This window comes from Diorhabda carinulata, chromosome 4 (assembly GCF_026250575.1).
Source record: "Diorhabda carinulata isolate Delta chromosome 4, icDioCari1.1, whole genome shotgun sequence".
Taxonomy (NCBI): Eukaryota; Metazoa; Arthropoda; class Insecta; order Coleoptera; family Chrysomelidae; genus Diorhabda; species Diorhabda carinulata.
In genome coordinates this window covers 3908548-4052726 of record NC_079463.1, presented here as the reverse complement: position 1 = coordinate 4052726, position 144179 = coordinate 3908548, and the positions used below count along the sequence as shown (strand labels likewise).

The 144179-nt window shown below is 32.6% G+C and overlaps 1 protein-coding gene across 4 annotated transcripts; it reads right to left on the bottom strand.

The window, feature by feature from the left end:
- Positions 1-33224: 33224 nt before the first annotated feature.
- On the bottom strand, positions 33225-135189 carry LOC130892701 (homeobox protein araucan-like). 4 transcript variants are annotated; one of them, XM_057798248.1, is made up of 8 exons: positions 134393-135189; positions 97946-97975; positions 80179-80517; positions 56636-56754; positions 47775-48088; positions 44394-44988; positions 43562-43638; positions 33225-36879 (listed from the first exon to the last, which is right to left on the bottom strand). In XM_057798248.1, exons 1-7 carry the CDS (start codon positions 134636-134638, stop codon positions 43599-43601), a joined length of 1683 nt encoding a protein of 560 aa, XP_057654231.1. In that variant the 5' UTR covers positions 134639-135189; the 3' UTR covers positions 33225-36879; positions 43562-43598. The 4 variants fall into 4 exon arrangements, with proteins under 4 accessions (XP_057654231.1, XP_057654232.1, XP_057654234.1 ...); XM_057798249.1 differs by having other exon boundaries at positions 44394-44973; XM_057798251.1 differs by lacking the exons at positions 97946-97975; positions 134393-135189 and adding an exon at positions 89954-90240 and having other exon boundaries at positions 44394-44973.
- Positions 135190-144179: the final 8990 nt, after the last annotated feature.

Here is a 144179-nt window from a genome sequence, read left to right as displayed (position 1 = left end):
TGCATGGTTCAAAATCTAAAATTCAATCATCAGATGTTAAATTTTTTCAGTCGTATACGAGGTTTGTCAAAAAATGTTATTTTATGCTCTAGAGTGAAATACATTTGTTTTTGACAATATCGAAAATTGTTATAAAGAAAAGATGCTTAGAATTAAAAATACATTTTCTCTGCGATGACGATCTAGGATGCACTGGCATTTTTTAAAACTGATAATTTAAATAGGCTTTTTGGACTGTCTAAATATCGAACATTCTAAAAAACGTCAACAATCGTATTTCAAAAAGTGCCACGGTATAAACACTTTTTTTAGGCAGTCTAACAGTGTTTTTCGTAGTTTTTAGAGATCCGTATTGTACAGTTTTATGTTTGACAGACGTATTTGTTGATGAAAAGTTAGTCTAGAGAAAATTGAGTTTGTGCTAATAGTGGGAGATAAATATAAAACATTTCGAAAAGCAGCAGACATTCTTAATTTCCGACATCCAGATAAAAATATTCACAATGAAACTGTTAGAAAAATATTTAATAAATTTAAGACTTATGGAGATGTACATAATAAATTTAGCAAAAAACGTCAAAGCATGGTAGAAGATAATGAAGTAATGCTCTCTGCAACTGAGCATCCTAAATATCCTTTGCGAAAAGGGCACCTTCATTGCCAATGGATATAAAAAAAAGTACAGTTTCAAAGATTTTAAATAAATACGAATATCACCCTTACAAACCTCAAAAAATTCATACTTTAAGACCAGGAGATAATGATAGACGATTTGAATTGTGTTGTGACGTACAGGGAATCTTAGTAGATAACCAATTTATGTCAAGGTGTATTATTTTTACGGATGAAGCAACATTCTCATCAAATGAGACAGTTTCTAGCCAAAACTGTCGTTGGTGGAGTGATACAAATCCACATTTTACGTTGAAAACTCGGGACGAATATTCGTTCAAAACTAACGTGTGGTGCGGAATGTATAAAAATCAAATAATTGGACCTTTTTTTATCCGAGAAACCTTGAATGCTGATTATTTGTGCTTTTTAAACAATGAAATAAATGATTTTCTTGACAACCTTCCCTTACTTGAACGTCAGCAGATATGGTTTCAGCAGGATGGTGCCCCATGTCACTGTAGATTAGATGTACGTCGATACATTGAAAATATTTCCAAGGAAGGGTTTTTTATCGTTTTTCTGAAATTTCCTTGGCCTCCGCGGTCTCCAGATTCAACCCCTCTCGATTTTTTCTTGTGGGATTACTTAAAGGAAAAAGTTTACCTTTAAAAACCATGTCAAGATTTTGACCATTTAGAGAGAATTATTGCAGAAGCGGTTCGTAATATAACTCCCTGTATGGTTAGAATTTTGCAATAAAACTGTTACATGTATAAACAGAAATGGATGATATGTGGAGGTATTAGTAAATTGAAAAAAGTGATTATTCATTAGTATTTATTGTAACAACGTAAATTGTGCATACAATCGATAAAAATTTAGAGATAATTGTTTTTAAAAGTTTATTTAGAATTGTTCATACTTAAATTTCCAACGTAATCCCAGAAAAAATGTATTTTTAATTCTAAACATCTTTTTTTTATAACAATTTCCGATATTGTCAAAAAGAAATGTATTTCACACACAAAATCACATTTTTTGACAAACCTCGTATACGACTGAAAAAATTTAACATCTGATGATTGAATTTTAGATTTTGAACCATGCAGAACTTTTTATAACGAATAACTTTTTTTCGTAAAATTAATAATAAAAAAGTTTCCCATATGCTAACCAACGTGGAAACATCGTATATCATTGAGTTTAATTTCAAGATCAAGGTTCAAATATCTGAATGATGATTATATAGGATTATAGTAGATTAGATGAGCTAGAACAAAAAGGCCGTGGATCTAAATCTAAATTTTGACTTATTGAAGTGATATATACCCAAGACTGTTTACCAGCAATGATCCACCTGTGGGCTGTGTGACTTACCTATGACTTGAATGTATGTAAGTATCGTAGCAATTGTCTATGAATAGTGACCTCAAAGATTGGGTACAGTCTCATACCAGCTTTGACTCAATTTTATTAGAGTCCAGTCCTCCGTTTTCTGATATCTTTGCATTGTGGTAGTTATATTGTACGCAATGAGCTAAGCATGTAAAAATATTGGGATAATAATTTGATAAAGAGGTTTCTGGATCAAATATTCCAGTCCAAACTTCACCATTTTCGATCTGTTAGTATAGAATACGAATGAGCATCGTTGGAACGCAATATCTGCATTTATTGCTGTCGTCTTGTCATTATGATTATAATTGTTGAAGAAACATAGTTTGGAAGTGATGTACCATCTCCATTTTTTAGAAAGATTCATGCATTTCTTGTTCCTATTAATTTCGTAAAACTGTTATCGATTTGACACCAAGATTATCATGGGTCACTCAGCAGACTCAAGGAAAAAAGACTTGAAAACAATACTGATTCAGACCTCAAACAGTAAGCTACTATTTTTCTTTGTTTGAAAATTTTGATAAAAAAAATAGTTCGGGCGTTAACGAGTCGAAATGAAACATTAAATTCGCCACACCCAGTATACAACTAAGGCGACCATCATCGAGTCTAATCAGTGATCAACGAAAACAAAGCTATAAGAGGATTCGATCACAGTGGGCCGCTGGGGTCGCACTTAATTTGTCTTGTGGCCCATCATCTATCTAGTACAGATCGGACTGCGATATACCGGACGTTTTAATGGCCAAACCATGTTCTCGCCTCGTATTAAGCAAAACAAAAACGACGCATCAATTAGGCAACTTTTTGGGGGACTGTTTTTTTTTCACATTTCATGTGTCCGGTCAGTGGTTGTTGAAATATTATACTCGAATTTGAATTTGGGAGAGGTGTAGACGGTTCATTAAGGATAGACGTATACAATACGAGTTTGGGTAGTTTTTTTTTATTATTTTTCACTACTATAATTATTTGTTCCGACGTTTTTTAAAAAATATCATTACAATAGATGCTTATCAGTAAAATAATAATTAATATCCGAAAAGATGAATTTAAGTATACAAATTTAGGAATTAATAAAGTCAATATTATTAGTTCTAAATTGGATGTAGTTAAGCAGAAAACGTTCAACCCACAAATAATAAATTTTGATGATTTGAACTTGAAGTTTATTGATGTGCACTTTAAACATAAAATAATTAAATTAAATGTCACATTGATTTTCTTATGCAGCTGCGGCTGTAATGGTATCATGATAATTTACTTTAAATTCCAAAAATCTTGGAATAATTTACAAATTTACGTTTCAGGTAAATAAAAAAAGTGAATTTTTAAAATATTTTATTGTACTAAACCGAAACAGGTACAAAAAATCAATTATTATGAAAATGAAAGTCCATCTGACTCTATATTGAAGTCTAACTCATGATTGAATTCATCAATGTCTTCTATGATTCTTGGAGAGCTCGTAAAATTCGTATAAAAGGGTTTTGCATCGTCTGGTACATTATTATAATTAAACATTATAAAAGTTATGCGTAAAATTGTAAGGAAGAAAATGTCCAACCCTCTTGGACGATTTCAACGAAAAAATAACAGTAGAATTTTTTACATAATTTATTTGGTAAAATAAATCTAGCCCCCTTAAGATGTTTCGACAATTTATTGTGGTAGAAAATCAAAACCAAATTTGTTCTCACATAATACATCCAAACCACTTGGACTTATTGTGAACATGAAAATCTCATTTTGTAATTATGTGGGTTAGAATTTTACATGATTTGACTTGGACGATTTCTGCAATTTAATAAAACGACATTTTTAAAGTTTGTTAAAGCAAACATTCATTTTTTATAATTTGTGAGTTGGACGTTTTCTGCTTAACTACGTCCAATTAGGAATTAAAAAAAATGGGATTTGAGAAAATAAAGAATAATAAACCAAAATTAGAAGCTTCATATTTTGTGGCAACGCAGCTTAGAAATCATCAAAATGGCAAAAAATATCAATCTAACTCAGACAGGGCCGGATTAAGCTAGGGGCTTGGGGGGCTATAGCCCCGGGCTCCAGGTCCAAGAGGGCCCCATCATTTGGAAATCATTCTGTATTTTTTGATGTTTTGATACCACAAATCTAACGTATTGATATTATTTTGTGAATTTTTCCAGGTTTTCGAATTCCTTAAGGGGGCCCCGTCATTATTTTAGCCCCGGGCCTTATAAATCTTAATCCGGCCCTGAACTCAGATAAATCAGCTTTTTGATTAACTGAGTTCTAGTCTAAGAGTTTGATAGATAAAATTCCACCACGTAATAGATCCAAAATAATCAGCATAGTGGATAGAATAGGGAAACTTATATAAGAAAGCCCAAAGTAGGTATAATATAGAGGGGAAGAATTTGGAGATTTCATTCATTTCAACTATCTTGGAACATATTTTCTTTGTTATAGTATCAAATTGCATTAATATAACCATTTTGTATTTTCTATTCCATTGATTCAAGATGCTGTTTACCCAAAATTAGTGTTTACCAGCAAACGTAGTAGAATAATGATTATCGGAAACCAATCGAAGTCAAAACTTCCTGTGGTGCACTGGATTGAGAGGTCAATGGTTTCCTAATAGCGCTCTAATACTCAATATCAATCCTTTTTAGATACTCCACTTTTGATTCAAATTTGGTTATATACTTGAAGGAAATAAGACACTTAAGTTGATTATATTCTTTATTGAATGAAAATTATAAAGATTTTCACTATTCTAGACTCTATATTTTGTAACAATAATGATGTGAATATAACTTTTAGTTTGTTAGAATGAATTAGCTCTTGTTAATAAATTCGGCATTCGACAAAAAAAAATTTGGCATTTATATTTCAAAGGCAGTGCGCAACTGGTGATGTGTTTATCTTCAGATATTCCGGTAGAGATGTAGAGCAACGGATATAGTGGAGTTATTGGATGCAGTAGAATCGATTAATGTGATAGAATCATTAGAAGACTCCTATATCTAACAATGAATGAGAGAAAACTGAAAAAGAAATCAAGATTCTTTGACCTATTATCATGAATCTATGAAATCCATTGAAAATTTCAAACAACAAATTGTGACAAAACCTTGGTTGTATAAGGAATCTTCGCTTGAGATTTCGAAATAATAACACCAATAAATATTTATGTAGCGAAAAAACTCTACATGATACTTGACCTTACTCTACCTCAATGCCTCTAAAAGCAAATGGAAACGCAGTACTTCTCATTCTTTCCTTACAAAGGTTGCAAATATTACGCAACTTTTAAACCAATAAAAAATGAAGAACCAACTTTTGTATTAATAAATTTAACGCTATGATAACTATGATAGTAGAGATTTATGATAATGACTAATACCAATAATGATTATCAATAACTTAAGTGTTCTGATTAAAAATTGACTTTCCCACAAAAACACATTCAAAATGATTTATGTATTGGGTAATTTTCGAATAGGCAAACATTCTTAGTTTTTTTTTAAGTGGCTTGAGCGATAAAAAGGTATTCTGGGGCGTAGTCAAACAAGATTTTATTAAATATGTGCGTTAACTTTAAATTCATTCCGGATTTTGTTAACTTGAAAAATTTTTAAAGTCAAGGAATTATTAGAATAATATGTACAGAAGATGTATGTCAGAGATGGAAGCGTCGATATAAATTTGATCTGGCAAGACGTGGGATTAGTCTACCCAAGACAAAATGGTTCGGGAAAAGGAATTGGTGATTTGTAGCTTGAGGTACGACACTTTGAAAATTTTATGAGCAAGATTATCGATTATCGATCATCGATTAAAAAAAATGTTCGACAGAAGCCATTGAAACATTTAAAATGAACAATTCAAGGCCTGTATAAACTCTATTATCCTCCTGTAAGTATTCTTAATAAATAATTACAATTTATGGTAATTTTCTTCAGAATGTCTCTTTATGGCGAACGGTTTCCTTGATCTGAAAATATACATAATGTGAAACTGATTATCCTTTGTCTTCAAAGTCCGATAAAATAAATGAGCAGAATTTTATTTTTAAGTACGCCACTGGAAGGGTCTAAAATCTAAAATAAAATCAGTGTATCAGTCCCATAGACTGATTCATCTCGTTGTCTCTGAATGGATATTGGAAGACGGGCTCTTTCTATTGAAAACCACAAAAATTCTTGGAATAAAAATGAAAAAAATAATGAATGAAACTGCCCGGATGCGTGAAGGTTTATCAGGTATCCAATCAAGTATTTTTTTGTTCTCAGTTTCTTTAATTTGTTTCAACTTTTCCCGCTTAAATGTTTTCGATATGTGAAAAGAGAAAAAACCGCTTCAATGAAATGTTACACAAAAAATTGGTTGTTTTAGATTTTGGCCATTCGTTCTAATTAATATAAAAAATTATTTTATTATGAAATTTCTAAAAGAGAACTCTAAATTTGGCAAAAATTGCTTAGACCTTATATATATGTGCCAGTTTTGCAATGTCTAGCTGTCGAATAATCTGTTATTTTTTGCAGTCAGTTCAAATTTTCTCGACTCGTCATTATATTTAAATATAGTTCGTAGTAAACAATTCCGGATTTGTTCCATATCGTCTACATAAAAATTCACTGGTTTAATTAACGAATATAGGTAAATATTAGTGATAATTAGTATTTTATAACAAATAATCATCAATAAACAATGTAGAAGACGTATTTTATTGCTATAACACATCGATTGGAGAAGTCGCTAGTTATATAAATGGCTTGTTCTTGTTAAAACAGACAGTTACAGAATGAACGATTGGATGATTAGTTTGATTAGACTCCCACAATCACTATAGATACAGATCTCCCCCACTAATGTGAAGGTTGCACGAAAAATCTTCATTGGATAGACTCTGAGGTAGCTTGGTCTGGATGTAACGGCCTACAGGAATATCTTGTGGTTCCTGCGTCGTAGGCAGTGGCTGCTCTTCTTGAGGTTGTTCTTCTTGGGCTGAATGCTTCTGGACCGGCAGTTAAACAGAATCATGACTCTCAGGTGTAGAGTTTTGAAGACTGAGGGATGCCAAAAACAATTCGAAGTAGACGACTGTCATTCCTTTCATCAGTCTGTGTTTCTGTAGAAGCGCTAATAATTGACACCTTGAACGATGATTGATCTGTGGCTTTAGCGCAGGTCCAGCATCTAGTTTCACCATTTAACAGCGCAAACTAAGGTACTCAGTTACAACGCCAAGTATAAATATAGAATTTATTTTTAGATTTTATCTTGTGATCATGGTATCATCAATTTTTTTTGTATTCTAAGTCTTATTCTGGATGGAACGGCCTACAGGAATATCTTGTGGTTCCTGCGACGTAGGCAGTGGCTGCTCTTCTTAAGGTTGTTCTTCTTGGGCTGCTGAATGCTTCTGGGATGGTAATTGAACAGAATCATGACTCTCAGGTGTAGAGTTTTGAGACTGAGGGATGCCAAATACAATTCGAAGTAGACGACTGTCATTCCTTTCATCAGTCTGTGTTTCTGTTGTAGCGCTAAGAATTGACACCTTGGACGATGATTAATCTGTGGCTTTAGCGCAGGTCCAGCATACTCAGTTACAACGCCAAGTATAAATGTAGAATTTATTTTTAGATTTAATCTTGTGTTCATGATATTAATTTTGTTTTGTATCTAAGTGTCATTAGTCTATTGTTGTTAATTTAGATGGGATGTACTGTAGGTAAAATTAATAACCGTTGTTAGAATTGGGTTATTTTCGTTAAATTCCGTTTTTGAACTTTGAACTAGTACAGCATCGGCGCTATCAGCCAGAAGGCATCAATCCTTCGGATGGATAGCGAACGTCGCCGGACCAGGCCGCAGGACATGCACGCCAACAATTATACGAAATAAACAAAGTGATGTCGCCGTGTTTTATTTCCCCCATTGTTTCATTGTTTGTGCGTTCGTGAGACGCCTGCCGGGGGCTCTGTGATTTATGGGGGCGCGTGGGGAATGCAGTCGGCGCCACTCGCCCTCCTACCTCCCGCTGATTCTCTTCGCTAAAGCTGCTCTTGCTACATGCCCCGATGGACTATTTTGGAATTTCTATTGTTTTGCGTGCTTCTATGTCACTCTCTCACAGTTTATTAGATAAGATATAAACCCCATACTGTAGTTATTGTTAAATTTCAATCACGTTTCTATATTTTAAATATTTAATACAACTTTTATCGAGTAATCAGTAGTAAAACGAACCAAAATATACATGTTGTAATGTTCGTTTGATAGAAATTGTACCTCGACAATTTTCATACCGAATTTATACAGGGTGTTTCGTGAAATTTTTGAAATCATATCTACAGCTTTTTCCATACCTTGAAATTCATCGGAGCATTAGTTTTTTTCAAAAAATCCGTATTATGACAATGTAAACACTGGCATAAACAATTCCGTTAAAAGTTATGACCATCAATTTTTACAGTAGCTTCGTTTTGTATTGGCGTAGTACTGGACAAGCAAAAAAATTTGTTATGCACATATTAATCGTCATCGAAAATCATGTTTTTTCAATTTAACTGGTATTCGTATAAAAACAACAAAAATGTTTCCGAAATTTATACACAAACATAATAAAAGACAACTGTTAATAGTTATATCCAAACATAAAGATTACAACCAATTTGCTATTGTGATAGACAAGACGACGAAAAAACGAGAACACCCAGCAAAATTTCTAAGAACGCAGCAGCACTCATGTACCATTCGGGTCACTTACCATTCGTGTGAAATGGCAAACCGCATGCTGAGAGGCCACCGTGAAATTTTTGTCACAAAAATGTTTGTCAACAGAGCTTTCTAGTATAAATACATACATGTATTAATGTCAAAAGGCGACATAATAGTAAAGCTGACAGAGAGTGATGGCTTGTTAGTTGTAAAAAGAATAACAACGTAATTTCTGGAAATGCATCCTTATATACCATTGTTTGCTTGTACTATTATACAGTGTAGTTTGAAATAAACATATCAAAATAACTGAATTTTAAAATGAACAAATTTGAATAAACTAAACATGACAAATTAATTTTATTACTTACATGTGATTCAATTTCGAAATTGCAGCCTTCTTTAAGACTAATAATCTGTATACTCAGCAAAAGTTCTAACATTTACAAAGCTCAGATTCGTCCATCCTTGAAGTATGCTAGCAAATCGACTCCGAAACATGCTCCACACAATATAGAGAAAAAGAAGATCCAGAATTGACCATGAACTTGGATATCTTATGGTGTAGATACCACCAAGACATAGACTAATCGCCTCTCTCTAACATAACCTCAATTAGACCAATATTCTCAAGAACTACTCAACAGGTAGATCTAAATAATGTGGTTGCTTTTCTATGAAAAAAATATTTGTTGATAATCATATAATTGTGACGATATTTACAAATATTCTCATTATCTTTAACTAGTTCATCAGTTTTTTTGTCTAATCTTTTCATTGTGAAGAACTATGTTGGACAAACTAGGAGAACTGCTAATGTCGGACTTTAGAAGCATCTACATTTAAAATATGTGTGTATAAAAGTCAGATTTTGTTGGATGTATTTGTAAGTTTTGAGAAAGACTTATTTCTTATCGAATGGATAGATATGAGAAGGAAGTCAAATTTTATTAAACCTGCGTCTTTGAAGACGAAAACTCGATTATCTAAACGCGCGCCAGACAGTATAATTGTGTGTTTTGATGTTCTGGTATACATGAACTGTACCAGTAAGTTCAACTAAACTAGAGTTATTTCGACGATTTTTGTCACACGTTTATCGATTAATTTCGATGAATTTTAGGTATTTTCATCAAGAAAAACCGCTACTTCCAACTGTCAGAATTTGATTATGGAAAAAACAATGCCTAATGCCAACTCCAATGCCGTCTACCTAAAGCCTGATGCAGATTCGAAGCTAAACGTTGCGTTTTTTGGGGCTATACGTAAACTTCCATCAATCTTTGAATTGTTCTCGTTCTTATTTGAAACGTGTTATATTCAAATGTCTCAATTACATATTCTTTAATTATAATATAGTTTATATTTCAACTCATTGAACTTATTTTATTTTTAGTTATGGTGTAGTTTTTTTGGCCCCGTTGTATTATAATTCACTGTGTCTGTAAACACCACAGGTTATCAATTGTAGCACAGTACAAACTCAGTTGGCGGCCCCATCGTAAACAGAAAATAACGAGTATCCCTGTCTTAGTCAATAATTATTTAACTTTTTCACGATACCTTGTTCGCTAAGGCTAACCCGCCACAATTCTAAATTATGTAGATGTAGCGGGTAAAATTATTATCCTTTTACTAGATTTAACACTACTTGTCTGGTTTTCATAACTTTATTAAGATGATATCCGGCCTCGGGGCAAACAATATTTATGAAGGAAGCAACCATCCAACGAAGAATGAACGGCTTCATTCCTCTTACACGTCGAGATTGAGACGAAAAATGCTTTCTACAAGGTGATAAATGATTCGACGACATTTATTATAACGTGATTTGTTATTCGTCATAAATAGGACAAAATGTTGTTGACTATTTAGGAATTTGAAACTCAGATCAAAATTTTTGCGACTATTTTAATGAGTTTGATATGAAAATTCAGTTTATTTTTTAAAATTTGACCAGACAGCGTCGACTAAAACGTCGCTCATATTTGAATGTATAGAGGAGATTTTCTGATAATAAAAATCACTGGAAATTGATAAAGTTTGAACAAACGCATTTTATTGGAACGCAAATTCGATTCTTTTTTTGAACTTTGACTCGAAATTTTCCGAGTTCAGATAAATTTCACTAGATGGAGTTAGCTATCACGTTGTCACTCTTGTTTGAACAGTATAGCTGATATCTCATGACAAAAATCACTTACAAGTCATGAAATCTGAACAAACGACTAAATTTAGTTTATTTCTTGAAATTAATGCCGAAATTAACCAATAACTTGAACGTCATCATGACAATTTTAATCTTCAATCTAATGGGTATCGACAATAAATTTTTATCAATCAGTTGTTATCGACCATTAATTACTTTTTGCATACACGATCTCATTATATTCTTTTCCATGTTTCTTTTTGTTTTGCTTTCATAGTAACATAAATTGTGCTTTCCAGACGGTTTTCACCTTTTTCACAATGAACATCCCTCTTCTTCTTTAGCTTCTACATTTTGCAATATTATCAATTTCTTTTCGTTTTCCTCACAATTGGTTTCCCAACAACATTTGTGAAAATAGTTGATAGTTGATTTTAAATAAACAAAAGTCATATTTTTTCTGCAATAGAGATTATATTAGATCTTGGAATTTTTTTTTATAAATAAGAATCACATAAACAATTTCAAAATAGCGTTTTGTATTTTGTATTCTTTGCAAATTTTTCAACACATCTCTCCAGTATTTATCCATTTGGATTTTTCATTCGTTCTACCTTGGGAAGCCTTGTCTTATATCCTGTTTTTGGTGGATTAATCTTTGAGAGTTTGCAGCTTAATGTTTTTTACTGAGATATCTGAGAGTACTAGTAACATGTCGTTACATGACCTGAAAAATATACAATATACTAAATTTTGAATACATTATTAATAGTAAAATGCTTTATCTTTTGTAGGTAATATTTCTGACAGCAAAATTTCAACCTATCACCGTCACCATCATCTCCTATTCGTGCTAACGTTAATATATTAATGAATCTTTCTTAGGAGATAAAGATGTTACACGTTTGAGTAAAACTTCCAGAAACAATAATTGAGAAAACAGCTCTATCTTGGAAGCCGAACCCTCCTACTAATTAATGATGCCAAGTGACAAAATTTCGAGTGAAGTAGATGCAAAATAGGGAGAATGATTAAATCGCAATATGATTGATGTAGTCGACGTACAGGGGTGTGAGGGTGTATATCGAAGACAAACCCATGATAAATCGCTGCTGTAATTGATTCTCACATAATTATTCACAACTTTCCATCTGTGCATTGACGTGTATTGATTTTGTTCAAATGAAAACTTGACGTTAGTTTAAATTATACGAAAAAGTATATATCTGGATTACGCGATAGCACGAATTCATTTTTCGTACTAAATTGGAACGTTTTGCAAGCTATATTATGAGCGTTTTCATAGTGGGATTGTGGCAAAATTACACACCAATGTGTACTAAGTCTAATATATTTCCGAGCTTCCGAATACGTATATATTCATTTGAATATTGAATATTGAAGTTCATTAAATAGTAGGCTTTTAATCAAATTATGCAAAAAAGGGGAGTTTTCGAAAACATCTTCTGTATTTTGTACTGCACGATGGCTTTCAAAAGAAGACGTTCTGAAACGTCTGTATGAGCCAAAAGATGAAGCCTTCTTATTATCTAATGAACGACCACATCTAAAAAAAATATTGTGTTTTCCATTTAAGGAATAGATTTCACTATTTAGAGTGCCTAATAAGAAATAATTTAATAAATAACTCAGTGGGAACAGCTTTCAAATGGAAATTTGAATTTTTTTGAAACATTTTATGAATTTATTGAATCCCATTCATACTTCGATGAAGATTTACATCTTTAATTACTATTAGCTTCAATTCAAAAACATCTTTTGGGGTTTATAATTTTAAAGACTACTTTTTTATGTTAGTCAATAAGAAGTTGATAGTTTTATTAAAGTTTTATGTCACGATGACCTAAAAAAAGTATTTGAACCTGTACCAGAATTAATTAACTCAATTCACCAATTTTCTTTTTTAAAAACAATTAATTTAGCAAACTGAGAATTTAATAATTTAAAGTTACAAATAGTGACACTAATCTGATTGACGTACTAGACGAATATCAGTTGAATGAACAAAATATTAGTTTCACAGGCTTCTTTATATATTAGTTCTTATCTTATAAAATTAGATAAACTAGCTTTTACCCGCGGCTTCGCTCGCATCGAATCCATTAAATAAGTATCAGAAATCATTATAATAGAAAAGAACGAACTCTGTAGCTATATTAGAACCTGAGATATGGATCTTTGAATGTAGAAAAATTGCCAAAAACCTACAAAAATCCATAACTCCACATTGAATGTCCGCGCCTAGCTCCTCTCCAGCTCAACCGATTGCAGTCTTCAAAAACTCAATAGAAAGAAGGTGTTTCAGCGAGTGTTCTTAAACCAAAACGAACTCTGTAGCTATATTAGAACCTGAGATATAGATCTCTAAATGTAGAAAAATTTACAAAAACCTACAAAAATCCATAACTCCACATTGAATGTCCGCGCCTAGCTCCTCTCCAACTCAACCGATTTAAGTGTTCAAAAACTCAAAAGAAAGAAGGTGTTTCAGCGAGTGTTCTTAAATCAAACCGAACTCTGTAGCTATGTTAGAACCTGAGATATAGATCTCTGAATGTAGAAAAATAGCCAAAAACCTACAAAAATCCATAACTCCACATTGAATGTCCGCGCCTAGCTCCTCTCCAGCTCAACCGATTGCAGTCTTCAAAAACTCAATAGAAAGAAGGTGTTTCAGCGAGTGTTCTTAAACCAAAACGAACTCTGTAGCTATATTAGAACCTGAGATATAGATCTCTAAATGTAGAAAAATTTACAAAAACCTACAAAAATCCATAACTCCACATTGAATGTCCGCGCCTAGCTCCTCTCCAGCTCAACCGATTTAAGTGTTCAAAAACTCAAAAGAAAGAAGGTGTTTCAGCGAGTGTTCTTAAATCAAACCGAACTCTGTAGCTATATTAGAACCTGAGATATAGATCTCTAAATGTAGAAAAATTTACAAAAACCTACAAAAATCCATAACTCCACATTGAATGTCCGCGCCTAGCTCCTCTCCAACTCAACCGATTTAAGTGTTCAAAAACTCAAAAGAAAGAAGGTGTTTCAGCGAGTGTTCTTAAATCAAACCGAACTCTGTAGCTATATTAGAACCTGAGATATGGATCTTTGAATGTAGAAAAATTGCCAAAAACCTACAAAAATCCATAACTCCACATTGAATGTCCGCGCCTAGCTCCTCTCCAGCTCAACCGATTGCAGTCTTCAAAAACTCAATAGAAAGAAGGTGTTTCAGCGAGTGTTCTTAAACCAAAACGAACTCTGTAGCTATATTAGAACCTGAGATATAGATCTCTAAATGTAGAAAAATTTACAAAAACCTACAAAAATCCATAACTCCACATTGAATGTCCGCGCCTAGCTCCTCTCCAACTCAACCGATTTAAGTGTTCAAAAACTCAAAAGAAAGAAGGTGTTTCAGCGAGTGTTCTTAAACCAAAACGAACTCTATAGCTATATTAGAACCTGAGATATAGATCTCTAAATGTAGAAAAATTTACAAAAACCTACAAAAATCCATAACTCCACATTGAATGTCCGCGCCTAGCTCCTCTCCAACTCAACCAATTTAAGTGTTCAAAAACACAATAAAAAGGTGTTTCAGCGAGTGTTCTTAAACCAAAACGAAGTCTCTATCTTGAATAGAACCTGAGATATTGAGGATAGAACGTGTGTATGTGAAAAACTCCCATAAGTAATGTACAGGGGGAAATCGCATTTGAGTATAACTTGAGAATGGTGAAAATTAGATGAAATCCGATGATTGATGGCTGATCTGTGCATCAATACCTTTCATTGAATAAAAAAATTAAGCAAATTGGTTGGGTAGAACGCCTGAACGGACTCGGAATGGAAATCATCAATTTTTTTAATATATAAGATATATTTATGATTCGTTATTGTCATTAATAATAATTAACTGAAGATTATACTTCAATGGGGTTGCAGTGGAATGTACAAAACTTACAGACAGACTAAACATATACAAAATTTATAGCAAGATAAGTTAAAGAGGTTAGAGTTCATAATAATAAATAAGTAATTGAAGAAGGTTGTTTTGGATAACTTAACTCTTGCATTTAATTATTGGTTACGTTGTCAAAAGCGAGAAATCGATATAATTTTTATTACCTTTCGTTACCATTTATACTGGGAAACTAACTGCGTTCGCAGCCTTGCTGTACTTAAAGTAAAACGGAATTTATTTAAGTTCAAGTTTTAAATAGAGATAACGGATTGTCTATAATTACCTATGTTTTATTACTTTCTCAGTCCGAATTTCGAAGAAGTAGGACTAAAACAATAAAAAAATCAATATCCATTATACACGTACATTGCGTGTGAATCCCACTTCTGTTTTCCATCTCCTTTTTTTATTTCTAGCCATAAATATTCTCCTACTAATATTACATACTCTTTTATAAGCATATAACGTCAATAGACTCGAACAATAAATTCATACCCACACTTAAATCTCAATTCTGTTGGTATAATGTCTGCATTGACATTTTAAATATTTTATGGCTTATTTTGGAGCAAATGGTTTAACCGTGGGGGTCACTTCCTTCCTACTGTGGACCTCTCCCTGAGAATTCCGAGAAGAATTCTATATTCAGTTGATGTTCATTCGTGTCACAGTTTTGTTTATTATACCTGATAATGTTGAGGGAATATTGAAAATAAATTACATTATGTAAAAACTGGGTCTGTCAATGCTTTTTTACCTGCTTGATATAATTTGTTGGCTTCGCCACAAACAGTTTGAAAGCAACGAATTTAACACCATTCCTCAATAGAATTTATAAATTATAACGAACCACGAACAATTTCAGAGCCTCTAGGTCGACACTGCCAATATTTGAGGCCTCAAAAAGTTCTATTTATCTTCAAGCCGTTCTTTCGGGGATTCATATTTTGCGCCATAAGTTTTCTTGGTTTACTCTCCAACATTATGTGAAGACTACAAGGTGTGCTATAGCGCACCAGCCGGGAAGCAGCCAATGAGAATTCGCTCCCAAAGAGACGCGCAGAAAATGAGCCCTCGGGAAGAACACACCTTGTAGTCTTTACATCATGCTCTCCAACTAGTTCAAGTTTCTTCCTCGATTCCCTCACTATCCGTTTCTATCCTTCACCAGCTCCTCACCACCGCCGCTGCAATATACTTGTTGCGTGCTTTGGCCGTTCTATAGCTAACTTCTACTTTGATATCTGCCGTATCAGCGCTTCCGAATCTCTTCTTCGTATATATCCAAACCATGATTTTTTATCACTATATCACCCTCTTTTATCACGTTCTCGATGTCGTGATTCATTAACCTTGAGTATCCTCCATTGGTCTTAACAGGTCCTAGTATTTTCCTTAATATCTTTCTTTCCAATATATTCGTCCTTATCGACATGAATATCAAAATCTATTTTTGACTAAATGATTTTTATTTTTTCTTATTCATAATTATAATACATTGTAATTAATAATTCGATTTGATCTGTTTAAAAATCGATTTCCAATTAAATAATTCCGGTGTTTACTCAGTAGCCACTTCTAAGTCATTTATTCTTTCTTTCCAGTTTTTGGAGAAATTAATTTGCTATCGATCTTCCAATCCATTCGATAAAACTCCAGTTTCCATGCTGAATCGTCCTCTATCTATCTACACTTTAATAGTGTTTGAGAATCAAAGTAAATCTAGCAAAATTTGTGCTGATATTATTCTTTATAATCGCTGGTAAGTTTTTCTTATATTTTTTCAAGTTTGATTTTTATATTTCTCACAAAATTCCAATTATCTTGATTATTTTTTATTTATTTAGGGTACAGAACGAATAGAATTGAACAGATTCCTATTTGGTGATATTTAAAAAAATGTGATTTAATTTTTTTCATATTAATTTTTAATTAATTTCATATTAAAGCGTAATCTTCTTTTTATTCAAATCTGCTTCAAATATATGTTCAGCCTCACCCAAAGGACCCCACAAGCCGGTACTCCACAAACAAACAAATTCAACTCAATTCCAATAATTGGGAATTGAGTTGAGGGCTGCAACCATACCGGATATCCATAGAAATCTGAGTTGCTTATAATTTAGAACTGTTTTTATTGGTTATGCTCTTTTGGATTAGCGAATTTATCATTTTTTTAACAAATTTATTTGTTGTTGTTGTTGTTCACAGCAATAAATACATTTTTATTAATTTAATTAATGAGTTGTTTCCAGCTTTTCCACCTTTGTTTTTATTCAATCAACGTCGTTATTTATATACTGCAACTGAGGTCGAATACCAATTTCTGAAGACGAATATCAGAAATTATTTTATCGATAGCATGTAGGACACAGAAACAAGAGAAAATGACATTTGAACAGCTCTAATTAAGGTATAGAATCTCATAAGTTAGCGTTACTTTTTGTTTTTCAAACACATTTAAATAGAACAGAAAAAAAAATAAATTCTTGTGGTATAAGTCAAATTTTTACGGTGAAAAGTACGGTACTGTATATATATCATAAAATGATCTAACTGTTACTCCACCAACAGAGGAATGTTCAATTAGTAATAATATTTATGCCAATAAAACAAAGTTGTCTTGAATCAGTGCCTTGTTTAAACTGTCGACTCAAGCATGTCTGTTAATAAACAAATAAATCATGATAACATCGTGCCAAATCTCAAGTTTCTCTTTTGCATCACATTCGTGTTATAGAATGTTGTGAATATGCGTAGAAAGCGAATTTTTCAAAATTTATTACACATAATGCCTTTGTATACTGTTAAAATCATCAGATATTTAAAAAATTCAGTCAATAGTGAAGCTCAAATATAACTTGTTTTCAAATATGAAGACAACAGGTAAAGCAAGTATATTTCTTGAGATACTTAATAATAATTAATAATGTATCCGAAAAAATTGAGCAAAGATTCCATTATGTAAATCCAAAAGGACAGATTAATATTGAGGGACACCAAGGACTGAACGCAAAAAGGAATGAAGAGATAGATAAATGATAGATATAGACGAAAATGGAAGCTACTAACTTTTATTTGGGTATGAATCTTTGTGGAAACTAGTCCTGTAATATATGTAAATTTTTTTTCTACTTCCAACTCCTTTTGAACTAATCTTTATCAAACTTATAAAAAGCTGTGTTGAACGAAAAAATTATTATACAGAGTAGTAGCTACGATAGAAAATCTTTAATAGCAGATCAGAAACCTCCTGTCTTTTCACCTCAATAATATTACTGGTTTCAGTGTTTCCTGCTTATATATTTCTGTCATATTCCTAATCAAAAAATGTGAGAAGCAGTTCTAACGATGGGAATTTATGTAGACCGCTTGGAACTTCACCTGGACCACTTTTCTAGATAAATAACTCATACAATTTGAAATTCGTACCTATTTGTATGGAATTAATGAATATTTAAGCTTTTCAACTATCTGCAATTCCATTATATTTATTACTGGCGTCTTCTTGAAAGTATTGTATTCAATCAATGTTGTTACAAGTTATTTTTTATGTTCCAATTAGTAATAAGTGATGATAGTCTTGGAATTGGTCTTGGTTTTTTTTGTTTGCAACTGTAATGCATTTTGATAAAGTTAGTTGATTTGCCAATAGATTCATTGAGAAAATAGTTTGGAAATCTCGAATTGACTACCCGATTAAAACTTCTTCTTCTTCTTCTCGTGCTGTTTTCTCATTGATGTTGACGACCACGTTTGTAAATACGTCTCTATCCCTCGCAACATTTCTTCTTCCTGCCGATGCCTTTCTTTGTCGTTGCGTAAGATGTGTCCCATGTAAAATGTTTTTCTTAACTTAATAATTGTCAACAGCTTCCTTTTGCGACCAATGCGTCTTAGTACTTCGTCGTTGGTGATTCTGTCAGTCCAGGGTATCTTCAGGATGCGTCTATAGAGTTTCCACTCTGTACAGCAGTACTGACCACACATAACATTCCATGAATCCTATTCTGACATAGAGGTTTAGATTTCTGTATGCAAACATCGAGCCATTCCAATTCTGATTTTGATTTCTTTGTCATTCATAATCATAAATAAATTAAACTCAACTATATTGAACTATATCTATAGTTTCATTGAATTTAACTGATAAAAATGACCTTGAACTGAAAAAATATAACCTTAATAAAGAGGTAACATGACAATCAGTTTAAATTTTATATTCTAATTTTATAGTTATAATAATATGAATAAATTTTCGCTTAACGAATAATAAATTCCTTCGTACTGGCTGGTACTACGAAAACACTTTTCAAGGCGTATGAAAAGTAGTGGCATGTTCGTTAAGATAACGTGAAGTAGAATTTCTAGGTAAGATTGAGCTTTCCGTGTAAAAATTGACTGAATCGTGTCGACACCCCATTCTGTATCGTGTCGCGCCCTCATCGACCCCCCAAAAAAAACAAAGCGAAAAAAAAACAATGCCATAAATTTTCTGGCATATACTCGAAAATTAACATATTCAAATTTGTGGCCGGCGTAACTGGAGAAACTTGACTCCAGATTTTTATCTGTTATGGCTGTTTTCGAGGTATGTTTAACAGCGGGAGTGGTGAATTTGGTAGTACAACTCTTCCGATTCTCAATATCACATTAATGGACTATTCCGAAAATATTTCCACGAATGAATTTGTTGTACAAGGTGTGGCAAAATTGGAGGATATTGAAAGAGCTATAGTTAATATTTTTATAAAAATGGGATGTCTCCTATCGTAGAGAGATGGAAGGGTGATCTTGAAATAAGCTGCTTCCAATTACCAGTACGATTATTAACTTTTTATTTAATCAAAAATATGTAATAATACAATATATAATAATAATGTACTCTGGGCGATGTACATAGATCCCTAACTCAATATATAAATTATCTATTTGTGATAGTTCAACATCCAAATCTGTTTATTAGGACTTACCATCATTCAGCATCGTTCTTTCAAACAGGTAGCAGGGTGTATTAAACTTGAAGCGTAATTACAAATTACGTATAAACTTTTGGACACACAACTCGTTTAATTTTCATTCAATTAGAACAGAACTTGTTTCAACTGATTTAGCATTTTGTTTTCTAAAGAAAATGATGATTTTTTCAGATATTTTTATACGCTCTTATCGTATTTTATTCTTCTTTCATCGTTGTGAGAGAATATTACCTTTTAATATGAATCACATGAAATCAGCTTTGTTTCGTGAATAGATCCTCCCAAATCTAACATTTCAGGTGAGGCTCCAGGTTAAGTTAACATCTTATGTTAACACTCATTCTCTGTATAGTCTAATATAATCTACAAATCCACCATATTCGTTGTAACCAAATATTTGTCAAACCCAAACATAAAATGAAAAGTCTGGACTGTTTTCCATGGATAATCTTTCAAACTCTGAATGATTATCAAACAAACTCTATGAAACAACAACTACTTCTTGACCCTAGTTATGTTTCTATTTTTATATGTATATCTATATCACCATCTGAAGAGCCGTTTTCAGTTAAAGTAAATGCTTCCTATATTCCCTTGGGAAACAGTTAATAAAACATTTGACACAACCAGCGTTTTATCTTCTTAATTCTGATGCCTTCTTGCGTTTTCATGTATAAGGCTTATTGGAACATTGGCTTGTTTTTCCAAAGATGTTTCTGTTTTTCCTATACTGTCTTTTTGTTTTATTTCCTAACATCCTATTCCTTGTTTTTCCTTGCTCTATTTATTTCTTATGTCCTGTTCCTCTTTCTTAGTTTTTGTTTCGTGCTGTGTATATCTTTCGTATTAAAAGTTTTTCTGCAATTCTCTGGATTGTCCACGTTTCTGATCCAAATATCAATACGGTACGGCTTGAAAATAATCTCGTGTCGTGTTGAGCTCTACAGTTGCAGAGCTGCAAAAAATATCAGATTCGTTCTATTCACCATATAAACAGAAAATACCGATTTCCACGAAATTGAAAGATTAGCCCAACATTTGTTTACAAACAGAAAATAAAAATAACAAAGCAGAGTGCGGTTGACTTAAACAAGACTTTTGTAAGTACGATACTTTAGAACAGAAGTTCTCCAACTTTTTTCCTCGTAAACCACTTTCAGAATACTTTACACCATATTGTCAACTCGTTCAAAAATTCAGATCTGACTATGGAAATTCAAGTCAATTCACTTTTATTGTAGAGCTTCCCGTGGACCTCTGGAGGTGCACCCGGACCACTTTGGGAATAACTGGTTTAGAAGACTTCAACATTATTATATTATGTCTTAAAATTGATGAAATTAAAAATGTGATATGTAATAATATTTTGTAACATACTTGGGTTCCAATTGAGGAGAAAATGGATAAATTATTTTCTTTTAGTTTTGGAAGTTAATAACGAAATTGGAGTATACGACGAAAAAAGTACCTAAACAATTGGGACTTAATGGACATTAACGAAAAATAAAGTTTATTAAAGATAATAGGCAACACAATAAACAATCAAGCAAACGAGATAGTATAACTAAAAATTATAATACTCGTTACAAAAATAGATAACGTGTAAAAACGATAATACATATTTCCAAATTTCTGTAAAACTTTTTTAATATCAACAATATCTTGTTACTACTACTTCATACATTTGTTGCATTGTTTAAATATAGAAAACCTTAATTCAATTTATAAAGTTAATAGAAGAAAAATTGTCAAGAACTTATTTAGATCAATCGATAGTAATAAATGGTGGAAGCGCCGGTAATAATCATAAGAAAAGTATATTATTCGATAAGATTAAAATAATGGTTATTACCAAGGAGGATTAAATAACAATTTAAATCCGAGGCCGAGGAATGCAACATCTTTGTGAGTGCTAGTCATAATACACGATTTAAACACTATATTTTTTCCACAACTATAAGAAAGTTTATTGTTTTTTATTAATAATTCTATCAGTTATCTGTTTGAAACTTGGAATGGCACTAGAGCTAATGAAACTTTTTGATTTATAATTAGAGCTAGTATAGTATCTGATATCATCGTTTTCCACACTTTATTTAACTTATTTCCTTATATTATGTATTAAAATGTTCACTAACTTCAAATTTCGCATATTTTATGACAAGGCGAGAACTGAACAGGTTCGCAGAGTACCCCAAAGTATTTTTCATCAATTGTTAATGAAGAACTGTTAATCAGTGATGAAAATGTAACTTAATGGAAGTTTTGACAACAAATCTCGATTCACAACCTGATAAATGATTGATCTAAATTTGAAAACTTGTATATGTCTTTTGTTTCACTAGGTTTGTTTTTGGTTACTTCCTCTGTTTCTATTCGAATTGTACGCAAAAATAAAAACCTATGCAGTTAATCTTGTTTTAAGAAGATGATGAAATCAATAACGGAATCCACCAGGAGCGTTGATGGATATATGGGATTCCCGTTGCCTATCTACTCAGCTGCCATCTTCTGTCATCCAATCAAGAACTATGGTGATATTAATATTAGTTAATGGAACTCTTCGTATATGTTTGATTGTTGTCTATTACATTATCAAGTAAAACGTCTGCATTCGTTTATCTTAGACTTATCCCGGAACCAGTTACCAACATTCTATCTTGTGCAGCTTCACTTGAAAGATTTTATTAGGGGCTATACAGCCTTTTCTAGTTTCTCTACCAAATTCTTACAAAGAAAACATGCCTGGTATCATCTGGCTCGTCTTCATAGTACTTACACTCGGGTGTTTGTATCTCCTTCATTTGGTGAAAAGACAGTCGGAATTCGTCGTGTCCCGTCAGGAACACATCCTCGAATCTCTTTTCGCTCCAAGGTCTAAGTTTTTTTATTAGTTGTCACGTCTATTCACCTGATCTTCCTTTTGTGATGGACGAAAATTATATTGATATCGAATGCAACTAATTATTTTTCACTGTTTAATATGATTACACTTCAAAATGATAAGGTATAGTTATTATTTGATAAAAATGAAATAGATAATGGATCTAATAATTAATAATAGTGGATATATATTGTAGGTATATCGATTTGTTAACTATTATCCTCACAACGTGAACAAATTCAACGTACGATAAATATACATACACGAAAGGTGTTCTATCTAATATCTATCATTTTATGGAAATACATATGGACGATTTACCAACGTTCTCTGCGGGATATAAATGCAACGTTGAAAAATAGACATATCTGACCTGTAAGGAATATATAATAAAACGTTGAATGGCCTAAACACTAAATTTACATCTCGAGATAAAGAGATACATCTGTAGATAGCCTTGACAAACGTTGTAGTGGGTTGTTAGTTAAACAATGCGGTAGTCAGTTCCAAAAACTCATAAATTACGCCGCTAGCGGCTTTGGGGTTGACTCTTTTCTTAACCCCCCTGTTTGGCTATTAAAATGGTAAGCTGTTTATGTCATTTAGCGAATAGAATCATGCTTTTCTACGGTCCCACAAGAATATTTCAATACCATTCAAATATATGATAAATAACAACATAAAAAAGTGAATTTTTACATATTATTTTTCTCCAAAACTCAATATTTCTTGGACGTGGACAGCGTGGAGCTCCCTATCTTCAATTGTAGCAAGTATTGCAAACGATGATAACGAATATCGTGATCTTTCACTCAATTTAAGTTTTAATACTTTTCATTCACGATATGAAAATGGTAAATTGGTATATTTCTTTATGAGAGCCAAAAGACAGGCATTATGTTATAATTTCATATTAGATGAGATTTTGTACAAATTTTCGCATAACTTTTAAGGATTTTTGTTGGTGAGTTTTGAACGATTTTTATTGAAACCACTTCTGCAAGCAGTTTCAGAATTCTTCAAACTACCAATTAGATTTCAATTTATATCAATAAATGCGTCTTTTACATTCACTTTAACCTCCACTCTATTCATTCCTGTTTGGTTAACCAAAAAATTGGAAAAGATTCAAATACAATAAAAATAATCACCAAAAAACCTACTGGTGTTTTAGCAATGTATATAGACGGTAAATTTTTTGTTATAACGAGTCGCCACTTGTCTCGAGTGTGATGTGATTAATCCACGTTTTGTCCTCTATCTCCAAAATCGTCCATATTACGTATAGACCACACCAACTACTCACACGTGATCAATTTTGAGCAAACATGCAATCAACTTAGCTGAAAAGTTTTCTCATAGTGAAGTGATGATTCTAAGTTGAAACTATTGATCCATGTGTTTTGTCTATGGCTTCCATAATGTCTAGAATTTTTAATCTTCGATCAGCCAACCCAATAGCGTGATTTTTTTAAATCCTTTTCGCTGGAGCACTGGAATTCAATCATCTATTTTTTCAGTATTCAAATCGATGGAGCAAATATCCATTACCATTTATAGATCTCAATAAACGATAAACATAAACTAAACTCTGTATTATACTCATTTTGACAAAAATCTAATGAAAATTACGTATTGAAAGGAGTAGTGGTATGAAAGGTGGAAAATCGAAAAGGTCACGAACCAATTAAGCTGCCCTTGTACCTACTTTTATCTTTCATATTTTTTATAATCCGGTCAATTTAGACATTCGGAGTTACATAAATTCCCACCAAGCTGAAAATCAGTAAAATTGTTTAGAATACAATTTGAATATCCCCTATTATTTCCTTGCATAGAATTATTCAAGGTGAAAGGTCAAAAAAATCAGATTTTAGTAATTTTCAGCAAAACGGTGAGTTTTATCATAAAAATGAATTAGACAAAAATTGTAGATCATAAAATTATCTACAAAAAACGTGTGAATACTTTTTTTCCTACAAGCCACTCTTTCTGAGATATAATGATTCAAAAAGTTGTAAAAGTTATCGTATTCAATGGTTTCACCAATATATTTTCAGCAGTAAACTTTTCTTAAAATATTGAAATGAACCGAGACTTGTGAGTATTTGTAAGAAATTTCTGTTGACTGGCTGGAACTGTCATAAGTTCATGAAATAAATTATCAATTGATGCACATATTGCTAAAGTTCGAACTTTTTGAATCGTTATATCTCAGAAACGGTGGCTCGTAGGAAAAAAAGTATTAATACATTTTTTGTAGATAATTTTATGGTCTACAATTTTTGTCTAAAGTATTTTCATCATAAAACTCACCGTTTTGCTGATAATCGCGAAGAACTCATTTTTTTGACCTTTGATCCAGAATAAAATTTTTTCCATACAAGGAAATGATGGGGAACACTCAAATTTTATTTTCAATTGTATTTTAAACAATTTTATTGATTTTCAGCTTGATGGAAAATTTATGTTCTTATTTTTTAGTGTAATTTGACCGGACTATTACGTAAAATGTAAAGTTTCAAATTAAGAAACTGACGTACGATTTCACAAGGATAGTCTTAAATTCACAGGAAAATTAGGCCAAAAAGTGTCACAAGCTGCTTAGTACAGGAAGTAGGTAAGAAAATCAACGGAATTCATCCCACGCGTTTCCCTAAAAACCGACGAGTTTGTCTTCTTTGGATCTGATTCTCCTTTTTCAATCCATTATTTTGATTGTTGTTTTGTTTTGCGTGTGATATGATGGACCCACGTTCCAACCATGGTATTGAAACGGTACAAAAATTTGTCTCTATTCCTATTTGTTCTATTGATGCACCCTTCTTGCGCACAGCTTTATTATGTCCAAATTTTCAGTTAATATGTGTTGTCTTGCATTTTTTTAAATGTTCACTATGTCTGCAAGCTCCCGCATTTTCAGTCGACGATCATCCAGTACCGCTTTGTGGATTTCCTTCAACATTTCTGGAGTCGTCACCACATTTGGTCGACCACTGCGCTGCTAGTGTTCGTAGGTTTAACAGGCTCGAGGTCTGATTGAGTTTGTTAATATGTACATGAGATTGAAGAATTTACCTTAGTAAAAAGTCATCTACCTGCAATCTGTTCAAATTTACCACCGTAAATTTGTTATTTTACTTTTTGTAGCGGATTCGTCCATTGTTGTTTTTTCTTCACTTGATATTTTGATTATTTTTTAAATATAGACAGTTTTTATTTACAGTATACCCTGTATAATGTATCTCCACATCAAATCAATATTATTACATGAACAACTCGTCATCTTAGTTTGTTGTTTTTTTTGTTTTATTCAACTAATTTGTCACAATTTCATACTTTGTAAATAATAATGTTCGTTTCGAAAATAAATTAAGTCTGGCAACGTTGTTCGAATTGGATATCATACCCGCTTAAGGAATTGCGACAATTTTTAAATTTTCTATTCTCTTAGGCAACAAACAGTTGAGATCTTCATTTTCTATAATTAGTACCGAAATAAAAATTCAAACGTTATGTTGGACAAATGAATATAAATATTTAACAGATAATAGATAATAATACATCCTAATGAATTTTTAGACTATACGTGGCGCCAGAATATTTAGGATATTTGGATATACCTCCCCATAAACTTGCCGTCCGATTCACAGTGTGACTCAAGTCGCTCAACCGACTTTCTGAATCCAACAATTTTTATGATCGTGAATAAAAAATAGCGGGGGTACACTTAACAGTGCCATAAAGATATTTGTATTGGTAATAGAAATAAAACTTTTATTCGTATAATTAATTTCATCACTGAAACAACAAAAGTATTTCAACATTGAGACGGTTTTATTGGGCAATAATTCAGTAAGGGACTATTAAAAACATCTCACAGTATCTACAATGTCGACGATATTTCTCTACCATGTCTATTTTTAATTTTATTCTGGGTTGTACGTGGCAGGTGGCGAACGCATCTTATTATCTACGACCGAAAAATATATTTTTACAGAAAATGGAAAGTATTCAATGTTATATTGAAATCGAAATAAGATAACTGCGAAATCTAATAAGTAGCAATATATTTACGGTTAGAACAATACATCGGTCAAGATACTTATCCAATTTTCCCATGAAAATGATTTTTCAAATTCATTTTTGAATGCTTTTCCCCTTTTGTATATGTTTCGCTTCATGATAATTGAGTCCAACTCATCATTTTCATTCTATATTGTAGTTTCCCTGATGACGGAAAAAGCACTTCCAGAAAACTTTGGATTATAGTTTCCAAAATTTGTTGCAATACCCAATATTATAAAAATTTTGATTCTCTGCCTATTTCAAACCAAGTAAAGCTGTAACATATTTATAAAAAATAAATTCATGGATAGTTTTTCGATTTCCAATCAATTAGTTTTTTGTAATCACTTTCATCACCGAAGTTTCCATACCCATCGTACCATCTATTGGATTTGATTTAGTATCCAGGTCTTACAATGACAAGTTCACACTTTGTATATTAGAACGGAGCTGAAAGGACTTGATTATGGAAAATATAAGGATCTCATTCTGTATATAGATTTAAACTTAGATAAGTTCACATATTATGATTACGAATGTTACCAAGGGGTATATTAATCCATTTAGTGTTTATTTCTCGCCCCCTTATATATTAAGTAATATGATATCATTCTAATTATTGTTTTTTTTTATATATAATTACGTGTACCAGTCAACAACGAAAGAAGGACAAAGCTGAAAATAAAAATAAGATTTGATGATAAAAGCTTATCTAAGACGAAAAAAGCATTAGAAAATATGAATATTTGATTTAAAAAGTATAGGTTAGGTTAGGTTAACAGGTTGATCTCCACTTTTCAGCCGAGATCCACTCGGAGGCCTTGCTGATTTTTCAGTCAGCACCATTTCACTCCCCTTCCCAATCTCTTCCGTTGCCAGGCCCTTGCCCTCTTCACAAGCTTCTCCAGTTTGCAATGAAGTGATTCAGGTCCTGAACACTCAGCTCCGCTGCTTCTTCCAGACATTCCAATGTTTCACTCCCTATGCATTGTAGTCATATCGACTCCATTACCTTGCAGTGACACATTAGGTGTTCTATTTTCTCTTCCTCTTCTACATTCTGCACAGAGAACGTCGGTTCTGATACCCATGTTCCTGAGTCTAGAGCCTACTGTGCAGTGACCGGTAATCACTGCTACGACCTTTCGGATCGAGGCTTTCCGACACTCAAGCAGTTCTGTTGTCTTCCTCTTCTGTAGCACCGGCCACAAGGAGCGTAAGATGACACAGTCATCTCTATTACTCTATCTCTTGTCGTGTTCTCCCTCTAATATTCTATCTATCGTGTCTCTCAGCAATTTGATCGGTGGTAGTGGCAAGCCCACCGTTTCGTCCCCGCTCCTGGTCGTTTCCAATTTGGCTAGTTTGTCTGCCATTTGATTCCTTTCTACATTGCTGTGTCCAGGTATCTGGCAGACTCTAACCTTTCGGTCACAAATCCATTAGGGGGCTTCGTGACAGCTCACCACTGACCTAGATCTCACTGCCGTAGACGAGAGTGATCTCAGAGTCAAAAAGTAATAGTCGCTTTTTTACTAGCTGTAGTAGCAATTACATTTGATTCCAATTCATAGATAGTTTAGTTTCCATTTCATGGATCGAATAAGTTTCTTTACTTGATCTTATTCGATACTATCCCGTTTTTCTTTGAGCGCCGTTTTAAGGTCCGATTTCATGATTTGTACAGGATTTCTAACTTGAACTTTTCTCTAAAGTTCATCCCATAGGATTTAAGTTCGGGATTCGATCTAGCCCATCCATAAAGGCAATTTCTACCTGCAGTATGTGGACGTATATTGTCCTGTATTAGGATGAAGTATTCGCCAATGAAACTGGAATAGGAAATGACATGATCCACTAGAATTCCTTCTGTATATCGGTTCGCCGTTAATCGTCCCGCCAGTTTCAATAAAAGCCAACCCAGTGCACGAATCTTTCTCCAGGTCTTCTCTAGATTCGTTCTCTTTTATTGCTACCATGTAGCCACCCTCTGCTTTCGTATGAGAAGATAAAGAAGACTCATTGTCATTGAGGTTCCTATTTTTTAGCGATGTGCTAACAATGAATCAGTCATCTCACTCGGATCTGCACCTTCTTCTTCCAGAACCGTGTCTTCTATGAAAGTTATAAGCATAAGTGTGGTTAGCGGTCATAAAATATTGTTGGACTGGGAGGGTAAGGAATATTATATTATTTGATATCATTTTGAAGACAGTGAATTGTGATTTCAGGGGTGTCGAGGTATGAAAACTTGTTCAAGTGAGCTGGAACGGTTGGTAGAGAGAGAAAGAGCATGGCTACACCACTCTCATTTCTCTCTACTCTATTGTGAGTATATTCTAATCAAATTTAATATAATTTATATGCACCTGAGCTCATTTTTTGCTCTAGAGTCTATGTACGAACAATTTATAAGGATGATTCACTTTTTTTTACTTTATTTTTGTTAAAATACGCACGTACTAACTTAATTCTAAGTAAATAATGTTCCTTCCGAAAATAACGATCATGTTCATTCAAAGTTTGCATACTTAATATCGTCGAAAGTAATCCTCCTACTGAACCGTCGTCTTAATGTTATTCATGTTACGGCTCGCAGGTGGCGGTTGAAGAAGACATAAATACGTACTATGTGATAGTATTCTTATTCAGTTTGGCAATCCGTGATCAAAACACAAAAGATAAATGATACGAGTGAGCCATTTATCGTTCATCAATAATATAAAGTATCCAAATACGATTATATATTTTAATTGTGAGGACAAGTAGTTTTATAAATGGGCATCTCGAAGAAGTGGAATCGTCCCACACACACGCGCGCGCGCCAGGTATAAGTCCGTTTCAAAGGGTATCGTTTGCGGAGAGTAGACGTCATTGTCTTAATAATGAATGATATGTATGATGATATTGTTTTTCAAGTTTAAATTGCATCTCATCGTCTAACAGACAATTTATAACTACATTTAAAGCACCTATTGGTTATAACTAATTAAAGTTAAGCAACTACACGATAATTAGAGATCTTTTGAATGAATAAAATAGTGTTTTCTGAGCCTACTTATTACTTTAAAGGTGGGTAATTCTAAAGAGCACCCTCGTATTTAGAATATAAACGACCGAATCGGCAAACACATGGGTGTGATCCTGACATACATGAGTACATTTCGACACTAATGTGTATTAATGACCCTGCGCGTCGTATCATTAAGAGCTGCTGTTGGTATAAGCCATAACTAATGATACACACTTTCATAAGTCAGGGAATCGACAGTTATAATCGGTGTGAAATTCAATGGCGATTAGTTTCACTGATATACCGAATTTACATTGTGATTTTGTTGATGTCAAACAACTCAATAATAGTATTGAAAGTGCATTTATGATTGCTCAACTTCTTCTAATATATCAAATAACTTATCCATTCGTGTCTAGAAGAGTCGATTAAATTCCTAATGGAATCTTCATCAATTTTTTTTTGTTATTATCAAAAATGATCTATTATGAATGACTTGAAACATTGCCTCATAGATGGCAGTCCGAATAATGATAATTTTTCTGTAATTATAAATTGATCAAGCAACTAAAGGTGAAAATAAACTCAAGATCTACTAGAATCGATCTTCAACAGATTCTTACGAGTTATATGCAAATTTTTTTGGTCAAATAAGATGAGTAATGAAAATTTTTGGAACATAACATTACGATTATGAAACGAATTTTGAGAAGGATTCGTGAATCACTACGGAAATCAACAGCAAACATAACTAGACAAACATTCAATTCAATACACCAGCAAAAGAAATATTGACGAATATAGAGAAGGACTATAAGGAAAGAGCTGCAACGTGAAAAGTTAAAAAGAAGCTATAAAAATAGTCAAAAACAGAGCACTCGTCAAGAAAATGGTTGGAAACCACATGCATGGGGATAACAACCTCATGCCATATTTGCTGAAGCACAGCACCACAGGAACCTTGCTAAATTTGCTTCTTATCACCACATTTTATCAAATCACGTTTGTTTAGTACAAATTTTGTAATCAATGTTACAGTTACTTCACGTGAATATTTTGAGTGAATAGTTTGCGTTTATTAATTAACTAGTAATCAATTAATTTCATTTGGAAAATATTTTTTTAAACTTTATTCCGTTCATTTAGTTCTTCGTATGTCTCAGTTAAATCACCTTCTCCAATTATCAGATATTGCAAAGCAGTCAATATCTCCAGAAGCTCTGGTTCGTCGAGCCACTTGTTGATATCCTAATTTCAGTTTTTTCTTCTTTATAATTCATGGGGTGATATTAGAAGATTGAGTTGATCTTTCTCTTCTCAAAACCACCATAAACCCAGCCATTGTTGAAATTGAAATGTTCCTATTCCTATCAGGAATCATTCAACGAATCTCTCACTTTTTGGATATAAAAAATTCAGTATTTTATTTCTTTGTGTATAAATATGAACGTTTTAAATAGAAATATATCCAGTATTCTTTCAGGTTAGATGTTTGTATTTGGAGTTAAGTTTGGTCATAAAAAAAATTCGGATCCACAAACTATAAATTTCTTATGTTAGGTCAGGTCAGGACAATATACAAATGAACAATTTTGAAAAAGCTAGAATTTTTGTTATTTTCTCTAAATGAATAGAAAATCGAAAAATTAACATTTCCAATAATTTTTTCTACGCTTTGTATGTTTTTTTTGATGCACATTTGTTGAAACGTTGGTTTTTAAACTTAAGTCTCATAATTAATCAGAAAAATCGATGACATCAACGAAGACACAAACACATGGCAGATACAGAAAATCAAACTTCGATTTCATCTGCAAAGTTTGCGTCCAATTCAACGCAGATCTAATCGTTTCTAGTTAATAAAAATGCTAAGAAAACTGAAAATATATTATAAAAAAACCTTTTCAAAATCTACACTAGATAAATATTTAAAAATGCGAGCCATGGCTCATAACTTTGATACGTATGATGTGGAAATATTAGGTTTCCATACAATATAAATTTACGATTCATAAAGTATTGCAATTCAAGGGTTTTAATAATTTTCTCTTCTTATTGCGAGGTATATTCTAATATTGAATTTGCAAAAATAGGTAAGGATAGTACAATAGAATTAAAGACAAACTAAGATAAAGTTTACCACATTTTTACCGTTTTATAGTAACCTATCTAGTTGATTTTTTTTGGTATACACCCTAGTCATTCAGCCAATCACACTACTATTGAATAACATCATAAGCGTAGCTTTGAATTTTCAAGGAAATGCGTTATGGTCCCACAAACATCACTCTTTTATGTCAACATTGTAATTCCATTTAAGGAATTGGCGACAAAATTTCACAAATTGCATATCGCAATCTGTCTTATATTTCTTGCACTTAAAAAGAATTTGCTCCAAGGTACCAGTCTGGTAGATTATTCCCTAACATATTTACTTACATGACTTACTATGAAACTATTATGATACACTGTTTTCATATCAAAAATTATTGACTAATATTCTCATCATAGTTGCCAGATTGATGAAATTGGATATAAATTAACAGATTTGAGTTTTTGAGATGAAAAATTCAAGCAGTAAAACGATTTGGTAATAGGTAAAGAATGATAAAGCTATTAAAGATATCAATAGCTTTTAAACTCAGGAAAATAATGAATACAACAAATTCTTACAAAAGTAAATACAGGGGAAACATAAAAAATGAAAAAAAACATATACCAACGAGAAGATACAATTTACGGCAAGATGAAATTTGATTTAATGGTCAGGAAAAGGTGATTCAAACTTGGAGAATTATCAACGAGACGCGTTAGTAAAAATGTGAGTGGAAGGGAAGTAATAATCTTTATTAGTACAAGAAAATCATGGGTTCTATACAGTCTACAAAATAAATTATAAACACGGAACATTCAGATCTAGAGAATGTTTTTGTTTTTTTTTTTTTAATCAAAACATTGTAAATATGAAGCGAGATTCAGATAATTTCCGAACGTGGTGTTTAATTTCGATGGAAATTTCAAATTTAAGACAGAAACTTTTGATTTCCAACACTTTTACTCACTCACACGGATTTTGCAGTGAATACCAATAATTTTCGTTTGTATTCCGAAATGCCGAAAAATGTGAAAACCTCGGTATCCCATCAATGATGCTGCTCATGAGAATTAATAGTAGGCAGCCATTTATGGGGAATAAATAACTAAAAAAACCATAGATTGATGAATAGCGAATTTTCTAGAATACATGTGACCCGCTGTACTTTGGATAATATATTGTTTGTTTCACAAATTTTGAAAATAATTAAAAATTATATTCCCTCTGAGTCAGATCAAATAAATCGGTTGATAGTGATTGATTTTGTACTAAAAAATGGATCAAGGTGAAATAAATGAAACTCATACTAATCATGATATAGTCTCTGTTAATACTTTAATTAAGACAATCATAATATCCTTCTATACATTGAACTATTTACAAACAGATAAAATAATTTACAACTTTTCGGCTCGAAGCCAACAAAAATGATGTTAGTTTAATAATAGAATCTTACAAATCCATGATATGGTATTTTTTTATACACAACAATTGTCTAATTATTTAAAAAACGAACATAACAATAATAAGTATGTAAAACCAGAAGTACAACTAGAACGACTCTGTGATTGCATCTAGGATTAATACCACAGATAATTTCTAGGTAATAATAACTTTATATGAAAAAATTATAACAATAGTTTATTTGATTATCTTTTTTACATTTAAACGTAAAGTAGATTTTTCTTTATTTTATAGTTTCACATTAGCCAGCTTTGTCATTTTTAATGTTTCAAAGAAGCAAAAATATTGGGGTGAATGAATATTGAATCCTATCAAAATGTATTGCAACAAAAAAATACTCAACAATCTTAACGATTTCGAAAATTTGTCTGTAATGACGTTATATCTAAATCCCTTCAATTAAAAGTATAATGTGGTACAAAACTGAGATGTAACGACAATTTATGGTGTAGTGAACTATTTGTAACAAATTTATAGAAATCTCAACGAAGACTATGAAGAGCTTTCTAATCAAAACAGGCTGTCAGCAACTTTTTCTTTGAGAAATTAATTAGGCAACTTTGTACGTTCGGGAGCTGTTAAATTCCATTTATATTTTAATATTTCGAGTTTCAAATGCATATTTTTTGTTGGCGCACATCGTTGTATAGAAGAGGGACCCACATCGTTGTGTAGCTAAGGCGTTAAAGAGAATTAACCAGAATAAAGATAAAAAAAATTTATTATGATTAGTTAATTATAACATAATTTTGAAGAATACCAATGATACCGATGAATTTAGTTAAGCAAATTATCACTTATTACTAATTCTACGGAGGATTGTATGAGGTACAAAATGCAGAAATGTGTAGATACCTATATTAGACAATTTATTGAAAATTTAATAGTCCAATGTATCTCTGTTTTGTAGATTATCAAAAAGCGTTTGATAAAGTTAGCTGGAGCTATATTTGGACTATAATAGAGGAAATGACAACGCCAAAATACCACGCGAAAGTCGGAATCGACGGGCTTTACTCGGGGACATTCAGAACGGCAGCAGGAGTTAGACAGCTACCTTATTTAACTTTTATAACGAATACGTTATGAGAGAGGTTCTAGATGAGTGACAAGACGGAATATCAGTTGGCAGAAAGAGGATCAACAATCTAAGCTACGCCGACGACTGATCATAGTGTACCAGCAATAATAGAAATCATGAGCAGAATGTCTGTTATCAGAGACCACAATTCTTCACAAACATCAGAAATTGCAGGTTACAAAGTGGTTAACAATTTTAACAATCTTGGTTGCTTAATTACCAATACTCCATCTAGCAGATAAAAACCGAATAGAGGCTTTCGAAATGTGGGTTTTTAGACTACTCTTACGAGTATCATGAATACCAACCAACGTATCCGTATTACAAGAAATTGGTTCGAGATTGGGAACCAGAATAAACTACTGGGACAAAGCTAGAAGATCATGAATAATGGAACGATTAATCGGGAATGAAGGCAAACGCCCAAGAGGTAGATCTCCAAGTAGCTGGGTAGACCAAAAAAATCCTTGATAAATATGAAACTTCATCATGGCGAAAAGATTGGCAAGCATGGAACAAACTGCTGAATCAAATATAAATGGTGTTACTTTATCCCTTTTGGAGGATAATGGAGAAAAGAGGAGGAGTGGATACCTCCTTTTACTACAGTATTCCAAAATTTCATGTGCCATCAATTTTCTGATGAATAATACATGTTTGTGACCTTTCCATTTACCACTTTGGACAATAATAACGAAATTACAATAATCCCTTCATCGTCGTAAATTTTAAATATAGTTTCTAATAACTCTTTGTTATGATGAAATTTTCATAAATTTTTCATATTGGAACATATATTGGTGGTCTGTAAATGTTTGATATTATCTGAGCTGAGTAAACGCTTGAAGTGGGAATATTTTTTACTTTCTTGTCTTTGAAAACGGACCACGAAATAACATTGAAACTCAATTCAAATATTTGATAAACCGAGTAAGGTTATTTTTGAAATTGAAAGTAAATTTGTACGTCAAGTTACTTAAAATAATAGAATGAACTAGTTGCTTGTTAGCTTTTCCCAATTAAATATTAGATATGTCGTATGTGTTTAAAAGTTTGTAAATATTTCATAAAAAAAAAACAAATTTGTACCGAGAATGAAAAAAATGATGGTCCTTATACATAATCATCATTGCACAGTTTGTTAATTAGATTTACTATTATTTGAATTGTCTCTTAAATATTAAAGAATTTTATCAGAAATCTAAATCTGACATTCTTTAGAAATAAAGACGTAATTAGAGAAATTATTACAGTTATTGAAGAAGATTCATTATATCTTCTTTGTTTTTCGCATAATTTAATTACTTTTTTAAACATTGAATATGTATTTCTGTATTAGTTCTGAGCCTTACTTTAGTTTCATACCATTTTTTGCTAGTAATCAAAAGGAGACTTTCACATGTTGTACCCGATGCTATGTCGTTCAAATTCTTTATTAAACATAAGATATTTAGTAATAATTCAATCAAATATAACAATCAATGATTTGCTAAACTGTCTTAAATTTGTTTCAATATCCGTCGCGGTATATAGCCAGTTGAGTAGTTGTTTTTTTTTGTTTAATGCCACAATTTAGCTTGAACCTATCAATACACAAAATATGAGTCGTTAATCTATACAACAGAATAAAAACGATAATTGTAATGAAGATATTATGAAGAATTGTGATCAAAATAAAATTCATTGTTTTACTAATGATTTTTTTTAAATCAGCTTCATACCCAATCCTGTATAAAATATGATACACTGGATTTAATGCCGCTCCCAATATTATTTCTGATTAATGATAATCATTAACATTTAAATAACAAAGCAGCTTCGTCTAAATTTTGGTCCAGATATTAAATGATTGATTGCACATAAAAGTATCACGACATATTTTTTTGCCACCGTTAAGCGATTCTAATAATTTGTGATTGCCACATTAACATAATTATAAAAGTAGTTCGTATAGAATTTAAAAAAATAAAACCGTTGTTGACATGTTTAATTGATCGAAACTATTAAGAAACAGTTTTTTTTTAAATATATAATCCTGGTATTAAATCCATTAGATACTATAACTGTAGATCGGGCAAAAAGTATTTGCTTTGAGGGGATATTTGAATAGTTGTAAAGCATTCGAAATATCCTGTTTCTAATTTCGATATTTGAAAACCTGTTGCCTGATCGGTTTATGTGATTGAAAAATACACAATTTAAAGTGCGAACAATTCCTAGAACTACTTCTATCCATCGTCGCCAACACGTCTTCTTCGTTTTCTTTTTATCATCATCAAACTTTCTTTTGTTCTTTATCACAGATATAAATAAATGCATTTACACAAATGTACAAACAGATTGCATCTCAGAGTTCTTCACTCACATTGTATATTTATTTCATTTGCACTTTGCCCATTAGTTGCCAATGACATCGATAGGGCCAAATCTGAAACAGAAAAATAGACATTTTATTTAGAGAAGTTTCATTGGACCAATTCAGCTCTCAAGTTAATATAAGATTTGTGGTAGTTGAAATCAGAGGATAAACACCCACAAATACAGCAAAAAAGTATAAAAAAATGTTTCAACTCCACTCTATATACACCAAACTATGCTGTGCATAAAAATTATTCGAAGATTTTTTGGTATTGGAATATGATGGATTAGAAATAGTATCCGATTACGGATTAGTCAAATTGCAGTGATCCAGCTCTTTGACATTGAAGGAGTAGCGAGGAGAATCCAGAGGATCAAACGTTAGCTGGAAGTTGCTGAAGTAAGAGCTTAATCAGTTACTGTTCAGTAAGTTAAGTTAGCTGGAAGTTACTCAATTATTTTAATATCAGATTGTAGGGCTAAGGGTAATTGTTTTCAACTAAATTATTTTCTGGTGTATATACGTATAGCTGACAAGAGTTTTTGGAACTGCCACATTTTTTTTCTCTGCTTTCCTTTGCTGCTTTGCTTTGCATGTTTTCTTGATGCACTGTTTTCGTAAATCTCCAAAGTTTAGGCTTTATATAAAATAAAAATCAAAAGCTTTACACTATATTGCTTTATTCATAGAATAGTATCGAACATTCCAGTTTCGAAGCGTTCTAATACGACTGATCTTGTTCTATACACCTCCGCCCAATAGGTGAAGCTGCTTTGATTGGTCTACAATGTTTTTAAAATATTTCACTCCATTCTCCTTGGACGGGAGATAAAACATCGTTGTTTTGTTAGGTGATGTTCCATACTAGAATGTTCTGGGCTGTGTTAGACATTTCTTGCTCGAGAAACTTCTAATACTTATATTTTCAAAAGCTTCACCTTTTGGGTGGAGGTGTATAAAACAAGATCAGTCGTATTATAACGCTTCGAAATTGGAATATTCGAAAGTATAAAGTATGAATAAAGCAATAAGTGTGAAGCTTTTTATTTGTTTTCTATAATAGTTCTGTTGTCAGAAAGTAGAACAAAAACAAAGAGAAAAATAAGAGTAGTTTAGATAACTATTTACAGGGTATCAAGAGAATTGTGAATCATTCAATAATCAAAATGTCATATCGACTGCTAGATATCATCCTCTGTTATTTATAAATTATATAAATAGAGATTTTCTCAAATTACCCGTCGGCTATTACCGTTAAACAATTTCCTAAACAATTGAAAAGGTTATTATGTCAAAACTGGTTAGGCCACCAATAGCTGCTACATGATCTATATCTTGAAGAACTTTTAAGGCCCAGCTGGAGACACATTCTAAAATAAATGTTAGAAGCAGAGGAATTTATATGATTGTAACAAATCTTACTCAATTATGTACAGAAATTAGTGATTTTATATGAAAACTCATTATTTGTATTGGTTCACTTCCTCGTTTAATATATTTATAATACAGGTCTGTATTGGTGTCAATTTCCATATTTTTTTATAATCAACAACTTACGTTGTCCCTCATCGTACTGAATTACTAAATTATACCAAAACCGAAATAGATCGAAACATCAATTATAACTTGTTTCTTTAAGCTTATTTTATATGAAAAGACATAAGGTCAAGACGATTTTCCAAGAAAACATATGAAAAGAAGTAAAAAAGTTGAAACAACTCATGTTTTTCAAGGTATCGAGTTAATTTTTCCAATAGAATGTTTTTTTCCGATCTCATGATCTGTTAGTTTTGCAGGTTCCTCTGTATCAGTTCCTGGGGGGTGAACTGCCAGCTGTCCATCCATATCTTAAGAGGTCGTCCGGGTTCTCTTTTCCATATTGGTTTCTTTCTTTATTTCTTCTTTCTTTCTTTCGTTTCTTTCTTTTTTCGTTCTTATTCTCCCCCATCTTACGATGTCTTGCACCTCATATTGTTCCCTGATGTCAATGTTCCTGATTCGATCTACTCTTGTTTTTCCCACTATAGTCCTGAGCGTTATCATTTCGGCTACTCGAAGCATGCTTTTCGTTTTGTTGGTTTCCTCTCTGGTTTCTATTCCGTATGTCATGATTGGACTCATACAAGTCTTATAGTTCCCAACTTTGCTGTATTTTCGCATGTATTCGTTCTGCCTTAAGCCTTTTTTGATCTGGCTTCTTAGGTCCTTCACTGGGTCGTGATAACTCGACAAGTCCATACCCAGGTATTTAAATTGTGAAACTTGTTCGATGATTTTGTCCTGAACTACCAGCTTACACACTTTTAGGATCTGTTTGAATCCATTTTAGATTTTTCTCAAGAAAAAAACTACTTATTCAAACACGTAACTTTTACAAAAATCGAAATAAGGCAAGAAACTGACTGAAACTTTGTTAATGTCTGTAAACACCAATACCTGTTTTGGTTTTTTTTTTATTTTCCAAAAAGATATTTTTATACTATTGCTTGGAACTCAATTATTAATCGAACTCAACTTGAATTCTATGTGTCTGATTGTCAAAAACCCAATGGAAAACAACATTCTTTGGATTCATAAATTTACATTCGTAGTTACCAGAACGAAGTTTCTGATTTTTGGAATTTGATATTATAAAATAGTACGAAATTAAAATGAATAAAGAAAAATTAAAAAGAAACTAAAAATGCGTTAGAAATAGGTTTCTTGTAGTTGTTCTCAAATGTAATGTATCATTATCTCAAAACATTGTCTTGGATATCATTCAAAATTCATAATAACTGTATAATAGTGTCCTTATTCTCCTGACGTATCCTGGAACGTGTTCAAATTCTTTTATAGTTAACTGAAGTTGAATGTTCTTTAACAATCTCAAATGTAATTTCTTTATAATTTTCACTACCAGGAATCTCGTCTCTACTATCGCTTAAACCAATATTTTTACTATAAGCTTGTATCTCCAATAGAAAATCATCAACTTGAAGTTTCTCATATATGGCCAGGCAAAAGAAAGATCAAAGATCTGCGATCTATTAATCGAATTTATTGGTTATTTTGTTTCTAATTTCCACATCCAATAAAATACAGTTATACAAAGGCTCAACATGTTCTACGGCTTGGAGTCGCTTTACTACTTTCCTCCATCTATTTTTGATCGTGGCTACTTCACGGCAATTCTCTATTCAGTTTCTTTCTTAATCTTCTCCACATGCTTCTATCCATTTTTCCGTGGACGCCCTTTTCCCCTTATCTTTTCACTCAGCTATCTTCATCCATTTGTTCCATCCAACGTAGTTTTTTTCCCTTCCATATGTTCATTTCGTTTTTACAACACAAATTATTTGACGAATTGAAGATTTGACAAATAGTTCTGTAATGGAAATGGAAATGGAAAAGACTGAAGATGATATACTATGAAAAAATTATTAAATACTGTTGTTTATCCAACAATGTATCAAAATCTGGATATCTTCATCTTTATGTAATGTAGAAACAAACTATATTGAAATTAGTATTTTTATGGTCTAAAATGTGTATGGAAAATCTATAAGACTTCAAAAATCTTTTCGATTCCATTAATTTCTTGCAGATAAATAATTTCGTAAATGTGATAAGTATTTTTTTAACTTCGTTAACCACGCCTATCTATTTGCTTATCGAATCAATTCGTACTCACTTTTTTTACTTATCTATATCAATAACAAATAAAATTTGATCACGAGGCCGACTAAACATTTTAATATCATTCGAAATAAATTTGAAACAATCTTTGATACCAATTGTAAATTTTCATTATAAAGAAAATTGTGAAATTGTAGAAGGTTGAAAATAATTTACGATGACCAAATAACTTGAAGGTTTTTTTGACAAAAATAGAAACTTAGTCATCTTCTGGTTCTTGAACAAATGGAAACTTGTCAATTTTTATTCTTCAATACTTTATAACTTTCAATTATGTAAAAATCATCAAATATTAATACATATACAATTCTTCTAGATTATATAAAATCTTAATTGTTAAAAAGGCTTTATAAAATTTTCTCTTTTTTTCTATATAGAGATATAGAGAGTCCTTCTTAGTTAGTCTCAAATCCATATTCATTTACATTGATTTTCTTGGAACATATAACATGTATTCTTAATTATTCATATATTTATCCTGATTAATGTCTTTGGATTAAATTCTATTTTTATATAGTTACGTAAAAAGACAAACTTCTTCAATGAATTAACCTTCTCTTCCTGTCACTAATTAATAACATAGAAAAACTTCCTCGAATAGGCATATCCCAGAAAAAAGTCTTAGTATGGTAATAACTAAATAAACAGGTAGACTTGCGGTGCAACAGAGTCGGATTCATTTGATTTATACATACTACACAAAATCTAGTCTAACATAAAATTATAAAAGCAAAGGTGATTCTCAAATTGTTATCCTGGAATCAAATAGATTCTACTGGGATAAATTCGGCGAAACAAGCTGATGTATTATCATTAAATAAGCAAATAATAATCGATTTTGTTACAATAAATTTATCAATTTTCATCTATCTAGTTGCATATTGATGTTTCTCTCATATATAGAATGCCTCGCCTCCCGCGTTGTCTTCTTCATCTTAGATTGAATCCATCTCAGATGCCAACATCATTTGAATCACTTCCATTTTTTAGTAGACCTTTCGAGAGTCTCAGACGAGGGTATAGTGAGCATAAGGGGTTGAAAGTTACGTTGTGATGTCCTTTTGATCGAAAACGATAAGGTAAATGGTTGGTAATATAAGATACATGCCTCCCCAATTCCTAGACAAATCTATATAATCGCTTCATCTCTTTCTTGGTCATCCGATAATGAAGCGACCCAAAAGCGAACAACATAAATATTTATTGTATCGTTCATTTCGTGAATCAGTGTCATCTAGTCTACTGTTTTTCTAATCGTCTCACTTTTCTCAAGGAAAACTCGCACCTTGCTGTTTGTCTTTGTCGTACCTGGTTCTTATTATTGGCCATGGTATGTGGTTATTCCGCCAAATTGAATTGTTAAAAAGCTTGGTTGTTCGGTTCTTGAACTTTGAACAGCTTCTACATCCAGATATTTCGAATTCTATTACTTCGATGATCCAGGTTTAAATTTTTTTAAATTGTGTCGTTTTGTATGCTATTAACAACGCGTTTAGTTATTTGGCCTTTCGATTAAACACCTGTAGAAAGTGCGTGTAAGCCGTCTTCGTTTTTTACCGTAAAATTTGCTTTTTATCACTCAACCAATATTCCATATTCATATATCCGTTCCTTGATTTTATTAATCGCTTCCCACATTAATTTGGTACGTTGGTCTGAAAGTTGTACACGACCGAATGCTTTTTTTATGTCTACAATACCTAAAGATATTTATGTCTAATACCTTGCTGTTCGTTTGAAAGTTTAATCCAGCAGTTAATTTTGTTGGTTAATATTGATAAATTTAACGACTGATATAGTGACTGGACATAACCTTACGTATCGATTCGTTCAATTTTTAGGTTTTAATGGGTTACGTTGTTTATAGATTTCGTGTGGCCCGGATTTTGTGTGGGTCAGTCCGAACCTAGTCTAGTTAATGGCCGAGGACCATTCACTGATCGCTATCTTGCTTCATTTGTCAATGTCACAGAGGTGGCGATTGTGACTGCAGGGCATTCTTCATTCTGCGGACGATTCTCAAGCGTGGGCAATGCTTACGACGATGTTGCCAGATCGTAGAGATAAATTAAGAAATATATTTTATAAATTAGTATTACAACAGGATCAATTTATTCTATTTTGAACAAGCTATTTTTTTCAGGAAATTTATCCAATTGCTACATAATTTTTTCTATGATTTATTATACTGGATGCTTCATCGATATATTAAGTAAACATTTTTCCACAACATAGTTTCCTTTTAAGTGAATCCGTCGATGCTCTAATCTTTTTATTCCTTCCAAATAATAGTTGATCTGGTTGGAGATCAGATCTGGTAAATACGGTGGGTGGTCAACCAATTAGAAGTGCATTACTTTTTATTCAATTATTGTTTTATTTTTACAAAGTTAGTCGATAGATAAAACTCCATGAATATACCAAAAAACGGTTGCCATCACTTTTTCTACCGATGAAATATACTTTGTCTTTTTCAGAGGAGTTTAGCCCTTTGCAAACTCATGTTTTGGCTGTTTTTTCGTTTTAGGAGCTTAGTACTGCAGGAAGTTTTAATATTTAGTTAGGAATCGACCCAAAAAATCCGATTCAGCTCGGAAATGATCTTTCCAATGCGCTTTTGGTCCAAAGTGAGCCAAACGCATAAGACAAATACGTTCTTTGGATATGGCAATAGCCGTCATCCTACGGTAGCTCAAACTATAGACTTTTCCCCGTGTTCTAACAATAAAGTTTCACTTCCAGGAGAGAGATTCTTATCAGACTAGAGGGTCTAAAGAGTTTTTGTTGGGAATAAAATGTCTTGTTTCTTCGTTAGGTCGGAAACTTTTACGATATCAAAATGTTTAAACCGGTTCTACAGGATGTTTTTAAGAAAAAAATTGAAATTAAATCATTTGTTTTTGCCAAAATAATCAAATATCACATTCTGAATCATCATTAAATTACCAGCTACATTTCTTTAATTGTTGTTAGTGCTTAATAACATGCGTCATTAATATCATCATTAATAAATGATTGGAATAAAATATATTTTGTGTTGTTGCGATACATTCTAAAAATAGACAGGGCTTACCAGGTGGACGAAACGACGAGGCCCAGGAGGGAGCGGCTCATACTGGTGACACGAAACCTCCGTTCATGGTTTGGGAGCTGAAACAAAAAAAAAACAAAAGAATTAGGATATCAGTCGGATAAGAAGGTCCAATTAAACTGTGGGAAGATTCTAAATGGACCCGAAACGCGATTTGCGTGGGGTGAGGCAACAAGTTCGAATTTCTCTCTGATGACGGATATATTCGTTTTAATTGTATGTATCTTTTTACAAATTAACAGCTGTTTTGGAGAAGTGTCTAGAAATGTTTTAAAAAGTTGCTATGGAAATCTGATAAATTGTTTCAGTTATTTATAGTTTTGACTGTCACTACGATACTATCAATCGTGGTTACACAAAATTAAACAAAAAAATGTGTCAGACAATTCGTATTAATTGTTTTCAAGCATTTTTCAAGTCTCAATGTCGAAATACTTGGAATAGTTTTCAATAGTTATTTGAATTTTCTGGCAAGAAAGATTATTTCGTATGAATAACAATCAATTTAAAATGTTGACGCTTCTATAACAAATAAACAAATACGGTTCCGTTTTTTTTTTGAAATTTTATAAAAATTTTTACTTTTATATTACTTTTCACTATTTATTACGTAATTTTTTTTCATTATCGAGATAAATTTACTTCCACTATTGAATCAATTCTTCGATATGGTCAAATATAAAGATTCTTATGAGTAGAATTTATATTGAAGAAAAAAAAATAGAATGTCTAATGTTCCCATAATTTACAAGAACTTTTTTATAAAGAATAAGTTTTTTTCCTAAGATTAATAAAATTGTAAATCAACACAAACCTTTTATAAAAAGGCTTGAAGGCTGCATTATCCGTCGTCGAAGGAGGCATTTGATTCGATTGCGGAACCGGTGGCCTCTGAGGTGATTGTATTCTACTAAATCCACCTAGAAAACTTGATTGGGAATACCCACTATTTCCAGACGACGATCCTATACAAGGACCTTGACCAGGAATTAAATTACTCGCTACACTAGGAAGTTTCATACTAGGAGGAGTTTGGGGTGGCGTATCCGTCTGTACTTCTGGGAAACCTTGTTGACAATGACTAGGTAAAAACCCACTACCGCTGTACCTCGAACTGGGAAGTGCAAAACCGTTACTTCCGAGCCATTGCTGCGACGCTGGTGGAGGTGGAGGAGTTTTGCAAGCTGCAGTATCTGCTAACGACCATATTTTTGGTTTTGAAGGAGGTAGTGGTACACCGCAATCTGAAGTTTTCATTTCGGATTTCATTCCGAATCCGTTACCTAAGATGTGGTGCATGCTCGTTCCAAGAATGTCATCTTTCCTATCTTCGTCAGTCATATCGTCGTCGTCTAATTCTTTGTTATTTTCTGATTTTATTCTACCGTGAATGTCTGCAAATAAAAAATCTAATAACAATTTCTACTGATATATCATTACATATACTACCAAATCAATAAGTTTTCATATTTAATATTGAAAAATAAAAATTCCGTCTAATCTGTTGTTTGCAAGAAAAATTAATTGTTCCACGTATTTATGAATAAATTCTAATAAAATTTTTCTTTTTGTTTCATGTTTAATTCATTTTCCGTAGGTATTCATATTCCAATTTCTAGTCGAGTTTACAACGCTTGGACTGTCCTATTCGGAGGCTGATCGTTGGATCAGTGCGCAGATAAATTCTTTTTACGTTCGACGTTAGGTTGCAGGTCTCACCTGAGAACCCTCCTCCTTTACTTGGGCTTGGGACCAGCAGTGGCAGTCACCCAGCAACCAACCACCCACACATAGTCAGATGGTAACGTAAACGTAGAAGACATGTGGACAGGATGACCAGAGAAAGATTAGCAAAGATCGCACGATGACCTTTAGAAAGACCTCCAAAGATGGATGGATTCATGGACATTAAGCTGGAAACTACAGGCTTAATGCCTACAATACGTTGAAGAAGAAGAAGAAATCTTTCTAGTGAGAAAATAAAAATAATTCGTGGATATACAGTACAAATACGAAATAAATCTTTTTCTGTGTGTATATTTTCAGAAAGGGGGAATTGAATTGGAGTTAATGGAAATCAAAGAGCGTATCCCTGTGAAGTAATTAAGGGCCATGATAGGGTGGGTGATGGCAATATCTTTCGAAAAGGGCGCAACGATCCAGATTAGAGGGCGTTAAAGGGAAACAAACTTTCACTTATGGCAAATTGACTTGGGAAGTTCATCAACAGTTAACTTAATATTTGAGTTTATTACGAGAATTATTAAAATAAATTGGAGACAAAATAATGGGGAGAAACAAAATAAGTAGCACTCAACTCATTCAAAATAAAGATTTTAGTACTAAAAAATAAGGTATAAAACGTTATTAAACGATCTTGGAACATCATATGTTGTTCTGAAAACTGAATATATTATGGAGAGACAACAAGCAAGAAAAAACATCACAATTCCAAATCTCCAGGATAATAGATCGTTATGTAGAAACTTTTTTTATTAACGTTTCACAATAAAATAATTACTCAACTTTTTCTCGTTTTCTAGCCTGTCAGTTACGGACTAATGAAAGTCCTTAATATGTCCTTACACAAAATTCAGAAAATCACTATATAAAAATAATCATTGCCTCAACAGCGATGGTCATTCTCACAGAAACAAATTGTATTGGATTCTTTTTTCGATCTATCTATCTTTCCCTTGTTTTCATAATGTTTAGGGATTCTCGATTCTTATTTAATTATCTGAGTACCTCTTTATAACTGGTATGTACAGTCCACGGGATTTCGAGGACTCTTTTAAAAAGTGAGAGTTGGTTTCCATTTGCTGAATGACTCAAGTTTATTCTACCTGCAGTCATCTATTTCGTTTTCCTGATGTTTATATTAATACCCTGTCGACCAGACTCAAGCACTCTGCGATTATTGTAGAATCATCTGCGTACCTCACGTCCATATATCACGATAATATTTTTGAAAAAGATTTTGGAAGTTATTCTTGAAATGATTATCATACTGAACTAGCATTTCTGGAGGGTTGTTGGTGATTCCAGTGTGAGATGGTTAATGAGAGGTTGGTAGATTTCATGTATGTTTTGGACCGTTGGCTGGGCAGTAAAAATGATTTTAATTGACTGTATAGATAAAAGAGTCAGTACATATGACGATATGTTTGAAGGGGGTCAGTGATATATTTGGAACCATGAAGAATACTGTCTAGCTCGTCAGTAAAATCATTACGCGTCCAAGGTACGCGGAAGGAATTTTTATATCCACTATTTCATTATTTTTAGTGATTATTATAAAATGTTTTCATTATTATTAATTTGTACGTTCTAATAAGTTATTTGTTAAACTAATAATTTATTTTGTGACAGTTAGTCTTATAAAACAGACACTTTGCTTTGATTAAATTCAGTTTCTAATAGTTGATGTGGTATTAAATATGTCATTCATGATAGATACAGACGATTCGTGATGTGGCTCTAAAAATATGTGAACAACAAACTCATTTATTTTCATATCAAGACGTTTTTCGCTTCCGAGGAAAATTTATTATCGTATATTGTCTTCGAAATTTCGAAAATGTTTATTAACAGTTCGGGTATTTCTTTTTCATTTGCCAATTTGTTTTTCTAGAATAATTATATTTAGAGACACATTGAAAACTGAAATTTTATCAAAATTCTTTTCTTTCGCTGCATCAGTTGAATGAATAAAATTTTCCTTTTACTTATTATTGAATATTTCTGGTGATAGACAAAATTACTGTTCAAGGAATTAATCTCCTGTCCAATAAAACTCCAAAGTATAAAACAAGATTAATTATGTCAATCCTTATAAATCCCAGCTCTACAACTATTTTTATATATATACAAGGTCGTCTAAAGTTTCATGTATGTACAATAAGGATTTACCGTATAGACCTGATTCGTGGTGTACTTACCACTAAGGTATTAATGTCGGAATTTAATTATACATCTAATGAAATTACATTGTATTTAATCGAAATTCGAGACTATCAATACTTATTTGTCGATTCAATCATTAGTTAGGATATTTCTTTTAGAAACCAGTGCTTTATTAATAACAGAAATATGACATTCGATTTTACGTGAAGTACGGGACGGAAATATATTTCATCTATTTAATTAAAAACAAAAAAATGTCGATATATATGCTAATAAAAAGTATGTTTACCTGTTTCGTCTCGTTTCTCATCATCATCTTTGTCCTTATCGTCGCCATCGGACACAAGAGCATCGTCATCGTCGTCTGTCTTATTTTTTGGTTCCCACGTCATTTTGTTTTCTTTCTTCAGTCTCCGTCTTGCGTTGGCAAACCACGTAGAAACTTGCGTTAATGTCATTTTAGTTATGATTGCCAACATAATTTTTTCTCCTTTCGTGGGATATGGATTCTTTTTGTGTTCGTTCAGCCATGCTTTTAATGTGGCCGTAGATTCTCTAGTAGCGTTTTTACGTCTGGCTGCTAAGTCGTACCCGGCACCATACCTGCAATAGAAAAATTTATACAAAATTTAAATCTACTAACGAGTTTTCATACCAAAAATACAATTAGGAGTTGTACAGTGTATTTCATATAGTCACTACATATAAAATAATTCCTGTTGTTATGTAACTAATCTAATATAATCATCTACAGAGAATGTCAGGAAACAGAATACCCAAAATAGCTTCTAAAGTGGACACCATAAGGGTAAAGAAGAGGAAGACCACGAAGAAGCTAGAGAAAGAGATTAAATAAGGAAATACTGGAGAAAGAACTAACAGAAGACATTTTTCATGATATAAATAGAGGCGGTTGGAAATTGAAAGACGTTGTTAACTGAGATATTTATTAACACCAACCTAGAGAAGAGACTAAAGAGGAAGGCCTTTGAATTAGTTGTCTAAGTGCTTAGCGTACAATCAAAGCAAAGTGCTAAATCTTCTACTAAGTAAAATTATTAGTTTTAAGACACCTATAGTAATTTAAGTTGATTGATGTTGATTGTGTTTATGATCGGATTAGAATATTAGGGAAACGTAAATAGCAAATTTTATTGATATTAAATTAGAAAAAAATTATCGTTACCAATGAAAATATGAATTTAATTTCCCAAAAATTGATTCTTGTTCTCTGTATTTTTAAACAACAAGTGTCGCATTTAGGATCCAAATTTTCACTAGTTTTGTCATGAATTGTTACACAGGGTACCTTATTATAACTTTTTAATCAACTTTGTTTGTTTGTCTACCCGTTTAGTTAGAATATTCCTAATTTTCACTAAATTTCAAACAAAATATTGACATGAAGTTTAGTAAAATTTCTCGTATTTGAATGACAATACATGAGTCAATAAAAAGTTTTGTGAGATATTTAATAGCAAATTTTATCTTTATATGATAAAATTAATTATATTTTACTAATTTGTACCAATATTCACGCCCAAAATTCCAGTTTTCGTACTCAAGTAAAGTGTAGTTATTTATGAAATTAAAATTTATGACAAAAAGTTGTTTAGTTTATCATTCTAAAACACAAAACACAAAATCGCCGTTTTCATTGTTATTGTCATTATTTTGGTTTATACTCGAAATCAGTTCAAGTTTTTCTTTCCTACTTTATAAACATTGTTTGTTGGTTTTAACAGATTGCTTCAAAACAAAATTATAAATACGAAAACGAAATAATTTTTTAAAAACCAGCTAATTTTCATTTGTGTATAAAACCTCTTCGCAGTATAATCCAAACAATTTATTTCAAAGTCGTCAATTTTTAGGAAAAGTAGTTCGAAAAATAAATTAAAAAAAAACATATTTTGAATTGTACTTTTATTATTTCGAGCTAATGCATAAAATCGTTAGCATTTCAAAATATCAATTTTCAAACATTCTTATTACAAACTGTCATTTGAATAAATTGAAATCACCTCACAGTAAAATGAATCAAAAATATCAAATGTAAATGGCTTGCTTGCTTGCAGATTGAGCGGTCTTTGCCTTCTTTGGCTTTATATCTGTGAATCATTGCCAAACACTCGATGGAAACATCATCACGAAGATATTTCGTTCGATTGTGAGCCAACGCGGCATTCATCTTGCCCACAAATTTCCAAGTTTTCAGTTAATATGCGACGTACCGCACTTTTTGAAATGCCTACTATGTCTGCAGCTCGTGCACTTTCAATCGACGATAATCCAGTTCCATTTTGTGTATTTTCTTCAACATTTCTGTAATCGTCACCTAATTTGGTCGACATCTGCGTTGCTGGTCTTTGCAGATCGTACGGTCTCGTTTAAACTGTGCTATCCAATATTTTACTGTTGATAATGCAGAAGCAATCCCACCCAGAGTAGAATCTAGTTCAGCTTTTATATTGATTGGGCTAAGACTTCTCAAATAAAAGTATTATGATGATGATGACCAATTTTTTCCATGTTTACAAATTCTCTGGTAACGTTCACTATTTATGACTGCCAAACAAATAATTAAAAACGTGGAGTCTTCAAACTTGGAACATATGCTGTATAGATTGTGTACTTTCTAATACAATAGTATTTTTCAAGTAACTAGCGCCATCTCTAGGTCATACCAGGTACTTCTGGGACCATTCTTATATTAGAACAGAAAATTTATCCATTTTAAAGTAAGTGTTATGAATTAAGAAATTTTAAGTACCTTGAAATCAAAATTTTGTCGCCAAATTGCGGATTAAGTCACAAATACTTTAGGAAGAAAAATGAATTTTAAAAATTATTAATCATATCGATATTAATGCAAGAATTTGTTGTGAAGTGAATTGTCAAAATATATTCTTCGTCTAATCTATTAGCCATCTTAATAGTCATCGAATTCCGAATTTCCCTAGAATTTTTCCGTTCAATTTACTAAATGTTTCATGTTCACTAAGCTGTTTAATATACCAATATTACAACGATAGGGAACTACACAAAATATCTCGCCCAAAAAAAAACAAATATCATAAATTAACCATAACCTGCTAGTTACGTAAAATTATTCAAAAATCACGTGACTCGTAGTATTAACTCCGTAAAAACACTTAAAAAACACCGGAGCAAAGCAAACATAAATAAATATAACCTCATTTTAATAAAAGACGCCGTTTTAGCTGCCACAAATAGGGAAATATTTTCAGTTGAAATTTATGTGTATCGTTACCGTGCCGGGTACTAACCGGTGATATTAAGAACACGATATTCGACGCATTATTTAATAGTTACAAGAATGTCTATAACGTCGAGTTAGTTGTAATTCATCACTACAAATACAAACGAAACTAACGAAAAAAGTTTCAGAGTCACTAGAAGTCAGGAAACGACTGTGACATCACTTAAATTTTTTAATTTGGTTAATACAGTAGTTTCCTGAAGTGGTAGAACGCTTTTCCATTATTTCCATACCAGTTTTTGGAAAACTATTTCAAATTTTTCGAATTTTGAATGGTGTTATGGGTTGAGAACTCAAAATAAAATGTCTAAGAGGTATTGAAGATACTGAAGCCTTACTAAAAATCAAATAAAGGATCGAAACGTTGGCATTCCAATAAACTTTTGGACAGTTTTATTTTGAGTCCTCAGCCCACAATACCATTCGAAATTTCATACTAGGAAGGACAATAATATGAAGAATAGCATCTTCATCTGGGTTTTCCAAATCCTTCTACAACACATTTGGCACAGAGCCTTGATTAAGATCAAATAAAGGATCGAAACGTCGACATTAAAAAAAAAACTCTTGGACAGTTTTATTTTGAGTCCTGGACCCACTACACAACATTCGAAATTTCTGATGTTGATTAAGTAGTCTACAGAAGTTTTTTCAGCCTCTTTTTTATTATTTATATAAATATATTTTCCTCTGGCAGCATAATAGGTTTTGTTTTATTGATTACTTCTTCATTTTATTGATGTGTTTTTCTTTGGAGTAGTTCGATGAAATTCATAGGATTTGAACATCATTTTCATCGCCTTGATGAAAGAAAGTTTGTTTCTTCTCCAAATGAGGTTGTTTCCTTGTAACTTACTCCTTCAATCGGTATAATAATGTATTTTCCTTTTCTTTTCCCATCAATCGAAAGATTATAATATGAAATAATTGGACATATATTTATATTTTTTAACGGTCAAATTATTCAAATTCCGCTTATCATTATATTCGTTCTTATTAGATAAATCCACAGACATCCCCCGAACGAAAATTAATCAGCGCTTTTCTTCGGAAAGCGAAAAAATGATTTAATGGCAGATTTCTTTGTGGAAAACTGTCAGACTGATGTATAGAGTTGCCCTCCCTAGTCGGCGGTTTTCCCCTACACTGGGATTTGATTACGGCTAGAGTGGTTTCACCCCTATTAAACTGGCTACTTTTTGTCATAGACAGGGAAAAGGCGGTCACCGATGTCACTTTGATGAAAAAAATAAAAGTTACGCTCAACATAGGCGTTTCGGAAAAAATTGACAATTTGGAAAATACATCCATCCAATTTGTTACCATTTGTGATGAATCGTATTTATTCGTGGGTATCTATTTTTTTGAAAATTCACGATTGTGAAAGAATAACTGCTACTAAACTATTTGACACAAAAAGGCAATGATACTAAGAAGAAAAATTTGTTGAATAATTAGTCATTTTCCATCAGAGAATCAAAACATTGAAAAATGTGAAGATACAGGTCCCACCAGTTCATAAAAACTTAACATAGAAAGAATTAGAAACAACATTTGCAGTGATATAACTAAAAATTTTGGTGAACTTGAGCTAAAGATGCGGAGCTGCAAAGCAGAAATGTAAACTTCAACTATTGATAAATTGTTTGAAATATCCTTAATAACGAAATTAGTTGAAAGGAAATTCTAATTAAAAAGGAATCTATTTAGAATATTCTAGTACTTTTGGAAGCGAGGCTTTCCACGGAATATTCAGCTCCAGAATTATTTGGAGTTTTTCAGCCGATGCAATCTTTTTTCTTTCATTCAAAATACATAGACGCCTTCCAAAGAAAACTATTTTTCTGGGGTTTTTTATCCCACTTAGTGTTGACACTACCCCATCGGTGACCCACGGATCCTGAGATAGCAATCCGGATCAATAAATCTAGGGAACTACCTTTGAGATTGCCTTTTTAGATGATGGCAGTGAGAAAACTTCAAAATAAAATAAAAAAGTTGCAGTGGGCTGAAGAATATAAAAATTGATCGTAAGATGATTGGAGTGATGAGTCAAAGTTTGAGATTTTTGTGCCTAAGAGTGTTGGATGTTTTGTAGGAAGGGCGACTGAAGACCTGGTACAAATTGAAGGGATTTTAAAGATAAAAGGCTACACAAATCGAAGGAAAATGTAGTACGATTTTGGTCAACGCCTGATCAGCGAAAAATTTATCTTCTAGCATGACAACGAACCCAAGCATTTTTCAAATGTGTGCAGAGTTTTTAAAAATCTAATTGGAAATACTTAAAAAATAGTTAAACTTGATACAAAAATTGGAATAGTGAAGATTTAGCAGCTGACGAGGATTTGACATAAAAAATTTCTGATTATATTCTAATGCAAATACGTATTTTTATTTGTATTGAAGAGTCATCTTAGAAATTTTATTGAATCAGTAATGGACTCTATTTCATCCATTTTATGAAAAATTAAAGTTTATACATCACACTCTTCAGAAACTTCGATCAATCAACATAAGAAATATAAAGCAGGTTTTCGTGGAATGAACTTTTTCTATTTCTATTATATAATTGACTTAATCTTCTTTAGGACCAAAAAAATCATTTCAGCGTTTCCGTAATATGCCTTCTAATGGTCCATTCTTCTTTTGTTGTGTGTATGTTAATAGTATTATACAGTAGGGCCAATACAGGTAATTGAAAATTGAATGATATTACACATTATTATGTCATTTTCAACGACTCGGTATAAGGTAAAACGCCAACTATACGATTGTATCTATAAGCAATAAATTGAAATGGTGCATTGCGATTTGAGTTTCTACAGTCACCACCTGGGTCGCGGCGCCGCCGGCGCACCGACGCGCCAATCAATAGCTCTCCCTCTTCAGCCATTTTGTCTTAAAGCCATTCCGGCAGTGGCAGTCGATCCGTGACCGGGAATTAGCGGCACAACAATTCAAACGACCGCCGGATCTACTTCATATACTCGAAATACTTTATACCTTAAGCTCAGCTTTCCGCTTTTATTCGTCGAATGTATATCGACGAAGCGGCGTTGCCGGTTGTTTATTTAACGTAAATAATGAATGATGCGTTTATTGATATTTTCTTTATTCAGGTTTTGTATGTATTCGTCGGTGAATTGTGGAGCCTCATTTTTATATTAAATAGTAATATATTGGATAATTTTGTTAAAATAGTATGTGCTAAAACAATAAATACATAAGGTGTTGTTAAAATAAAAGATATGATGATTAGGTAATTAAATGAAGTTCATTTTTTAGAAATTACATCATCTAAATGACGGCCCTCTCGAAGACTCGGCACTCATTTAAACGCGAACGCAGATTTGTGAAATCATTCGTCAATAAATCTGGGGTAATTGTTGCCATTGCAAGTTTTCGTATTCGCTATTCTTCATGCCGCAAGTTCTGAAGTCAAATAGCCCTCTAATATCGCAATATAGCGGTCAGTGTTATCGGTGATGTTTCGTCCTCGTGAATCTTCAAAGAAGAAAGGGCCAATAATTCCCTTTCCTGAAATTGCTGACCGTACTGTTACTCTCGGACTATGCAGTGGTTTTTGATGATTCATTTTTTAATTTTTTTCGGTCCAATAACAACTATTATCGGTTTACGAATCCATTTAAATGAAAATGAGCCTCATCTTTCTTTAGCAAATGCCAACCTTGCTCCAAAGTCAGTATCTTTTAATTCCTGTGTTAACTGGAGCTTATAAGGATGCAGTTTAAGATCCAACTTCAAAATTCGCTGTAAAGTCGCGACAAGTTTAAAGCCGCCGATCGCTTCCGAGTAGACACATGCAGATTTTCTCGTACTGACTCCTTCAAACATCAATATTATCTGTGGTCTCAGACGTTCTTGGACGCCATATTGTGGGTAATTGTGTTTCAATCTATATTCTGAACGTATGAACGACCGTTCTCGTAAAACTTGCGAGCACAAAAAGTGCGACGCTTTCCGCCTAAGTGACTCATGGCTACTAAAGCTCCACGAGGGCAACTATCCAACCAACTGAAAAATATGATACAATATGCACGTTTTATTGCGCCACCCTGTATTTCAAGATATGAAATAAACTTTCTTATTTCTGTTCTAGCAATAAGAAAGCAAGTTTTTATGACTGAAGCTACTTTTCATAATATTCTTTTCAAATATATACAATTACTTCCATGCGTTTTAATCAATTTTAGAGGCAACTCCAGAGAATAACCGTTTTAAATGCGAAATGGTTTTTTCTAGAGTTGAAAATCTTCCACCACGTAGATGGTGGAAGATTTGAATGCTGGATAGCTCATCAACTCTAACCTTCTGACTGATCTAAAACAGTTTCTTCAGATTGGTCTTTGCAAGCAATCGGCCTTTTAATGTAAATTTAGCTTTTTTTTCATTGAACCAGTCGACGCTAAAAGTTTTTCTTTGATCAGGTTATGAGGAATCAACTTTTCGTCACACCCACTTGCATCACAATCTGCTAGTGACATTCTAATGATAAATAGCAAATTTGCTATACCGGAAAACATTATCGTTGTTTCCAAATACCATTTTTTTTATTTACTTTGCCCCGTGGAAACATACACCTTTAAACCGCGTTGTTGTTTCCAATGATAATTCAATCGACACGGAAAATTTCACAAGGAAACTTGATTTGGTAGCTTGGCAACGCTGCGAAAATGAAAGCTTTGATATTTGTTTCGTTAGCACAGCCCCGTTTTTCAGCCATATAGTAGAGGTTAATATTTCTAATTTCCAAGTAAAAGATTACTTAGCAAAGCGACAATGATGGCAGTTGAGAACAGGAAGAGGTATTATACAAAACCGCAACTAGCATGTCCGTTTGATCTATCTACCCGATATCGCTGTTTGTGATCTCTCGTGTAGTTTCAGTGTGGAATAAAGAAATGTGAATGCGCTCATCGTATCATCATGCAACGTATGAACACGCTCGATGTTCGACAAAATCATTTTGACAACAACGTTGTGACAAACTGGTCACGACATTATACATTTTAAACTGTTGTGTTCAATGAAGGGGAACACAAAGAGACACAGGCAAATGTAGCATGATTTTCCGTTTATTAGAGATTACGTGTGAGGATATCCGTTTCAGTTCAAATACTAGAATGCACATAACTGTTTTTTTTTCAAATTATAGTACAGTGATATTGAGGTAGGTTCCGGAAATAAAGCGAACTTTAATAAGAATGCTTCGAATCTTTAAGATAATATATGAAATGTGCTAAACACGGCAAGAGGTATGAAGAAATATGCTATTAATCAAAGGTGTTTGTTGGTTTTTAGTAATAATTAAAAAGCCTATAGATTGTCTAGTGAAAACATGATACGATTAAGATTAATGACGTTTAATCAATTTGCTATGATGAACCCAAAAACTCAGTGATTATAGACAAGTCTAACTCAGTTTATTTTACCTCTAGACACAATTAGTTTAAACGTATGTTAACAGTAACAATCATGAAAGGAAAAGTGATAAAATAATAATAGACACAAATAGGGCAAATTTTTGTATACTTTTTGAAAATCTATGAAGTCTTTATAAGAATAACTGGGATTCAATTTCGGACGTAGCATTCTTATCAAAATACACCTATAAACAAGATGGTGGAACAGTGCTGAGTTCTATTTCAGAACCTAGATAAAACCCGAGTATCTACATCAAATGAAACTGTTTTGTATTCTACAGAATATGCAATAAGGAACCAGATCTGGCGATATATAATAACGACCAATAAAAACGGTTGAAGCTACTAGAAAATCAAGAGGGAAAGATAAAGATACATTTTTAGTGTTTATTTACTATGATATAATATTCTAGTGCTCACCCGTAAGCTGCTAACGTTGGATCATAAGGATAATATCCAGTCGTAGGCTGTAGACCCGCCGTAGTCCACGCTGACATGTCAGCTGCACCAGTTGCATCTTTAAGGGCGTAAGGGTTACTCTGGAACAACAAAACATCACAATAATATTTTTTTAACAAAGTTAGTTTTATCAATTTTCGAATTTTCGTTTTCTAAATCATATACAATCGTATGCAGTACGATTTACAAGAAAATTGAGTGGAAACTTATTTTGTTCTCGCGATCATATTAGAAACAATTTTATGTTTTACTGTTCAACTAACAAAATGTTCTAATTATGAGCATTTGTGTTATCTGGAGGCACCACGCCCTCTACCTCTACCTTTAACTCCTCACCATACGACTGCAGCAGCAGAATTTCGAAACTTATCTATCGTTATGATACGTGCATCAAATTACTTGGAGTTTATCTTGAAAAATTTAGTCGCTTCTTCAAATGCAGAGGTTTTTTCTTTACTCCCCAAACTTCCTAAATATCCCTCGTATTTTCAACATGGATCTATTCTTTCCATATTATTGAAACCTTTTTTATTTGTTTGTCTAAAAATAAATTGTAGCCAGTTATTTCTACAAAATTGTTTTACCAAAAGCTTTTTGTGTACTTAACTCAAAATACGATATCTAAAATTAACAATAACCACTTATTTTGACAAATATTGTAACAAAAAGTCATCCAGCGTGAAATATCGAACAATGCTCAACAGGGTAAAACCGGAGATAACGTCCATCGTAGTCGCTCTGGAGGAAGACACATTCGAAAATTGTTTACCTTGGTATACATTATAGGATTTATATAAATATCACCTGGAATGAGCTATAATCGCACCGCCTAACGATAACAAACTCTCTTATCAATATTTATATAGTTATCTGACTGTGATTGAGTTCTTTGTCGGCATTTAATGGCGACAGAACAACCTCGATTATAGTCAACAAGATATGTGCTAAAGTAAAAGATAAATCCGAAGACGCCTACATAGGTCTTTTAAAAATGGTGGTCAATCGTTTGCACAATTGAAAATACTAATATCCATAATACTAAGTTCAATATAATTATTTTTTGCTACTTAGAAATCATTTTCTTTAATTCCGTAAACTGCCAGAGGTAAGTAAATAGACGTGCTTCCCGTAAAATATCGATTCTGATTCTCTAAAGACGATTTCTAAATTTATGAGTAGTTTATCTTGCTTTCAATACGTGATGCGACGTCTAAAAAAGGAAAATGAAATATTTTTTCCGATTTATACAAACCTTTGCACTGCCACAATAATATTTCATATATGAAATTTGAACGTGGAGTTTTTTGTAACTTTTTTTAGTCTGAAAAATGTTGAATTTTACTAAATTACATCCAACAAACATTATGGAGGTACATGACTACTCATCACATTCTCAAATTGGAATTTAATTAAATACTTTCGGCATCAAATAAACTCTGAGAAAGCGATAAATATTGAACGGATAGATACAAGACATACTCTCTCTTCTTCTTCGTGGTCTTCTCCTTACTCCCTGTGGTGTACATTTTAGAACCTATTCTTTGTACATACGAGATTAGTTATTCGATATGGATGTCATCGATTAATGTGTGTTATCTTCCTTATTCAATCATTTCCTTCACAGTCTCTCCTGGATTTGGTTGCTCTTTTCCATAACTCCATTTCGATCATCATTAACATTTTTTCCTTAGGTTTAATCATCCATATTTCGCTATCTACCATATGCTAGGAAACGAATTGTTCCTTTCATCATAGATATAGTCATAGATCCGCTATCGAAGATTTTGAAAGTGCGCATGCGATCGGTTCCCGAAGAAGTGACATTATATGTAAAGTTTACTGTTTCTCATTTGAGAACTATCGCCAAAAATGCTCTACCTACAAGACCTTGATAATTCTAGTATAGACTCGTGGTTTTGCAAGTCCGTAAAGCACCGTTTTAGTAGACTCCTTAATATCGCGAATGACATTTAAACATCTTATGAAAATTAATCTCCTATCCAAACTGAAAAATCAGATGATAAGTATGTGATTACATTCAGCTCAATCGCACATTCCATATAAAAATTAACAGCTTCTATATAGACGCCTGTCGAAGAATTTAGTTCTATCAAAAACAAAAAACGAAATGAAGCAAAGAATGTAATAACGTATACATATTTTCAAAATTACAAATAATTGTTGTTGGTAGACGTAACACGTTATAATTTATACCAGTAACAAGTGTTATTCTCAATAAATGCCCTTACGCAACTCAACAAAATCAATTGAGTGTTGTTTACTGTAATATAATGTCGGTAATTTAGCGAACAGTGGTTAGAAATGGTCTTTTTTATAGACGGCCGTAACAGCGGCGCGAGGCGCGAAACCTTCCATCCATCTTCTCGATCCCTAAGGGTTTTCCCTCTTTTACCGCTAGCGCCCTCCGAATCGTCTTTCCGCAGAAAGATTTACGCGCCCAGAATAAATATACTAAAGAACAGAGTTGGAGAAGTTATCTCTAAGAGATAACTGTACAAGTAGCCACCGAAGGCAATAGAAAAATGGATCGTATTTTATTCCTAATTAACTTAACTATTTTAGAGTATAAAACTTGATAGAAAGTAAGTCGTTACACCTCGACAATGTTGCCAAACTTTGAGAGTAATAAGAAGATTGAGGAAGTGTTAATCAGTGAGGTTATGTTGATATTTATATAATTAATCGTTACTTCAACTTTTAGTTGATAAACTATAGTAAATCTGAAGCTTTTTTGAACTATTTAAAAGTGGAAATGAGTCATTTAACGACAAGTTTTCATTAAATCGGAAAATCTATCGAAGTCTATGGATATGATTTCGAGACAAAAAATAGGATTCCTCAATAAAAAATTAGTGACTCATCTCGTCCTTGAAATAATCATCAAATTATAATATCTGCACCCTTTACGAAACGATTTGTGAAAAAAAAAAAATTGAAAATCGGGCTTTTTTGATATTGTACATCGTGCTAAAAGTCTTTCAACAAATGTTTCACTACTAGAATCACCAACATGCAACTATTGGATTTTGACGATAAAAGGAAGTCATGATAGAACAATAGCCATTCCAAAAGCCTTCCAGTTAAGGCAGTATCGCAGAAATTGCCTTTTTTATTGTATGTTGAATAATACCCCAACTCTATCTAAGGGTAACTTCACTTCATAGGCCTCAAGTACCCGGTTAGGGCGGGAACACTTATATAAAGTGAATTTCGAAATCATATCTATCAAACCTTCGAGATTTCAGTTGCCAGAGTTTTATCAGTGGGATATTTTTAGGGGAAGGACTTTCTTTCTCATTGATTCAAACAATTTTATTATGATAATGCAATGTTTATCATTTGAAGGAAATTCAATAAAAAGAAACAGTCGTGAGAATTTGGAATTCTTCTTTTGGATGTTGATAAATTTGGACAGTTTGTATATCTTGTATTCGTCGATTATAATAATAATTACATTATAAAAATAAAAGTTATTAGAATGGTTCAAGTCAGTAACTGTACTTTTATGGAATTTAAATCGTACTTTACCGTGCATAGACAGTTTTCTTTGTATCACACTGTAGTTTTACTTGGAACGATTTTGAACCCTTTTTAACACTAATCTAATTAGTAATTATTGATATTTATATATAAGACTTATATAATAATTTACTGGTATCAATATTAAATAACAAGTTATTCCATCGAGGCCATCGCAACAAAAAGAACAACATTTTGATTTTATAATATACATACTTAATTCGCCGTAATGAATGATAATTAATAATTTTATTCGAAGAGCGTGCACGAGAGTGACAGCATGGCGTGCAAATAATTTTTATTTCACTAACACAACATTCGAACAATTATTATTGTGTTTACAATGCTCCAGCGATGTGTACTACATATTAAATTGCTTTATATCGTTATATCGACATACAAGCTCAAACTTGCAATTTCACGTTGTAATAAAATATAATGAGCATTCGGTAATACCATCGAAATAAACAGCATCAACTGTTTTCTCGAATAATTTCTCCATTGTTAATAATTTTGGTATATACAGGTGTTTTAAGACAAAAAATTCGAGGGTGAGCTGCGAAATCAATACTAATATTTGAGTATATTTTCTAAATCATACATTCGAACGTTAACAACTTTTACGGGGACAACCTGTAGGTACAATCTAAAGAAGATAATAGAAATGGATTTTCGAATCAATTTTTTAACGAAAAGTACTTTTGGACTGTTCTACATGCCAAGGAAAACGTTCGCCATAAAGAAACATTGTGAAGAAAATTATCATAAATTGTAGTTATTTATTGAAAATATTTATTAAAACACAATCAAATTGTTAATTGTCGAATATCGTTTTATTTGCTTAAAGAAAAGATTAACTGAATTTTTTATGAAATCCTTTAATTTCTCAGACCTTTTGATATGTTTCTAAATATTCTTGATTTTAGATCTCTTCTGTTTCAAAATAATTTTTCAAAAGAAAGATAATAATCGATGTTTCGACATTTCTTTAAGTCTTTATCAAAATTTGTTATTGATACTGACAAAATTTGCGTATTTATATTAATCAATAGATCACCTACATCATGTACAGCAAAATAGGAATAAAATCAAAATTTGTTCTAATAAGAAAAATTAATTTTTCCCTAGTCCTTACATCTCAAATATATAGCAATAATCAATAATATTATTTATAGTTTTATTAGAATTTACAAAATAAAGTTATAAATTTTACTTAAATTATTTAGGTCTTTTTTTTCCATTTATAGCTTTTTCTTTTTTATGAATATGAACCATATTTATGTTTTTTTTTTGATATTTCATGCTTCGTTAATGCAGTTCTATTTTTTCTATCGTATTGATGACCTCTTAGTCTATTTTCTAAATACTGAGATGTCTGCCCTATGTAGACACAATTAGTACAAGCCACTTGATATATAATAGATCTTCTTTTGTTTTCATGTACATCATAATTTTCACGTCATCTACTCACTCTCGCAGTCCCGGAGCACCCTGTATAAAACACTAATTACAATTATTTTCTCGTGTATCGTTTGGTTAGTTATAGTAACTATGAACTGATTTTTTTTAGTGTTATTTCTACCAATGCCGAATATTACGTATGTTATTTTTGAACATTCCAAGTTTTAGTTGGTTTATTGTGAGGAATACCTTTTTGACAAGATGTTCTTTGAACTTGTGTTCCTCTATTCATTTCGTGAAGAACGTACATCAACAGTTTAATTAATACGGGTTCGTACATTTATAAAACTAAAATAGCAGCGTCTAATATTCGCCTGAATAACGAACATTCTTGCATTTCAAGAGGTAGTATATGTGTCTTCGCATAATTAAATCTTTTTTTCTATTTTTCCAGTCCAGTCCAGATCTGCAGTAATCACGCATTATAGTCTTGAAAGATTTTGTAAAGTAATTGAGCGACTCGAAAATATTTTTGATGATTCCACTCCTTTCACAATTTATTATTTGTAATACCGTTTCGTTATATATTTCGTTATTCTTTTTCAATACTTCAATACGTTTGTATCTCTCATATATGTTTTGTAAGGCAAACAGAAATTATAGATACCTAATGATTCTGCATAAAATTAATGAATTAATAGATGTTAATCAAGCATTTGACAATGTGTATCATTAAACTTCAAAAACGTAACTTTTATCGCTCTTGAGGTACAATTTCCATTCAAAAAATAATAACAATCATGTTTTTTTCATGACAGGTAATCTGAGGAGTTTATTGTTTATTTGTAACAAACCTTGTCTCATCCAGGATGTTTTTTTTGTACCAAATCCTTTTATTAACTTCTCCAAAATCATAAACTGAATTTGTTATGACATTGGGGAGTTGGAGATTATGTGAAGACAGCTCTCTTCTCTTTATGTTATTGATAATATTTAATATTAATAATTAATAATTTCTTTGGGGTTAGAAATATCAATATCGTGAATCTGAAGGTAGATTAATCTTGGTTTAATTCTAAAAATTTGGAGCTGAACGAAGCAAAAACTAAAAAAATTACATTTAGCTCTGCAAAATGACGTACCAGAGGGGAATCTGTGAAGTTGTTGGTTATCCTGTTATTAATTTAGGGAAATATATAAACTCACTATGCTTAAAAATTTCATTAGAGCATATTTTGAGACAATTACGTTCCTCTAGTGGCAGACGATTCACTCTGCATCATCTGGCTTATAGTATCTCTCTACGGGACAACTTTACCAGAGTTCAAAGGATTTGTACTCTTCGGTAAACTTCTTTGTAATGTAAGAAGTCGAGTACATAGCAGCAAACTCTACAAGGAATATTGAATCCTGCAATTGTATATTTGTGTATATTTGAAACATTTGTATGTATGTATAGGGGTGTACGAAATAAGGCAATTCATTCTATACCACCAGGATTTCGAGTGGACTCAATGTACCATTTTCTAGGCTGTATCAAACACAATTTTTGGTAACTATCATATCACTTTAGATATCAGTTTTTAACACCCAAATTGCTTGTATCATTGGCCGTTTTTCTTCAATATTCAACTAACTGTTTACGACGACCTCCTGCCTTATATACGCTCTTCAATAATTTGGAAACATTGTAGAAATATCAAACTAGTTACAGCTAAGCAAAACGTTTAGAATAAGAGCTCGATCCAATAATACATAAAGCAGCATTACGATGTTCTTTTGGTGTTATCAGATGGCGTGCGCCTGTGTAACCGTCAATATGCAAATAATGCTTTTTGTACCCTTAGAATTCAACCCATTTGGCAGAAGAGAAAAGACGTTATTAGACAGCTTTTATTCTTTGATACATTTTTAAATTTATATATACACAGAATCTTCTTCATGCACAAGAAGCATTAGCTTATCTAATCTCTGATCAAAATTCTACTGGGATTTGATCTTGTATGCTCTTGAAGAACCACGTTGTCCTCGTATTTCAAAATTTTCAATTTCACATTGTGGTATTTCTTGGAGAATAGACTATACAAATACATACATACGTATGGAGAAAACAGGATTCTCACTTCCAGCTATCTTTTTATGGCAGATTTATAAAACCCTGAGCTCATTGTTAAATTTAATTGGTTCAATTTATATTATTTAATTGATTTAATTGCCTGATATGATTTTAAAATGTTTATTTACAAGAGCACATGTGAAGACAATGTCGAGACAAGTATTTTCAGAATAACAAGCAGATATTTTATTTAATATTCAAAAGGTGTAGCATCGTATTTTCATTCATATCAACACAAATACTTCTTAATGACATCACTTGTGAACGTTATTCAGTAGAATAAGTTTAATTAAAACAGAACGAAGAGCGGTATTTATAAGATCAACGCACCGCACGTTGTTCGACATTAATGTAGCCTTGATAGTGGAAATCAGTAAATGGTAGTAATTAAACTAAGCAACAAGAAATGAAAAAGATAAAGAAGATACAGAAGGATACAAAGACATTTTTTTAAAATAATAATACGAACTCAATCGTAGGTCTACAGTAGTATCATTGACTTTAGATTATGCGAAAGAAAAAAATTATAAGTAGTTGAAATAAGTGAAATATGGAACGATTTCGACCTAAAAAGGAAAGAAGACACTTTTTTCAATAACCATTTCGAGAGGTTGTATGATGAAAATCTCTCTGCTGCAAGTGAAACTTTTAGGAAACAAGAAATAATCTCTTGTGGACAAATCTGTTGAATATGGTGGGTAGTCAACCAATTCGTGAATTTTACCCATGAGAATCATCGAAGACCCGTTCAAAACGACTGAAACTTTATATTGATACATAGGTACTGTCTTTTTCAAGTTGAAATCAGAGGCTTTCCAGATAATTAATCTAGCCAAGATGAAATGGTCACAGCGATAATTTTTTTGGAAAAAGCTACCTTGAAGAAGGGGCAAATGATCAATGACAGATATTATGTCAACTTATTGGGTACGACCGTGCTTTACAAAACAAAGTGTTCACTTACACAAAACGCTTTTAAGTGATTGTATGGAATAAGGTTCTCAATCTTAAGAACAACAAAACTAAGACTGTTCCAGACCAATGTAAAATCTGTTCGGCCAAACCGGATGGATTTGGAACATAGCTGAAGAAGAGAAAAGATACGTTAAGATTATGAAGCGAAAACCAGACAAATGCAACTTGAAGAAGAAAAGAGGCAGATCTGAATAAACATCACTAAGAACTTTATAAAATGAAATGCAATACATAAACTTGACATGGTAAAAGCTAGAAAGAGGACGAAATGGTTTTACTACAGCTGCTGAAACTCCGACGGGTGCCCTCTAGAAACTATATGGTGATGGGTGAGAGACAAAACTCATAGATTTCATGGCAGAAATCAATGAATTGGGCTGGGCAACGTGATTGTTCGTCTATCCAAAACGTGAAAATCTCCACTCACAAGCAAATAACTATTAAATAAATTGGAGAACTTGGTACAAACTATTTAGGTCTCAAATAGAAATAAAATGATTTCTCATCCAACAATCTATGGAGAAAGAATGAATATAGAAGAGGAAATAAAAGATTGAAACAGCTTGTAGGCTGAGCATCCATTCTTAGAACGAATAAGGTTATTTTTTGTTTTAGAAAAAGGTCGTGGCGGTTCCAATTTTTGTTCTAAATAAAGTTAATTGCTAATCGTAATTTGACGTTACTATATTACCTTTGTGAGTTATGATTCTGTGATTCTCGCTTCGTCGGCCGAGAATTTCACAAAAAAAAAGTAAGATCCTCTTCGGAGAAGTATTGTTATGAGCTAACGGCGTGACAATAAAAATTCAATTTTCACATTCCTGTCGGTCGTCGGTAAACAAAGTCTAAAACCGAAAGCGATTTCATGCCTCTGGCGAAACTTCATTGTTCGCAGTTTTTCAGCAGTCGTCTACAGTATTTTACAACGTATATAATTAGTTACTTCATCCATTATTTTCAGATACCGCGACACGAGTATATATGGTGACAAGTACCGCAATTCTTTGGTGCTAAGTGTAGCTTTATGATCCTATAAAAACCAATTCGCTCACAACAAATTTCAATCTCAATGTATCTGCGCTGAAAATGTATATGAGTGAGATTTTCCTCTAATAGATGTTTTTTGTGTTATATAGTGAATTTTTTTAATTAAAAATAAAAAGATAGCCAAGTTTGGAAACCAAAAAACAATGCAAAACTATAGATTTCCGGTTAAGGAAACAGTATTTGAGATTTTTTCGAAAAATGTATTTTTAGATTAGGATTTCCTTACTTCATGATTTTTTTACTTTTAAGATTAATAATAATGTATTGTATTTCTCTTAATTAACCAAAAAAGTGTTGAAACTTTGTTTTTTTTTTAACTTAGGTCTCATTTTTATATAAAATGAGTTGAAAAAGTTAACCTAATAAGAAAAAAATATTGAAAATAACGAGTTTTCCACCGCATTTCATAACGTTTCATCGCTGGTAAGCCTCCATCATATAAGCCACAAGATTTGAAGAAAAAAGTGCTTGTCCATGAGGACCATCAAGACCTTCTCATATTTTTTTGATTACCATAGCTAAAATTTACCAATTTTTTATTCGAGTTAGCTGACCACCCAACCTATTCACCATATCTGACACCCACTGATTTTCTAATGTTTATTTATCATAAAATTTCACTTGCTGGAGAGAAATTTCCATCTGATGAGATCGTTATCGCATAGAAAAACGCTTTGTTTTATTTGCAAGGGTTAAAAACGTTAGGTCGGACATTTTTCAAACAATACTCCAATCCAAGCTGAGATCTTTTATGTACTCTGGACAGTTAATGATAAAACAGTAGCAATAAGACAAAATGAAATATTTCTCTAACTTGGTATAGATAATATCTTTGGTAGTTGTTTTATACCTCATCCTTTTCCAAATCGACGTTCAACCTAAGTAGTTTTGGTATTTTTTGAAATTTAACTAATTAAAATGAAACATTATCAAATTTAACATCAACAATGCACAAAAAAATTATATTGGTTATTAAGATGATCCCTATTTTTGTACGTTGAAAGTATATCGCTGAAAAATGGAAATAATAACCGTACCTCGTATCAATGTGTGAATCAATAAGATAAAACTGGTTATTCTATAACAAAAAGTGATATTTATTAGGTAAACTTTACAAAAGCAGCAATTTGTAGTAGTTGTTCGCACTTGTACTTGTAAGGCGATTGTTCACTTCACGAGAATTCTAGGTTGGAAATTTTCTCCTTAGATGTTCTTGAATATGCAGTTTAGACAGAGACGGATTCATTCTTGAACATAACAAAACCGGATGTGTAACAATTAACAAACATCTTTTCTATATTAATACGGAGCTCAATTAAATGAATCTTTAGCCTAACAGGGTTCTTCCACCTCCCAATGAAGTTACCACTAATTATTTATATACTAAATAAACAAATGTCACAATAAATGAACTTTTTAATCTTTCTCTGTCTTTTTCTCCCCTCAGGTTTCCACACCCTACTATTTGGAAACATATGAGGACGACGTCCTCAAGGAATATCTCTTTTCATGTCAAACGTGGGTCAAACTTCGGCCTCAATCGTTCAGGTCATCGTCTTCACGGCTCCAATAAATCTTCTAGTAGGAATGGATGAGGATATATCGCTGCTAAAACGAAGAAGAAACTAGAATTGGAATGAAGAAGAGAGAAGAAAGGGAAGAAACTCTCCGATCCGATCTCAGTGGAAGATGGACCCACAGGTTAATTAGGAGCGTGAAAGGAAGCAATAACGGAAATTATTACCTGAAGCTATAACGAGACAATTTTAATGCTTTTCGAAGAAGATCAGACACCAAATCGGGATGATTTAATACAATAGTAACTCAAAAATAAAAAAGATAATAGATGATGAGGAGGAGTCTAGAGAATTCCTGATAGAAAGTGACGAGACAAAGCCCAACAGTAAATCCTATCGAGGGATAAACATGCCTGGAGATAGATAGAAGCTTCTAATAAGAAAAGTAAAAAGGGCCATCTCGAATAATACTAAAATCAAAGTACCGAGAGGTTTTAAATGAGTAAATTAGATTACGGTTTCAATTGGTAGGTTTTAATTTTGTAATATGAAGAGGAATCCAGTACAATTATTAGTTTATCCTCATAGTAAAGGAAAATCAATGCAGTTCTATCTCTTTGTTCTTTGTACAACTTTCAACGAAAACTCTGAACTGTAAAATATTTTTCAAAACGTTTTTTTCAACGTTAAGCAAAGATATTGTCTGACTCTATCACCCAACGATCTCTTTGATAGTTTCTTTCAGAGATATTTGTAAGTAGCACACTATTTAATGATTTCCAAGCTTGAGTTCTTTTACTTCTAATTGAACTTTGTTGAATAAATACAAAAATTTCTCTTCATGGCCACGTATATGTTCAAAGAATGATCTATCTTTTTATAGTTTATATCCAATGTAAAAATTTTTGGTAAAGTTACCATTGTTTCGCTAATCATATGATGGCTAAAATAACTAATCAGAGTGTGCGAATTCGAATTATAACACAGTTTAAATAATTTAATTTTTTTAATATAAATCTTACTTGGAAAGTAAAATTCTCAGCCTACTATAGAACCAAACAAAATTTCAATGTCAAAATATTTTATTACTCAACATATTCTCCTCTTAATTGGATACATTTATTACAGCGAACCTGCAACGTCTCTGACCCTTCAAAAAAATGTTTCTTCTTGCTCTGCAAACCAGACCTCCACAGCTTTCGTTGCCTCCTCGTTGGAAGAAAATTTACGACCCTTTAAGCTTTTTTTCAGTTGAGGAAAGACATGAGTGTCGGACGGAGCCAAATCTGGTGAATAAGGGCGTGTTCTAGTAATTCAAACCTTAAATCACGAATTCTTTGCATGGCAACATGAAATTTGTATGCAGGGGCGTTGTCCTGCAAAAACAAAACACCTTTGGATAGCTCTCCACGTCTTTTCTCTTTAATTTTTCCCCGTAGATTGGTCAGTAATGTGGAATATTAATCTCCAGTTATTGTTCAACCCTTATCCAAAAAATCAATCATGATTACTCCATGGCGATTCCAAAAAACTGAAGCAAGAACTTTTCCAGCAGATTTTTGGACACGAAACTTCTTGGGTCTTAGAGAACCAGAGTGTCGCCATTCTATCGATTGTTGCTTTGTGTTTGGATCGTAGAAATGTACCCAAGTCTCATCTATAGTAACAATTCGGTTTAAGAAGTCTACATCGTTTTCAAATCGAGCACAGATCAAACGCGATGCTTCTACCCTTGCACGCTTTTGATCAACATTTAAACATTTATGGATCCATTTTTCTCATGTCCAAATTGACGTGAACTATATGATGAACGCGTTCGTATGAAATATTCAGTGCTCCAGATATCCGTTTTAGCCCAATTCGACTGTCTGATAAAATCATGTCATGAACTGCATCGATATTTTTGGGGACTAATACAAAAACTGGCCTTCCCGATCGGTCATCATCTTCAATGGAAAATTTACCTCTTTTGAAGCTTGCAGTCCAATTTTTCGCGGTCGCATACGAAGGACATTGATCACCAAGGGTATTAATTATATCTTCGTGAATCTGCTTAACTCTTAACCCTTTTAAATACTCCAATTTTTCGATTTTCACAATTTCCCTGGACATCTTTTTCTTTTAATCAATTGCGTAACTCTAGTTTACTTTTTCGACGTCAGACTTTACACTGACACTTCTAATAAGTTATTGTTCGTTGCTATGGTAACGCAATATTTTGTTTATGCATGGAACTGGTCTAGGATAACTAGATATCAATACATCCTCGTAATATTTCGATATAAATTTTTAGAGATTAAAAAAAATCTTAATATTTTGATTTATGATGTTCTATTGTAGAATTACAAAAAAAATTGTGAATGAATCGTTCGATAGATGGTGCTAGCTACGCGGTTTGCTTTTATGCTTGAAACTAGAACACTTGAGCCTCTTATTTTGAAATAGTTTTAGTAAGTTTTTGATTTAGGAAAAAAGAGAGTTTTTAGATTAAATCCACAACTATATAATAATATCATTTCAAAAAGTTTGTTATATAGTATAGCTGGAAATCATAGCTGTTGTATAGAAATTGTTCGTTTCAGATAAGGACGTATGACATTGCTTAGATAAAAAGTATACGCGTTTTAAACAATCAAAGAATGTATAAAGTTTGCTTTTTTAAGAAGTCACAGGGTGGATCACATTCAAATAACTGTAAACACGTATATACTAGTTTGTAAATTTTGATATTTTTGCTTTATCTTAATGAACTAATGGAGGCCATCTCCACTTGATTTATAATCGATTTAAAAATATATATAACAAGTTATTTTTAATAATCTGTATATTTGTACACTCTTCAACAACTTTTATAACCATATTCTTATTAACCTTCCGTCAGTTTTGGACTACAAGTTTCTGTGTTTCACAACAGAAAGCAGAGCTTTCAGCTATCTTCTCAATGGATATCTTAGAGTTACTTTACACGGCTAAGATACTAAGGAGTAATCGGCAATCCTTGGAAAAAAACAGAGTTTAGGACGGGTAAACGGGTTATCAATTATTAGAGAATCAAATTTCTTGTGATATGCACCCGATTCGATAATATTAACACCAAAAAACTCATGGTAGCTGTCCACGATATGGTTCAATCATTCGAAGATAATTAGATAAAGTTTTCCCTATTATGTAAATCGGGAAATTAGAAGCATTGCTAGGTACGAAAATGTATCAAACCTCGTGCAGCTGTTAAATTGTCGCGAAAGATATAAGGACCAATAAATTTTCACCTGACGACTCCAACCAGAACATAATTTTTTAATGCGCTGCGTGTGTTTCGTTTGAATCCAGTGGAGGTTTTCTCAAGCCCAGTAGCGAGAATTGTGTCGATTTACTGTACTACTTTAACAAAACGTTGACTGGCTGTTAAACAAATACTAAATAATGTCTACCGTCGTTAGAATTTTCTCTTTTAGAAAGTTCTATTAGTATTTTTGTTTGTTTTATCAGTATCCATGATGAGATTTTTTTATAAAAGATTAGATAAATATGAATTAAGAGTATGTGTTATCCTACAAATCTTAGATTCGGTTTCTCATCAAAATGGCGTTTTGTTTGTTGGTACGAACAACTTGTTTCTAGTTTCTATTCCTTACAGTTACCATTATCACAATTTGTAGTGTATGAGCTCTAGTAGTATTGAGAATTATGCAACTTTATCAAAAAATATGTATATTTACGTTCTATATGATTAATTTCAAGCACGGTCTTATAATTAACGATATTATACATAATTTACTCCTCTTTGTATCTCAGTTAACAAGCAACGAAGAATATATAATATGCCGGCAGGTGTTGCTAATTAAAGCGACATCATTATGTTATTAATACGTTTAACAGTTTTTATAATTAATATCAGTTGAGGTGGAAATTAAAATTTCTTGAAAATAAAAAGTGGAACTGAAACATGCTTCATTGTACGTTAAAAGAAAAACTAAATAATCAATCGGCTTTAATAATGAGAGATTAAAAAATTAGTAAATACATTTTCTTCACCATTTGGTGATTACTATCATACTAGGTCGATCTAATATCTATGAGACCAAATGCTTGTTCATTCATACCCAGACATTAGAATGAGCATCACAGCTGAAGTAAATAGCCTTCGTGTATTATAATATAATCAATAACGACCAAAATTTTGCCTAATTCGAATGAAAAACACGTTTATTTTATTGTCAGTGACTATTAACTTGTTTTATAACTAATTTTTCCGCACATGCCCGCTGACATCGGAAAATTAATACCCATCAATTTGGAATTGTTTATATTCTGTTACCCAGCGGGATAGTTTATTTATCCTTTCAGATAAAAGTCAAATTTCTAATTGATTATTTAAATTTCATTCGTTTTAATGGCTAACTAAGGTTAAGACATGCATTAATTTGTTATTAATTATTATTTATTAATACTATATAGTCGTAGAGCAGCATACGGATGTTTTGATAGGCATCTATCGAATTATTTTTTTTTTTTTCAACTTTCATTAATTATTTAAAAAGGTTGGCCTCCTTTTGAAATCTTTTAAACGTGACATAATTTAAATTAGTGAACTTGTTCATTAGATTGAATGAACGAATTTTGATTTGATTTTATTTTTATTTTTACCCTTTGAATATTCAAACCACGAATATTTCGGATATGCAAAAAGGATACGCTTGAAAATCAAGCAGCATGAAAAATAATGCAACGGAATAGAAATTTTATAACAAATATGATATTTATCATAATAAAAACTGACAAATGTTACATCATAACCATCAAGTTACAAAACTCTTTCTCATAAGGAAAGACGCTGTACAATAAACCTGTATATCCAAAAGGAAATTACCTGACTGAAAGCAACAGAAATAAGGGATCACTCCAGAATAAATGTATAGTTGGATATCAGTATAAATATTAATTCCACGTTCCTTGCTTTATTTTTTTAATGTACTGTCTCTCTAGCGTTAAATTTTTTCTACCCAATCTTCAATATATTGATTATATATTTGATTGATAGAGTTATTTAGCTTCTAGATCCTGAACTTAAAAGCGAAATTATTAAATAAGTAAAAAGTACAATGGGAAAAAATATGAATAACATATCTAAAAAAAGGACAAATAATTAACTATCAATATACGTTAGACTCAAATATAAAACTCTTAAAAATAGAAGAAATAATATTATGTTTCTTAGAATAATTGTGATCCCTCTAACATAAGACAGAAACAAACTATGAACTACTCAAAAAAATTTAATTATGAAAGTTGAACAGTTTTTAAAACAGAGTCATATACAAAAGAAAATTTTGATTGTTTCATATTCATATAAATAAAACTCCAAAACTTCCTCGGCCCTCTCAAAACTACCCCAGAAACTTGGTACAATGATAATTCAAAGAAAGCGTTTAAAAATTTTAAAAGGCTCGAAGTTCCAAAACTAAAACCAATCTTGCCTTAAGTGGCCGGGATTTCATCTTGCCTTAATTAACTAATGACTCAGTGAGACTTTTAATCAGCTTCAAAGGTAGCTTTGGAGGAGTTTTGGGTTTCGTGCCCATTGAGGTTTTCAATCAACTTGCTTTGAACTATAGCTGCGCCAATTTGCAGAACAATTGGTCGAAACCGGGTTTTTTTGACAATCGATGAACAGAAATATTTATATGGTTAAAACAAAAACGTATAATTGATATTTCTATTGCGTCAAGTCTATTAAAGAATACATTAGATTGTCAGATAAAATTTTGAATGTTTCATATTCATATAAATAAACCCCCAGAACCTTCTCAGTCTTCTCAAAACTACCACAGCAGTATTCAAGAGTACTCGGAAAGGAAAAGGAAAAATGTTAAAAGGCACGAAATTCCAAAACTAAAACCAATCTTGCCTTAAGTGGCCGAGATTTCATCTTGCCTTAATTAACTGATGATTCAGTGAGACTTTTAATCAGCTTCAAAGTAGCTTTGGAGGAGTTTTGGGTTTCGTGCCCATTGAGACTTTCAATCAGCTTGCTTTGAACTATAACTACGTCAATTTGCAGAACAATTGGTGGAAACCGGGTTTTTTTGACAATCGATTACCAGAAATCTTTATCTGGTTAAAACAAAAACGTATATTGATATTTCTATTGCGTCAAGTCTATTAAAGAATACATTAGATTGTCAGATAAAATTTTGAATGTTTCATATTCATATAAATAAAACCCCAGAACCTTCTCAGTCCTCTCAAAACTACCACAGCAGTATTCAAGAGTACTCAGAAAGGAAAAGGAAAAATGTTAAAAGGCACAAAGTTCCAAAACTAAAACCAATCTTGCCTTAAGTGGCCGGGATTTCATCTTGCCTTAATTAACTGATGATTCAGTGAGACTTTTAATCAGCTTCAAAGGTAGCTTTGGTGAAGTTTTGGGTTTCGTGCCCATTGAGACTTTCAATCAGCTTGCTTTGAATTATAGCTGTACCAATTTGCAGAACAATTGGCCGAAACCAATTCCATTTCACCCAGAATAACTTCTGACACTTCAGGTGTAGTTTTGGTGAGGGGTGTTTTGGGGTTCCGTGCGCATTAAGCTTGCTTTGAACTATTACTGGGTCGTGTTTCAGAAAAATTTGTCAGATAATATTTTTTAACGAAATAGATAGAAACGTCCAACGTAATTTCTATAGAAAAACTCGTGTGTTGAAATATATATTCAAAATTATTCGCAATTTCGAAATATCAAATATCACATTCCAATTTTTCATTATAATTAAATATGTCTCGTTAAAGAATCTACAGGTAGCAGCTGTTGTTTTTTAAATAAGAATTAATAGAGGCAGTTCGTCTGTCTACATACAATTGAATTACTTTTGCTTGATTTCCTATTAGATATTTTTTGATGATAAATATTTAGTTACGTCAACTTACTGATAAAGTTTCTTTTTAAAAACATTTTCCGACATTACTTGAGATTTGATATCGTTATTTGTATAGTCCCCACGTTATTTATCATTGTAACATGTTTCAAGTTGTGATGTTTATTTCCAAATGTTAGTTTAATTGTTGGAAATTGTAGAGAATTATTTGTTATTACTTCCATTATAATATGTACAAAAATTGTAACGGTTTAACGTGTCAGTAGCTCTAGGGAAGCTTGATTTTGAATATGATGCACCATAAAGGCGTGATTTAGTCCCTTCGGATGATTTTGAGGTGCTAGATAGATCTTACTATAAAAAGGGTATTAAACATCGCTTGAAAATGCTTGAAACCACCAATTAAAGAGTAATTGGAGAGATGATAGAATAATAAAATGCAATTTTATGAAAGATTTATCCAGAATGAATGGTAGGTAAGTTATAAAAAATAACGTTCACTTTATATCAAAAATAAAATCACTATTTACTTATATTCGTCTTTAAGTAGTAATAAGAATCGATAGTGCTTGTGTATATTTGATATTAACCAGATGGTTTCCTTTCAAATACCTGTCCATAATCAATGTTATAAACGACGTAAGGTTGCAGAAAAGGTGTTTGGTACGGCATATTTATGCTAATCCACATTCTCACGACGTCTTTGATACTAATGGGATAAATTTTCGAACGACGGTGTTGAAATTGTAAATTTGAAGATCGCCGAGTTTATTTTTTTTTTACTTAAATAAACAAAAAACCCTGAACAATACGAATGAGATACTGTCGATTCCAGGTATATGCGAAAACTTTTTTAAATTCAAAGACCCTGAATATTTTACAAACTTATACCGCAAAAAAGGTTATTTAGAAAATAACTGAAGTAGAAACGTTCTGCACCAATCAAAACCCATGATGCTGTTTAGGTCTACATTATACGAGTAGCTAAAAATAAGTGATTGTCACTAGGTGTTTGGATATGGAGAAAATTTCTTTATTTAGTAATTTGAGTGAAATTAATACCAAAAGAAACGATATTTTCCTATTTCCTATGAATCACACACTCGTATATCCCTCGAAGTTGTCCTCGGAGGTTCAAAATTGGTGAAGACGCAGGTAATCAGAAGAGAAAAAATTCTTGGTTAGCACCAAACTCGACGACTCGGAATTCAGTGATTAGGTATTGATACTACAAAATTTGAAAATCCGAAATGTTCTTTTATATAGGTTTTGATTCTAATGAGAAAGGATAAGATACGAAGATGGTCCAAAATGTACCTAACCCGACAAAGAAAACACAAAAATTTTTGGAAAAAATTCATTTATTTTTCGACGTTTCAGCGTTGTTTGATAATTTTTTAGAATAAGAAACGTGAAGCTTCTCAAAATAGCCAATAACTGGCTAACATCACCTATTTATTGCTGGAGAATTAATAGAAAATAATCCAAGTGGGGTAAATCTAGTGAATAGGGTGCATGATGTATTAATTCAAACTTTAATTCATTAATTTTGGCTGGATATGTGAGCTGATGGATTGTCTTGATGGAACAACACTTTCTTCTCACCCAAATGCGGTCGTTTTTGTTTGATTTCTTCACTCAAACGTTGCAATAAGTTCGTATAAAATAGTCAATGACGATTAACCCACGCGCATCCCAAAACCGACGCCATGACCTTGTCTGTAGATGGAACGGTCTTTGCCTTCTTTGGAGCCGGTTCTTCCTTTTCAGTCCATTGTTTTGATTGATCTTTTGTTTCGAGTTCGAGTGTTTATAAAACGACGCAGAAATTTGCCAAACACTCGATGGAAACATCTGCACGACGCTGTTTTTTTTCCATTGTATGCAAACGCGGCACTCATTTTGAGCACAGCTTTCTCATGTCCAAATTTTCAGTTAATTCCTATTTCTATGACTGCTACCCGCACTTTCAGTCGACGATCATCCAGTACCGCTTTGTGGATTTCTTTCAACATTTCTGGAGTCGTTACCACATTTGGTGGATCACTTCGAAGCTGGTATTCGCAGGTCGTACGATTCAGAGCTAGTGTTTGACCGTTCTGCGTGTTTATACGTTTTAGTATGAAAATTTCGCTTCTAGTGGATGAAAAGCTTAACATAACAGTATTTTAAATCAAATAAATCAACGGGAAATGGGATATAACTATATATATATTTTAAATATAATATACAAGATATATATAAGCACGATTATCGAAAAAATATACTATAAAGCTTTATCTTGATTTTATCTTAATATTAATAAATCATCAAATGTCATTCTTATTATAACCAAACCACTTTATGTTTCTTTAATGACTGAAATGTCTGAGTGAACGGAATATCCTTTCAGATTGATATCTCTAGAAACTTGTTATTTCGCTATTGGAATGGGTGGTCATACATATAAAAATATTATCAATTACGATGTAATGTAATGTAAATAAATTTTAATATATAAGAAAAAAGCTGGAGAATTATAAGGTAAATGGGAATGTGGGTTACAAAAGCAGAGTAATTAATTTCATCTCAAAGTTTAATAATAAGGGATTTATCAGCCCAAATCCCGTTTACTAATGTTGTTTGAAATTGAATTGTAATTTATCCGCGCTCTTCATTTCAACGTAAATACTCAAATGCAGTCTATATGACAAATACTTAGAGCATCGGATCAGATCAGGCAAATTTTTATTTACTTAAACTATGCTTATTCTTTTGGGAACAATCTATAAGAATCATCAATTGGATCATTCACATACGCCCAAAACTTAATAAATATTTGTGTCCAGTTTTTCTATTCAAATCTAGTAGTTCAGTGGCGCGTTGTCGTTGAAAGTTTCCAATATATCCAAGATCTTTGTCAAACTTTCATTGATTTCATCGACACCCGTGCTGAAATGATTGTTGTCACACAATAATAATCACTAATTTACCGAGCTGTTTATTACTTTTATTGTCTTCAAGAAAATCCGCAATGTTTCAAAGAGGTTCTCAACAATTCACGCAAATACATCACATTAATCAAACATTTAACAGTCGTAATATTTTTTCTAGATTTTGAGATTCTCCGTTATTTCTGTAGGTAAAAACTAAATTAAAAGCTTCTGTGATCGATTAAAGTCACAAAAATATCTCTTTACAATATTTTGGTTCAATTCCTACGTCTGATACTTGCTACCTTTGTAATCCATTACCTGCAGGTTCTAAAGCAGTTTCTAGGTTAAAATGATCAACTTCTTCATCTTGAAAACTGATCATTTTCGAAATTGATAGTGAAGGTTTTTGCTCTCAATTTTTAACAAAATATACAGAAGAAATTTGAAACATTGGTCAATGGTTGAAATGAACAAGACATATATGATAAAATTAGAAGAATCAAATATGAAGCAGACCAAAAGCTTCAAATACCTTGGCACGACACTAACACAAAATGGAAAATTGGAATAAGAAATAAACGAAAGAACTGAAGCAGCTGGAAGAGCATTCAATGCAAACATGATACAGTTTATAGCCTAAGGAAATACCAAATGAGTTTTCTGAGGAAAATATATAATAAATCAAAATACGACAAAATAAGGAGTAAAACTATGGGAATGGGAGAAGAACTAGTAAAGAAGATTTATATGTAAGCACGAACCGAGGGGGAGCTGGATAGAAGAAATTAAGATGGCAGGGAGCACACAAGGGACTGGATCGGAGAAAAGGAACCTGCTGTGGAAGAGGGAGCCCACGTGATGAATGAATTCCAACATGCCTTGCACCTGAAAAGGTAGAAAGGCTTCATTGTAGAGGGAGAAGCCAAACGCGCTATGTATTTAATATAAGGTTGGATATTATGAAAATCGGCGGGTGTAATTTGGGCGCTAACCATCCTTCTTTACCTGGCTGACCAAGAAGGGTAGATAATCCGACATGTATTTTCGGCGCTAAGAAGTGCAGGTAGGTCGAGTCATTTAAAAAAAGTGAAAAGTAGCCCCCTCTAACGGTAAATTTTTTCAGACCTTAAGTGATAATAGGTCATTTCTCTTATAGGAAAATCTAAAAATACAAAAATATATCTTATTATAAATGTCGGTGATTTAATAAATAACTGTATTTCATAAATCATGTACTTCAGTCGGTTAGCGCCCAAAATACATATACGATTAAAATGACCCTTCGGTCTTGGCGCCTCGTTTACATGTTGTAAAAAGTACATCAATCCTTTAGCGCCCAAATTACATCCGCCCATGAAAATTGTACCTCTAGGAATCCTTCAAGGTCCGCTTCAGGAATTTGTAATTTAGTGTTTTATTCACTGGACTAATTAATCAAAAGTGTTTTATATTACCAACATCTTTGAGTAAACTATAATAAAAAAAACAACAAAAAATAAGCAACATTATATACCCAATCCTTTATAATCATTGTTAGATTATTTACATGGGTCAAACATGGTTATTATTTTAAGAATAGATTATATCGCCATAAATCATAAACAATAGGTCATTAACTGACTAGTAAATAAGAAAAAAATGTTTATACGTATGATATTTGGAAATTGAAAGAAAAATTCATAATTTTGGATAAATCCCTGTATTCATCTGTGTATAATGTAAATAAGTATTGAAAGATAAAAGTGTTTATGAATTCGATGATGAGTCCAAACCGATTGGTGATCGTCAATCCAGTGAGGTGAATTATTTAAACTCCCGTCAACGGTTTTACGTTACACGGGAGTACGCATTCAAATTAAGGAGATAGAACTTTGCTTTACACACGAAGTAAGTCTCCATAATTTTTGCTACAACTGTAAACTGTTCTTTAAAGATTTCGATTTATTCAAATTTAAAATAACTGTAAATATTCCCAGTTGGAAAAAGTTTTTAATTACTTTCTGAGGGATTTATGGGCAAGCCGAAAATAAGATGGAAGTGTAAAATTTCATTAGTCGAACATGATACCTGTTATAAATGTTGACCCTATCCTAACACCGCCGTTGAAATTCATTCTCTCGAAAGTTAAACAAAACAAGTCGGCGAGAAACAAAAGAGAAAAGAGGACCGAAAAAAAGCAAAATCAATATTTTGTCTACGAGCCCCGAAAAGCCTTTCAAGTGGACAGGACATAATCCATTAAGTACCATACAAGTATAAAAGCCGAATACTACAAGTCAGAGCAAACTAAAGTGAAATACGAGTATACGTTCGGGGATATACAAGTGGGGGGAGTTTTTCTCCGATTTGAATTAGATTTATGTAGAGAAACTGAGTAGGTATCCAGATAAAATATTTGTTTCGTAATATAACGTATATCGCAATGGTTTTATCACAAAATTCAGTTAAAAAATAGGTCTTGTAAGCTGGAAGTAAGAAAAAGCATTTATTATTTTGGTTTCTCAGATCCCTAAACCCGAATTTTTCAAAACAAAAATATTTCGTACAGAAGCATTTTCCGTGCCATAATCAAATGTGAAGAGGGAAAACCATGTCTGAACGTAGCCAAAAAGATTTTTGCTAGAGAAAAAGCACGAAAACTGGTAAAAAAACGAAGTAGGGGCTTCCGCGAGGAAAGAAATGGTCAGAAACTCCGAAAAAGTTGTGTTCTAAATCCACCCCAAACCAATTGGCATGGAAACCAAGACACTGTCGTCAATTAAAGCATAAATTTGCTATTGAGGGCGGGATGTTATGGACAAGTGCCCTAACAATATAAAATATAAAGAAAAAGCAAAATTCGCTGATGAGCGAGGTCTATCCAAACCTTATGTGGGCCGAGTAAGCGTGAAAACTGTAGATTCTGAACTTCCTCACAAAATTAGTTGATTGTCCACATTGGACACTTTTATCTCGCGAAGTGTATGATAAAGGATAGCAGATCGAAAATGAGGTACAAGTACAAGTTTTCCATTCCTATACACATTTTTTATTAGCTACTTATCCAAAATACTTATCACAAAAATATATGTTGAATAATTTGTACCAAAACCATAGATGATTTTACAAAATTACTTACCAGAGGTGAATAAAACGCCGAGCTATCTACTCCTATACTAGGATAAGGATTTTGGTCAGTCGAAGGATAAGGAGTACCATATACTCCAACACTAGCGTTCCGATATTGTAAAGCTGCCAATCTAGCTGAATCATATTGACAAGAACATACACTTTGGCCGGTTACCGGATCCGTTACAAGCGGTCGTCCAGATTCACAGCACTGAGTCGGTCCAGTAGATGAAGTCCCTCCTGGTGATAAAGCACCTGGAATACCGGCTGATCCGCCAGGACTTAATGATCCACCACCAGAAACTGGCGATGATCCTGAGTTGGTGGTTGGTTGACCAGACACCAAAAGCTATAAAAATCAATATCAACATATATAGTTTCAAAGTATTAATAACGAAAACAATAATTGTGAAGCTTTATTCAAACTAGCTGATTACCATAGATTAGTACGAGGATTATTTTAGAGAAAAGTTTGAGTGGAAATCTTTCAAAGTAGTACACTTGGTTAATAGTGCACTTATTTTGATATTAGAAGTATTTTTAAAAAGAAGTTTTCTTTGGAAATAGCTTTCATGTGTTTTATTGAGTCCTCTCACTACCAGGAATGGTGTCTAAGCATTATATTTTCACCACATAAGAACCATAAATCTGATATTGCTAAATTTCGTGAGTAACGTAGAAGAAGACTATCAGTGACTCAAAATGCCATACCAAAAGCGAGTCATGGCACGGAGCCATGTCATGTTAGAAAAGAAAGTTGTTTGCCTGTTTTTTTAGGTCCCTTTCTTCAATACCTTGTAAAAATCGTAATTGACAGATGTTTTTTTTAATCACACTGATTGCAGCATCACACAGCAATAAAAAAAATGATAAAGTCCGAGATTTTTAACTTTGATCACATTTCGTAACTATCAATCCAATGTCGAGTAAATTTTCTTCTTAGTCAGCATGAAATTGAATTTGTAGTAGTGGTATTAATTATTTTATAGCTGGAGAAAGCAATCAGATTATTTCATATTATTCATCAACATTATTCTAATCTCGAATGTACTAAATACAAACAAGATCACAATACAGATAAAACTGACTTGAATAGTCCTTAAAACGTTGAAAGATATTAATATCAATACATTTAAAGACAATGCCATTAAATTTACATAATTGAATAACGTAAATTGATATCTAGTTCGATTAGAAACGGGCTCGGAAATAATTATATCATTTGTAACTTGTATTTAATCTATAACATTACCGAGTATTAATTTTCTCATATTTGTAAAACTTTTGTAATAAATTTAAGTAGAATAAGAAGCCAAAATACATGAACGTGTTATAGATTGCCGCACACGTTTAGAAAAAAAAAATAAAAACTCAATTTTGAGGGTGATACATAAGGGATGAGTTGTAGGAAAGACCCGTCTTCATTTCATATAACCCCCCTGTGTTCTTTAGACACAAGTTTTTCCCTTTTTTATGAGGGTTTTATTTGTGATATTATTGAACTTTAATCACGAAAAGTTGTTTTGATATATGTATAATTATATCCCGAATTTTTATAAAAAATGTTTGAGACATATTGTATATTAGCACGCTTCTAAACCAAAAGTCAATAGAAATTGAACAAAAACAAACATCTCTATAAGTTAAAGGAATATTTGTCGACGTTTGTACGAAAAATAATACCGTTTGGCAACATCTCCATTAAAAGTTTCGAGTCCGTACATTTCATTTTTGACATTACCATCGATGAAGTTGTATTTGATTTAATATTTAGAGCAACTTTGTGCAATCAAGTTTTATATTAAATTTACTGAAAATTCGACTGTGACTTTTGAAATATTAAGGGAGAAATAATAGCTTGTTTTGAGCACACACCCTCCATCAATTATAGATCGCGTATTTAGATTTTTTCTAACGTATCAGATCGGGCTCTACTAAGTGTCAACTAGAGTTTACAAATAATTTGTAAGTTTATATTTTTAAAAAGCAGTTTATTACATTAGAAAATATTCAAATATTGATTCAAAACATTAGTACTCTCAAAAAAGTAAACTTTAATGAATATAAGCAAAAATATACACACAGAAAAGAGTCCAACCTATTCACATTCATTGTTTTATTTCTTAGGAACGTTTCAATAAATATAGTTCATCCTGTGTGTTCCTTGCATAAAGGATTTGTATACATGTGACTCTGCTGTGCTGTTTGAATCGATTTTTTCATATTGGACAAAAACCACACCTTGGCTTGAGCAGATCTTCTGATAAACAAATGATAGAAGCTAATCTATTCAGATGCGGATTGATGAGAAGAAATAACTTTTGTCGTATAAGTCTTGTAAACAATTTGAGAATTTGTAGTTGCTATGTTTAGAAGTCTACACAAAACAGTTAGAGGCCAACGATTACTCCATCGTGTAATTGAATAATCTCAGGCTTGTTCTGAGAAGAATCTGCATCTATTTTGTCGTCATTATGAAATGTTGAAACACATTTTTCTGTTTTCTCGGAATATTTGATATAAAAGTACGTTTATTTTCATTATATCCAAATGCACACATGGTAATGTTGATTGGACTACGTTGAAGAAGCTCCGGAGGAAGTTCTCTTTTGTTTGTTCTAATTGTGCCCACATGAGTCAGTTTGTTATTATGATATAGTTTGTTGACAAATTGCACAGATGTAAAATAGTTATCGTTTTGTCAATTGGACGTATAAGCCGATGAACTACACTTGCTGCGTCGTTTGGTAATTTGTAAGCACCTTCAGGTTGTTTTCCTACATAAACCTCAATATTATGCAAATAAAACGTCTGGGTATTAGTAAGGGCATATATATTTATCCCGTAGTTAGCCGGTTTGTTGTTTAAATATTGCCTCCAACAGCCTCTAGTGCCTCATTAATGGCCACGTATTGAGCTGGGCTGTAGCTACTTCAACACTTGCTTACAAAACTTTCAAAAATTTGTCGAATTGTGACTAAGTTGTCAACTGCTATTCTCTCTTGTTTACTGTTTCGGTCATCAAATCTAATTCCTCGCATTAACTTCTTCCTCAACCCCAATTCGTTCGTACTTGGATATTGTGCTTTTTTCTAAATTTAACAAGCCCCAAAATGCCATTATTTCCACCAAATTTGTGAGTAAACAATCACGTGGCCGTTCCTAACAGGCTCTTATTTGATTTAACTTTAGATTGGTGAATGTTTCAGTATCTTGAAGAACGTTTAGCAAGTAAAAACGTTCCAGCGATCAATAATTTCAAATTTATTTCTGCCTTCTTTCAAGGAAGTTTGGTGACTATATTTTGACGTCTTCTTTTGGTGTTATTAATTGTTGGTATGTGTTTTAGCCTCGGAGTATCGTCTTTCCAAATTGAGGTGTTTTCTTGGTGAGAGAAAGATGTAGTGATTTCATCTTTATCAGCAGATTTTTTGGTGTCTGTATAATGTATACTATGTTCTGAGATTTCGTCGCCTAAATCAGAGGCAACTGTTTTTCACAAAAAAATGAAATTTTCCATAAAATAAGTATGTTAATCATGTAACTTACCAAAAAGAATTCATAAACCCCTTAGACCGCGCATTCTTCGAGTTTGCCCAACTATGCAAAAACGCTCTGTTGCCAACTCTTTGAGACAATTCTTGAATATGGGTCCGGTTGTACAACTTTTAAAAGAAAATACTTCAAGTGAATAAAATTTTTTTAGATTTTTTCTAACAGCCGCGACCTATGGAAGGTTAAATATCTGGGAGACGTGAATTTAAAAAAAAAATAATTAAAACTTGTGAGAGTTTTTGTAACATCCGACCACCATTTAAGAATAAGGATAATGAAAGAGCAGTTAGAACGATCAATCTACATCGATTTAGATACGGGAAAGATTCGTGCCAAAATTTTAGACACACAACTGAACAGAACAATGGTTAATCTTTAATAAATCCTCGTGACTTTTTTTGTCGAAATTAAAACATAAAAAAAAACTCAAGAGACCATTTGAAAGACTGTGACTAAGTAGTTCAAAATTGCCAGCGTCGCTTATCTACCCAATGAGGTAAATGCGATATTATTGATAGAAGTAGAAAAAGGTTTGGGAAAATCTTCAGCAAAACGTAGAAGATAGATTCTACAAATAAATTTCGCAATAAGGTCAAAAAAAAAGACTTAAACTGGAGAGGCTGAAAAAAAGACGGGAAGGAATGCTGTTTGTAGAATAGGAACCAAAATGGTTCTAAATTGATTAATATTTGTTGTTAAAACTTTAATCTTCTGAATTTACTTATAATTGGTGTTGAAAAATTAATTAATTAGTGGACTAAAACGGCATTTTTTGATATCAAAAACAGTTTAAATATCTGAACTTCCTATTCGAGTCCACGGAGTAGTATACCTAGACGACTAAGTGAGAATGGAAAATATTGACATTAACAATTCTATTTGCTGTATAATCATTTCAAGTACTCTCTTAATTCTGTCAACAAATTAGTTATCAATGTGAAAATGGAACTATCTAAATCCCTCCATTAGGAATCATTCCTATAAGCATTAAAGTATTTGTTTTGAAAACAATTCTAGAGAATCATGTGAAGAGGATATACATCAATTTTCCATTTTGTGCACGATACTCCATCACTTTCTGTCACATTATACCAAATAAATGATAAAGTGTTAGTCTCTAGTCGAAACATCTGTTCATTAAAGTTCTAATATATAATATTTGATATTTATTTAGAAATATTATGTTAGAATCAAACATTTTTATATCTATATCTATGAAGATTTTTCTGTAAAGAGTGTTATTAAAAACCAGTCTATTAAATCAAAATTTGATTTTTTTATCACGTAATAAACTGGGGATTATATTACCATAAATATAACTATTGACACAGCTATTATATAAATCAGGTAAAAGAAAGTTGATTTGAAACAATAAAGAATAATTAGAGACAGAAGAAATCGATGTTAATCTTCCTTATCGTATAAAAAGTCTGTAAAAATATAAATGGAACTGAATTTTGAAATCACAACAATTATATTGATTGTTTGAAGAATTTTATTTTGGTGGTTCTCTTCCAAAACTATTTATTCCCTCCCTATCCTTTCTACATTTCCTTCGCGTTCCTATCTTTTCAACTAAACTTCTTTATGTATGTTCAAAGAACAATTTCTTTCGTACCTAGTTTCACAAACATCGTATTCCATTTTCATGTTAATGGGCTTCTTCAGTTTTTCATCTTCTCCATCCATCAACATAAGTTTTTACGCTTTATTTTTTCATTAATAATTCTATAGTTTTATATTTTCCAATATTAATGATTTCTTTTCATTTTTTATCTTAGTTATCATCGTCTTATCCATAGAAAGGGTGTTTTTAGGAGGTGATTGCTCGAAGGGTCTTTCCTATAATAAAATTTCTTATGCCATCCCTTTCCGAGATATCACTCTTAAAAGTTGGTGATTAAAATTGAGTTTTCATTATTTTTCTCAAATCACCAACCCTTATTTTATTGCTTATTCTTGGTTAACCCTTTGCTAATGCACGAAAATTACTTCAAATTTCTAGGTTCATTAGAATTAAAAAAAAATTTTAGTCCACAACTTTTAGGAAAAACACATGAACATTAATTTTGTCACATGAATTTAGAAACACCCTGTAAATGCTTTTGGTGCTTTCTTGTTTATGTATATATGATCAACGTGTCTTCAGAATCAGCTCTGATATCTCATATGGGCCGCCTTTTTCTTTAAGCAAATGATAATTATCTAAAATATATGTCTGCCTTTGTATGATTTCAAAACCTTCTTTCATAATTTTATAATCGCATAAAATAATTGTTATTTTATTCATAAATAAAGTTAAAGTTACAGTTTCTGTGATGACTTAAGATTCATGTGAACTAGTTGATTGAGAAACTTACATTTCGTTCTCAAAAAGACATTTATCAATAAGAAAGTGCTACTTGTCAGGAGGCTGAAACAGGAATCGGTCAAGTATATTTCAAATTTAGAATGGACGTCCAGTAGTTCAAATTTATGGTAAAGCATGAAGAAGAAACACGATTCAGATCCAGTGAGAGCCCCCCAGTTACAGCCTTTCGAAACCCGCTCCTATAACTGGATATATTTTTGAAACCAAATTTGTAGACCTCTAAGCTCAATTCTAGGGTTCCTGTAATTGAAATTTGTTACAAATAGTTCTCTGGAGATGCAATCAACTCCGTTGCTGTTAAGTGAAATGAAGTTTTAGAATATTCTTGGCGCCATTCGGACTATTCGAAAAGATTGATCAAAAAAATATCTGGATCCAATTTAGATTGTTAAAATCTGAAAAAAAATAGGGTTCTCAATAAAAAAGTAGAAATAAGAATAGGGATTTGAACATTTGGTTCCAGAGGTCTTCAAATATGATATTTTGGATAGCTAGTTCCGACTGAATATTCAGATCAGGCGGAGCGCACGTATCAAAATTGGTATAAAAAATTCCGTTCTGGAGATTTTATTGATTAAAGTCTTAATTGAAGAGGATCTTCGCAAACAACAATTGAAAAAAGATCTGCACGAGACTAAAAAACAACAGAAAAGCTCATGCTGTCAGTTTCGTGGGATTACAAGGTGTTTTTGAGCTGCTTCCAAGGAACCAAACGATCAATTCTGATGTTAATTGTTAACAATTAATGAAACTGGATGAAGAAATCAAAGAAAACGGCCAGAATTGTCAAATCGGAAAGGTTTAGTTTTCCACCATGTTCCACACATATTTGGCAACTAGTGGGAAACTATTGGAGCTTGGCTGGGAAGTAATGCCACGTCCTTCATACAACCCTGATCTAGTACCATCTAATTACCATTTATTTCGAAGTTTACAGAATTTTTTGAACGGTCAAATTCACAAATTATGTTGACGTTAAATCGCACCTGGTTCAATTTTTTGCTGATAAGGACTAGAAATTTTATAAGCACGGAATCATGAAGCCGAAAAAAAAATGACAAAAGGTCATTGTGCAAAATGTAAAATATATAATTGATTAAAAATTATAATTTTTTTAGATAAAAAGTGTTTTATTTTATACTACAAAACCAAAATTACTTTCTCGTCTAAAATGGAATCAAATAAACTTTCCTGACACAAAGTCATATAAAATTACGTCATATTTTCTATATTGCAATATTCCCGTAGTACATAAGTTTGTTTTAGTCTTCTTGAAGAAGCTTTTCCAGTGAATATGGTAGTTGGTTCTTCTCCAGACTACGTAATCCAAAGACACTTTTCATTCCGAGTTTCTAATAGTGCAATTTTTCTAATCTCTGTCAATACAACATGTTTTTAGTTCGAAAAATATGTAGGTACTGTTAAAGCAATCAACCTTAACTATCTATTCGCATAAAAAACATTCTAACAAAGTGAAAACAGCTTGTTGTTCCAACCGTTAACATTGAACATAAATTGTGTGTACATAAAGATAACTTGCCGGAATAATGTTTAATTACCTTTTTTTACTATTATTAAATCTCATAAATGCGGGAATTAAAACATAAATTAATGCAAGCATATATAAGGTTTCATTTCATTTAGGATAATTCCGATGACGCTACTTTATTATAGTTTCATTATAAAAACTTTGGTTCACCTTCAATGGGGAGCTAATGAAAAAACCCTGCAACAAGTTTGATTTTAAAACTCTTAATTCTATCACAATAGAGCTCTAAGAATTTGTCTTGGAGCTTTTAATTTAAATCCAGCTCGTCTGAAAGCGTCTATCGTGAATCTAATGAACTTCCTCTATACTGGGCAACAATAATTTTGTCTATATCGTAGTAAAGTCTCCAATTTGTTATTCCTGGTATCAAACTGCCTTCTAAGAAGATATATTTTTCTTTTATCGCCTCGGTAAGTCAAGAGTTTGATAAATAATATTGAAAACAATCTAATCATCCATTAACAAAATAAAACAAAATATTTTCTACTATGTTTGTGCGGTATTTCTTCAACGATTTTCTACACGAGAAAATTTTGAAGACAATTTGTTGTTCATTAACGTCAAGAGTAACCGTAAAAGCAACTTTTCTCTTTAAACGAGGCATTCAAACGAAAATAAACACTTTATTTTAAGAGCGGCTGCTACAAAAGCTTCGAAGTAATTTACATCGTTGAATCCCGTCATAAAATTCGAAAAGTCAAAATAATAATATGAAATAATTTGTGTGTTGAACCGCCCGGTGAATTTTTTTACTAGAATCGCGTTGAATAAACCTTGCACCAATAAAAATACGTTAATACTATTTTTTTTCTCGACTACCAGTTGCTAGCAGTAGATAGTGATTTCCCATTCAACGGAACACGAAGGAATCATAGTTCTTAGCGTCGATAAGGGCTTCGTAAATGTTCATCTCAAACCACGACCTTATAAAGGACAAGTTAATAATAGTTTCTATATTTTATTCTTTCAATTGTAGTTGCTACTCCACTTAATTCTTTGTGATATTTTTTACTGTGTATTTCAATATCGCACATTAGTTTATCTTTTCCCGAATTGAATTTGTTTTTTTCTACATCGGCTGCGTAAAAACTGTTGCTTCTTACCATTTTTCTTGGAATCTCCGATATCGGTTTATACGAAGTCATTTTTATATTGTTAGTTGGTGCAAACACGACATAATTAAAACGGTTTTTATGTAACTTTAGTATGAATCCTCCTCCTTTTCCTATTATCCTCCAAAAAGGATGAAGTGACACCGTTTATATTTGATCCAACAGTTGTTTCCAGGCTTGCCTATCCTGTACAATCTTTTCGACATGAATATGAATGAATAACGTAGTCAAAGCAAAGAAAAAATCACAAAGCATGAAGAAAAAGAAAAATTGGGTGACGATAGAACTCATAATACACCAGAAAGAAATGGAAAAATGTTAGGATTACCAAAGATAATGTTAGTTACAATTTCTAAGACCTGCAACAAACTAAGAAAAACTGCAATGCAATTGTTAGTCCAATTGCACTCTATTCATGCAATTAGGTACTATGGTGACAAAAATAAGGACACGAGGATATTTTGTTACATAAAATGTATCAGCACGATTCACAATTTATGAAAAAGGTTATCCTACATAAAATAAATAGAGAAATTGAAAAAGAATTGAAGAAAAACATATTGACGACAATAAAAGTAACCAGAGTTATGGTTAAAACACATTTGGAAGAGAGTACAATGAAAATAAAACAAGTTAGAAGTTGGAACCTTTGAAGAAGAAGACAAAATACAGAAATACTGTTAAAATCATATCTTAAGTGACTGGAATTGATAGATACACCCACAATATACGATATGAATAGCTGAGAAAGCGACTTAGATTGAAAATTGACAAGAAAAATGTTCAAAAAATCATCGAAACTGTGAATTCAACAAATATAATTCATGGAAGTTCCTTTTACAAAGGTCCTATTGGTAATTAAACTCTATTTGTTATTTGGAGGTAAGATACTTATGAATATTGATGATAATACGGTCCTGAAAAGTTGTATTGTTATATTTTATTTTTTTAGAAAAAACAATTGAACGAATGAGCGAATTTATAAATCAAAAATTGATTTTTTGCATCTTATAGATTGTTGAATACATATTCTACCATCCCTGTATAAAATTATAATTATTCGATTTAATATTTTTTCGTTGAAACACAGTTTTTTCGTATGTTGTTTCTTACAAGCTGGTATACAACTTTTAATTTACAAAAAAAGTCGAATCAATAAAATTTTTATTTATTAATTTATTAAAATATATTAGTTTACCTGTGAAGCCGTCGGATAGGAGTAACCGAATTGGGCATACGCTGCCATAATCACAAACGTGTCCTAACAGTCAAAGATGTACCCGTTTTAATGTACCACAGTCACTCCACAACACCAAATTAATCCTTTCCTATGCACGAAAACACTATTTTTGTCTTTGGTATGTCCAAAACTAGTCCTCGATCGTCTCATATGTACAAGAATTATACCGTATACGAGGTTAGATCCGAGGCGATCAGATTGTGACTGGGATCGTAGTTGACTGGCGAAACCAACGGAAATGATCTGCCCCCTTCGCTCGCATTTTTAGGCGTGTCGAAACGTAACTACCAACAACTACATAGAAAATCCGGAGCTTGTTGAATCGTACGTATCGTGAATGGTGCCCCACTACGTATTCGACTATTTGGAGGCGTGTAGCTCCGCCTTAGTGGAAATAGTGGGGTTAGAACACGCGTGACTATCTTGTTTATGGGGCTCCACAGATCCGGACAAATCCCACTTCGGTGCAACAAAAACGCTAACTGAATTTATTGGATACAAGGTGTTTGTCAGAATGAATCGCTCTCATCATTTGTATTCTGATTCGGACGAATGATGCTACGGTTTTTACATGAAAACCCACTTTACATCTTGTGCTCTTAGATTCTTATTGTCACACGCGTCTTTACAGATAGAATCGAATATGTTTATTAATTGGACACGATATTAAACTCAATTGTTTGATAACGTTTAAAATCGTTCAGTAAAACTTTATTTTATTAATCATATCGTCATATCTGGGTAGATTTTTTTTTGTTTAGAGTCATGTCTATTCACAGCCATTACAGGCGCGGCTTCAGCTTCTCAGTTTTTAAGGAAATTTTTCCAACTGAAAAGTAGCAATTTCATATAAAGAAATTAAATAAATATAAGATAATATTTACATGAATCGTTCATTAAAAAGAAAGATGTCGTTGTAGTTGTAGAATTCTGCCACTGAATAATGAGGTCTTTCAAGCAGAAATGTCTTTTTCATTCTCCGGAACTTATTGAATGTATTTGTTGCCATTTTTAATTCTGGAGGTAACTAATTGAATTTTTTTGACGTTGATAATGATGCAACTTTTTACTACATCAGGTTTTTCTTCTAGTAGGGTCTCTCAGTTGAATTTTGAATGTGTTCTATTATTTAAAAATAAATGTTACGAATAGTTTTTTTTTTTGAAATTTGAAGAAAATTCGATTCCAACAACGGGTAGTAAATTAAAGTAGTACGAGAATCGAGCTGTTTAGATACAGATTCAATCGCAAAACAAGCAGAAGATAATTTTTTGCATGTACAGACCATTGAAGGGTAGAAACTTGATCGAATTTGAGGATCGTATTAAGTCATTGTCGGGTTTTAAAAGCTGTAAAACTCAACAGAATTTTTCCTGTTGGCGTTACACCAGAACATACCTAATAAAAATAAGATCTTTGCCCACGGTAGAATGTAAAAACCACTCCGGGTTACACTGGTGTCATCTGCAAATAAAGTGAATTCACCATTAATTCTTAAATCTGTGACATCATTAATGAATATCAAAAGAATTGGACCTAAAACTGAACCATGAGGTACACCTCAAAATAAGCGTTTACTTATACAATAACGTCCTTGTCTGATATGAATCTTTATTCTAAAAATGAAATTTTTACGTTAGAAAACAGAAAAAAGTCGCTGGGGTTCAAATCTGGTACAAAAATTGAATATTCAACCGATTCGACGTGCAATTCGTGAATTCTAGCCATGTAGATCACAGAAATATGAGAAGGTACGCTGTCTTCAAGGACAAGCACTTTTTTCTTCCAACGCGGCTGCTTATTTGCATGTAGGTTTACCTGCAAGGAAACTTCAAAAGACCAAGTCCGTTTTTTCGATGAAGCACGACAATCGTAGCAAACAAATACGATAGCTGGAAGGAACCAAAAGACACAGATCTTCTATGAAGAAAGAGCTCCCAATATCTGTGTGGACTGTTTTTATAAGAGTAGTGGTGGGTACAGTTATGAATCGATGGAAATCTTATCTAAAAACCGCATTAATGATGCCGGAGATATCTTCCTTCGAATGTAATTTTGGTCCAAAGTTAACAAACGCTACATCTAACACGCAGATAGCTTAAGCAGAAATCTTCGATTCTGGCATGCATTGCGTTATCTTGCTATGCCGATATAGCCTCTTCTACCTCTGTAAGCTCAATCTGATGGTCTTCCAATACCATTTACCGAACTTTTTGGACGATATCGCTGGTTTTTCTTTTCTAGGAAAAGGAAAGTGATAAAAGATCTATCAGAACTAACTTCCTAAAAACTTTCTATCAGAAAATCGATTTTTTTCCATTAATAATTGAGCTCATGCTTTGAAAAGTCTAATAATATCCGATTTCTCTAAATAAAACCGTCGAAAAAACTTTTCGACAATCTTGGAATCAATAAAATAAATATCTTTGAGGTTAGTTCTTTTAAATACTTTCTCCATCAAATTAGCTGCCAAATCCGAGTGATATTGATCAATACATAGGTAATAGTGTTTTTTATAGGCAGTTCCTTGTATCAATTTCGAAATGTCTTCATCATCTTCATATTGGAAAATACCCGAAGTCTTTGTTGCTTGTTTTTATTTTGTACATAGAAATGTATACGTAATTTATTACCATAATGGTGGGTCCATTTACTGTAAACAATGAAACCATGGCATAGAATTCAAATTACATCCAACTGCTTTTTAATAACCGGTAAGTGGATGTAGTACGAAGACAATGCTTCGTGATGTGATCGAGAATTCTATCATGAATTAATAATAACAAGAAATTTATCATGGAACTAATAATGCATGTATATTTTTTTATACCAGGAGTTCAGTTTTTTTCCTTACGTTCAGTTGATTATAAAATTTTTATGAATTTTCATTAAAATATCTTGAAAAATGAGAAAAAACGTTTATTTTAAAAAAATTGTAATGAATTTCTTAATTATACCAGTACAAATGAGGTTAACATGCAGCTTTATAGCTACGAATTTTGGGGGATATGAGTTAAAAAACTTTTTTGAAACTATTTCTAAATCCATTGCGTTAGGATGTACTGATATAGACGTGGAAAAAGCTGTATTATCGAAGCTGCTTTTCTTCAGTTACCACGATTAAACCAGGAGATAGATTTTAACAAACATGCTTCAACACGTCACATCCACTTAAGTCAACAGTATTTCAACAATAATCTACAAGGTGTACAAAAAGAATATCGGGTATTTGTTTTAGCGCCACATTCGGAACGGAGCGACGAAAAGAAGCGAGGAGGGGTTCGTGGCGTCCGCCATTTTGTGGAGTTTTAGTCAAGATTGAAAAGTACTCGGGGACGCATCGCCATTTTGCGTACGAGCGTATTATCGTAACGGTGATTCAATAGTGGCTGCTCAACGTATCCTGCGGAATATCGTACACGCCACGCCACGCCAAGTGACGATAGCATTAGGAAATGGATCGGGATGTTCGAGAATACAGGTGCGACAGTTAAAATTCAAAACTATGGTCGCCCTCGTTCAGTTCGCGATGAAGAAACAATTGAAGAAGCTGAGGCGTCGGTTCGTCGAAATCTTTATCCATCCGAAAGCGTTAAACATCAAAAAATCGTCCTTACATTTGATTTTAAAGGAAAATTCAAGAATTGAATGATACTGACTATGCTAATCGACTGAATTTTGCGAACGAAATGATGCAGCGATTTACCAACTTTGAAAACATACTGTTCAGCCACGAAGCGAATTTTCACCTGAATGGTCATGTTAATAAGCAGAATTGTCGGTACTGGGCAGTCGACGATCCGAGACGAAAGCATGAACGACACCTGCACAGCCCAAAGTCGTTGTTTGGGCCGCTATGTCTGCTAAAGGAATTATTGGTCCTTATTTTCATGAAGATAAACGAAGCCGAGCAATCAATGTGAATAGTGACCGTTACGCGATATATTGCGAAATTTTTCGGTCCCAGAGTTGCAGGAGTTTGCAGGTTTCAACTCAAGAACGTGGTTCCAGTAAGATGGGGCCATTTGCCATACTTCGATGGCAGTTGTGAATGAGTTATAACCTAATAAAGTCATTTCGCGAAGGGGTAACATCAACTGGCCTCCCAGAAGCCCCGATTTTAGCCCGCTTGACTATTTTGTATGGGGATACCTTAAAAGTAAGGTTTATCAAAATAATCCAACGAACCTAACCCAATTGAAGGAAAACATCAGGTCAGAAATGGCAGCAATATAAAGAGCTTTGTGTCGACGTGTTATCGCCAATCTTCGTTCCCGTTTAGAAGAGTGCCAGCAACGTAACGGTCATCATTTGGATAACATCATCTTTTCCAAATAATTTTCCAATTTATATGGTTTGAAAAAACAATAAAAGTTTACTTGAACTCACAAATATCCGATACCTTTTCTGGACAACTTATATATAGACATTAGGTTCAGTCTTTCTATTCATTTATAATTATGTATTGAGTGGCGTGTCTAATGGAAATTGGAAGATTGGGCACTGAAAGTTGTAGACAGTTCATAGACAAACTCTCTTATAAAAGATACACATATTCATAGATTTAATAATGGAAAGAAAAGAGAAAAAACTCTTTACTATATTCTGATTGGATCGTCTTGAGGAAGTTTGGAGTCGTGAGAACGGTAAAGAAGGAGTTTTCATATTAATAGAGAAAGAAGAGATATAGAGAGTTGTAAACCGATGCTTTTTTTCTCTCTTCCAATAGTGCAATTCCTCTTACACTCTATTTTCAATATCAAATTCATGGAAACACTCAAGCGTTGTGTGCCAAATTTAAATGAACGAAATGTGACCGTGTTTTTATAATGAAAATCTGAGTTATATTTTGTAATATTCCAGATTTATAAAAAGTGTATTATCATCTTCAAAAATAAAAGGGGGTTATAAGTCAACATCGTATTCAAAAAGGCTTTGCCACTATCTAAATATCTCTAAAATTAAAGAAACTTATATTGATTGATATTTTTTCAAACTACGCTCATATTTCTCTATCGATTCCTTACTATGAGTTTTTAGAAAATGTTTTTTCGAAAAAAAAAAAAACATAAAACACTTTTTTCAGTTGTAGTTTTTTGAAATCTGTAAACAAGACGGTATAAATGGGAAATTTTTTCCCAAATTTTAATCGGACAAACTTTTTTAAAAATATAGAGTAGTAGTTATGGCCATCCCACTAGCTTTGGCTTGAGACTTCATATGAGACGAAAGGAAGCAGAAATAACAAAAATTTCCAAGAAATTCTAGCCCCATTTGCTTCGTATTATTTCTTCAAATTCTAATTAATTATTGGAATATTCAAAGTTTAACTGTGCAATATTTATTTTATTCATTTAAGTGAAATCAAGTCTATTTATTGGATTTTCTGAGAAAGGGTAGCTTTTACCCTTAAAAAATAGGCAGCACACATGGTTTATATAAACCGTAATTTCAAATTTTCATAAAATTGAATGAAATAACATTTTTTCTACAGTTACTTAAATTGCTAGTCCTCCACGGTGAAATAATATAGTTATGGTCTATTTCAGAAAGGTGTAGAGTAATAAAATGGGGAATTCCGTCCAGTTCGGCTCAATTTCGGTGTAGTATTGTTTGTAATATTAAAATTTCAAGTGATTGCGTAAGAGAATTAGGAAAAGTATGTTTTCTGGCCTGAAGTGTCAATATCGAAATATTGTGTAGGGATTACTTAGGTAGTAGATTATACAGTTACGTTTAACCTTCTATTAGTGCCTCTGCCTAATTCCAACCCTATTTCAGATTCGGTTTTCCTTTTTACGAGAATCCTACCGGCCTTTGGCACACTATTTTCAGTGTTTGTGAATGGATAACAATAGGCTAAATCCATATATTGACCCCAACCCGGGTGGTACTACCTGCACTTGATAAGAAGAAAAATTTTACAATGAAATCAATGCCAAACTATGAAAGTAGCTGAAATATTCGTTGGGTTACTCTGTGGTCCCTTTGCATACTTAATGAGGTTTCATTACTCTATACCATTCTGAAATAAACTATAGATTTCCTCGACCAAGTGTTTTTTTCCCAATAAAAAATTTAAAACTGATGACCTTGAATTAAATAGATATTGAAATGATCTACATTCTTGATTATAATATAATTTAATAAAAACATAGTTATTGTAAATTGTGGGCTGATAAAAGTTCATTTTAAGTCTACTTGCGTCTCATCAGTACAGTTTAGAATTGCTAATCTGTACAGGAACGACAGATTTTTTTGTTTTTATCATTTTTAGTGATTAGAGAGATCATAATTTATTATTATCTGATTTTCTTGAAACACCGGATCAAATTTTCAGCTACGATTTTATGGTACTATCATTTTAATAGCTACAGACGTAACTTTTTTTAATTTACGATTTTTTTTTCAAGTCACACCTATTCGCAACCGACCCATAAATATACAAATTACCTAAAAAGACATAAAATTTATTGTGCAACTTTTGGATTCTGTCACTTAAATCAGTGTTACTGGCGCCAGTATATGGACCGATAATTTCGGTGGCGCCTTCGGAAATAGGTACCCCGTCAAATTTCGACCTACGTTTTCAAAAGGACTCTTAAACTAGAATAAAATCATTTGTTAAAATGTAACCGCAACGATCTTTGATGGGCTCTAACCAACTTCAATCCTTCAATTATTTATAAAATAACGTCAACCAGTTAAAAGTGTCGATTCGTTCTATCAAAAACCATAATTCAAGTTTTCAAAAATCGATTCAAATTCATACATTCTTACAATTTTGCAATAGAAACATAACTTTCTGGTTCTGATAACTTATTTCGATACCTTAAAAGTTCTTGTGAATTTTATAAGCTTCAAAACGGCTTCCTGCCATCAAAAGACAAATAACAAAACTTTTATTAAAGACTAACGTCAACCAGTCGATTCGTTCTATCAAAAACTACAATTCAAGTTTTCAAAAATCGATTCAAATTCATACATTCTTACAATTTTGCAATAGAAACATAACTTTCTGGTTCTGATAACTTATTTCGATACCTTAAAAGTTCTTGTGAATTTTCGAAGCTTCAAAACGGCTTCCTGCCATCAAAAGACAAATAACAAAACTTTTATTAAAGACTAACGTCAACCAGTCGATTCGTTCTATCAAAAACTACAATTCAAGTTTTCAAAAATCGATTCAAATTCATACATTCTTACAATTTTGCAATAGAAACATAACTTTCTGGTTCTGATAACTTATTTCGATACCTTAAAAGTTCTTGTGAATTTTCGAAGCTTCAAAACGGCTTCCTGCCATCAAAAGACAAATAACAAAACTTTTATTAAAGACTAACGTCAACCAGTCGATTCGTTCTATCAAAAACTACAATTCAAGTTTTCAAAAATCGATTCAAATTCATACATTCTTACAATTTTGCAATAGAAACATAACTTTCTGGTTCTGATAACTTATTTCGATACCTTAAAAGTTCTTGTGAATTTTATAAGCTTCAAAACGGCTTCCTGCCATCAAAAGACAAATAACAAAACTTTTATTAAAGACTAACGTCAACCAGTCGATTCGTTCTATCAAAAACCATAATTCAAGTTTTCAAAAATCGATTCAAATTCATACATTCTTACAATTTTGCAATAGAAACATAACTTTCTGGTTCTGATAACTTATTTCGATACCTTAAAAGTTCTTGTGAATTTTCGAAGCTTGAAAACGGTTCTAGATAGTCACTTAAAGCAACCAAGGCGATATCGAATCGTGCAAGGTAGTTTTGAATTCAGTTTTTTTAAATATTTTCCACTTTCTAGGCCAAAATAGTAGTAGCTGTAAATTCAATTTCTTTGGATGTTATCAACATTGTTGAAAACTTTTATCTCTAGTTTTTAGACACATTATAAAACAATATCAAATATTGTAGAATTTAGTGGATGACTGTTGTTACTTACCTCTTTGGTTGTATATCTATACGCGTTTTCCTGAAAACAAGAAAAATGCTATTCAAAATTGACAATACCTTCTAATAAAATATCTAATTATAACTCCATAATGTTACGAACAAATTCGCCTAGGCCGGTACTGTAAAGCTACTAAGGAATTTTAAAAATTCGGCGAATTCGCGCGGCGCTTTTTGGGCGGCGTCTTCCACATTTTTTATAAATGGCGGAACTCATTTGATGTTTAATCGTATACAATTTTTTTAGTAGCCGGGGGTTTGTTTACAGTTTTTCTTATAAATAATTTCTAAGAAAATCTATTTATTAGGATAAATGATTCGTGTAAACGCAGTTAAATTTAAATAAATAGTTGTAGTGGACACAACGAATTAGCAAAGTAGTTTAAATAAATTACCTACGTGATAGTGACAAGTGAATTATTATAAGTTAGTGTAGTGTATAGTGTCTAAATAAATTAAGAACGTAAGAGAGAGTGTTTAGTAATTCACCCCATGAATAAAAAAAGTGTAAATAAATACGAAAAATGTTATATTGGTGTCAGAAGTGGGATACTGTAAATAAATACTGACTTAAACATGGCCAAGAGACAAAGTGATCTCAAAGTGAAGTAACTGGAAGCCGAACTGGAGAATCCTGAGTTGGAAACGTCCGGTTAGAAGAGTTAATCGATAGAAAGACTCAAAGTGTCACTGCTAAGTGACGGATTTGATCTAGAAACTTCTCTATTCAAAGAAGTGTCCTCCACGTTGATCTCGTCAATTTCGACTTTGAAAAATACCAAGATTTTCCTATAAATCAGTTCGTTAGTTTTGTATGGTGGATGTGTAAGTTTTTTTTCACTTTTTGTTGTATATATTATCCAAAAATATAGTAAAAACTGTCAAACTATCACGAGAATTTGTGCAAATTTGAGATATATTATCGGTCAGATATATAAATAGCAACAAGACATTTTTTTCTAAACCTACACGACAGTAGATAGTTAGCACCCAGTATTTATCTTGATGACGAATCTTCCAGTTGAAATATGCTTTTTAACCCTTCTCAATAAATGGTGCGATTGCTTCTTTTCCCTTATAAATCTTAGAATTTAAAGTACTACGTAATCAATTGAATACGGTTGAAATTAAATTTTTTCTGGAATAAAATTAGATTTTAAAAACGTAAATTGTACGTATGAATAAACTGGTAGACCCGCAAAACAGTTGTATTCATAACAATCAGATAAAAGCTGGTCAAAACATGTAATTTTCAAGTAGCCGCTATCTCTTTCAATAATGACACTCGAGAAACCGAGTGGTAATTATGTTGATCGCTCCAAAGAGCTGAAGGATAGAACCCATCATTATGGGGCAGGTGACGTGCTTCTATTAATTTTAAAAATTACACTATACGTTTTTTCGAAGTATTACTCTTTTAAATATGATAAAAGGACTGTTTTAGTGGTAATCAAAACGATATTAACGTTGGAATGGACGTTCTGTGACATGGCATAACTCGAAATTAATACTATCGTTACGTTTAATAATATTTTTCCAAAATACCATAACTGACCGAAATACGGGGGCTATTTGACGTAAGCGTTTATCATTCGCATCATATTACATAAATATGAAAAAAACATAACTTCGAATGTTAATTAAATCATTTTCCACAAGATAAATCATTCAAAGGAACCGATGACACGTTTCTTTAATATTTTGTTGAAAATGCTCCGTTCCATGGTATTTTTCTAAAAGTTACATTTAAAAAAATCAGTAAGGCGGGTGCACCGATATATTAATTCTAATCAAAAGCTCGTCAAAATGTTTTCATGTCTTTAGACGATATACTATCCAAATTTTTTGTGTTGCAAGTTTTGAAAGAGCAGTGGTTATATCCTTACCTCAAAATGCACTGAATTTTTTCAACAGTATCTATCATAAATTTTCAAAATAATCCACATATAGGTAGATTATAGAGCACCATATTCAAAATGTTTTTTCTGTTAAGGTTTCCTCGAAAGAAACTTGAAGACATCACACTCAATATCAGACAAAACACGTGGTTGATGCACGATAGTGCTTCAGTACACTTCAGTCGGACTGCTAAACAATATTTATATGTAACATATCCCAAAATTGGGATGTACAGAGTTAAATCCTTGTGATTTCTGTTAATGGGGTTACCTTGAATCATTAGTCTACACGGCAGTTGATATCAACGATTGGAAGAATCGTATTCAAATAGCTCCCTAAGAAATGTACCTCAAATCTTTGAACGTCTACGGCAATCCATAACACGTACTTGTATTTTGGTTTAAGATAGTTATTTCCAAATATTAATTATGAATCTTATTACATCTTCAGATTTTTAAATAAAACAAGGATCTTAAGTTATAATTTTATTTCATAAAACTTCATCTTGGAAAAAAGATTTGATACGAAATAAAGTAAAGCTTGCTGATTCCACCCCTGTAGGTATAATGTAGCTTTTAGCTTTATTGAAATTTTGGAAAAAGAATAAAAACTCAATTTTATTCACCATTCATTAAGGGATATGCTGAGGAATTTTTTTATAAGAAAGACCCATCTTAATTTCATACGAGAAATCATCTACTAAATTTCTTCACATGAATTTAGTTTCACCCTGTATATATATTGTCAAAGAAACTAGTATAGAATGAGATTTAATATTTGCCTAGTTTCACCTTGAATCCTACTTATGAATGAAGAGAAAAATATTTTTGTAGTAAAATATCCTGTCAATCATTTATAACAAAAAAGGATTAAGATGTTTATAGTTAATCTAACTGCATTTTAACATGTATAAATACTAGTAAAATGTCTATCTACAGAAGGTATTTGTTTACAAGAAAGTCATAAACTCATAATACGAGATTATACCACAATTTTTAGTTGTAACTTTCTTTTGTAAAGAAAAAGTCTTTCAGTGTTGATTGACACGAACAAGTATAGAAAGTATAACCACAGAATATAATTTTTCTATGGTACTGAATCGATTTGCTTCCCGAATAATGACACCTATTTTTTTTTGTAAATTTTCCATACAATTCATATATACCTGACTCACAAAAAGTTAACGCGAGTTCCAGATGGGTATCACGTCGATATTGACGAAATCATAGTGAAAAAGACGCAGATTTTCGGCGACGAATTCCCATTCCCAACCATAGAACTTCGTACTGAAAATATCATATTCTAATATACGTTTTATCTGCTAAATTCGAAAAATATTATCAAATGTTTCGATTATCTCAACAAACATAGATATAGGACGTTTTCTGTATATTCGGTTTGTAGGATATTTGATTGTTGATTTTGACGCACAAGCCAATCATCAAAATATAATAAATTTAATTACTGATACAGAATATCTAGTTTTGGAGTAGTGTTTTTATGATAAAACTGTCGTGTTCTCAAGCAAAACTTATCATCAGATTAATGTAGGAATCCGTTTGATGGCGAGGGTCTATAAATGAATTGCTATCTTGTGTTAATATTCGCCTAAAAAGTAGGATGTCGATAAATAGAAATAGAAACAGTGAAATACCCGATTTCTATCTGCTATTCGACCGATTCCAGTCCTTACGACATCCTAAATTCCTGAGGTGGATCTAAACAATGAAAATGCCGTAAAACAAGAAAAACCCGATATAATAATGGTCATGATTTTGCAGAAAAGAATGATCTATAGCACAATTTCGATGATCCAAGATTTTAATTCGTCTCAAGACACAGCAATGTTTTCCTGGGTTCAAGATTTGTGCCCCATTTTGCCATCGATGGAGATAATCTTGTTAAATAGAGAATATTCATGGATTCCTGTAAGGTTGATTTGAAAGTTCTGTCGTTTCATAATGGAAGTCGACTAACCATTCACCAGATGAAGAAGACAAATATGAGAGCTCGCAATCAAATATTGCACCAATTTCTGTGGGTCAATAAGGATAAGAATCGACATCATATAAAATAGAAAGGAGTTGACAACAATTTGTAGATCCGAAGGGTCTCCAATCCTACATATAAACATGGATTCAATTAGTAATTCAAGTAATGAATCGAACAGATGAGGATGAGAATGGAAGCTCTCAAAGGAGATATTCATGAATCATTAGGGAATAATGCAGATGATGTGTACACTCACAATCTTTCTCCACTTCCATGTTAATTTCTTATGATTGTCTCAATCATAACAATGATGAAAGGTTGCACGAAGACATTTTTGAAAGGGAAAGAGGCACTATAATCAACCAATGCTTCCAGTTTTTCCTTATTTACAAGAAACAGACCAACTGCTTTTTGACATCAAGTCAAAGAGATATCTTAACATATTTACTAATATTCACATTAATAACGGGACTTATTTTGAAATCTTGTCTTAGTTGACGAATATTTCTCTATTCTTAAATGTTAATAAAACTGGAATAGTAGATTTCCAGACATTATTAGAACGCGTGAGATATTTTTCAGTTTAAATACTGGTCCAAAACATCTTAGACTGAAATGTGTAACTTTTAAAAAGCGTCGCTATCTAAGAATCGGGATTTTCCATAACTGTTTCCATTCTATTCTATCCTGTGTCTTTTGTTTCATTTCCTCTCATGTTATTCTTCGTTTTTCTCCAGTCTTATTTCTGTCCAGCTCCTCCTAGGTCCTCTTTTTGTAAATTCAAGCTTCGAATATCTTCCGTATTAAAAGTTTGCCATTCTTGTGAGGTGGATAAACTATTTGTGTCGTCCTTCCTCTAATTTGTTTTAAATTGATATCAAGTTTAAATTTTCTTCAATGTTATTTATTATCTTATGGTATCTAGTTTTATTTTCCACTTTTCATTTTAGATCTCATCTCAGTACTATGTATTTACCTGTTTCCTTCATCCTTCATCCTTCATCCAGTCCTCCCGTTTGTCTCTTGTTCCATTTTTCTATCCTATTTAATGTCATACCAAGGTATATGTGTAAGCTGTCATTGTTTATTTTCAAATTTAAGTATAGTTTTTCCATATTTTACCTTTATTTCTAAGTCATTTGCATTTCTTACCTCCGAAATTTTCATGTCTTCCAGAATATGATAAGAAATAATATCAAAAACTAAGTTTTCTCGGCTTAATTACAAACCAATGAGTTTAAGTCGAATGCCATCACGCATTCGATGGAAATACAATCCAATATGTGTCCAGGTATATAGTCCTCCGAGGTACTACACCAGAGGACATATGAAATAAATACAAAATAATCGCAACTAGTGCCATCTCATAATTTGAACATTGCCAATACTACAATTAGAGAAGGTGAGACAACAGGCCTTTTGTGTCTCAATGTATTTATTTCCATACAAAAGATAACGTACAGAGTGAAATATTTAATTATGTCGGATATAATCGACGCCTGCCAGGCGGCAGTGATTCTTTAAAAAAATATTTTTAGTTAAAAACTTTCGTGACAATTGTACCGATTGACAAAACCAAATACAACGCTGTGGTAGCGACAAAACCTTATTAATAATTCAGTGGAAGTATTATCTCGGATATTAATTGAATTTTTTCCAAATAGACCGCACACGTGCCAATCAAATACGTAAAATGTTTAAAATAAATTTATATTCTTCATCTAGCAGAGGCCAGGTGGTACTTAGATCGTGCCGCCTCAGCGGAATTTTATATGAACTTACATTAATGTTTTAAATAATGAAGATGAATACAGAGAAGTTGTGCTTCGATGAAACATAAAACGTTCGACGGAAAACATAAAAAAATTATTTAATAAAACAATATATTGTTCGGCGGAAAACAAAAAACACGTGCTACTTACCAGTACAATTGCAAAATCAAAATACTTCTTAATGTATTTGGAAACATAATCAAGAAAAATTGCATTTATTAGAGTGGTTTTCGTGTTAATCATTGAAATTCACTTCTACTAATAAGTGTTTGAGCTCGCGACTCGTTTTATACATGTGCTTTCCATGTAGTCAATACTTATACAGTCGTCCAGTTTTCCTGCTCAAATAATTCAAATCTTTTCCTTCATCTTTTTTCTTCTTTGTTAAGACCTGAAGGTCTGTTAATTTGCAGCTGTAATGATCTTTAGGTAAAGTATTGTCCAATCTCCTTCCATTTTTTTAGAATGCCATCTTTTCATATCTTCTACAAGGCAAACCAGATCTGTTAACCTACAGATCAATATATCATAATCAACTGCGATACTGGACAACCCAGTGTTTACAGCTGATCCATCAATCCCACTCCTTTTAAAAAGTCTAGAATGTGGAATGGCTCCAATTCTTCGTCTTCTATTTCGTCTTCAGACTTTGAGAGAATGTTGATAGTCCTCTGTGCAACAAAATCTTCATTATCTGCTATGCCTACCATCTTCAGGTGTTCTTTGAGGCGATAGTTCCCCGATAGAACTCCTGCTAGTATTCGTAGATTGTTCTTACTTAAGCTGATACATTCAGCAGATCTACTCTGGTCATAGTTTCCTGGCTATAATAACGAATTCGTTATACTAGTAAAGTGTGATACTAGACGAGAAATATGCTGAAACAACCTGGTATTCCGACAGCTCAAAAACGTCGATACAGGAGAAGGAGCTTGCTCAATTTTCCGAATGAAAATCACGGTAATTCATTCACTGTCGCGTGAATCAAGGAATTAATAGTCTGGAAATTATAACAGACACTCAACACACTCGATACTGTAGAAATTAACTCTATGCTGGTATTTGATTGTGTGTGTACCAAAAACTCACTGGTTGGACCAATTACTGGGAATAAGAACCATTCTTTGAATTACAGCTCTTGAAATAACAACTAAAGAGGTCAACCAAAATAAGTAAAATAAAAAGGTGAGGTAACTTATGGGAGATTATATCATGAGAAAGACGATTGCAAAGAAATACACTAAGAATTGAAGCTCTGAGCTGATAGATTTAGAGGACCATATAGGATCTGAATAGATCATAGTGAGATAGGCCTCAAGCCACTTCAATAAGTATTTATCCAATTTGTTGATGGTCTTTTGGATACAGTTTTTCCGCGCAGTTTCTTTCGAGTCATCCGCCACATAAATATATTGTAAATTCGATTTTTTTCATTTACTTGCGCGTGTTGGTTTCTACAAACTGTTTGCCTAGAGCAGTGATTCCCAAAGTGGTCCACGGGAGACTTCTTCTATGAATATAGGCAGATAATATTTTAAGAAGCTCAGCGACTATTACTTGCATATTCAGTACAACGAGTCACTTTTCGATTGGTCAACTTTGCTTTTTTGATATCCACTCACAGAAGAATCAATCAACATTTTATTGCAACTTTGTTTAGTTGATTCTATTATCAAATAATTAACTTTATCGAGCAAACAATTTCAACCTTTTTTTTACGAAAATTGCCAAATCGTCGATGAAAACCAGCTACAACGCAAGTTTCCATAGATAGACCGGATCCGGCAAAATTTTGTGGTCTATGAAACAAAAAAGTTTGGGAACTAAAGCATTGCCGATATCAGAGCAAATGATCTTCATATTATTTTCAAACTTTAACGTTATCCAAAAGTATTCTGATAATAAAAATAGAAATTTCGTTATAACTATTTGTGAATTTGATTTTGAATTTGCATGACTTTCTCGTTTTCAGAATTTAAAAAATGACCACGTAAATTCAGGTAGTCGTTTCTTTTGCCAGGTATAATTTGTAATCCGTTAAGTAAAAGCAGACTTAAAATCTGTGTTTCCGGCCGCATGGGGCGTATTATGTTTTAAGATAAAAACTTAATGACATAGATTCTATTCTATCGAGTCTACCATACAAATTTTCGAAAAACCAAACGAAATAACTATTCTTGTAGTGGGACCACTATTTATATATAAAAAGTTTACTCAAACATAATAGAATGTGTGTGCATTTTTGTAACACTAGGAAATTCCAAAATTAAAAATTTGACAGACGGAACAAACGGAATTTCATTGCAGAGACGACGTCAATTATTACGATCAAGATCTCAATATAAATGTGCTTTAATTCATTTCTCTGGATCTAATTAGATTGTCATGTGTTTCTATATTTGTTTAGTTCCATTTTTGCATCATCTATGTGAAATAATAGAGAACAGATCTCAGGAAATAATTAGAAAATATAACAGTATTGCACACGTCGTGTCAATTCGAAGCATTTCGCCATTGCGATGGGAAACTACACATAAATAATTAATTATTAACAACTACTTCATTTCAATCTCATAAATACGTTTGTAGACTGACGTTTCGAATAATTATTCACCATGAAAATTAAAACAAATTTCATGCATATTCATAAACACATTTACTGTTTTAATTGTGGTATAAATTTACCCAGCTTCGTTAACCAACAATGATTTTGTAAGGTGAATTCTTATGAACTTGCAGAACCGTATTTGAATCATTATTACATCAGTCATGAGAATATTTATGCGAATAAATACCAAATACTATAACTTAAATAACAAAAATTTGTCAATTGGATCAAATATACTGTTTTCTCTACTTGATTGAACCAACTTCTAGGCCAAATGTACAACTAGTTTGTGAAAGTAGAAACCTCAACACAAATTGTAGAAAAAGGAAATACAAATAATGACGAATGAAATTCAATACCCGAATGTTATTCGATGGAAATTGCGAAAAGCTGTTCTCTTATAACAGGTTAATACACCAGGTAACAGGTCATTACAATAGCCTCGATAGCTCAAACAGATTTCTAATAAGTTGATCATCTTCCATCATCTCCAAAATTGTTTTAAAAACTTGAAGACTTGTTCACTCCTTAAGGAAAGTTCAAGATGTGGTATCTTCTATTCCATACGCTTCTAAGTGTAATGCTCTTCCATATTTCAAGAGAATTTGTCCTCTATATAGCAGATTCTGCACGTTGTATCCGTGTCTGAGCCCAGCATCTTTAGCTTTAGATTTATATGTTGCCATAAGTTTTTACGCCTTGTGAATTGTTTTCATTTGTTATCTACCTCGTTTTCTATTGTTTTATCTGTGTCCTGTGGCCGATTGTATGTGGTTCAGGTTCCACGAAAGGCTTATCCGCCCCTACTTCAACTATTCTATCTGCTATTTCATTTCCTTCAAGTCCAGTGTATCCCAAAACCCATTGGAGGGCAACTCTAATATATTTTCCTAACTGATCCACACATTCCTAAACCAGCTTGAAACTTATAAAACACGAGCTCAGAGCTCTAACGGCTTCTGTTTCCGACAATTCCAAATTGAACGGATGCATTCCTCGATTGCATGTATTTACTAGAAAATTACTTAGTGTATTAGATAGATCGATACAACTTATTTTTTAAGTAAAAATAAAATATATAGTTTTCCTGTTTGTATTTTGTCTTATATAAGTTCAAAATTCAAAATAACTTGAAGGTTAAAATTATTCGTAAATGGAAAAGGGCGCGTTAGGTAAATACGGTACAGCATCGTAAATCCGGAATCGCTGGGAAAGGATTCGTTCCGGATTTTAGATTTTTCCGTATTTTAGATCATACAAACATTTGAATACATAATATTAATATAAACAGATGGAGAGGTATGCATAAAATTGGCAAGTGATTGTGCATTTTTTTGCATTGTAAAATATTGAGCTATTAATTAATCCTAAGTGCAACGATCTTTTTGAAATTGGAGAAGCGTGCTTACGAATTAGGCGAATGGATTCAAAGATAAATAAGGAAGGAATAGTCAGAATTTTTTAATCTTTTAAAGAAGTCCTTGCAGTGAGACCCGCTGTTTAGTCCGAGTAAATATCTAACAGCTCTCTTTTGTAGTTTGAAGATTGGCTAAAATTGAGTCGCACCACACGTACCCTAAAAGGGAAGGAAATGCGACTCGATAAGAAGATAATAAACTGTTAAGGTGGTGGATAAGCTCTGTTCTTTGGAAACTGATATAAGCACAAAACAGGAGGAACTTAATTTTTTGGAGAAGGTAGCGATATGTAACTCCCATTTCAAGGAATTGTCCACAGATTCAACTGCGTCAATGGTGGTGTTATTCAATAAAAAAGGCTGCAATTTACATTGGTTTTAGAAACGTTGAGTTGTTTCAAGAGAAACTAATATCGCCTGCAAAATGACATATTTTACCACTGAAGTCGTTTATAAACAAATATAGGGCCTAATACTGAGCCTTGTCTTGCAAGAAGACATCGTTGAATCAAGCCTTACAAGCCGACTGTCTGTTAGTAAATTATGACTTAAACCATGCGAGAGGTGTGAGTTTTGTTGATTCTACAACTGGAAATAGAGGAAGGAATCAAATTTTTGAACATATCAGATGAATTTGCATATTTTAATCATGAAAAGTTTCACTATAACTTATACAACTTCCGATGAACCACCCTATGATTTAAAAACTCATTATAAATTAATAAATACGATAAAACTCATTATTTATAACAATATTTAATAGACCCAAACAGTGTTTTAGTTACGGTGAGTAGCAGCATTATTAAAAAAAATTTATTCTTTTTCTTGTTCTACTAGACAGTTAGCGTATGTACTCGTATGAAGTAATTTGTACATACCGACATAGAGAATCGACAATTACTTTTCTATGTAGTTTGTTAATGTTAATAATGTTAATAACCGTAACAAAATGGTTTACCACTATTTTATAATATTCTAATTAGACGATATTAGCACTTCTGTCTTACAACCCTTTAATTGCTAATGCATTTCATTCTAACATGAAATGCAAGTCATTATTTAATAACTGAAATTCGTTGTTAAGATCTTATCAAAAACTAATTTCTATTGATACAATGTATAAATGAGGTTAGTTAAGTTTTTGACCAGAACTTCGTTTTCAATCGTAAGAAGTTACAGGATGATTTTTACGACCGTTTCTTTACATGCTTTTTATTATAATCCCCTGTATATCTTTTTAGCCATGTAAATTCCATAAATTTCATTCATTTAACGGAACTTGATTACTTATATCCATATTTAACTTGGATAAACTTAAAATTTCGTACATTTAACAGATGACTTAAGAATAATTTCGTAAATTCATACGATTATCCATGTTGGGTTAACCAGGAGAACATATAACGAAATATTTGGACTTCAAATTAATTCTTTCTATTAATAATAATATAAATAACACTAAATGCGATGAATGAGCGTCAAATCCACTAAAGGTGTTTACCTTCAGTCTCTGAAGACGATAACTAGGTTATCGAAAAGCACGTCAGACAGTGTAATTGTGAGTGTTAGTGAATTAGTGGTGTAAACAGTGTATTCAGTATGAATATCGCACAACGGTTTCAGAAATTCCAACTTACAAAAAGAGTAAAACCATTTATGAGGTTCGAATTAAATACAAGCAACCACGCCTGTCTCAATTTACTCTTTAGGTTTTCTGAAATGAACGAAAACAGGGCTAGAAACTATTCAGAGGGTAACAAGAATAATGTTTATGAAGAATCACCATCCGAATTCATCTACTATTAAAACGACATTACCCCGAAAAGCGAGTGAAGTAAGCTTAATGGATTTTGTGGATCTACACTCTAGTCAAATAATGAAAATACGTTAATTATTTTTCAGAAAATCAGTAACATAACAACGTGTAATCATATCAAAGCACATCTTTCTAAATTATCGTACGAAGGCTCTATGAGATTCATATGTGGACATCGTGCCGGCCAATTGAGTATTATGATTCCCATTTTCTTCAACTATTCGGTAACAATTCTGGCAGTATGTGGTTAACCACCAATACATGAAGTAAAAGAGGTCACGGTATCTGGTAGCACTTCCTTAAAGTGCTTCCAATTAACCAGAACTCCATTATCAATGAAAATCAGTTCACTACAGGCATGAAAATTGATTCCACCTCAAACCATAGCTGTTCAGCGAGACTCATCTGTCACTAATGCTGTTTCCCATTGCTGTACATGCTGGACGTCGAATAATGTCTTTCTCTACGATGCATTTCAAAAGTTAGAACTTCGTCGGAAAGAACTATTAATCTGAATGAAAATAGTAAAACAGTCCAAAAGCCCGAGGACGCGGTAATAATTCGTTTACAACTAAACGAATAGTAATTTTCAATTAAGTTTGGTATTTAAAAGTTTTTGGGGTCGCTGATTACGAATCCGTTATCTTTTTTTCGTTCATTTCAGAATACCTAAAGAGTAAATTAAGACAGGCGTGGTTGCTTGCATTTAATTCGGACCTCATAAATGGTGTTACTCTTTTTGTAAATTGGAATTTCTGAAACCGTTGTGCGATATTCATACTGAATACACTGTTTACACCACTAATTCACTAACACTCACAATTACACTGTCTGACGTGCTTTTCGATAACCTAGTTATCGTCTTCAGAGACTGAAGGTAAACACCTTTAGTGGATTTGACGCTCATTCATCGCATTTAGTGTTATTTATATTATTATTAATAGAAAGAATTAATTTGAAGTCCAAATATTTCGTTATATGTTCTCCTGGTTAACCCAACATGGATAATCGTATGAATTTACGAAATTATTCTTAAGTCATCCGTTAAATATACGAAATTTTGAGTTTATCTAAATTAAATATGGATATAAGTAATCAAGTTCCGTTAAATGCTACCTTGGTGACATTGACAAAGATAATGTAACGAATTTATGAAATAAATGTATGAAATTTCAAATTTACATGGCTAAAAAGATATACAGGAGATTATAAAATATAGTATGTAAAGAAATAGTTAGAAAAATCATCTTGTAACTTTTTACGATTGGAAACAAAGTTCTGGTCAAAAACTAACCTCATTTATACATTGTATCAATAGAAATTAGATTTTGATAAGATCTTAACAACAAAAACAAAATGGCGGATCCAATATGGCGCGCAATTTTATTAAATAATTACACGATGTGAATAAAATGTGGTATTTGGGTCTTTTCATGGTCGCTGATTACGAATTAGATAATAGGTTTTCCGAGAACAAAATGGCGGATCCAATATGGCGACAACTATACAGAAAAATTAATTGATTTAAGTGAAATTTGGTATTTCGAGTTGCCGTGATCGCTAATTGAGAATCTGATAATATTTTTCACAATAAATATTGGGTGAGTAACAACGAAAAATTAATTTGTTCAGTTGAATAGAAGTAGTTATAGGAATTACTAATAATTTTCAAAAGTTATAGTAGAGGAGAAAATGTAACAATAAATATTTTCGACATCTTTATTAATAACTTGTAACATTACCCAAATTTGTGTCGTACAAGCTCGTGCGTTTAAAGGTCAAAATGAATGAAAAACATTTTAATTTTTTGAAAAACGAGAAAAAAGTATTTGTATAAAATGTCACATGCAATACTCGAATTAAATCAGACTTATCCGACTACAGAAATCATTAATTCCTACTTCGATTAGTAGAATCCACTTTAAAAAATAACAATTCAACAACTGCACAAAGCAGAGTGTACATTTGTGCAGCTCAAACTTTGAGTGGCGTCACTCTCTGAACGGCCGCGTTTAGAATGGTATTAGAGCCTCGTGGTCGGCTTCGCGGGCCCTATGAACCTCCACGTCATTCAGTAGACGTACCACCCTAAATAGCTAGGACATTAAAAGTCCCTAAATCGAAATTTCATTTTAGGGATTTTTTACTGCGTTTTCGGGCTTTTGGACACTGTACGGCGTGGTTAGTTGATAAAATTCAAGGTGCAAAAACCTTATTACCGTTTACAAGACATCTGACCACCTAAAACGTCACATATGAGTCTTATCTCATGTAAGTACTAACTAATCCCGACGGAATTGAAGACTTTCTTCTCCTTAATAACCAAATTACCCACCAAAGCAAACACGTTATTCATAATCTGCTTTTAATACGAAAAATATTTTATATCATAGGTATTGATGATTTTCTTTGTAGTAATGAAGTAGTAGCATTATAAGTACTTCATTTTGTGACATAATTTCGAACAATTTCTGTCGATTTCTTAAAACTTATCGTTGGTTTTATCCATCGAAATATTTCAAATCGAAAATTCGTTTATTTATATTTTTATCGAGATATTTATTCAAATTTCGTACATTACATTCCTATTATTGTCGTTTTCTGGCCATAAAATTCGAACTAACCGCTAATTTATCGCGAATAAATCATTGCAAACAACGGATACCTTTCTTTCGACCAAATTAGCTAGAAGTATTTTACGATGTGCGGAATACAATGGTTTGCATTTTTCCAGAGCATTCCTTTTCGTGAACTTAGACACATATATTATTTTGTAAAACAAGAAGCCACGACCTATAATGTTATATGCGGGTCAGTCCAACAAAAAGAAACTACAACACACAAGGTGTTTGTTTATTAGTCACGAACTTGTGGTATTTCAGTACCGTCTTCATAATATACCTACCTAAGATATTTTTATTCAAGATTCAACTGAAATATTTATTTTTCTCTATTCAAACAAACAAGAAAGATTTCCCATGTTGTTTCCAAATTTACTAGGCTTTATTGTATAGAAAAAGTATTTTACATCAAGAATCTACTTCTTCCAATATCAATTGCAGATTATAAAAATCCTTGCCGACAATTTTGTTTGATCTACCATAGGCGTAGGTACCTCATTTTATACATTTATAATTTTTATCTTTTATATCTTATGCGAGAAATTATTCGATAAAAGGCAGTTGAATCATTATCAATTAAACGGCATTATACGTTAATTGACTAGTAAAATGTACCTGCCTGCCAGGTAGTTTGGTTTAAACAGGGTACCAGACGTGAACTGAGCCCTTCTGGTACCACATTCGTTTTCTGGAAAACGAAATTTCAAAGCAAAAACCATAAAGGAGAATACATTCTTTGCAAATATAATACAAGAAAAAAAATATTTCAATTCCAAAGTATCTTTATAAATAATAATGGTAGTTACAATCGTCTGAACTAGAATCATCATTTGATTGAATTGTTGTTGAAGGGTTGTAAAGAGGGTGATACCACATACTCATCTTCTTCTTTGATAACATGTTCAACATGGTTTTTCCGAATCGTGATAATTCTGATTCTTCGAATGATTTTTTGTGTTTATTGATTTCAACCAATAATTCTGTGTTATAAATAAATACCATTTTTCGTGTAGATGTTGGGAAATCTTGTAATGAAAAGAAGAAAAATCGTATTAACATGAATTCTTTCAATAATTCAAACAATAAATAAAAATTTTTAAACTTCGAAAGTTCCGAAATATTTTGGAATTAGCTATTTTATCTACAGTAGAATGTTGAAAATAAAATTACATTCATTTTAAGTGTTTCGAGGTTCCAAAGCATGTGAGGTACCAAAAACCAAAAACAGAGACAAACAATGAAGCAAAATGAAGAATACAACGTATAAAAGAGAATACAAAGAATGATGCAATATGGACGAAATTATGTAAATATTCAAGACATATGTATATGAAAGTATTACTTTTTAACCACATGAACACGAATTGAAAAATTGATCAACTTGTATCAATTTTTTCCATAAAAATTGTAAACATTTCCATGTAAAAACGGAAAAACCGTAAACACCGAATTAAATCAAGTTTAGTGTTTATTATGGTTCACAATAATAATTAAATTTGCAATGCAATTTTGTTCCTAATATGAATTATCAAAATTAGCTGTGGCCAATTCAGAAATACTCTGCCTCGGAGTAAGCAAATGATTTTTATACTGAACTTATTATTTCCAGTTTTATTGCGAAATCGCTTTTGAAAGAGTAGCTACTAATTGCGAAATTTCCTTTTGGAAATTTATACCAATTAATAATTATTATGTTGTCTTTGCTACAAAGTTTCGTGAACTCGTGTAATTTGTGACCCCTGAAGAGTCCTTGGACTGAGATCACGTATGTAGTCTACGTCTTTTATTGCTCATGTATCAATAATTTCTTTTTAGCAAATCTACCTGTATTATATGAAATAAATTTCGCTGTATACATTGACAACATTCAATATTATTGATAAAATAATATGAATAAATGTAAAGAAGCAAATAGCTATTTGATGTTATTCATTAATATTTGATTATGAACATTTTATCTGGTGAATTGTTTGCTTAATATTCACATTATAAACTAAAGCGACTCTTTGGCCACGTTCCAACGAGATAATTTTATCTTTAATTTATCACAGCAAATCTGGATTCATCGTTATAATCCTCATGGAAAGTTTGTCGAAGCCACTTTTCAATGAGCTGTAAAGATGACGAAAATGTTTATCTGCATTGATTAATTATAATACATTTTATGTTACATGTTACATGTTGTATAAATGAAAGAAATGAACTAAGTTTAGAGTCCATTCAAACTACAAATATCAATAAAAAAAACTAACAAGAAGAGTATTGGATTTCGAGAAGACAAAAAAAGTAAAAAACCAAGTGAAAAATAGGAATAAAGCCGAGTAAGACTAAAAAATGAAGGACATGAACCATCCAATTGCTGTAAGGAAATAAAACATTAGATAAATAATTGTGATATGTGTCTACGTAAGTTATTTTGTATTAAGATATGGAATATTTGGAAAAACAAAATTTATAAATATACGTACGTACTTAAGACACACTTTTGAGTGCGGATAACTGCGTGAAAAACGTATTATTAAGGTCTCCATAGTGTAGTGGCTAGAGTACGATGTTCACATGCGGGAGATCCCAGGTTCAAGTCGCTCTGCTGCCATTTTTTATATACCAAAGAGAAGAATTGACAAACTTAATAACACAAATTCGTCTGTTGTTTTGTTAATTTATTCTTATCTTGATTAGAATGTTCAAAATATTAACAAATACATGATATATTTTACAAGAAAAATTACCACTAATCTTTTGTATTTTTGTTGGTAGAGAAAATATTGTATGCAATTCGTGAATAAAGGTTTTCACAACGCAGATTCATTACTGTATAATTCTCGACCTTTATAAAGGCTATCAATTCGAAAACATACCTCGGACCTCATAGATAATTAACAATATTCTAAGCTAGTAGCCGTTACTTTTAAGAGGTCCTACAGCTTCCTTTGTCGCATCCCGCATTTCGTACACCACACCTTTCTATCTATCCACTCATTTTCCTGGATAACACTGTCTTTCATGGTGTGTTCAATTCCCTTCTTCCTGGACCTTGAGTATCTTCCTCGTCTTCTTCTATTCTGCGGTTGATACATCAATGTTCTGCCTCATCCTCAACACATATCTGTACTAAGCAATTGCTTACTCTGTATCCTCTCTGGAGTCATGTTCTGCGTCGTTTATCCTCATTTCGTATATGCTCTGTTCTGGATATCCTGCACGATCTTTTCAAGTAGTCCATTTCCACAGCCTTTATTATTTTCTCCTGTCTATCCGTCAGTTACCAGCACTTGTATCCATTCGTTGAAATATGTTCCACTTTGACTTTGTATATTGTCATTTTTGTGTTTAGTTTATTTTTTTTTTGACCAAAGCGTATTAATATAGTTATTAAAGTGTTTTGGATTATACAGGACGAAATCTAGATGAGCTTAATCAGGAGATTATGGTAGCCGGTCCAATACTCCTGTTCCAATCAATCTGGAAGGAAATCATTAAGCTACTATCTAAATAAAAAAAATGATGTGATGGAACTTTGCATTTTCCATACTAGTGTCTTTTATTATTATTTATATATACAGCCAGTTCATAAATAAAGTTATTGTTTCTTTTCAAAAAAGGCTAGGATCCCTAGGATCACAACCTTTCATGGAATTCCATAATAAACATCAAGTTATGATTTAAAAAATAATTGGAAAACAAGAGGAGTTGAAAAACATGTAGTATGACCACAGGTCTGAAAGTATTGAAGAGGCTTCTTTTTCACTCTACTGAATGGATACAAAAAACATTAAGCAAAGAAGAGACAAGGAGAGTTACTGGTATACTCAGTGGAGACTCTTCAAGGTACTACATGAGGAACATCTGCAGGAACCAAAGAAAACAAACGAGTATTTTCTCTGGTATCGTAGTTCCATTCATGATTCTTAAAGCTGGAAGAGGTGATTTGTATAGCCCCCAGATGGGGATCTATACCTTATATAGCCCCCAATTCGGAATCTGACTGGTGTAAACAGTCTGGGGATTATCTGAGGAGCAATGTCCCTGTTTACGCGTCACTATCTTTTGATTCTGTGTATGACCTTTACAGTAGAGCAAATTTTGTCCAAAATATCATGATTTTCATATATAAAAATCGTGATTGTTTCTCAAAATTTGCGTTTATACAAACGAAATTATTCAAATGTACTGGGGAACCATTCTTGCTACACTAAAAAACGAAGTTGAAGGTTCTGCGAGATGTCTAAAGTTTCTCTTTGTACTTTTGGCATAAATTTGGATATTATTTATCGATAAGTTGGTAACTTGTAGTGTAAATTGTAAGAATTTTACAAATAATAAAGCTCCGTATATGAAAATTTGGAGTTAATCATCGTAGATCGTAGATATAGTACAAGATAATAAGGACAAAAGTTTTTTTATTAACGACTCCTCTATGGTAATCAGATTTCCAAACAAGTACAAGCAAACTCCGGCACGTCACGTTGATGAATCTGATAAAAGAAAAACATTTTTGTAATCAGCATACAAATTGAAACAAATGTTTAAGGGTTGTATTACATGAGTGTTAAAATATCTTTAATAATCTCTTATTATATTAAGAGCATGCGAACGAACGAACAATATTCGAAAAAAAAATTGGATGGTTATTATCAAAAAAATTTGTATACTACGTAAAATAGGATGACATACATTATCACTAGTTCAGTCCATCATATTTTTTCTTCCTTTCGGATCTTCCTTACCCAGATAACTACCTGAGAATAAAGATACTTATTTCTTTATGAGAATGGTCCTTGGCCTGACCTAGAGATGGCTGTAGTTGCTTGAAAAATACCATATTAGAAAGTATACAATCTATACAGCGTATGCTTCAAGTTTGGAGTTGCCACGTTGTTTAGTTTTTGTTTGACAGCCACGTTTTCAGTGAATTTGTGAACATGGAAAAAATTGGTCATCGAAGACCAGAATCGTAGTGGTTGAGTAAATGAGATGACGACTCGGTTACTTCTGCGACAATCCTCGTAGATATTTTGTTTTCTATTTTGTTCTCTACATATTTTTAATAAAATATTTTATTCCCCCTTTTTAGTTATAGGTCATTTTGTACCTCAACTTATATTCCTCTTCTTTCGTCGCTTATTTCTCAATTTTTATTTGTTAATGTTTATTGGTATTCCCTCTAAGGAGCATCCGCGTCTAAGTGCTACTACATATACTTGTCCAGCATCAAACAGGCGAGAACATAGATAAACGACGTCATCAATGGTTGTACATTTTGGACGTTAGATTTCCGGCTCAGTTAAAAATCTACTAATTTAGCGCCATCTTCATCAATTGTAACATGTTTTTATTGACAAATAACTGAAAAATTTATCGATGTCAAAATTCATAAAATTTCCGAAATGCACAAATTGGATTGAAAAGGGCCACCACGAATACTATGATTGGGAAATTAGTTTCTTAAATTGATGAAAAGTTGTTTTAAATTGTTGTACAAATGTTGGGTTACCACAAATTTTGGGCACTTTAACAAACATTCTGAAAAATTGAGAGAGTTACATATGAAGAAAGTGACGATATTACATAGCTAAAATGATTACATCTTAGAAACGTGAAAGATAATAAAAGCTCTACATTTTCTTTTAAACATTGCCAAATAAAAAGTCATTGTAACCATGAAATTTGTTTTTAAAAATTTAAATACTTAGTTCTAATACTTAACTGGCACAGTCTGTAGGATAAGCCCAGGAATGGCAATATTAAGAAGTAAAATTGTAAAAAAAATTATTAATAACGCAGATAAGGTTATTTCTGCATATTTTAGTCCATAGAGAGGGGTCTCAAATAACCATGAAAATATTTGTGATTGTCTTTTGGGAACGTAGTTAAACATTGTACAAGAGCACTTAATATTGAGTTTACCATCAATCATTGATAAATATTTATTGTCTTCAATTTCAATCGAGTAACTAGTTTTTTATGTTACAAACTTTCTCAAATGAAAAGATATTTTTACCAAACCATTTTCCTGTACACCGATTTCAATTCATAATGTGGGATTCTCCTTTTAAATTGTCAATTAAGATATTTAAATAAAAATATCTCTGCTCCCATCTTCGTAAAGTGAAACAATGATTATTCCATTTGAAAAATGTATTTTTAATTCCGAGCCAGTTCCACTTCATACACAGAGTTGTTCATAAAACGACAGCTGGCCACATTGTTGTATATTAATTATGAGGTAAATTTATTTTCTTACTAATTAAACGGAGGTATCTTATCAAAATTAAATGTAAATTATGAGAGTACTTAAATTTAACGTTTGTATAATGTTTGTTTTTGTAATTTTTGTTACAAAATATACTTAATCGGTTGGCATTTAATAAGTGCAAATGTTGCTCAAATTAACGGAAAATTTTGTTATCATAGTTATTTACAATGTATTGTATATCTAGTGAAAACAGTCAAGTAAACAAACAATGAAATTACATTATAGGAACATTCGAATTCAAGGGTCTGATTCTAATACAAAAATTTGCATTAGATTCGCCGGATTATGCTCAGAAACTTTATTCTTAAGGTATCTTCATACGAAATAGTCAAACGGAATGAGGTCAAGGTTTCTGAGAGTCTAGTTGATGTTACCTGTACTCAATATTATCATATTAAAAAATAACTGTTTCGATTGCTTCATTTGATGTATGGCTTCATCTTTTTTGAACTACGTTTTTGAATCTCCTGCAGCTCTGACTTGATTTCTTTTCCAGATTGCATTAGATTCGCCGGATTATGTTCAGAAACTTTATTCTTAAGTTATCTTCATACGAAATAGTCAAACGGAATGAGGTCAAGGTTTCTGAGAATCTAGTTGATGTTACCTGTACTCAATATGATCTTATTAGGAAATCACTGTTTCGATTGCTTGATTTGATGTATGGCTTCATCTTGTTTGAACTACGTTTTTGAATCTCCTGCAGCTCTGACTTGATTTCTTTTCCAGATTGCATTAGATTCGCCGGATTATGTTCAGAAACTTTATTCTTAAGTTATCTTCATACGAAATAGTCAAACGGAATGAGGTCAAGGTTTCTGAGAGTCTAGTTGATGTTACCTGTACTCAATATTATCATATTAAAAAATAACTGTTTCGATTGCTTCATTTGATGTATGGCTTCATCTTTTTTGAACTACGTTTTTGAATCTCCTGCAGCTCTGACTTGATTTCTTTTCCAGATTGCATTAGATTCGCCGGATTATGTTCAGAAACTTTATTCTTAAGTTATCTTCATACGAAATAGTCAAACGGAATGAGGTCAAGGTTTCTGAGAATCTAGTTGATGTTACCTGTACTCAATATGATCTTATTAGGAAATCACTGTTTCGATTGCTTGATTTGATGTATGGCTTCATCTTGTTTGAACTACGTTTTTGAATCTCCTGCAGCTCTGACTTGATTTCTTTTCCAGATTGCATTAGATTCGCCGGATTATGTTCAGAAACTTTATTCTTAAGTTATCTTCATACGAAATAGTCAAACGGAATGAGGTCAAGGTTTCTGAGAGTCTAGTTGATGTTACCTGTACTCAATATTATCATATTAAAAAATAACTGTTTCGATTGCTTCATTTGATGTATGGCTTCATCTTTTTTGAACTACGTTTTTGAATCTCCTGCAGCTCTGACTTGATTTCTTTTCCAGATTGCATTAGATTCGCCGGATTATGTTCAGAAACTTTATTCTTAAGTTATCTTCATACGAAATAGTCAAACGGAATGAGGTCAAAGTTTCTGAGAGTCTAGTTGATGTTACCTGTACTCAATATTATCATATTAAAAAATAACTGTTTCGATTGCTTCATTTGATGTATGGCTTCATCTTTTTTGAACTACGTTTTTGAATCTCCTGCAGCTCTGACTTGATTTCTTTTCCAGATTGCATTAGATTCGCCGGATTATGTTCAGAAACTTTATTCTTAAGTTATCTTCATACGAAATAGTCAAACGGAATGAGGTCAAAGTTTCTGAGAGTCTAGTTGATGTTACCTGTACTCAATATTATCATATTAAAAAATAACTGTTTCGATTGCTTCATTTGATGTATGGCTTCATCTTTTTTGAACTACGTTTTTGAATCTCCTGCAGCTCTGACTTGATTTCTTTTCCAGATTGCATTAGATTCGCCGGATTATGTTCAGAAACTTTATTCTTAAGTTATCTTCATACGAAATAGTCAAACGGAATGAGGTCAAAGTTTCTGAGAGTCTAGTTGATGTTACCTGTACTCAATATTATCATATTAAAAAATAACTGTTTCGATTGCTTCATTTGATGTATGGCTTCATCTTTTTTGAACTACGTTTTTGAATCTCCTGCAGCTCTGACTTGATTTATTTTCCAGATTGCATTAGATTCGCCGGATTATGTTCAGAAACTTTATTCTTAAGTTATCTTCATACGAAATAGTCAAACGGAATGAGGTCAAGGTTTCTGAGAATCTAGTTGATGTTACCTGTACTCAATATGATCTTATTAGGAAATCACTGTTTCGATTGCTTGATTTGATGTATGGCTTCATCTTGTTTGAACTACGTTTTTGAATCTCCTGCAGCTCTGACTTGATTTCTTTTCCAGATTGCATTAGATTCGCCAGATTATGTTCATAAATTTTATTTTTAAGATATCTTAAGATATCTTCTACGTAAAATGATCTTATTAGGAAATAACTGTTTACATTGCTGTTTGACTAAACCTTTCTTTAACATTTGAAGTATTTATAAAACATTTGTTAAAATTGACGAAATTATTTATGGTTTGAACTAGTTATTTAATAGCGTACAAAATAAATTTACCAGAAGCGAATCTCCTGAACAACTGGTAATGCATTATTATTTCCAATTGAATATATCCAAGATTCATTATAAAAACACCAATTATAATATTTTAAAAATAACTAATAATGAGCTATTATCCGTCTTGCATAATAATTGGTAAAAAAAGGCTGGAAACAAGAATGTCTGTTAAAAGAAAAGTGTGTTAAGTGGTTCGATAAGTGCTAGGTTATTTCTAAATGAAATTGAAGAAGTGTACAGGTGTCTTTATAGACCAGCCAACATGCAACAGGGGATGTTTTAAGTCGACGATTTCCGGAAGGTTAGTTAATTGTACACGTGTGATGTAATATTTTCATGGGAATTGTTTACTAAAAAAAATTTTTCAAATTTCTTGGGTGAATATTTGGAAATAAAAATACTAATTTTCCATTCTTTTTATTCAATTATATACCATTCCTACTTATTTTATCTTATCATTTATTTTTTTATATTTGTTCCTGCTCTTATTATCCCCTTCCACAATCACCAAATCTTTCATTGTTTATTTTCATTTTGTATTTTCTTTACTCATTCCCATATGCATTATTGTTATATTTTCAATAATATTATTAATCACAAATCACGTTTCAGTCTTATTTCATTGAAGTGACATCTTCGTCGACAGCTGCCAAATTTTGAAGTCATTTCTAATTGTCTAAAAGGCGCGATTAAAATTAAAGAACTTCCCCGATATCTTTTTGGAAGAATGCTGAAACATATTTTCCTAAAAAGTCCAGATTCTGAACCTGATATAGCGTGCTGTGTTCTTGGGCCATATATACCTGCCTCTACTTGTCCACTTTTCAGTTTCGACTCTTTATTGTGATTTTATAGTTTATGATAAAGTATAATTTGGAAGACATGGCATCTGTGATCATACCTAAGGACATTTTACATTATTTCAGATTGATCAAAGGTCGCGAGGTTTCATTATCTGTACCTTATGTACCCTATTTACTGCTTCACTTTCTCTAAAGGTCTTCAAAGTGTCTAAAATGACTTGTGGTGCTGCCGATAGAAACTCGTTCGTTGTTGCAAAGCAAATCGCCGCAGCTCATCTAGGATCGATTTAGCTATTGTAGTTTTTGCCACGCTATGAAAGCTGCATAGGTGGCACTACTCATTTGTACATCCAGTTCATAATTTTGGGCTTTACCTCTTTGTTTCTCTGTCCATTCTGCAGCAGTTGTATAAAGTAATTCGTGCCTTATGGCTTACTACATGAAGATGTTGCTTCCACGTGAGTTGATGATCGAAGATCAACTCGAAATATTAAATCTGACTTTGGGGTTAGTGACCCTATTCATTTAGAGAATTTCTGAAGCTCAGTTCATCCCCTGAATGGAACTAGAGCGGTCTTTGAGGGGTTTATGTTTAGATTTTCATTGACACACCATCTCTAGGCAATATTGCTAGAGCAGGTTTCTTGTTAATGAAATATGTATTGAGTTTCGTCGAATGTACTTATAGTGACTTTATTTTCACAATAGGAAAGGATAGATAGAATTGACATTTTGTTACATTTTTACAGAAATAAAATATTATTTCTTTTGAAGCGCAAATTGCGAGCTGTTTTGATATCTAAACCTACAGATTCATCAGAAATTATCACTTTTAATCCCAATAAAACAAAATACTATTTATTGTTGACAATTCAAGTTTTGTAAATGAATTTAGACGGCAAAGGAGTGGATGCTCAATCGTTAATCAATGCTAAATCGAAGTTAAAGTATGCAAACAAGTTTTCGAAGTTATTGAATTAATAATCTTGTATCCTTTTCGATGGTCGATTAATAAATTTCTACATGTATCTGCGGACCATCGATGTGTCTGTGTTCATTTGGATAATGCCAATATTTCTTTCAAGTATTATAATCTATGGGTATCGCGTATAAATGTTCATAATTTCGATATTATTTTTATTTTTCTTATTAGAAATCACTTAAGGACTCTAAGTATGTTATTTAGACATTAAAGATTGATATTCTTTGCTGATATCGAATCACGTTGACTACCTTTATATATTTCGTAAGTTCAAATATTTCAATTTAATAAAAATGGTACAAAAATTACGAGGGTGGTACCAGAAGTACATGGCCTCGCTTAGAGTTGGCGGTAGTTGCTTGAAGACAATGCACCAGCTCACATATTTGTTATGCAATGGCCAAAATTAATGAATTAAAGTTTGAATTGCTACCTCATGCACACTATTCGCCCCTTCTTTAAAAAGTCATAGTTATTGTATTAAATCGTAGTTAAATTGAGTTTCAGTATAGATTTGAAATAACGATTTAGAGATTCGAAAACATTAACGTGTCGAAAGTGTGGTTAAAAGCATAGTTAAACAGAAGCTACTGTATATTATTTAACTTCAGTAGCGTTTTGAATATCGTCTGATAAATTTTTTCAACTTTCCTAACACGTACCATGTACCTAGGTAAATTAAACAATAGACACGAGGACCTACACGGTTCCAAAAAAAAATTAGTATTCTTTTGATCGACAAGGTTCGTGCCACCAAATAACAATCTATTGTCTTCACCGACATTTTCCTTATAAATTATTTCAAACGTCGCTTGGTATATATTTGTATTTATTTATCATGAAATAACTATTAAATAATATAATCTTTTGTCTTCCAATACAAACTTATTGTTTTTCTAACTAACTGAACTTTTCTATATATAAAGGTTTTTAGTGGTAAGAATTATGAAAAAATGAGCCAGGTGTAAGGGTGAGAACGCGTTCTAAACTTGGAATATTCCGGCGTATCGGCCTTCACTCTGAAGTCATTAATCTAACCCAACCCGTGGTCTAAATTTCCCTACTTCAAGCAACGAATCCCCCCTTCAGGATTATTCTAATGCCTCAATCTGCACTCGTAAACCAAATTTCTACCTCCTGAAGCTCCCCAACCAATTGTTGAGCAATAACAATCTAAATTCAAAAACTTTACATTTCTAATTTTTGTTTATCGGATTTTTAACAATTAGAAAACGTATTCCAACGATTCAGTTGTAATAACTTGAACAAAGAAGGAAATAGAAAGATGATTCTGTAAACTAGAAGAGGCTGCAAATAATTGTGAGCTAAGAATGAATCGAGCGGAAATCAAAGTATTTAGGGTTGGTAGAAATACGTAGAGATTGAAGCGGGACATAAATAAAAAATATGAGACAGAAACCAACAGCTAGATACAGAAGGGAAACATGGGTTTTAATAGAGGGAGAAGAAATAAAAGTGATTATATAGGGAGGAAGGTACCGAGAGGAATTTAAGGGAAATAAAAGCAACCGAAGGACTTTGGATAAGAAAAACTAACCAAGAGCTGAAGGATTTGTATGAATACTCATCAATAACAAGAAAAATTAAAGTTCAAAGAGTGGGAAATTAGCGAAAAGAGTAATTGGAAAAGCAAGAGGTACAAGAAGAAGACGTAGGCCAGAAAAACCTGGTTGGATACAATGTTGGAAGATATTAGAGAGATAGAACCTAATTGGAGTACAAAAGTACAGAATCTGTGGAGAAGAATTGTGAAATCAATCAAATACGATCACAAAAGAAAATAAATCGTTGGCTGTAAAGTCTATCACTACTGTATATATGTATATGACGCAGATTGACCTTTCTGTGACAACTTTAATGACTTCCAATTACAACGAATCATTGAATGACTGAAACATTTAGTTCCAAACGTGGCTTAATTCCTTGAACTTGGCCAATTAGTCCCTCAATTCAGCTCAATTCTATGGAATAAGGAGTTTTTTCTCTATTATAGAAATTATTACTTGGCCTTTATCTAAATTTTTTGGCATTCCTTGATTATAAAAACTGCGCCACATTTATTTTTTTTACTCTATTACGCACTCTAAAACAGAAGACACAAATATGTAAATAATTCAAAAGTTTCAAGGCATCTTTGGTGATAAAGATTCTCGAAGTTGCAAAAATAATCGACGCTCCTGTCAATAAAATTGCATACGAGACCCTATACATATTCAAAAAAAAACCAATAAAACTTCCCGACTGCTTATTAAAAAAAAAATAGTGGAAAACAAAACGCGTGTGCGTTTTTGAGGCCACGCAGATTGTGTTTTGTTTCCATCGTGTCCCCATCTGTCATACTTAACTAATTCCATATGCATATTTCGTGCGGACTGGACATAATCGGACTCAAACTGCGGCGCGACTGTCACGTTTTCTTTAATTAGTCGTTAGCTGACAGCCTACTCTGATGGATTCGAGATTACCAGAACGCAAAATGTCTATTTCATTTAGCGGGAAATACGCAGGGTATTGGAATGCACAGGGAACCATATACGAGCGCAGATTATTAAATTTATGATAAAAAAAATTATCCTTCTAGTGGTTTACAAAAGAAAAATGTTGACATAAATTTAGATGTGTCAATAGTAGACAAAGAATATTGAAAAGTATGAATAAGAATCATGGTACAAATAGTGATTGATAGTGATTATACTGAGAAAGAAATTTTAACGTTTCTACGAAGAGAAAATGATAAGAATTATAAAAGGTATATAAAAGTACAAAGACACAATTGGGAGGACACATCATGAGAAGGAAACCTACAGAAATGGTGAGGAGGATAGTATAATGGATACCTCTATGGCCAAGAGGCAGACCAAGAAATAAAGGGTTTTCTAATAGGGACAATTTTGAATTTGTGAACGCACCTTTTCACTTAACATCGAACTGTTACTGTCAGTTTATTCAATAGACATAACCTTTTCATCATGGTGAAGTACACGTCTGCAAATCTTGGGTGGCGGTGGCCGCTACTTTAAGTGCGTTAACTCCGCTTTTCGGTCGTAATTCTCGACCTAGTAGATAGGAAGTAACAAGTTTAGTGAAAAAGTGGAGTCTACATATTCGTTGTGAGATGTTGCCGTGTCAGTGAGACTACGGGTTGGTCGAAGTGTCGAAAATATCGCTGCCGTTAAAAGGTCCGTAGCAAATGATCTAAATCAGTCATTTCCACGGCGTTCTCAAGAGTTGGGCATCGCCAAGGCCACTTTATGATGAATTTGGCGAGAGGATCCTACTTTTCATCCATACAAGATCTGTCTCACTCAAGAATTGAAGCCGATGGACCATTCGAAGCGACGTACGTTCTTCGATTGGTTTCTGGAAAAGATGCGCCAAGATGATCAATTTCATCGCAAAATCATCTTCAGTGACGAAGCTCATTTCTGGCTCAATGGGTTTGTCAATAAACAAAATATGCGGTATTGGGCGGGTGAAAATCCATAAGTGCTTAATGAGAAACCACTTCATGCACAAAAGATAACTGTTTGGTGTAGTTTGCATGCCGGCGACGTCATAGGGCCGTATTTTTTCGTCGAAGATAGTGGTCGCCACGTTACTGTGAATGGTGATCGTTATCGCGCTATGATTATCGATTATTTTTGGCCCGAATTGGAATATATGGACTTGGACAGTATGTAGTTGCGCCACAAGCCACACAGCACACGTTACAATCGATTTATTGAAGAACAAGTTTGATGAGCGTGTTATATCGAAAAATGAACCAGTCGATTGGCCGCCTCGTTCGTGCGATTTAACGCCTCTAGATTTTTTTCTTTGGGGCTACGTCAAGTCATTAATCTATGCTAAGAAGCCGACGACGTTGGAAGAGCTGAAAGCCAACACTGTATGCGATATAGCAGCCGTTTCGGCCGAAATGTGTGACCAAGTCATGGAAAATTGGGTCCAACGAATCAACCGCTGCAAACGTGCCCACGGTGACTGTATGAGAGATGTAGAGTTCCATTCATAAATGTTTTGAATGTACATCAACCCGATAATAAAGTTTTTGAAATCTCTCGAATGGTTTTCATTTTATTTTGAAAAAAAGTTGTCAAGTCCTTATTGGAAAACCCCTTACTTGGAGAAACCAAATTGAAGAAGATACCAGAATACTAGAAAAAAAAGGTAATTCATACCAATAAAGTGATTTTTAAAGGCACAAAGCACTAACCATAATCCCAGAGATTGAACGGCATAATGAAGGAATTAATGAATCTGTTGTGAAAATTAGGTACTAAAATTATGAATTCACTTTATGACATCAGAAAATTAAACTAATTTCTATAATTCACCAAATATATAGTAATTAACATAGTTTACGTATACCATAGAACAGAAATTTCCAAGTAGCTCTGCTCCAAATGTTAATAGAATGTTTAATTAATTCTTCTTATTCCAGTGCCTGCTTCATACTAATGAAAGTTGGCAATCATTCTTTGGAATTCCTCACGACCTTCAATCATACGTATTAGATTTACGGCATCACGTACATGGAACCAATCTCGAAGGTTTTTCAACCATGAAAATCTTTTTCTACCCAGGCCGCGCCTGCCTTCTATCTTCCCTTCCATGATCAGCTGTAACAAGGCATATTTTAGATTTCTAAAAATGTGGCCAAAGTAGGAAGCTTTCCTTCTCTTTACAATGGTTAATAGTTCTGGTTCTCTGTCCATTCGTCTTAGCACCTCTTCTAGGGCTATTTAGTAAATTGTGTGACCTCTTTTTGCCTTAAATACAGCTTTACATCTTCCTCCCATCTTAAAAATTAGCTCCACACCTCCCCATTCTATTCGACGACTGTGCATAAGAATGATTATTTAAAAGTATTTCTCTCGCCCAACATTTTAACCTGCTCCAGACATACTTGAAGTCTGAAGACGAAGGGAAATCCGATGCGACGTTTGGCTCCGATTCTAAACAAATTAAATTATTCTGCAGCATATGAATCCTCGAAGTACGAAGCCAGAATAATCAATTCCTCTTAGGAACCTTTGTAAAGTAACGAAATTTATTCTACCACCGTGCTGATTTCGTCCAATACCATCATTGACAACTGTACCACTCCTGAGCTGTTGGCAACTATGCCTCCAATCCGATCATATTACTAGACTATTATTTGCAAAAGTCTTAGCCTGAATTCGTCGATAATCAATATCAGAATACTGATTGATATCTAGTTTTTGTGTTTTAGAACCAAATCTAACCTTGTGCAATTGACACCAAGGTAGAATTCTTAAGGACCTTCTGGTTCGTGAATTGACGTATTCTTATATTTTCATAGCAATATTTTCACGCATTTATCATTTAAAAATGTTCTTGTTTTGGCTATGTTTATAGTTGTAAATCCAAATGTAGCTCATATAAGTTAACAAAGAAAAGATTTTATTATTATTATTATTAGTTTAATGACAGACGGCATACTTAATGTATGAAGCTCCAACGAAGGGGTAGTGGCAGCGGCAGAGTTGGGAGAACTGTACTATAAAAAATTATATCCGTTAAACAAGTAATTGGTTTATAAATCTATGGACGTTAGTCTTAGTGTCGAGGCTAGTGGAGAGGTAGCACAATAAACAAAGTTCGATAACTTATGATTATATATTAACAAAACTATATACACAAAAACATATACAATAAAAGATTAAACTAAGTGTCGGTTTCGATTCTTGAGTTTTTAGTCGATAGAAGTTTTCTGTCTGTCTGTATCTACCTTACTCATCAAGTTTAAAACTAAGCGACTTCAGGATCTATTACAATAAAGCAGATGCAAGCCGTTCCGGAAGAAGTCCGTCAAATTTGTTTCCAGTATGGATTCAAAGTTAGGGTTAGTACATTGCTAGATTATTTTCCAGGTAGTAGTCATTTGTGAACGTATCTTATCAAATGAAAATTTTAAAAAGAAATATATCGTCGATAGAATTTCAAAAGTGAGTTTAAAATTTCGACAAGAACATCGCTAATTTCAAACAATTCGGATATGCCAACAACGTTTATACCTTGCTTTCAACTAATTTACCTCGGTTGCGAATTTTATGTTCTCAAATTCAAACTTTCCTTACAAGTTTCCTACTGGAAATGGAATTAGTGTATGGTTGGCCGAAGGCATCATGCTCATTTAGAAGGAATTTCATATGTTAGTATTCTCTATATTCTACGGTAGAGTTTTATTCGATTAAGATACTTTGTATTCTTACCTAACAGAATATGGATGTTCAACATACTTCATAATTCCTTGTAAGGAAGACATACACTCATTTTCTTTAATACATGTTATTTATTTTATCTAAATAATAAATTTTTTGTTCAATTATTTGATTCCTTTTCTTTTGATTAGTGTCTCAATCATTCATACTTCATCTGTTTTAATTCTATTTGGGGAATTGTATAAATGGGATCAAAGTCCAGTCATAGTTACATTGGCTACAAAAGAAACACCATTCTACTCTATACCATTCCCAGCTGTAAACATATGTCCAAACTCAAAAACCAACGCAGATATGTACTTCGAAAAACTGACACCAGAAGGGTGAGTAGTTAAAACTAATTTTGTGTGTGGTAACCAATAGCTCTGAGTCTGATTCCCAATCAAGGGACTGTCCAAATGATTTTTTTGATTAATGAAAATTTTTCACTGCGTAGAATAATGAACAACGGACAGAAAATGACACTGAAGATATTAAACTAACAACTGACAGGCAAGAGCTGCTAGGAAGAGAAAGTTAAGGTAGATGGATTATTCGTTGGTAGATCTGGCGTAGAAAGTGAATGGATGGAAAAGTAGCGTGAAGACTCATTGTTGACGAGGGTAGCCACATCTCTGGCTAAAGTACCATTTGAACGAACTATAAATAGTATTGAGTCCATTGATCAATCAATGGATCTTTTATGTCTGACCATGACAGTAATTTAAAATCAACAAATTAAATGTTCTAAGTTCAAATCTTCTGATATCCAAAGGAGGAAAAGAATCAATTTTCTATAAAACTACTTTGTTGTTTGTTTATCAGTGAATCCGTAATCTCGACAACATTTTAATTTAAATTTTGAGGTACTTAAGTACCTCAAATCTTTTTCAAACTTAGTGTTTCTAATATTTTCATTAAAACTGTGCCTCAATTTGATTTCACGGCATTAAACTTTTGGACTTTAATCCAATTCCTTTTGAATTGCATACAAAAATGAAGTTCTATATGAGATATGTGTATTATCTAGAATTTTGTGTTTTTCGAAATTCAAATCGCATTAATTGGAGCCGACATTAAAATCTGCCAACCAATCAGAATACGAATTAAGTTTGTGTCGTGAGCTATAGCGTCAAACGTTGAATATTAATCGATTCACACTGTATTAAACATGTCACGCGATGTTCGATTTTTATTTATTAGATAGCGTGTAACATTGTCTTTTAAAGAATACGTTGTTTTCGAACAATGGCAAAAAAAGTATCGTCAGCCAAACACTAGACGACTATTAATAAGTTTGAAGTTAAATTGATTCCATTCATTCTGTTGGTTTCTTTTCAACTACAACGACATGTTATGATTATCGTGTGCGAGACATATGCATGTAATAATAAATAAACAATTCCGTGATTTGAATACAAGAGACAATAATAACCCTCTTACAAGAAACCACTCGATTATAGATCTGCTGGTAATTAGAAGGGCGAGTGAATAGTTGCTGTCTTCGTCCTCCAAATAAACGTTTACGTTTGCGACAGCGATGAAATTATCCCTACTAAAAGTGGAATAAAAACAAATTGGTTTCCCAAATTGCGTAAAAACGACTTGCGCCAAAGAATTGCGTCGACGCAACTGAGCGGCTGCTTCGAGAACCAAAAAACATACCCAATAAAAAAAGCAGGTTGCATGTAAATTTCGTCAACACAAATTTAGTTCTGACACCTACCAATCGTGGCGCTAGTGTAATAAAAATGTGTCACTACTGTATGAAATTCATTTTCTTAAAAGTGATTTTACAAATGTCAATACAAAACATTTGAAGTGTGAAGCTGTCCCATCTATTCCTACCTCTAATCTGCCTTCATTGTCTACTTCAATTTATGAAGATCCCAGTTATGCCATGACTGTATAGTAAGCCAAGAAAATTCATATGCTGTAAATACAGGTAAAATAGGCACTGATATGAGCGTCGAAGAGCATCAAGTTGATAGTCCAAGTGTTCATGCTTTAACATCTGGCAATTTACTCATGGAAGAGCCATTGGAAATTTCAAGTGAATTTTCAGATTCCATGGTTACAGAGGAAAGTTTTGACACACAAAAATCGGATTTATGACTGTAGTTGGAGATAATAAAAACAATTTAACAATTTAAATGATAATGTATCAAGTTCGTCGCAATAAAATAGCCAAAATATGGAAATTGAAAAACAGTTTGAAGAATAACAAAAAACAGTTGAAGACATTGAAGAAGATGTGTAAGATTATAACATTTGAGTGTATAGACAAGGTGCAGGATAACGATGGTCTATACTATAACAATCTTTTATTTCAATTTTGATAGAATGATATAGTTTAGTCATTTTACTAAACTAACTGAATCACTGTTTTATTTCTGGTCAGTATTTATTTACATATTACTCTTTTCACTTTGTTGGTTAGAAAAGTGATTGTAAAACTTGTCCCTGTTCTCAGATGTTTTTCTACCGCGAATTAAAGCAACTGCGAAATCAGAACTGGATGGAAATGAATAACATAGAATACAGTGGATATTCTGTGTCTTAAATTTAAATGACCCGCGAAAATAAATTAGTTCTGCCAGATACTATCGAGGGCACTGGCATCGAAAATAAATCCGCCATGTTGTTGACACTGAATAACAACTAAGTTTGCATTTCTTCTTAGGGTATGTTCGGTGTCGAGAGCAGTCTATTCAGTCGTACGCCAATCGTCATCCTTTCCTGAGAGAAGTTGACACAACACGAGATGAAGAAAAAACCGAAAATTGGTGCCTTATAACTCTAAATTAAGCTCTAAATTCCTGTTCGTCAGAATTTATAGTGCAACTATGAATTGTTGTTAATATCTCTTCTTGCCAAATTTCATCTTGGAATAATAATAAAACCAAAGCTTTTTCTTCTATTTTTTTATTGACGGTGTAGAGCTCGGTAACACAACGACAATCTTTGGAAAAGTCTGCACTGGTGCAATTCGTGAAATTAAGCCATGGTGAACACACTGTTTACACTAACACTCACAATTAGGCTGTCGTTGACTTAGACGTGTTTCTATAACCAAGTTATCGTCTTCAGAAACTGGAGGTGAACAGTTCAACCATGGTGATCAGCGACGTGTAAGAAGCTGCGTTATCCTGGAGGAAAAACAAATTCTTCTTCAAATGCGGCAACTTTTCGCAATTCTCCCCTTTACTTTATCAAATAATGTTGAATCTTGAAGACTTTTGCATCTTTTCTATACATACCTACAGAAAAGTCTTCACAACGACTTACTTATATGATTGTTAAACACAAACTGAGCGTCCAAAATAGCTTAACATGTTTAGGTTGAATTCGGATGTGCCATATCTTGCACATCTATTTCAAATGAGGAATTATATATTTTTAAACGTGATCCAAGAGAGTTTTCGACAGATGGTACACCATTATACACCAAAGACAAAAATACAGTCGAAAATAAAGACCTACGAATGTGCTACCGAGGCAAAAAATTTGATTTTTTTGGCCAATGAAGTTATGACCACGATTTTTAATAAAAAGGGAAACCTACAATAAATCAACATTATTATGGTAAGACAAGTTTCGATATTGAGCTTAAGAAAAACGTTCCCTTTTGTTCATAAGAAATCAAATTGGTCAGACACAACGATCAGCCATCAATGGGCTCTAATGAAGGACCAATAAATAAACATGTAATGAATGGAGGCCTATACGTACGCAAGCGTAGGAGTAGGCTGCATATGATAATGATGATGATGATGATGATGATGATGATGATGATGATGATGATGATGATGAAATAGTAGTTTACAAAATTAGTAAAAAATTTTACAAATAAATAAATGTCTCAAATGTGGATTGCATTCATAATAATGATCTTTATGTTTCTTTTGAATAAAATCAGACTCAAAAACAAAAACCCAATCGTGGCGCATATGGATTAATAATACGGCATTAATATAATATGTAAAATAACTAAAATAAAATTATTTTACTAGTTTTAAATCAATTTTAATAAACTTTATGTGGTTTATCCATGTTCTTTGTTTATTTATTTGAGATGTTATTCTTTTTCAATGATTCAATTTCTTTTCACAATAATTTTTGTTTTAACGCTCGGCGATTGTAGAAAGCTACATTCTTACAAATTTAATTCAAAGATCTAAAGAATTCGCTCATTGTAGATCTACAGTTCTAATTGCAACTTTCTACAGAAAAATTTGTTTACATCTATATTAGTTTCAATCAATTTATTGAAGGTTTAAGTTACTGTGCACGTAAAAAAATTGAATTGGTGTTTAATGGCTAAATTCAACGTATTTCTCAAATAAGAGGCTTTAGATTTAATCCGATAAAGAAAAGCACTTGTGCTTTGACTGTTGATAAAAACGGAGTTTCCATTTGAGTTTTATAGTTTCATTTCGAATTTTAGAAGAATTTTATACAGCAAAATATATGTGGGAGCTAAATTCTTTTAGCAAAACTCATATTAAGTAAAAATCGTTCAGTATTTTTAGATTTAATTATACTTTTTGCGGTTTCCACTAAATAAAAACTAGATTAACTCATTCTGTAGACGTTTTTTGTTGTCATAGATAGTTTACTATATATAAAAGTTGTATACAGTATTTGTTATGACGTATTGAATTATTAGTGACATACTTTATTTCTTATCGAATTGAATTCAAAAGTAACATAAAAAAATTATGTTTCAAACATTCATTTCGTCGAATACGTAGTTGAATTAATTAAATTAACATAGAAACAAAAATTATGAGAGGTGAGTACTTCAAAATTAAAATTTTTTGAATATTAGATGGAAAGATATTGAATGTTTTATATTAATTAACTTTATATTAATTGATTTGAGAAATTATAATCTTTGAATTGAGAATTTTAGTTTGAGAAAACGATATTCCAATAGAAAAATATGTCACTATTAGTTTTTTATTCTTATAAAACTATTTTTAATTAAATTTAGGTGTATTTGGGTAAGACGAACTCTGCAAAATAATAATATCCAAGAAAATAGAGTGGTTGGGGGGCCTATGGTGAATGTCAGATTTTAAAGCACAAAAAAAATAGAAGGATATAAATATTTAAAAAAATAGAAGACTGAAGAAAGTAATTGAATAGGAAATAAATTAATTTGGGTCAGGATTAGCGCACTATAAAAAAATGTCTTCATATGATGGATAAAAAAATAACATAAAAAGATAAATGAATTTATTTGAATTAATTGTGGATATTAGACAATATACTAATAAATTAACAAATTCCACCGAATAAATTTTTTACTATTTGATCGCACTATTTAGTTTTTATATTTAATGGATTTCATTCTATTACTTTTCTGGCTATTTGAATAATTTGATATCACAATAATCGATTTTTTTTTTAAATAAATATGAATGTTCGTATATCTTTTTTACCTGATGAGTATAATAATCCCCGTTATCCCCATGATGAGACCTCATATCGTGGTGCTCGATGTCCTGATGTATATCTTGGCTTAAGTCATTATGCGCGCTCATATCGTGATGATTATGATGATGCTGTAAGGACATATCTCCAGATATGTCCTGTCCGTGTGTTTGCATATCTGCCATATTCTGTATCTCACCCATCCCCACGCCCATCATTAAAGGGGATACGTGGGATTCCCAACCGTCCTCCATCTTGAAAAACACCCACGTAACGATTGGCCCACCGTGAAATAGTTAATTAACTATGGACAAAATGCCGCGGAAGAAACAACCGACATTTCATCAAACAAACAAAAAAAGTTATTTTTGTCACGAACTTCGGGTATTGTTTGTATTTACCGGCCGTTGCCGGCTATCACCTCTCACTTTGGGGGACGCGCGGCACCTCAATCACAATTTTCGGCCAATTTCGAAGTATTAGAGCACAGTCACATGCACGGCACTGGAGTCACAGTGAGTTACCGGCGTATAGGTCGGAAGTTCGTTCGTGTCCAGAGCGTATGGGTAGAGGAAGGCTCAGTGTAACAATGTGTGTGGAGGACAGCGGTTCCGTAGGCAACGTGAGAGACTGCGTGAGGTCGGTGGTGACCGCCCCCCTCTATCCCCACCGTGGATGCACCGTGCCAACCCCCCGAACACTATTATAATTAGCTGCACGATGTACATGAGCGACCCCGCGGGTCTTTCGCCTACTATGTGTGTGCTCTCTATTCACCGTTTCTCTTGCAAAACAACTCGACACTGCCTATTTCCCATTGGTTGATCAAATGGAGAGGTTAATTATGCAAAAACATCAACTTTTTTTTTATATGGCGTTTCTAACAACAAAGTTTTAAAAACTGATATATTCACGTCCCAGATAACAAACTACCTTTTACCACTAATGGATTACGTTGTCATTCGATAAACGAAATCAAATTATGTCATTAATATGAACAAACATCTATAATACAATTCAAAATTTGTTGTAGTTATTTGTTCGATTAAATTGTGTATTTCTATTACGGGGGCCAAAAAAAAACAATAATCAAAATTATCAAAGCAGCTTCTGCCGTTTCAAAATTTTCGTATTTCAATGTTCAACCAGAGCCACCGAGAAATGGGGACACAGGGGGCATATTACAGGCCTCAGGCTTCACAAGGGTCCTCTTTTTTTATTCATACATTATCTCTGACCACATACTCATAAAAAATTTGATAAAGTTCAAACCACTTTGAAATCAACAAAACAGAGACAACACGCAATAATTAATTAATTTTATTTTGTTAATAAGTATTTTAAGCGATAGTCAATTGAATTTAAAAACTAATTAAAACCAAAAATAATTAGACCAATGCCAAAATTTTCTTATTTCGAACATAGCTGTGTAACAGTTTCAGATTATATTGGATTTTTTGGTCCTGTAAGTCTATTAACCTATTGGTCTAGATTTGTTTCATAAAAGCCACGAATTTTTATTAAATTTAAATTTGGAAAAATGAAACATTGGGCCAGGCCACTATCAGTTCCCGATCTGTCACGGGGGGCTCGGAAAAAGTCTCTCAATTAATTATTTTTATACTTATTTTTGAAAATGCTTGAATAGGTCATAACTTAAATCTACAACGATCTATTATCTTTTAAACCACAACTAGTAATGTGAGCCATATTTATTTTTAAGATCATTCACAACTAATCTAGAGATATCTATAAATGTTTTACAGAATTTGGTCCATTGTTGTTCGAATTTCCTATTATGGAACCCAATACGCACTGCGCTCTGCTCAAAAAGTTTCAAGTCTTCTCACTACCTCACTTAACCTAGCAGCTTTGACGTTCTCGTGATTAAAAAGTCGTTTTTTATACTTCTTTGCAAAATGTTTTTTATAATTCCTATTGCTATGTCCCTGTGGAGGACGCTGTTTCTTACAAAAGTCGTTAACACTAACCCTTCGCCGTCATATGACACAAATTATTTCTAAATGTTTTTTTTTTCAATTCCCATTAAACGAGATTGTGTAGATATTGGTCAGCATTGAATCCTCATTGGATGTATTAGTCACGTACTTCATATTAACAAAAGGAATGTATGAGCAAGTGTCACAGGTGATCACCCGAAGAAATTCTTTGATCTTCCAAAGGAATTCTTTGATCGCACGTCGCACTTAAAAAAGTTTGTTGAATACCTCTTCAATCTGCAATAGAACAAAACTTTATAGAAAGGTTAATTGCATATTATTGAAATAAATGGAACAAAATCTAGGATATACTGGAGGATATACAAGAGCAGATCAAACAGAAACAGAAATGGAAAGAGTATCTACAAAACAACACGTAAGCAACAGCGTAGAGTGATTGAGCAAACACCTCAATACTTTGATATAATCTTCCTAGATAACATTAGGGTTGAAACAAGGAGATCCGTTATCCAGCTCGGCTAGAATTTTCGTAGAAACAGCAGAAATAGTGATTCTACGAAAACGCATCGATATTCGTAGTAATGACAACACACAAAGGAAAGGAGCATTGAGAAGTTTTGCAATAAAACTGAGTGAAGAAAAAGTAATGAGCTTAGAACAATGGAGAGTGCTACATGCGATAATAAGCTCCAATAAAATCTCTAGAAAGGCGAAGCAGAAATATCTGTGCATAACAATAATAACACCAACATGATCTACGGAGGCAGAGAATCAGTCAGCTCTTAAAGCAACAAAAAAAAATTATGGACATGGAACAAGGAGAAAGAAGAAAAAAAGGAGAATCAACTAATAGATGACATGCAGAGGTGATGGAAGACCTGAGAGGGAGATAGAAAGAAATTCAGGACTGGAAAACGGAAACAAAAAATAGGAAAATTGTGGAAGAGAATCACTTTGAAGCTATAGGTATAAAAGACCTGCATATATATATATATATATATATATATATATATATATATATATATATATATATATATATATATGGATTTGAAAATGAAAAGCTATTAAAACTTGAAGAAGAACAAGCGAAGATATAGAAAGTTAAACTTGTTGTGAAAAGCTAGAAATATGTGAAGTTATCACAATATTAACAGAAAAATACTATAATGTTTCCATTACAGCCACATATGTTAACTATGGAGTAAAATCCCTGAAGATTAAGAAGTAGTTATCATTTTACCCCTTTGGTGATTCATGAATCATAAACTTGCTGAGCGTGCTATTCAAAGTCTATGAAAGTACTCTGAAAACTCACAAATTGATTTTCAAAAGTACCCAGAATATATTTTCACATTGGAAGAGATAAAAGAGAGATTACAGGGTTTATAAACATTCAAAAGCATTTGACAGTACTCCCGGTACACAAAAAGGACTAGGAGAAATGATAATAAAGATAAGTGATTATGAATCCGAGAATTCTAGGACAAAAGAAGCATGAAAACAAGGAGGAGTACTGAAATGATCATTATTATGATAAATAAGTGGTTCAAAATTGGATGTCCAGAATGGGTTTCGTCAGAAACAGCCGCCATATGCCCGAAATTATTTCATATTACAGTTTTATTTTCCTATAATTTTTCGATTTTGTACATTTACAATAAATTTCTCTAGAGAAAGAGAAATAATATCGAAATAGTTTTAATACAAATGAAAAACATTCAATTTATCTACATATTCACACATTATTAGCTAGTTCTAGATAAGATCTAAATAGATCTTAATTGTACAATAAATTGTATTTGTTCAGACTTTTCTTTTTGGTACAACAATCCTTACTCAGTGTAGCGTCACCCACTCATACTTGTAGCAGTGGTCACAACATTTCTTTATATTTATTCTTTTTTCTTCTTTTTCATTCATTACAAAGCAGGAACATGGACCCAAATGAAATATCGTGCACTATCGATACAGTGCTCGTTGAGATTATATCAAAATAAGTTTGGGTGATAGGCGGTACCCACAGAGTCGACAAAAAAACTTATTAAGAGAAGATAATTAAAGACAAAAAAAGTTCTTTATTTAAATATCAAATATTGTCAGTAGAATTTATTTATACGGAGAGTGAAGATGAAAAAAAAAACAGAAACTATAAGATGTAGTACAAATCCTATTCATAGTTGAGTTAGAAGATTTTTTTCATTTCATCACATAATTTTCCACCAACAACATCAGATGGTTCACAACTTAATTAGGAAAATAATTAATATTTTATATACACAAATACTAAACAACCTTTCGCTAACATTAACGAAAATTATTATTACTCTATATCTGCTGCTGCTTTAGCTACAACATGGATTCTTCTGGATATTACATTTAGTTCTTAATGCCATAAATCCGTGCCATGTTTTTCATCACGCAATCTTCCAACAACAATCAAATAGTTCGCAACTTACTTCGGAAAATATGGTCATAAATCTTGTTGCTTCAATTTCTCTCACTGATCTTGGACTGATCTTGGACCCTTAAGGTGAAAAACATCAACAAATTAGACGCATTCGAAATGTGGGTATATAGTAGAATCCTGAAGATACCATGGACTACCAAAGTGAGGAATGAGGATATTTTCAGGCGTATCAATAAAGACCGTGAACTCTTTAACATCGTGAAGAAACGAAAGATTGCATATCTTGGCCATATAATGCGAGGCCATAAATATCAATTCCTACAGCTGATAGTCGAGGGCAAGATTGAAGGTAAGAGAGGATTGGGACGGAAGAGGATGTCATGGTTACGGAACGTAAGGCAGTGGACGGGTATACAAGATATTCAGACATTGATCCATACCGCTAGAGATAGAGAAGCCATGAAAAATGTGGTCGCGAACATCCATTAATGGATAAGCATTAAAAGAAGAAGAAGATCTTGCTGGAGATCCATTTTATGCAGAAGTGATACAACTTGATGCAATACAACGTACAATGCAATGCAAGGTGCAATATTTCTTGATCAAAATCACGCGCATGTAAGAACACGCACTTGCAACATTATCGGTGTTATGCAATTTTGATTGTGTACAAGCTGCAATTCTAGGGAGAAATCTAGTTACTTTTGACTTAATAACCAACCAAATGTCAGTCTTAGATCAACTGACTTTCGCAAATTAATCATTTCGACGTCGTAGTAAATTTAACTTCATTTTGATTTTGTTCTTGCTATTATTTGTTGAAATGATTAGTTTTATGAAAGTCAGTTGATCTAAGACAGACATTTGGTTGTTTGTTTGGTCAGAAGTAACTAGATTTCTAACTAGAATTAAAACTTATACGAAATAAGAATGGTACAAAACTGATCATGATAAAAGTCTGGGCATTCTTTTAATCAAGAAATATTGCACGTCGTATTGCATCCTTGATGGTTAAAGAAGGACTAGATTGCGACTGTCAACTAAACTGATCATTACTATGAAGTTTGTTCAATTTCTATGGTCTCTGGGTTAATTCTAAGGTTCATTACAGCTATATCTTTAACATAGAGCAAACAAAACTTCTAATTTGAAAATTTTATCTTGTACGACCCAAATCCAAGCTTTTCCGTGACATCTGGACGTCTTCTTACAGTATAAAATCATAGTAAACACAACCATTCACTTCAAATTATTTCTGTTGTTATCAGTGGATGTGTTCTTAGTTGTATTAAAGGGTTTTAAGATAACTGGGTTGTTTGTTCCGTAAAATTGGATTAAATTTCGATCACTGTACATTAATATGTCCAGTAAAATTATTTTCAAGAAACTGGTGTTGACGTTTCGATCTTTTTAAAAATATTTTGATTGTGGCGATCAAGCACCATAGTGTACTCTTTTCAATACACATTCCAAGATCTCGAACAACTATGTACTCATCATCAGGGACTGATTGCTGTTCGAGATCTTGGAATGTGTATTGAAAGAAGTATACTTTGGTGTTTGATTTGAAACACAGTCAAAATATTTTAATAAAGACCGAATTAGTTAGAAACGTAAATTTTGACCTATGTTTTTAAATTTTCTATCAAGATAGACTTGAATTTATCAACAAAAATAAAGATGAAGAGGTCGAAGAAATACAAATTGTTTTTTTTACCCCGATGGTGGATAAAGCTTCAATTGGTGATTGGTGATAAAAGTATTCCAAAAGTGTCTCAGTTACGCGCCACTGACTATTGCGGGAAATAGTTTCTATTTAAAAGTATGTAAAGTGCAATTATTGGTCGTCAAGACATAAACCAGTGAAAAAATAAATCACTTAGAAAATCTAATTCCCCTTAGCAATTATAAACCTTTTACAAGTGGAATCATTAAGATAGTAGCAAAATAATCAGTTACATTAAGTATTGTTTGTAAGCGTAACAATGAGAGTCACTTAAGGAAATGAATCCCGAGCTAAGAAACAAAAACTAGAAAATGTACTTGACTTTTAATGTAATTGTCATGTCGTTCGAGGAAATACGCGTAATTATTTTGGAGAATTTTTTTATATATAAATTAGTCATACCTACAAACTTCGCAGTAGCGAAAATACATAAATTTACTCCTTTCCTTTGTCTAGTAAGCTTCCTTTCTTTCCACCTCGTTTTCCTTATAGTTCACCTATTCTTACTTAAAGGACTATATCCAAGAATTTCGACCGCCAAACTGATACGCCGGGACGAAGTTTCAAAAAACTAGTTTAACTTATTCTTAGTAATTCCGTTCAGATCAAAAATCCGCCCCATTATTTACATTAAATAAAATATTTCCTTTTGTTTCGACCATTGGCAATGGCGTTCATAATAATCTGAGCCTATTTCTGTCGTACAGGTTTCTTCCAAACTGTGCTAACAGTTTTCTTTTCGTGACATTCCTTATTTTCCTTTTCCAAAGTTTTCGAGGATCTGTTTCCAGTATCAGAGTCCTCTTCCTCGTTTTCTGAAACTCCAGAGGCACTCTTGTATCCGGTTTTAACTAGTCATCTTCTAGGATTTCGTCTATATCATTTGCGTCATCTTCGGCTTCATCAAACCCCTGTATCTAAGTTCTAATCACTATAACACTCCATCCATTATTTATAATGCAAAGAAATTTTTAATAATAGAAAGGTGGTTTCTGGTGGACAGGGATACAGTGATTATAATATCCATTGTATATCTAAATTCCATTGGAATGATTTTCAAATCTTTTCGCGCATTAGTCTAACAGATGCCACCTTTCCATTTAATTCATTCCAATGGTTAATTGTGGGACAATTAAAGATAGAGATGGAGCAATTAAATTTAATTTATTTTTTAATTGCGTTGTTAAAATGAGTTATGTTATAGATAATATAAAGAAACGAAAGAAAGTTGAGCAAAAACTGATAAAAGTTGACGATGTAATCGAAGATGTTACTAGACGGATATATCATAGTTTATAGTAGCATTCTGGGCGACCAAAAGCTGTTAAGCATATAGGAAATCAGATCCGTTGAACCCTATTGGAAATTATAAAAGACCCATGTTCTTTGAGAAGCCGATCTGGTGTTTTAGCTTGAACCTTTTGATGGGGCTGCGAGGCTTGCCCAAGTGTTTGAACCGCGGTCGTGTGCTGGGCACTCGCAGCTGACGTAGACTCTATTGAGGACTTTTGGCGTCTTACACGGAAAAGGGGCGAAAAAAAAATTTTCCTAACCTACCTGTATAAAGATATTGCGAAAAGCATAGAAAGAATATGACACAAAAAAATCTAAGTGTAGACACAGAATATCAATTGTTGAAAATACGTGGCTAGGTTTAGGTACAATAATCTACTAAGTGATAGAGTATGTGGTAAAAATATGAAGCCAATCGGAGGGTTCCCGTTTCAGAAACTCCAACCCATCCCTTTGTCATATGTATAACGAAATAACCAGGAAGTAACAGTGATAAATTTTGACATTTCATAATAAAACAAATTACTCTTGTTTTTAGAAGCGTTATTAAAACAAGTTACGATAAAAAAAAATGTAGAATCGTGTAACAAAATGTTGTTCTATTAACATAATTTTCGGTCATGTTAATGAGTTGTAAGACAATATTCCTTGGAGTATTTCATAACTATGTCATCAAAATATCAGACGAGGTAAACCGGTTCCTAATTGCTCTTACATATTTTTATTGTGTGACCGCGAGTCGGCTCTCGAATGTAGTAATAATTCCAAAAATGATGTTTCTATTTGGAACGGAAGACTTTATGTTATATTAACAACTGTATTTTCTAATTGTAATTGGATCACTTCAATCGTTGATTATATTGTCTAAGAGCATGTCTTAGTAATCTTAGAAACTCAATTCCTTATTTTTTTTTGATGTTATCATAGCCTCAAAAACCCATTCTTGCTGTACCTAATCAAAAGTGGTCTCTCAACGGCCTGCTTGCAATGCAGACTCTGAGGAGATGGATTCAATTGATGACTGGATACCACGTCCTCTGTAAGTACCCAGCACACGAGGCGCCGTAATTAACGACTTCGAAAACCTCTGCATACCAAATTTCGTTGGAAAATAATGATTTCTTGTTTGCGATCATTTTGTTTTTTGAAAAACTGTTGGAAAGATTCGTAATCAGCGATCTCGATAATCAAATCTTTATGAATTATCTCAATTTTTCCCACTTTTGGCCATATTTTTGGCATTTAGAACCACTGTGGCGCGGTTCAAACATTTGGACAAGTCTCACAGCTTGTCTAATGATGTCAAATCAAGCCAAAGTGACTGATCTGCTTTTCAAAGGGCATCGGTCATTCTTCATGGGCAAAATATGTAATAATTAATATATTTGAAAATTATATTGAGTCACCCTCATCAGCTGACATAGCTGAGGTAAATTTGAATCTCATATTAATCAAAAGTACCTGAGGTGACGTGATTCTCGACAGATAATCAACCGCGGTGATTTTTTCACTTCTACTTGTTCAGCAGCGAATGCTAATTCAGCGGAGTAGATCTTTACCTCTTCTTTTGTCAGGTTAGTCGCATGATGAGGATGTAAAAGTCGAGATAAGGGTGGAGGTCGAGGACGTGGTACCTCTAGAAGGTCACGGTTTGTCTTTTCGAACGGTGTACCACGCGACTTCTCTGTAATTGGTCCGTTCAAAGACATCTGATCTCCTTGACTAACCTAACCTAACCTTCCCGCCGTTCGCTGCTCAGTACTCACCACTCCACCAACAAATCATTCCAAGATTCAAGAGTAACGTACCAAGGAATATCGTGGATGTACTTCAGTACATTGTAAATATTAGTCTCGACAATGATCTGGATGTAGGCCAACCTATGGTGAAATTTGTCACGTAATAATTCAGATTAACTGTGAATTGTTTAAGAACAAACTGTAGTATGTTAATAGAATGCTACGCAAGGGTAATTGTTACTTATACAAAAAATTATATAGTCATAAATAGCGAGAAAGTAGTGAAATTTCAAGTATATTGTATGATTAAAAGTTACTGAAAATATGATTATAAAATTTCATCTAAACAAACTAATATAGAATGTTAAATAAAGTGTAGTAAAAAAATAATTAAAATGCAAATTTTCGTTTAAAATATATGAGAATTAATATTAATAAATATGCGCATTAATTACAATTTAGTCATTGTGCATATAATGCAGTGAATTATCTGATTTTTTGTTAAACTGCCGACAAGCTTGTTAACTTAATTAAGGATTAAATCTCATTAAAAAAAATATCGATATCAACTAAATATTTAATGAGGTTCACAGTTCACAGCAATGGAAACTTTAATTATTGACAGGTATTTTAATAATTAACAAAGTAAATCCCGAAATAATTGTCGTA

What these genes read in the sequence shown, in the direction of transcription:
- LOC130892701 (XM_057798248.1), bottom strand. Translation starts at nt 134,638, where the DNA reads ATGGAGGACGGTTGGGAATCCCACGTATCCCCTTTAATGATGGGCGTG. An exon ending in CGGCGTTTTATTCACCTCTG is followed by an intron (nt 56,755 to 80,178) that starts GTAAGTAATTTT and finishes TTGTTGTTCCAG; the next exon opens with AGTAACCCTTACGCCCTTAA. An exon ending in TGAGAAACGAGACGAAACAG is followed by an intron (nt 44,989 to 47,774) that starts GTAAACATACTT and finishes AATTGTTATTAG; the next exon opens with ATTTTTTATTTGCAGACATT.